Genomic DNA, 133,274 nt, shown 5'->3' with positions numbered 1-133,274 from the left:
ATCAACCCGATATGAGATGACTTGGCTTTACCCTTTGCCCTAGACAAACTCGGCCCGAGCCCACTTGCCTCAACCTTCAACTCGAGCCGCACCAATTTTTTGGCTTGAGTTGACTCACCATAACCTTCGGTTATAACCAACTCAACTTGACCTTTGACTTGACACATATCCACTCGACCTTCGGTCTGACTTGTCTCAACCTTCGATTCGAGTCAACTTTATTGTCTTTCGGTCTGGGCCGACTCGTCTCGATTCTTCAACTTGGACTGGTTAATGTTGATCTTCAACCTAAGTCAACTCGACGTAACACGAGGTATATTTGACTCAACTTAAACTTTATCAACCTTGGTTTGACCTAAACACAACTTGACCTAGACCCAACTAAAACGATTAACTTAGCTTAGTCCTGACCCAACCCTGCCTATCTTAAGTTAAGATCGACTTGCACAAACTTACTCATGAATTGACCTTAGTACTTAATACTTTTGTTAATATTTTCGTTTTGTGAAATTTTTTAAGTAAGTAAACTTTTTTTTACTTTGACTCAACTTTTGTAGGCTTTTGTATGATGAATTAAATTTACAATTCTTTAAAAAAATATATTAGATTACCTAATAATATGTATGTTTTTCTTAAAGTAATATAATTATAATATAACTCTCACCTTTTATTTATATAATTATAATTATGAAAAGAATATAAAAAAAAGTCAGATTCGTAGTTGACTTATAACACAGAATAAATTAGAGTTATGAATAAAGAAATATTGAATAATTAGGTAATAAAAAAATATTCATAACACAAACATAATAAAAAAATATTTGATCAACAATAAATATATATATATATATATATATATATATATATATATATATATATATATATATATATATAGGTTTAATACCCAATTTTATCCCCAGTTTGGTTCGGAAATCTCAATTTAGTCCCTCTTTATAAAAGTAATTGTAATGGATCCTTACTTGTAATTATGTGAGTCAAATTAGTCCCTTCCGTTAAATATAAACAAACGGAGTTAATGGGCTGATGATGTGGCAGTAGTCACTGGTTAGGTGGCAACACACAATTGTGTGCGTGCTTACGTGGTGTTAGGGCAGCTGATTTTAAAATTGGGTTTTAATTAGAAATTGGGCATTGAAATAATTGGGGATAAAGTTAGGGCAGCTGGAGTTGGAGTTCTTCACGTACATTACCAACACGGAGCAGTTGTGGGTGTTGTTGTTCATCATCTTGTCATTTGTGTTGTTCTTCTTTACGGGTTGTGCTTCGCGGTTGGAGTGCTTAAGTCAGTGGTTGGTAGTGGTTCGCGGTTGGCGAGTTCTTCTTCCTTCTCAGTGGTTGTCTCGCTTTGGGGTTCGCAATGTCTTCGAATCACGGTTGTTCATCTTGCTCATGGGGGAGCTCTCGTGGTGGTTCATCCAGAGGATTGGTTGGAAGCCAAATATGTCATTGTGGGGAGGATGCTGTGTTGAGAGTGGCAAAAATAGTTAAGAACGAGGGAAACAATTCTGGGGCTGCCCTAACTACAAGGTTTGTAGTTTAATGTCTGTGATAAATTATTTTTAGTTATTAATGAAAATTTTGTGGTTGGATACTTTGAACAGCGCACAAGAAATGAAGAACTTCAAGGATGCAATTTCTTTAAATGGCTTAATGAAGATTATGTAGATGATGCTGCTAGTACTATTGGAAGGCAAAGGAGGAAGATTAATAGCCTGGAGAAATGTGTTAGGGAATGTCAAAAAAGGGAGAAGATGTTAATAACAATGATATGTTTTCTGGGATTCATTAACATTATTGTTGTATGTATTTTGTTTAAAAGTCCATGATGTGTTCTATTAGATAGTTTATGTGAAGAGCACTTTGGGCAAATTGTAATATGATGTTATCAAATGAAGGTGAAATTTGAATTCAAGCATCTAAAATTATGGTTTCAATTTACATTTTGTTTGATATATACAACATAAAATGAGGAAGTGGTGTGTAATTGGCAATAAAATGTGGAAGTGGTGTGTAATTGGCAATAAAATGAGGAAGTGGCTTCTGTAATCCAAAAAGAGAGTTCTGTATATGTGCATTGTTTTAATCGAAAAAAAGAAGAAGTATATGTGCATTGTTTTAATCCAAAAAAAGAGTTGTGTAACAGAGGTATTACACACTTTCAGTGATTGTAATATAATTGAAGAACAAATCCATTCATAATGACATCATAATCAAAACAGAAGCTGTGATCACAATATTATGAGAAATTGGAATTGTGAAATGCACATCCAAAAGAAAATCTGTCATTGAAATTGATATGCCAAAGGTCCAAACACCATTCATAATTACATCATAAAGAAAACAAAATCTGTCATTGAAATTACAAAGTGGACTTCAAATGCACGTTTGACAGTTTACAAAATACATGTCTGTGATTACAAAATAGCCATCACTTAAGCTAAACATACTTAACCTAAACATACTGTCAGTCCTAAATCACTTTTAAACTTGTGTTGTAGATGGCTGAGTTTGTTCCAAAACGCATTGAGTAAGCTGACTTGGTCCAGTAATTGGCTGACTTTGTTCAGCTTGGGTTTCAGGTTGCTCAGTTGATTCATATTGAGTTTGGTTTGTTGGAGGAGCTTGTGGACAACTATTTCTTTTATGACCAAGTTGTCTACATATGGAACATCTCTTACGAGTTCCATTTTGCTTAAGTTGTGTGTCATCCTTCTTTAGCTCCCAAGCCTCTAGCCTTCTCTTCTTTTTTGGTCTACCAGGCAACACTTTTTTAGTTGGAGGCAAAACATCAGGCTGAGAAGTCTTTTCCCATAGCTGAGGACCATTGACAGGGTAGATGATTGGAATGTATGTTTCTTGGTAGGTTGACTTTGTAAACCAATGTGGGACGTAGTCTTCTCCATTGATGTTAATAAATGTCATGGCAGCTAGTGCATGACAGCATGGGATAGCTGTTAAAGTCCACTTTCTGCAACTGCATTCCAATTTATCTATGCCAACCACATACTTGTCACTCATCATTGAAATGTGTCTGACCTCAAAAATTTTTTATCCTGACCAACTACAAATTTTTAAAAGACAAATCAGGGTTTATAGTACAAAATTGAATACATAAAGAAGTCAAATGGTAATGTAGTGATGTCAACATACCTAGGTATCCAGTATTTAGTCAAGTGCAATTCCTTCTCAAATCTTTTCTTAATCTTTGGACAAAGACTACCTTCATATGTACTTATTTTGTTTCTATTTGTTGCCCATCTCTTCATGAGGTACAAACGAATGTCTTCCATCATTGTGATGATGGGCTTACCTCTTGCATGTAATATTACACTATTAAATGCTTCGGACATATTATTCACTAAGGTGTCACAAACAGCATTACTTGTAAACCTTGACCGTGACCAAAATCTACTTACACAAATAACAAGTGCAAAATATCAGCTATGAAAACAAAGAACAATCAATAGGAACAATGAATTTTAAAGGCATGTGGATTGACATACCTTGGTGGAATGGCTAATAAGTATTTAAAGGCGTCTGGATTCACCTCTTTAACTTCTCTCATCACTGCTTCCCATGTTTGAGGGTGTGTTGATGTTGCTGCCTTCCATAGTAGACGTTTTAGAATCTGGCCAGGAAACCTCTTCCTGAAATTAGCATAGATGTGCTGCACACAAAACCTTTGCTCCACACCAGGGAGAAGTTCTTGTAATGTTGGTAAAAGTCCCTATTGACATGAAGGTATACAAGTTAAAATAAAAGACATGAAGGTTTAAAAGATAAAAAAAAATGCCAATGGTAGTAAGTTACTCACTTTTTGTTGATCTGACATAAATGTGATGGTTGAAGAAATCTCCACACCACCAAGATCATTAATGAGCAAATGTAGAAACCAACTCCAACTGTCCTTATTCTCCACCTCCACAACAGCATATGCCAAAGGACACATTTGGTCATTCTCATCTCTTGCTACTGCAGTTAACAACTCACCTCCAAATTTCCCTTTTAAGAAACAACCATCCAAACCTATAATCTTCCTACATGACACGAAGATGTCCTTACAGGCCTTCAAACACACATATAGTCTCTTGAAAATTGGAGTGTCCTCATTAGGTTCAACATGAACTTTGACAGTTGAACCAGGATTTGACCGAAGCAACTCATTGGCATAGTCATACACTCTTCTATATTGTTCTTTAAAATCACCTTCTATTTGTTTAAAAGCCATTGCTTTTGCCTTACAGGTTGTGGACCGAGAAACACCAATGTTCCACTTCTTAGAAACTTTGTTATGGAGGTTATACAAATTAATATTTGGATTCTCTTTCATAGTCTTCTCTAACCTCCCACTCAACCATTTTGAAGTCATTAAACGGATGTTAAATTCTCTACTACAAGTGTGGTTGTCTACTATTTTCCTTAGCTGCCATGTATTTTCAGCTGCCTTATATGCACAATATGCATTCCAAGGACATTTCCCTTTTGCCCCACAACATCTGACACGCACTCTTCTTTTGTCATTTTTATAAACTTTTAATTTTCTACCATTCTCTACTCCATACGATCTTATAGCTTCTGTAAAATCTTTTTTGTCACTGAAGTACGTGCCCACTTCCCATTTATATTGTTCCATAGTTTTGGGCATTGAAAAAACACCAAAATCCCCATACTCATCCCTGTCATCATCTGTGTTATCACTTTCCACAACACTGTTCAAACTGTCGGATTCCCAATCACTATCAGATAAACCCCTAGGTCCACCAACTTCAACTTCATTACTAGCTTCAAATATATCAAATCCCACTTCATCTCCATGGTCAATCAATACATCCTCTTCGGACCCATTCCAACTTGTAACATCATACTCATCAGCTTCTTCTCCATTACCCTCTACCTCCCCCTCTACCTCACCCTCTACCTCACCCTCTACTTCTGCCTGCCCCTCCACATCAGACGGGACGTCTACATTCACACCATTTCCCTCAACATTTGAATCACTCTCTGCCTCAAGATGTGCCTCCACACCAACATCCTGTACCTCAACCTGTGCCTCCACACCAACATCCTCCACTGCCTCTGATTGTAATTCTACGACATCCTCTACATCACCCACTACATCAACCTCAACTTCAATCATTTCTGGGGCTACTTCTGATTCAGGTTCTACCTCAGGTTGTACATCAATCACTGCCTCTGTCTGAACTTCTGCCATAGCCTCTACATCAGCCACTACATCAACCTCAACTTCTATCATTAGTGGATCAACTTCTGATTCAGGTTCTCCTTCACCACTAGGTCTATCAACATGCAACTCAGTACTCTCTCTCTCAACTTCTCCTTCACCACTAGGTCTATCAACTTCCAAATCAACACTCTCTCTCTCAACTTGTCCTTCACCACTAGGTCTATCAATTTGGGGTTCAGAAAAGTATTCCAACTGCAGCAGATACTCAGGTTCACACACCCTATGTATAACATAAAGGTGAGTTTCACCATTCAACATAGCAATATTGATCAGATGACAAACACCCTTGTCATCTAATAAAGGTTCCAAACAATCTTCTAATACAAGACCACGACCCAATGAATACCATAAGTCCTTTACATTCCTATAACCCATCTCCTTTAGAATGCTTAATATTTCAAAATAACTCCATCGATCAGGGTCTATTTTTAAAGTTGTGGTTTGACCATAGTGATATCCAAATGTCCCATTATTCTCAAATTTCCCTCCATGGTGAAACACGACTTCAATGTTTGAGTTGGCCATATTATCTAATATAAAAATTGCTCACAGTTAATCTATGCTTAACCCTTAACCCAAATGATATCTAACCAAAAAACAAAGCATAAGCATACCACTATACAGACCATAAACAACTCAAACAAAGCAAAACCACATTTATCACAGTAAATAAAGCAAATGCCATAACACAGTACCACACACTATCAAGGGGGACCACAACGACAATGTCGCAACAGAAACAAAGCAAATGCACTGACAATGGGGCACACAACACAGACAAACCATAAAAAAATCAAAAGTTATGGGGGGACCACACCGAAAGCAACCAAACACAGAACAAAACCTACCATAAACGCACCTTCGAAAGTCGCTTTTCGTTATTTACCCCACCAACACGATCTCCACAAATGGTCGTCCACTGACAAATGCTTTGTCTTAAACTTAATGCTTCCCGCGATCACTGCCTCTGTCTTCTTTCGCACACACCAAAATGCCCTAATCTGCAACAAATCACCCCCAAATCATTTTATCCCCAATTTCTAATTAAAACCCAATTTTAAAATCAGCTACCCTAACACCACGTAAGCACGCACACAATTGTGTGTTGCCACCTAACCAGTGACTACTGCCACATCATCAGCCCATTAACTCCGTTTGTTTATATTTAACGGAAGGGACTAATTTGACTCACATAATTACAAGTAAGGATCCATTACAATTACTTTTATAAAGATGGACTAAATTGAGATTTCCGAACCAAACTGGGGAAAAAATTATATATATATATATATATATATATATATATATATATATATATATATATATATATATATGCACACGTGTGATTAAATTTGCTTAATAAATGTAATAATCTTGAAAATAATTTTATACTATTCTTAAGATGTTACAATTATAAAATAATTTATAATATTATGATCATATAATTTGGTTGAGATACTTAATATATAAAATCAAATCATTGAATCCTTTTCTTATAAATAATCTTTTACACTTATCTCTTAAGACTTTACTTTTTATTTTTTCTATTTTATATTATTTCATCTTTACCTAACAAATATTTTAAAATAAAAATATAAATGATTTTTCCTGTATTGTCAAACAAAACATTTTTTGTTACTATTTTCATACTTATTTAGTTCTTCTTTTCTATTTTTTGTTACTATTTCCATACGGTACACCGAGTAATTTTAGTATTAGGTTTTGTGATGCTTTCATATGTAACTATGTTCTGATGCTATATTATGTTGATCTAAACTTTCTTTTTCTTGAAGACCCTGCTTGATGCTATATTCATGATCACCACCACCATTCCAGTCATGGTCATGGAACAAAAACATTTTTTTTATAAACGGCAGGAAAGGTGAAACATGTATTGATCTTCCAATAAAAGAAAATTTTAATGTTGTAAATTTATAATACTTTCAACTAATCACTAGTGCAAAAACAGCGTATAACATCACGCGTTCAACGTCCAATCACGTAATTACTAACGTTAAAAATGACCGGTGATATTTTTGTAAATAAATATAATTATTAGACGTCGTTTAGAATTGTAGTTCGACGTTAATTTGTTATATTGGGTAAATTTTGCGAAAATGTTTGACACGAAGGTGAAAATGTATTTACATATGACGTCGAATTCGCTAGAATTAGACGTCAAAAGGATATAAAACGTCGAATGCCCTAGAGTTAGACATTAAAAGATTAGTGAATTCAATAAAAATTTGAGCGGGAGATTGAAAATTCATTCATTTTATCTTAGTGCACGATACCATCTTCTTTGCTCAAACTTTTTTGGAATAAAGTTTAACGACAATCTTTTTTTCTTTTGTTACAAATGCATGTTAATTAACTACTTTAGGTATGATTTTTGTTTGTTTTGACCGATTATTTTCGTGTTTTTGTCCTTCATAGGTGCATTCTGCTTTCTCTCTTGGTGGCAATACTTTATTTCGACGAACCCACTTTTGAAGGTTAGTTTTCGTTTTCGTTTTGAAGAACTTATTTGCGGAACTTGTTTGTTTTTTTTAACTTGTTTCTTGTTTTTGTTTGGTTGAACCTGTTTGCTGTTGTTGTTCGATTGAACTTGTTTGTTATTATTGTTTGTTGTTGGTACTACACTACACGTTCATAGTTCAAACTTTATAAAATATCAAAAACTAAAATTTGTTGTTTTTCTGTTTTTCAGGTCTTGTAGAGTTGTAAGAAAGGATCGCAATTAATTAAAAAAACAAAAAAAGTTGATTAACGTCGAATATTGACAAAATTCAACGTTAATTTGATTAACGTCGAATTGTTCTATGTTCAATATCAATTTAACGTCTTCCAATATGACGTTGATCTCGAATTCAATGTGAAAGACCAAAAAACAACGACGTTATACGGTGTTTTTGTATTAGTGAATACAACATATATGTAAAAATATATTTAACTTTCTTAACAAATATAAATTTATTTGGTTTAATGTTTATTTTGGTCCCTCAATTTGTTAGGTGTGTTCAAAGTTGTTCTACATTTTTTCAAAAGGTCACACAAGTCTCATGTTTTGTAAAAACGATTCACGTTAGTCCTTTTTGCTTACGGCGTTAAAAGCGTTAACGACAAAGTTGTCCTGCTGACCAAAACTCAATGAGTTATCCAGTTTATCATTACGTGACACTATGAGGTGAATTGAGGTGTCAATTTTAAAAATAAAACTTAATGACGTGGATTACTTATAACACAGGGTTAAATGAAATTAGCTTTAGGTTAAAATCAATTTGCGACTTGGGGAGATTTGGGGTTGAAGATTCGGTTGAAATTGATGTTGGAATTGGATTCGTGGTTCGTTGAAGGTGCAATTTCAAGAGCGTAGGTCATGTTAGTGTTGTGAACCTCATGTTGTTGTTGTTGGTTTTGGGGGTTAGGATTTATTTTGGTGTTCTCTTTACCCAGCCCTCGTCAGCCAATTAATAGAGAAAGGAAAAGCAGCAAAAGCCGCAGAACAAATAAAGCTTCCCTTATCATATACTTTGCTTAATTTTAAGCTAACAAATCCCAATTATTGTTACAAAACCAACTTTATCGTCGTCTCCAATTCCAAAGCTACTGAATTTTCGAATTGGTAAAGTCTTCTTTACTTGAATATTGACTAATCATCAATAGACAATAACACCTTCCTTGTATACCACCACCATCAACAACTTACTATAAAGCACTCTCTCCTTCTGCAACTATTCAAAACTTGTCTCCTCTGTTTCATGCTCTGCATTTCCCACACATACCAAATCATTATATTACCCTTAACAAATTCAATTTCGAAAACCCAATTCAACAATACCCATCACTTTCTCAAAGCTACCTCCACTTGCTCAGTCTCGCGCTTCAACCGCCACCGCCAAACCCATAACTCAATCTCTATCCCGCTTTCTTTAGGAAGTGACTAACCCTTTGCTCACTTTAGGAAAGAACTTGCACGAACCCTAACCCTTTGTTTTTAACCAATTACTTCAACTTTTAACATTTTCACACACGTTGCCAACTCATTTGACCTCACAGTGCCACATAATAATAAACTGGACAACTCATTCAATTTTGGCCAAGAGGCAACTTTGTCGTTAGCGTTTTTAACGTCATAGGAAAAAAGGACTAACGTGAACCGTTTTTACAAAATATGGAACGTGTGTGAACTTTTGAAAACAGATAAGACAACTTTGAACACACCTAACAAACCGAGAAATCAAAATAGGTATTAAACCAATTTATTTCATACATTAACTTAATCAATTTATAAATATTAATAAATTATATTATAATACAAATGTTTAAAAAATAAAGATAGACTTATTTTTCTTTATCAATAATTATTTCTAAACACCATGCTTGTAACAACCAATGATCAATTAATTAAACAGTGAATTGCAACCTCAACCATAACATTCCTTATCCACAAAAATCCAAACAAAGTTCTAGGATGGGTTAGTTTTCTGACTACACTCAATAGGATCCTTACTAGAAAATGAACCATTAAACCATTAGTATATACGCTGCTTCCAACCTCGCCAAGTTCCTCGGCGAACTCAAAAATCTACCATGCTTCCAAACTCCCACATTTAGAATACAAATCCATCAAAGCACTTTCAATGCATATATCCGACTACATTCCTAATCTCCATAGCATACCATGTTGTATTTTATTTATTTGAAGTATTGAAATTTCTGCGTGAAAACCATCACTATTAGGTCTTGGAAACTTATTATACTGGTTATGAAAAAAAAAAGGCATTATCTACTCTTTTGACTGGTAATAACCTAAATACTCCTCTCTTTCTTAATGGATCTACAATTTTAGAACAGCTAATCAAGTTACTAATTTAATTCTTAAGTTCGATATTTCCATAAATTAATTAATAATCATTAAATGTAAAAACTGATAATCATTATCAAAACAAATATATATATATATATATATATATAGAGAGAGAGAGAGAGAGAGAGAGAGAGAGAGAGACATAGATATTAAACTTTGAGTTGAGACAAATTGATGCTCCCACGTGTTTTTCTTTTATCCTTTCGCCGCCACGATGGAAGCGATAACGCTACCTACATATGACGATAATAACTAAATCCTACACTCTCTCAATTTAAAATTTGAATGAACCGTAATTTTTCAAAATGAATCCCCAATTTCTTTGATTGATTCCTAATTTTTTTGTGAATGAATCCTAAACTTTCACATTACAAAGAAACTTGTGGTTACCTAGGGCCTGTCGATGGGGAAACTCATGCAACCTTCTGCCGTCAATGGTGGAAGTGGTAACATTGTCTTTTGAGAAAGATTTTTGGTTTTGTTTTTGAGAATGAATGGCAAATAAGAACTAAATCCCTACTTCTTTTAAACAAATCTATTTAATTAATTTTTCTCAATTTTTTTAATTTTAAAAACACAAAAATTCACACACACATATATAACAATTTGCCATGTCATTAAAATACTAACATCAACATATCACCTCAACATTGGTCTAATTTAACAATAAGGATATAATTATTACAACTTTTACAAAATAAAAACCTAATTAAAACGTGAAAAAAAGAAAATATCAATTTGAAATTCTCATCCACATAAAAAACATGACGAATGATTAAAACAAAAAGAAACTACAAAACTAGAAATTTCATAAAATATTCTAAAAAACATGACGAATGATTAAAACAAAAAAACTACAAAACTAGAAATTTCATAAAATATTCTTTTTGTTATATTTAGTAAAGTACACTTTATTATTTAAAATCTTTTCTTTATGAAAACCAATCACTTACTTCATATACCTTATGATTTCTAATTGAAGCTTTTATTTACAATAATCTTTTTTCTTTAATATAAACTCATACGAATACTAGAATAAGTTTTCTGTCTTTTTCAACAGACAACATGACTAAGTTGCAACTTTTGTTTATTTTTTTTCAATACAAAAAGAGAGGCTAACAACCTTTCTATTTTAATGCAAATTTATGATTGAATTAGTTTTATTGCTCAATTTAAAATTTATTTTCATTCTATAATTTTAAAGATAATCTATATTTTCATTTTAAAATGTCATGATGTGAAGCTAAGATGAAAAAGTAAAAATTATAAAGTAAAAATCGTATTATTAAAAGTCCCAATTAATCAATTAGTTAATTAATGCAACTCATCCTAATATGACTTTAACTAATTAACGCCGGAACCCTAGTAACACTTAAACAATAATATAGTTAAAATCTTAGGAACGAAATGCCTAGTTAATTAATGAAACACTTAACTCTAACACTAGACCTCCTAACTGAAATTAGTTAATCAAATAAATAATAAAGCATAATGAAAAATAGTCATTACGTCTGTTTTTTCTAATTAAAAATTAAAAAAGTTTGTTATTACATTATTTAAAAAATATAAGGTTTAATGTCACTTTACGTCTTTATTTTTATCCTAGAATCTCAAGTTCTCTTCTTTTTCGGCGTTTCAATTAGGTCCTTATTTTTGTAAAATTGGATCAAATAAAGGTTTTCTGTCAAATTAATCAAACACTCTTAAGTAAGATGTTACGTGGCATACTAACGTGACTAAATTGTGTTTTTTTAATTTTTGAATTAAAAATGAAGGATAAATAATGGAAAGACGTTTTAAATTAAGGGAAAAGTTGGAAATAAAATAAAATTAAGTACCGAAAGGGGGTGTTCTCTTTTCCCCTCTATTAACTATTCTTAGTGCATCACTTCTCCTTCAAGGTCCAGTAGACACCACCATACCCAAAATCCTCAAAAAAAAATGTTTCCCTTTTTGTCCATACAATGATTCCTCCAAAACCAGCTTTCCCGAAATTCTCCATGATTCCAATTTCATCTTCCAATCTTCATCCCATTACCATTCTTCTTTTCAAGTAAAACTCTCAAACCTCTACACAATAATCATCCATCATCATAACTTTATCTTCTTTCACCAAATTTACAAAAGAAACCCCAAATTCCAAAACGCAATACCTTCATGTTCAACTCCCATAAGCAGAATTCATTTTCTTTCTTTAATTTTTTTTCTCACGCACCCAGCATGAAACACCACGTCCCGCCAATAATTTTCTACAATTGACCACTATAACAACCACAATTAATCACTTCCAAACAACAATAATACAAATCAGAAACTAAACTTTAAAGAAGAAAATGAAAGGGGATCCTCTCTCGGATTTACAGCAAATTAAAGAAAGAGTTCCAGCAAAACTTTGAGAGGCGAAGCAACGTTCCTCTGTTGCACGCTGATATGGAAGTTTGAAGGAGAAGCGGCAGTGGTGGCACGTTCTTGCTCTAATGGTGGCTCGCGTGGGGAAAGAAAGAAGTTGGAACGACAGTGTGTGGTGGCACTTCCACCGCGAAGGGCGTCACCGGTGATGATTATGGCTGGCCGGAGAGAGCAAGGGGGGACCATGTTATCATGTCGTTTACGCACTTTCGCCGCACTTGAGCGATTTCATTTATGTGTTTCACCACTAGCATGTCCCCGGTGGTCCTGGCGGAAGACGGCGGTTTCTAGGAACCAATTTGTCTAATGGAAGTTCCCTATATCTCGTCTCCCATGAACCCTAAACCTCAATTTCCCCCGATTTCATTTTGATTTCACAATTGCAGAAGAGAATAGGCTTTCAACACTTAATTTTATTTCATTTCCAACCTTTCCCTTATTTCCACATTTTACACTTCACTTTTTAATTCAAAAATTAAAAAAAATACAGTTCAGTTAGATTTTTAATGCCACGTAATAGAAAATTACACTATCAGTATGTCACACAATACTTTCTTTAACGACGTTTGGTCAATTTAACGAAAAGCCTTTATTTGATCAAATTTTATAAAAATAAGGATTCAATTGAGACATCGAAAAAAAAAAGACCTATTTGAGATTTATGATAAAAAATAAGGACATAAATGACATTAAACCAAAATATAAATATACAATAATATTATAAATTAAATCATTAAAATTTATATATTAATCAATAAATATACAATAGGGTTTAATAAATAATTTAATTTATTTAATTATATATATATATTAAAAAATTATGATATATATATATATATATATATATATATATATATATATATATGTATATATATATATATATATATAATTTAAAAAATAAAATCAGTAAGTTAGTATAAGATAAGTTAAGATTTTCATTTTCTCACTTTATTTTTTGCAAACCACCAACAGGTCGTTGTCGGAGATTGATTCGTAAACAACTACTTCCTGTCTGGTTATTAACAATTATTACCATATTTAATACATTTTATACAGGAATGTATAAATTAAGAAAATAATCAATTCATCTATTTTTCATCATTAATCTTTCACTTTTATTCTTACTACTTAATCATAATGCACTGCGATAATTTTTTGTTGTTGTTTTGATAAATGCATATAACAAAAATAAACTCTTAAATTTATTAAAATTGTAAAATATCTTTCATAAAAGTGTTTTTTTTTAAGTATGTGTTTGGGGACTAGATAAAGTATATGATTCTACAACATATTCCTTGATATGCAAAAGATATTCTGGCATGTTGTAAGGGAAAAAAATCTAGAAAATTAAAACCTGCGTGAACTATATCTTTTCATATTAATTAGCTTTATACACTTTTTAATTTCTAATTAAAGCTTTTATTAACAATAATCTCCTTGCTTTAATACAAACTTGATGCGGTTATTCATAAAAAAAACGTTAGCAATGTTTTCTGTGCTTGTCTTACAAGTCACTATTATAGTAAAATTACAAAAAAGTAATATAAATGATTAAGTTGATTAGAAAATAATGGGACATCTTATATGATAAAAAGAGAAAACTTTGAATAGAAAAACCTATTTTATAACCATTGATGATTTTACCAAACATCAATTCAAGGATATAGCAGAAAGAAAAAACATCCATAGAAAGAAAAGAAATCTACTTATAAGAGCTTTTCCCATATCCGTGTAGATTTGACAAAGACAATATACTTAAGAAAAAGTACTTGTATTTTGACATCTTAACTTTACACTTAATCTTACAGTTCTAGTTTATGATAAGAAATGAAAAACAATATTCCGAAATTGAGTTTGTTTCTCTATTTTATTTAGTATCTTTTGCTTTCCCAGCTCAATACTCCACAATATCAACTAATCACTACATTCTAAAACTAGTTGTAAATATCAGATTATGAAGTTGGAAGAGTAAAAACACACTCCAGCACTTGTTCATCCATCCTACTTCTCTCTATCTCTTCAGCTTGGTCTACTTCTGATGCTGAACTGGACTTGTCAAACTCATTTCTATATCTAAGAGTAAAAACATCCTTTGCTTTTCGTTCTGTTTCTGCAACATCAAAGATCAGTGTTTTAGTTTAGCTACTGAGTAAAATGGTATAGATAAAACATGAAGAACCAACAAAAATCTGTTCAAGTTGTGCAAACCTCTTGTTACACCTGACTGGGGAGATGGAATCCTTGTCAGAAACTTCTGGCACAAGACAGTTTCCTGAAAATCTAGGAAAGCACAGTCCAAGAACTGTGACCTGTCAAAATTTGACATCTGTGCAAAGCCAAAAGATTTGGTCCAAGTTTCTAGCACAGAAGGAACAGCAGGCAAGACTAATCTCTCCACTCCCAGATGCATCAGGTTCTGATGAAAGAAAAATTCAACTGAGATAATTATCTTAAACTTCAGAAAATAACTGGAACAATGCAGTAGTGATAATAACTTTTGTAAGAGAAATAGGCAGAGTAGCATACATTTGCATGCATTTTATGTTACCTTCTCAAGCTCATTCATTAAAATGCGACACATTCCAAGTCGACGATATTGTATTCTGGTACCTACAAGTGGTACCTCAGCTACTTTCTGTCCAAACACCCTTAAAAATGAAATGGCATGTCAGATGACCATGAAATGAACAAGTATATAACGCTGCTTGATACTACTGCACAATCCTTCACTCACCTAATAGTTGCTACACTAATCAATTCTTCATTTTGCTCCAGAAGTACACTGTAGAAACCCTGGAAATTCAATCGATTGAGCTCAGACCTACAAATTTCCAAAATGCAGATATCAGGCACTGCCTCTGAGGAGATAACAAAAATCAGCAACATAGACTATGTACACTCAAGAAAAAATCCATACTAAATCCTTGCTTTAGTCTTAAAACACTAACTATTCACAATGGCATCCATGGCACAGTGACCAAGAACAGAAGCATTGTTTAATTCACATTGATAAGCAAATCTTGAAATTTTAGTTGAAAATTATGTATACTTAAATTAGCCACAGCTATTTACTCTTGAAAAAAGCTTCCAGCTAACATAGAAATGTGATGAATGGAATCTATGCCAAAGATTTACATATTCAACTCAGGATGCTAGAAGAAAGAACTGAGTATCACACAAACACAATATGCAAACAATTCTTTTAAACATAACGAACATGAATAAAACGATAAGAATGTCAGACCTAGAGTTGAATATAACATCATCAATGATATCTCTACCAGTGAAAGGGTTCTTTAGGGGATCAAAACACTCATGCATCACCGAAAGTGCAACACTGAGTTTGCTGTATTTCTCTGCCAATAAGTCATTCAGAGAACTGCCAGCAGCAGAACTCTCAGAGTTGTTAAACTTCTCCAATGTCCAAGTTAGATTGTTAGGACCCACAATAAGTGGCTTTCCTAATAGACTTTGTAGGCCTGCATATATCTGCAACAAATATACAAAAGTAAATGTTACTAGCAGTATATAATGAAGACACGGAGCCTTAACTTAAATGTGTTCTTCTTGCCATGTCTTAAGATACCCTGTCTTAACAACATATACCCATTGTTGACAGGTAATTAGCACACATGACCTGAATAAAGAACTCAACTCTTGGACAAGAAACCATTAGTTCCATAAAATCTCATGTTGAATAGTTAACTAGAATTACATGTGGGGAAGAACTGACAACAATTCAATTTTGTTTTTATATAAATAGGTTAATGCTTTCAGTGAATGTAAAACCACAATAAATAGAAAAGCAGAAAAGGAAAGAAAAGAAAGCCGAAAAGGAGATAAAGCAGATTAATTAATTCCATGCAGATTACGATTAAATTTATCCTAATTATAGAAGAAAAATAGGTGGATTTGATGTACGTGTACCTGTTCACACTCTTTTCCACAGAACCAATTTTCCATATATCTTCTTGACTCATCCTTTTCTCTATTTTTCAAGCATCCAACGTGATCTACAGAGTTGACAAAAGATGGCATAAACATTACACTATTGATCAACATTTGCTGTCATCCACAAGAACAAAACTTAAGAAAGGAATTTTGGAAATTTTGAACCAAATATCCAAATCAGCTTACATTTATGTTCACATTGAATGCAAGTAAGAAAAAGAACATTCTCAGACTCTTCTGTTTTGATTTGGCTGCAAATCGCACAACAACATGATGGGCAAAACCAGTCACCATGAGGGATATCCTACACATGTAGAGGAAAATCAGCCAAATGCAAGACCAGTTATTCATATATGAAAGTAATGAATTGCAGTAACCACAAATTGGAAAAAGGAAATAGTACACAGAGATAACAGTTAATTGGCATAATTGACAAGAAAAACAGTTAACATACATTCAAACCAAGACATGTCCTATGAAATGCGGATGGACATTGGTCGCATAATATAAGTTCACCACCATATTGACAGACAGAACAAATGTCGTCATTCTCTCCTCTCAACAGATCATTGCATGGTCTGTTCATATCTTCCCTTGTTCTATCATCGTGCATTTCTTTTATCATGCAATCTAAGAGTGACCTACCATCCTTCAAAAATATGCTGGCAGAAGGCCTGCAGTCACCACTTCCACCAGCGTGATTTACAAAGCCCCGAATACCATATATTTCCTGGCAACAGCTACACTTAATCCCATAATAAGTAATCCTCCCTTGAGCTGAATCAGTGTTACTGCCTCCTTCTACCCAGTAATAGACCTTACATCTTGACATCAGCACCCCCCTACCCATTAACCAAGACACAACATTTTGAGGTCGTTGGTGTGACAGACTTGGGGCAGACAGCACCCTTTTGCTTGATCTTAGACATTTTGTACGTGACCCTTTCATGTCGCACTTTGGCATGATGGCCTTTGAATTCCTGGTGTGTTTATGTTTTCTATTCTCAGTCGATACACTTGCTGGTGAAGCAGTATGCACTTCAGGCTCTTTTTGAAGAAAATGGGACAAGGTTTGCGATAGATCATCACTATCAACATGCCCAACACTTTCCTTTGGAGGACAAACATCTAGATCCTGGTCATTTGGGGGTTGGTCTGAAAGCAAAAGTGAAATATCAGAGTCATTTGCAGAACCCATCCTACTGTGGTCAATTTGGGGATGCACAGTGTTCACGTTGGACTCCAATTGAATGTGTGTCAAGACTTCAACAATTGAAGCGTAAAACTTCTCGTCCTGTGCATCAGGTGACTTGTACCTGTAGCATCCACGTCCAGGTTGTCTATCTCTCCACTCAATTTTCCATCCAAGATATGCTAGATGCTTCCGTACTTTAATCTTCAAAAGTTCCCTAATGGTCTTGCTACCACATCCAAGTAAATACTGGTTAACAACATCAGGACAGAATTCAACCTCGCTCAGTACCACAGGTTTCCAACTAATGGACACTGACCTTCTGCGTTTTCTCTTCTTTGAACAACAGGTAGCAGCCTGCTTTATTTCACCAGCACCAATCATGATCTCCTGAACAGGAGATATAGGTTCCTCCTGCAAAATAATTTTCTTCTCAGATGCCCCATCCATCAAAGGATCTCTATCGCATTCCTCTTGAAAGCAAATGATGTTACCACTTTTTTCCATAGGGCTATCTGAAACTCCAATGTCAGAACCAAATATATTAGTGTGTGCAGAATCACAATGAAAGTTGTCAGTAGGTTCAACTGAGTTCACTTCTGGTGTTTCTTTCAAGAACTCCTCCGGAAGGTTTAAAGCTGGGAAAACTTCTTCTAGTGTGAGAAGATAGTAGTCACCAACCACTTCCACTACAAGGGCTCTCCACAAGTCCTTATCATTACAAGTCCAATGTTTTACATTGTCAAAATCCTTTCTGGTCCTTATATCATACCATATTTGCTTCACTGAAACTGCAACCAAGGATTCCTTTTCACACTCCTGAACTACTTCAAGGAACACCCACTTCCCTCGTGGTTCCCAATTCTCAGTAGCTTCATCCCAATCCTGAGTTATCCGCAACTGATGAGTTCCTACCTTCATTTCATCACCCAAATCTGGGAAGAGCACGCTCCTCTCCCCCATTCCATTGCAGTGATCAAATATAACACCTTCCCACCAGCCTTCTTGATAATTTACATCAACACACAGACCAAAAGGAAGGTCCCTCTCCCCAAACTCAAACGGAGGAGGCAAAGGTCTGATGAATCCATGTTCATTGCTAAAATCAGAAGAACTATGACCATCCAAAACAGATGAAACACACACCACATCCACAAGGTATTTTGATTCATCATCATCTAGAATATTGTCATATTGGACATAACGCTTCTGCTTCTCGCAACGGACCACCGTCCCCGGGTGCCATGAACCCAGAAAACCCTCTTCCACGCTTTTTACCTGAAAATACAATCAAATCAGATTAAAAAGATAGATAGTTTAATTTCTTGAACTGCAAATTTCAGATGAAGGTAATCACCGCATTCACGTTTATAAAAGAGCAGTGATTAAAACACACAAGAGACAATGAGAAAAAAATACCAGGACGGTCACACGATGGTAATGAGAAAAAATACCGAGGACTTCCCTATAACATTGAGTCCACGTGATGTTACCATGAAATGTGACTCGTTTCAATTTTCATCATTTGCATGAACGGCACATGAGAATTCAAAGCAAACCGTAAACGAGGGTTCAACCAAGAAACCAACAATTTGGAGAGTGTAAAATTATGTAAACGTATGAAAACCGAAAATCGACAACAGAACATCAAAGGATCATAAAGATAAACAAAAACATAAAAGCAAAACAAAACCCATGAAAACGCAAACACCTTATAACTGATATACCAAGAACAAAAGAACCGAGCAACTCATCATCAAAGGAAGACCCAGAAAATTCATAAACTATACAGATTGTCTTTACAAAAAAACAGAAGAGAAGATTCAGACGTAGCATTACCTCGACTCTGTCATTGACAAGAAGCTTTTTTTTCCTGAACCCTCTTTTACGTTTGGTGCCCTCATAACACTTCTCACCATCGACATCCATTGGAGAATGACTCTGAGACATTGTGACAGAAAACTGAGAATGCCTCACACACCCTTTTTCAAGAAGCCTCGGAGAACAAGTCAAACGAAAAGACAACAACACTCTAAGTTAAACCAACAACCCCAATTCTCGTTCCCTCACCGTCCTCCATGCTTTTTTATGGAAAAAGTGAAACAATCACTTCAGTTCTTGTTTTGTTACCACTGTTGTGTTATGGTGTGTGTTATTCTGTGTGAAGTGTGATCGGTTTTCCACCATATAGAACTGCAACAGAAAACGAGAATCTGCTGTTTCGTGCTCACACTGTATCTTCCATTCTCATTGGTCTACTGGCATTAATGGATGACGTGGTTCACGGACACATTTAGAGAACCGTGATTCCGTCCTCACGGTATTCCTCACCCTCTTAACTGGTATTCTATTGAAGTGGAAGGAGTTAGAAAGTTCACAGTCTAGTGTGGGAGGGTGCACGGTGTGGGCGCTAGCTATCTAAGAATGGACCCTACTACAATTTATATGTACTTGAGGCTAAAGAAAAGTATTTTTGATACATTAATCTAATTCACTGTATTTTATTGTTATTATAATAAAATAAAATAAAATATTGTCAATTAATACCATATACTGATTTATATAATAAAATTAAATGAGTTGAACAGCATTCAATTGAATGAAAATAAAAAGTTAAAGGAGGTTTGAGTTGATTAAAATATTGCCTATTGCTGGATTATTTATGCATATTTGTCTTGATATTATTAAGAGAGAAAAAATAATAAATAAAAGATTAAGTATTTTCTTTGTCTATATATTTTGTTTAGTGTACATACAGTTATAAATGTCATTTATTTACTAGTGGGTGCTTAATTTTTTATACTTTACATAATTAAGAATTTCTTCAAGGTTTTTACTATTATATGACTAATTAGCTAAATAAAGATAATTGAAATTATGAACTAGTGCATTAAGTATAGAAAAAACCAATTTAAGTATATAAGAACAAATTCATCTTTTATCTTTTTCAGAATCTTAATTAGGATATGTCTCACTTTAAAGATAACTTATAAAATACTAATTTTGTAAAAGCCAATTACAAAGGTCAACAATTTTTAACTAGAATATTTTATATCAATCTTCATGAGGTATTTTAAATGATTAACTTAAAAATTATATTGACTTTGAATATTTTATACTAACAGATAATTTATAGTTAAAGAACTTTACTCTCAAGATTAATCTCAATCCTAATTAGAGAATAAAATAGGATTATGGTAGTTTTTCTATACTCGTTTCACAAAATGTACATGAATTGATATTCCATAACATATTTGGTTTTTACTAAATAGATCAATTAAAAAATAAAATATATCACATTTATAAACACATCTATATTATTATGAAAATAAATTAAAACTGTATAGAAGACACTTACTTAAAACATAAGAATAAATGATAAAATTTCAGTTTTTCTAAATTTGTCGAGTGAAACTGTATTTCAGTTAGTGATTTAAAAAAATATATTAACTTCTTTGTGGAGAAATCTATCGTGAGCAAAATCCATTAGATCATTTTTACTTTTTCATTTGTCTTTCATTAATTAAGTGAATTTAGATATGGTCGTATGTAAAAATTTATAAAATTATATTTTGAGAAAATAGTTTAAAAATAATGAAATTAAATTATTTTAATATTAAAAGATTTTAATATAAATAGTTTTGTTACGAATGAGTTTAATAATTTTAAAACAACCTATTTTTTTATAAATTACTTTTTTAGAATTCTCTTATTTTTCTCTAAAAAATTTTTCTCTCCATTTGAATAAGTTGAGTTTCGGCCTTTTCCTTGGTCTTTCTGTTATCGGTTGAATGTAAACATTCTTCCAATTGTATGTGTCTTTGTCATCAAAGAGTTTATACTGATTAATGATCATAATGGTATGTCCTAATTATTCTTGTGATTATGTGTAGATAAAGCATTTTATGTCAAATCCAGAAAAAATAGGTGTCTTAGAAATAAGGTAGTCTTGTGACTTTGGTATTTTTGTTGGAAAATTAATGTTATTGAATGTACACCTTGTTAGAACATAATTGTTATGTTATTTTATTTATATTTTAGCTTATGAGCAAAAAGAGTCTTTTATCTTTTATTAATTAGGTGTAAGATATTAAAATAAGGGGTGTAAGACATTATATAAATCTTTTAGAAGATTTAGTAGTTGTTATTTTAAAAAGTAGTAGAAAGAAAATATGAGATATAATTTTGGTAAGTTTAGAGATTAAAAGAGATATTATTATTAGAAAATAATATTATTAAATATATTCTAAATGATATTCTTGAATATTGTTATATAGTTAATTAAAGGATATATTGAGATATTATTATATATAAATTAGATATTATGGTTAGATAATAATAATATATATTATTTATAGACTTATCATAATTAATTAGAATAAAAATATTAAGATAGAATATATTATATAGGACTTATCAGAATTAATTAAATTAAAGATAAATTTATTTTATCTTATCTATATCTTTTATCTTAGTAAATTTTTATTACTCTTTATGGACCTTTATTATAAATAGAGTATCCTATGTGTATATTTCATACAAGAAAAATTAATCCCACACAAAATTGTCACTATATTAGACACCTCCTATTTATATAGAAACTCTGGCCATTAGGAAAATAAAAAGAGAGAGAAACGTTCTTGGAAAGAAGAAAAGGAATAGTTGTAAAAAAACGTTAGTGCAAAGGGAGATTTGTTGTGATCCTTGAGGTGTAGATAAACCCTTAGTATTGACCAAGGTAAGGGGAGCTTACATTCATGATTGGTTACATCATTGATTTCTTGATTCTTGATTCTTGATTTTTTTTTTCTTGCCTTGTTTGTATGTGTACATGATTAATTGAGTAAAATTGGTATTTGTTTTGGTATTATTTTGAATGCATTAATTAATTTATGATGATGTTTTAAGGGGAGTTGACCTTGCTTATTTTGGTTGGTTGTGATTCGATGAATAATGGGAACGGGTATAAGTTTGTAAGGGGAAGTAACCATGTTTGTTGTTACGAGAAAAGAAAGGATGAAAATTGTGTATATATTATTCTGTTTTGTAGCCAAGAGGAAGAGACATGTATACTTCTTCATCTAGATCCCCATGTAAAAAAGCATTATTTATATCTAGTTGATGTAAATACCAATGTTTGGAGGCTGCTAAAGCCAGGACCAATCTCACTGTTGTGATTTTGACAACAGGTGAAAAAGTCTCAAAGTAATCTAAGCCTTCTTGTTGTGTGTAGCCTTTGGCTACTAACCTTGCCTTGTATCGTTCAATACTCCCATCAACATGCTTCTTTATTTTGTATACTCACTTACATTCGATAGGTTGCTTTCCATAAGGTAGATCAGTCAAAGCCCAAGTTTTGGAATTTTCTAAAGTTGCAATTTCTTGATCCATGGCATTTCTCCAACAATCATGTTTGATGGCTTGGTTATAGGTTTTAGGTTTACTAACTTGGGAAAGATTAAGGACATATGACTTATGAAGAGATGATAATGCATCATAAGAGAGATATGATATAAGGTACCTGTGGATGACTGAGTGGCAGAAGAAGTAGATAACATGTTGCAATGATAGTCCTGCAGATAAGATGGTTTATGTTTTGGCCTGGTTGATTTCCTTTGTGGAGTAGCAGTGACAGGTTCAACATAAACAGGTTGAGAAGAAAAAATAACAGGGTCTAGAACAATAGAAGGAGGAGATGTAGGTGGTAAAGAGGGTTGATCAGTAACTTCTGAGAAAATAGGTGATGGAGAGGAAATGATTTTGGTGACAAAATCCAAGGAATTTTGTGTATCAATAGGGGAGTGCTTGTCACTAGTAACAAAAGGAAATATGTTTTCATAAAATACCATATTTCTTGATAGAAAAATTTTCCTAGAGTTTAAATCTAACAAAAGGCAGCATTTCACTCCTTTTTTAAAACCAAGTAAAATACATTTTCTTGCACGAGGTTGAAATTTTGTTCTATGACCTTGAAGAGTTGAAACATAGCAAAGTGAGCCAAAAACTCGCAAGTAAGTAATGTCAGGTTTAACATTGTGTAACCGCTGAGATGGAGAAAAATATGCCAAAACTTTGGAAGGTAAAATATTAATGTGTTGCACAGCATAACGAACAGCAAAAGACCAGAAAGTTATGGGCAAATGGGATTGAAACATTAAAGATCTAGCAACATTGAGAATGTGTTGATGTTTTCGCTCAACAACTCCATTTTGTTGAGGTGTTTCAACACAAGACAATTGATGTTGTATCCCTTTTTGTCTATAAAAATTTGTCATTGCAAACTCATTACCATTATTTGATCTAACAACTTTTACATCAATGCCAAATTGTGTTTTGATATAAGAAACAAAGCCAATAAGTTGTGATCTTGTATCTGACTTACTTGCCATCAATTTAATCCATGTGTGTCTAGACATATCATCCACTATAGTTAAGAAATATTTGAAACCATCAACAGAAGAAGTAGAATAGGGCCCCCAAATATCAACATGAATTAAATCAAAAGGAGCTTTTGAAACAATAATACTTAATTGAAAAGGCAATTTCCTTTGCTTAGAATAGTGACAAGTATCACAATGAGTGTGTTTTGTATCAGGTAAAGTGGCATACATGGTGCATAATTTGATATAACAAGAAGAAGAAGGATGCCCTAGTCTAGAGTGCCAAATATCTATAGAGTTAGGTCTTATTGTAGAACAAGCAATGAAATTCTCAAGAGTAATAGAAGTTGTTGAACCAAAGGGTGTGGATGCAAGAACTATCATGATATACAATTCATCTCTTTCTTCAGCTTTCCCAATCATCTGCAGGGTTGGCTTGTCCTGTATTTCACATGAAAATTCAGAAATGGTAATTTTACAAGATAGAGACTTAGTTAACTTTGTGACCGAAATAATATTGACTGAAAAATTAGGAACAAACAAGACATTATTATGTAAAGTAAGGTGTGGGCTAAGAGAAATTGTGCCAGAATAATGAGCAAATGATGAGTTCTTGTTGGGTAGTGATACTGTAATTGGTGAGATTCTATGATAAGAAATAAAATGAGACAAAGAACTGGATATATGACCAGTAGCACCTGTGTCTAGAATTCATTGGGAATATATATTACCTTGATCCTGAGAAGAAGTGGAACATTATGAGAACTCACTAGATCGGTAGAATATGTGACTATGGGATTAGATTGAGGAAGACGTGTCAATAGACCATGAATTTGCTCTTGAGAAAGTCCCAGAGTTGAGGAATGTGGTTGCGCCTAAGAATTAGTAGAAGAAGGAACAACTGTAGAAGCCATTGAATTTCACAACCTCAAATTGGACAAAAAATTTCACAACCTGAATCTCCAGAAATTTCTCTAGATTCCTCAAAAATCAATCCAGGGCTACGAGTGATTAAAGCACCCAATTGTTTCTCATTGAAAACCCTAGAAAGCAAAGTCAAAACATAAAACATAATGATGCGAGAGTAACAGAGGGAGTAGCCATAGAAGGAGAAGAAATTTTAAGAAGGCCAAGAACAAAAGGTAGAAGATGAAGATCTTGGCAGTAATAGAGTTAGTTGCGGAAGAACGTGAGCAAGAATTAATTTTCCTTTGATACCATGTTACGAGAAAACAAAGGATGAAAATTGTGTATATATTATTCTGTTTTGTAGCCAAGAGGAAGAGACATGTATACTTCTTCATCTAGATCCCCATGTAAAAAAGCATTATTTACGTCTAGTTGATGTAAATACCAATGTTTGGAGGCTGCTAAAGCCAGAACCAATCTTACTTTGTGAGTTTGACAACAGGTGAAAAAGTCTCAAAGTAATTTAAGCCTTCTTGTTGTGTGTAGCCTTTGGCTACTAACCTTACCTTGTATCGTTCAATACTTCCATCAGCATGCCTCTTTATTTTGTATACCCACTTACATCCGATAGGTTGCTTTCCATAAGGTAGATCAGTCAAAGCCCAAGTTTTGGAATTTTCTAAAGCTCCAATTTATTGATCCATGGCATTTCTCCAAGAATCATGTTTGATGGCTTGATTATAGGTTTTAGGTTCACTAACTTGGGAAAGATTAAGGACATATGACTTATGAAGAGATGATAATGCATCGTAAGAGAGATATGAAGAGATAGGATATAAGGTACCTGTGGATGACTAAGTGGCAGAAGAAGTAGATAACATGTTGCGTGATTGTGTGAGTAAGAAACTATGTTATTTCCTTGTATTGTGGTAGGTCATGTGTGAGCTTTACGTACTGCGCTACGTTAAGAATGTTGGGTCTCGTGTAGAGACAGAGATTCGAGTATCACTCTTCCTCTTGTGCGAGGACTCAAGAAGGTTGAATGTCTCGCCCAAAAAGCTTTGGCTCGTGCTGAGTATAGTACACTAATGTGAGTAGTATCGATGTTTTACTCCTTAGTCCTTGAGAAGTTGGAGAGATAGGTCTGAAGTTGCAATGGAAGACGACTTGAATCGTCTTGTTAGTGATAACAGGTTATGACCGCCCTATTAGTAAGAATAGGTTATGACGACATAGTAGAAGGAAACAACATTGGTTCATGAATGATTTGGTTGTGATGGAATATGTTTTTTATGGTGATCTTACTCTGTGTTTAATATGAATATGTTATGTTGTATGTTATGATATTTTTATTAGCTCACCCTTGCATGTTGTGGTTGTGGTTTCCACCTGCGATGATCGTTTTTATACGGGAGCATATGATCATGCAATTAGTTCAGATGTTGTATAGCGCGACGAGTGGATTGAGAGAATTGGAGAATTTATGGTTGTTTGAATAAACTATTTTATATGTAATTTTATTTTATAATTAAATTGGAACTTTTGTTATTTTTTTTTGAAATTGTCAAGACTTATTGAATTTGGATTTCCGTAATAGTGTTATGATTTTAAAATTTTAAATTTTCACTCGTAATCGTGACATTCAAAAATTAAGGTGTTACATCTTGCAAGTTGGGAGGAGTTTCATTGGTTAAGGTCTTATGAGCTGTATGGTCAGGTAAGGGAAGTTAGTCTTCATGAATGCATGTTGATGGTTGATTTTATGTTGAAAATGAACTTTAGTTGTTTTTTTATGAATTTGATTTGTGTGAGTATGGTTAATTTAGTTTGCATGGTTTGAATGATTTGTTCATTATTTTTATGCTTGTTTATACTTGGGTTTTTCTGACTAAAATTTTTAGAATCTGAGCAATTGAGAAAATTGGTATGAGTTTTCATGTTTAAAACCATTTTGAATTAATTCATTGAGAAAAGAGTACCAATTTGAGCAATTGATCAAGTTAAAGCTCACTTAAAATCACAAAATGCATCTACTGTTAAATTGATATGACATTGAGTGATATCATAGTGGCACTAAGCCTTGTGCTACAGGTTTAGGAATATTTTAGTTATAGGGTGTTGAGCGACAAAGTGTACCACTGAATGCCATCTTTGTACTACAATTCTTGATCATTTTAGCTCCAAGATGCTGAGTGACAAAAAATGCGTTGAGCGCAAACTTTTTTAGAAGAATGGCACTGAGCGTCAATATTGTCACTAAGCGCCACTCTTTGTGAATGGTTTAGCGTTAAACATCACATCTTAGTGCCAATTTTTTTGAATGAATTTATTTCCTTCTTTGGATATTTGAGATAGGTATTGATGGAATTGAGGTATGTTTATAATGTTATTTATTATTAATTGAGGCGATGATATGACTGTGGGTATGTATGATGATATTGTTGAAGGAATTTCAAGGAGAAATTCTTTGTGGTGATGATCTTTAATGCATGCATTGATATATGGGATTCAATATGGGATATCCCGATGCTTTAATAACCATTTAGGCTCAAATAGAGTAGAATATTTTATGTCGTGAAGAACAATAGGAGGTCCTAGTTTATAGACTGTGTTTGGTCTTAGCCATGAAAAAGATTAACCTTGTGTGTGGTCAAGTAATAACCCTTTGAGGCTATGGTTTTATAGAACCTAGAAACCACCACAAGCGTACATAGTGCTGTCAAAATGGGTTGTAACCTGCGAGCCAACCTGGTTCACCACGGGTTTGAGCCGGGTTAGGTTTGAAAAAAATGTAATTTTTTTATGCGGGCTAGTTTTCAACTTGGCTCACTTAGAACCCGGCTCACCGGGTTGAACCCGTGGTGAGCCGGGTTGGCTCACCAACCCACCTAATTTAATTTAATTATTTATTATTTTGTGTTTCAATATTCTTAGTTAATATTTTTTTATTATATTGTAGATAGTGATAAAAAAAGAAGATGTTTCAAAAGAGAAAAATATTATAAATTTATCTATTTAAGACTCTAATATTATAAATGGACAAGTGAGACAAAAATTAACAATATTAAAAACTTATTTGTTCGCCTTTTGTACATGTTTTTGGATTACGCTTGATTTGTAGGATATTTTTTTTGTTTTTAAATTGTCTTTGGAGTTTAACATCGTTTTAGGGTGACATTTATTTAAATTTGAATTAAAAATATTAATTTTTTATTTAAAAAAAACATAAAATTAAATGAGCCAATGAGTCAATCCGTTTAACCAACTAACCCGTGGTGGGTCGAGCCGGGCCGGGTCGAGCCGGATTACCTATTTTGACAACTCTAGGCGTACACCTCTAGTGAGTTCCAATGTCAATGGCATGTATCCGGATAATTGAGTCTAGTGTCAACTGTTTATGTGTATCTATATGATTTATTATATTTAATTCATGATTAGCTTATATTTAATATGACTTAACTATCTTAAGATAATCTTTTTGCACACTAACTTATCTTTGTTTTGTGTTTTGTTTGTCTCTTTTAAGATATTTGCTTTATGGTGTGAGCATACGAGGAGTTAAGTGATATATGCCTCTTGTAGAAGGCAGCAATGATGAAAAATATTCTTTCTTAGGTTTTAATAGTTTTCTTGTTTAAGAGTTTTTAAAAACTTTAAATAATCCTTAATTTTTTTTTGCATATATTTATTATTATGATTATTTATATTTTGAGATAATTATATTAATATTATATATATATATATATATATATATATATATATATATATATATAGATAATAGAGAGAGAGGTTTGCTAATTTAGGTAATTTCTTAAAGTGTATCAAATTTTAGTTGACAAAAAAATTCCTATTCATAAAAAAACATATTTTAAACACAGGCTATTTTAATAATTTTTGTTTTTAATTTAAAATAAAATCAGAAATTATTCAAATACCCTTAACCTTAAAACTTAGAAATGTATAATATGAGATATTTTTGTCAACTAAAATTTGATACACTTTAAGATATTACAATAAAATATATATATATATATATATTGGAAACAATCTGTTTCTTTTATAAATGTGATGATGTTTTATTTTATCAATGATAAGCTTTTAAAATGGATCTTACATATTACGCAAAAATAAAAATAAAAACAATAAAATTAAAAAATTCAACCAAATCAAAAATCTCTCGTAATATTATGTATAATATATACTATTCATTTTCCCCTAAAATCAAATTCTTGATTCAATAACATCGCAGGTTCAATTGTTATATATCATTTTACATTTTTTTTTCTAAACTTGTTTTAACATAAATGCTTTCCAAATTCTTACATTTGATCCTCTTAACCATAGTAATCAAATTACAAAGTATCTAACAAATAGATTAAATTAAATTTACCGATCCGAAGAAAAAAAAATTTAAATTCCTAGATCAATCGTATTATCAATCAAATTTTGAAGTTAAAAATTATAATTTCTCATAACATAAAATTCACATACAAAATTATCTGCACAAATTTAGATAATTTCCTAAATTTAAACGGTAATTTAAATTAAGATCCACATTAGCTTCCCCCATCAAACCCTAGATACAAGCAAGGAAATACATATTTCTCAATCCATTGCCAACAAGAAAGAGGAGAGAACTTGGGATCCAAGAAAGAAAACAAAAAAGAACTTACCCCAAATGAAGTTCTCACAAGTTGATCATGATTTTTTTTTCTAGATTTTGTTTGAAAACCGAAAGAAAGAAAAGGAAGAAAAATTCTTCAAATGCTTAGAGACGACAAATTAGAGAAAATAAAAATTAAAAGATATAATAAATTAAGAGATATGAATAAGAAAATTATTTATTGTTCTACTTATATTATTAAAATAAAATTTTAAAATAAATATAATTCTTAATTTAACATTTACGTTTTCTCGCTTAATACCCATATAAACAATTCCTTATCATATATTAAAATTGGGTTATTTTAAGGAATTTCGACTTTATATAGTGATATAAAGTTTTTGAATGTTTTACAACTAAAGTATTATTTAATATTTACCAAAAAGGAAATAGTTAAAAGAATTTAACAAATTGCAATATTCAGTAATTTTCAATAAAATGTTCACTAATATGTATTAAGGATTGTAATCATGGTTTTATTGCGTATAGTAAGATTATTAATTTCGTAATTATTATTTTAAAATTCATATTTAAAATGATTTATACCGTATAAAAATCTTATTATTGATGATGAATTAAAATTAAATTGTTTTTAAAGCAACAAATAAGGAAAATATTTGAAGACGGTTTATAATGGGATAGTAATATAAATTCTTTCAATATAGTCCAATTAAAATATTTAATATTTACTAAAAAGGAAATAAAAAATTTGACAAGTTCAAAACATACTTCTGGTAGTGATTCTTGAAACACTCCAAATGGATTATGAAACTACTAATTAGTGTATTATATAGTTAGTATTATAAGTAAATAACTATGTAAATATATTATGTATTTACATTCTTTTACAAAACTTTTAGTAAAATTTTAAGAATATATAAAATTTTAATAAATAGAAAGATCTATATAAGACAGAAATATATACGTAAGACTCATGAAAAATATTTACCTTAATAATAACAATTTTATTACTAGATTTCTTTGTGAATGGAAAATATAATAAGTTTATGTAAAAAATAAAATGTGGAAAGCTAAATAAGAAATTTTGGTATCTTAATTGGTTGAAAATTATGCTGATTTCAAGAACATGGGTTCAAACTCTCTTCTACCTTTTTGTTAAAAAAAAATTAAAAATATTGATAGTGGATAAAGCATATTATTGAAGGATCCAATATGTCAAGTGGTGATTAAAATATTAATATAATAAAATAATATTAAAATAATAAAAAATATTAAAAAATTGGTGAATAGTAAAAGTTTTGGACTATAAATAGCCATGAGAGGGGAGACTATTCTGCACAAAAAGAGGAAGAATCAAGTGAGAAAGCTTGAGAAATATAGAAGAAAGAGTTAGGAAGAAATTTTTAATTGCAAGAAGAGTAGAAGTTCTGGAGGGTTTTCAGGGAAACAAATTCTGAGCAAGAGATTAAGTTTGGAATAGAGGTAGGGGAGCTAACCTTTCTAAGCTTTTATATTATGATTTAGTATTGTTTTATTACTATTCATGTCTTGAAATTATGTGTGAATACTGTTAATGAAAAACATAGGTGCTTGATATATATCTATTTATAGTGAATTTCTGTGCTAATATTATATGCTGTTATTTTGAATCTGTAAATAAGAAATTTGTTAAAACTAGTTGAGGAACACTTTGGCTAAGGAAAGACTTGGTACTCAAGTTGTCCATTGTGACGCACCTCTCTTTCCTGGAAGTCTACTCGACGAGTTTTTAACTTAAATCTTGTTGAACAGAATATGTACTGTTAAATTATTGTGCAATATATCTTGTTGGAATGAAAATTTCTGATGAATTCATGTTATTGTGGTAGATATGGAATTATGAATTATAATTGTGATGGTAGGATAGAGGAATCTTAAAAACCAGAGTTGGTACATCCCTGATCATAGAGCAACCCTGGTCAAATCCAGTAAGTTGGTGAGTTTGATTCGTCAAACATTTGATTCTTCTCCGGTGACCATTTATGGTGATATTTTAGTATTGTTAATTTATTGTGATATATTCATTTTGTATGATTTTTGCAATGATTGGATTTTATTATATTGAAATTGAATTTATGCATATGAACATGATATGAGTATTATGGGGAGATTTTGTAAGCGTATAATGTGAGATGAGGAATATGAGTATGGTATGAGTCTCGCGGAGAGATTCAGTAATGATGTGGTATTATGTTGATGTTCAGGGTCCTGTAGTTGGAGGTTATCCTGATACTCTAATAATCATCCAGTCTCAAGTAGAGAAGGATGAATTATGTGGTGAGAGGGGCAGGAGGTCCTGGTCTATGTGCCGGTTTTGGACATAGTGTTGAGGACTAACCTTGTGTATTTTGGAAGTGTATTTATGGAAGTAGAAGGCATCACAAGTGCATAACCTCTCGTGACCGCTCATCAACATATCATCTGAATGAGTGTCTATTGGGTATTGTGGAATGAGTGTCTATTGGGTATTGTGGAATGGGTGTCTATTGAGTATTGTGGAACGAGTGTCTATTAAGTATTGTGGGATGAGTGTCTATTAGTAATTGTGGTATTGTGGGATGAGTATCTATGATGCGATTGTTGTATGATGGTATGAGTATTTATGATGCGATTGTTGTATGATGGTATGAGGGTGTCTGACATAATTATTATATGAGGTTTGTTGAGTATATCAAAGTAATGGATGAGTATCTATCATGCGATTGTTGTATGATGGAATGAGGGTGTCTGACATAATTATTATATGAGGTTTGTTGAGTGTATCAAAGTAATGGATGCGTATCTATGATGCGATTGTTGTATGATGGTATGAGGGTGTCTAACATAATTATTATATGAGGTTTGTTGAGTGTATCAAAGTAATTATGCGTGTTTTATAAATGATTGGTTGCATGTTAGCTCACTCTACTTGTTTGTGTTTGTGTATGTGCGATGATCGTATAATTCGTTATACGGGAGCAGATGGAGGAATGTCGTATGATCCAGTGCCAATAAAGAAAGAGATAGAAGAATAAATTAGAAGAATTCGAGTTATATTTATGAGTTTATAGTTGAAATCTTAGTTTAAAACATATATATATATATATATATATATATATATATATATATATATATATATATATATATTAACTATAAATTATCTAAGTGTGAGATTACGGGATGTTACAATATATACAATAATTATTCATTAACATATCATCAACAATCTCATTATTTTATATTATTTATTCCTGTATCATTATTATCTGTTCACCGTATAATATATTTGTTTAAGTAAAATATTGTAGAAATGTCATAAAGAATAAGTTTATTCTACTATGAGAGACTTTGTGAATGTGATAAATACTAGAAACTATATAAAAAACATTCATTTTATTATTTTCGTGAGTTTAGAAAACAAACACTCTCAGCTTCAAGACTCCAAACCAAGAACATGGCAAAAATTATCTAAACTTGCAAAAGAAGACACAAATAACCTTTATATATCTAGAAATCTAATGGTATGTTCACTTAGAGGAATGGAGAGGAATTTACTGTTTGGATGAATCAGTGCAGATGGAAAGAAGGGATTATTTGTGTTTACATGCACAGATTAGCGAGGAAGGAAAAGAGGGAAATTGGAAGATACTCTTTATTTTTAATCATCGTATATATGCGATGATTTGTAAGGAATTAAAGCAAATTTTCATTTTTGTCCTTACTGTATTTTATATTTTTCATATTTTTTCTCTTATTATTATAATAATAATAATAATTAATAATAATAACAATTATTATTTTACTAATTTATAATCTTTTAACATTTTAAAATTTACTTTAATAATTAATTTTAATTTTATTCTTTATAAACATTTCTACAATTAAATATAACTTTAATAATTATAATTTTATATTACTTTAATAACTAGGAGCATTTTGGTAATCTTTAATTTATATCAATTAAACAAATTTTTTAAAACTATCACATCAATCAAATCCTACACTAATTATCACAAATTTTACTTCTAAATCCACTCTCAATTATCTCCAAATCCACTCAAATAAACACAAAAAAAATTACTCTCAAATCCCCTCAAATCCACTCAATCACTCTCTTCCAAATCATCTCCCCCAATCATCCTAAGTGAACACACCCTAAGGTTTAACCTCAATTGCTTGAAAGACCCTCAAACAAAGAAACATTCAACTTATAATGTATTAACCAAAAGTATTATCTTTAAATATTTTTTTAATATATTCAATAGTTTTATAGTACTTATAAATTAAAGTAAAAGAATAATTTAAATATATATTTTTCTTTATTATTTTAAACTAAGTTTTATTCATTCTAGTATATTTATGAGATTTACATTATTTAAAATTGAGGGTAAAAATAATTTAAATACATTTGTTAAATTTTTAGAATATTTAAACAAAAAAATAAAACAATATCTTATATCTAATTATTAGCCTTAATAATATTATAATAATAATATTTCATAAGATTTAAAATGAGTTATCAACATAATAGTTTATTATTGTTTTTTCGTATTATGTTAATAAGTAATTTATAGATAGTATTGCTAATGAATAAAAATATTTTATATTTTTTAGTTCATTTAAATAGAATTATTTTTAATGTAGTTTTTTCATTCCACCATTTTCATAATATATGGCATTTTGTCCTTGGCGGCATGAAGACACTCTTGAAAGCTTCGTTCCAATCTTTTGGGGTTCGCTTAGCTCTCCGATGAAAACGGAGCGATTGAAAAGACAAGAGTGTATTGTCTATGGGAGGGTGCACCGTGTGGGTGCTGCCGCACTAGGAGCGGAATACACGTGTCCTCAGTAGTCATCTCCCCGATGCAGTATATTACTACATAATATTTTTCTTATGATAATTTATTTTTTAATTTTTTTTACTAATTCGAAGGTTATTATTGTTTTAACAAATGAATTAATAGTAATGATATTACTACTAATATAGTTTTTCAGTCAAATTCAGAGTAATGATATTACTATAATAATATATGATATTTTTGGTTTGTAATATTCCAACGAATTAAATTTAACAAATAATATATTATTCACTTTTTTATATTAAATATTTTTATTATAATGTTATCATATTTGATTTAGAGATAGTTTATTTAGGAGTTAAATATATTTTTAGTTTCTTAAATTTTAGGATATGTTCACTTGAAAAAGATGATTTGGAGGAAAGAGAGTAAATAAATTTGAATATATTTGAGAGTAAATTGTTAATTGTTTTTTTGAAAAGATTTAGAAGTAAATGAGAGTGAATTTTGAAATAAAATTGATGAAAGCTTATGCAAAATTTAACTATTGTGATAGATTAAAAAAATAATTTATTGGATAAAAATGAAAATTATTAAATTGTCATTGATGATAATAGTAATATAATATTATATTTATGAATAACAAATTATTATTATTTCTATTATTATTATTATTTAATCATATCATTATTTTTATTATATATATATATATATATATATATATATATGTGTGTGTGTGTGTGTGTGTGTGTGTATTATAAAATTTAAATTTATTGTTTCACATGACAAATCTCTAATTCACCTTGTATACTGAAATAACAAAAACTAGAATATTTTCATAAAAATACGAGGAAATTTACGTAAAAGTACTGAATATAAACATTAAGATAACTATTGTTAACATCAACAATTTTATTTTTATTATTATTATTATTATTATTATTATTATTATTATATATATATATATATATATATATATATATATATATATATATATATAAGGGAAATTTGTAAGTGGATATTCTTCATGTAGATATTGTATCCTCTCTAATTTCCAGGTACAAAATTATGGTTAATGAAAGTTTTAACGACCATCTATAAATCATATTTAATTTACAGAAAATTTCGTCTCTTTCAACTTATTAATATATTCGGTTTAGCATAAAAGACCTACATATACCATAAAATTTTTAATGTATTATCCAGTAAACCATCTAATAGCCTACTTAATTATTTCCTAGTAGAAACTCTTTCAACTATGTATTATTTATCTAAATTAAAATGTTTAAATATAATATATATATATATATATATATATATATATATAATTTAAATATTTTAATTTAGATAAATCATATATATAGAGAAGTAGATAGAAAGAAAGAAATATAGATAGAAAAAGAGAAATAGATAAATAAATAGACAGATATATGGATATATATAAATAGCCAGTATAGAATATATTTTTAAAAATATATATATTATAGAATATATTTTTAAAAAATATATATTATAGAATATATTTTTAAAAAATATATATTATAGAATATATTTTTAAAAAATATATGTTATAAAATACACTTTAAAAGTTATATAAACAAACCTATAAAATAATATATTTGACAAAAAAAATTAATGCTATTTATGGTTCTATATATACTATTTTTTAAATGCTATTTACAATATATTAATATATACTTTGTAACGAATTTTGACGGTTTCATATTATTATCATCCGTCATATATTATACGTTAGATGAGTTTTAATAAATCGTATTACAAGAATATTTTAATGATTTATGATCATTACAAGAATAACGCAACAATAATAATAATAATAATTTTCTATTAAGCCTACTTATTTTATTTGGGGTATCTTTTTCTTTTTAGCTTAAGCAGGGTCCAATATTATCATTGGTTTATTTCATTAATTTTGTCTTAATTAAGTAATAACTAATTACTAGTATCATATTTGAGGTGAGCCAAGATTTTGAATCACAAAAGAGAAGGCATGATTGAAACTTACTAATAAGGGATAACCAACCTATTCGCTTGTCGAGAGCATCAAAAACGCTTGCAGTGAATCCTAGGTGTTTAGGTAAAGCCATCAACAGTAATTGAATGTGCACGTCCATCAATAAGCACGCGTAGGAGAAAAACAAGTCCTCAAATGGACCTTCCTGGCAAATCTTATCTTTACTTCTACAATACCAAAAGTAAATAACACCATTGCCAACACCCTTTTCAAGAACACTCACACTATCAATGAATGAGCGTAGCATCAATGACCACCACTACTTCCAAAAATATTCTTGAACGTGGTAATGGACTTACTCGTAACCATCACTTCTATCTCATCTTTTGATCAAACAAATATTTCATACACCAAAACTACTTCCATTTAGATAATGCCTCTAGAGTTTTAAAGTAAAGATCACAACTTTCAATTCCAAATCATGAGCTAGATAATTTCTTTCATGTACTTTTGAGTAAGAAAGCCATAAGTTAATGTCTTTTCATTCTACATTAAAATACAACTCAATCTCTCACATGAATAAATAATTTAAAAGGTCGACTAGGTATAGTGAATTGTGAACACAAGAACATGAGTTCACTTACTCTTCAAAACTCTGTTCACATTGCTGTACTAAAAAAAAATATTTCTCCCTCCACCTCACCCATTTCATCCTGCATCTCCCATTAGACTTTCATTTATTTTCATCTTTGTCCACTGTTTCTATAAACCTTGTATGCACTCCTTTCGCTAATTATTTAACTGTTGAATTGTTGTTTTTGTGAGAGTTGTTCTTCGTGAGAACTTGTCTTCTGAAGTGTTGTGGTGACACACTGATGATCGTTGTGATTTGGATGTTAGTGGCGGCCATGTGTTGTGTGGTGTGGTTCGTGGAGGAAGAAAGATGGTAAGAAAAGACATTTGAGGTTAGTTGTTATAATAGTAAACACCCTTAACTGAGGTTGGAACTGCGGTTAAGGGAACACCGACATCCGAACACTGATTAGGTCTTGCTACACTTTGAAGTTCGGCAGGCCTCAACCGAACTTCAAAGTTCGGTTAGTGTTTGGCGCACTTCAAACTTCGCCATTATTTTTAGCGCACTTCCAATTGTGTATGTTATAAGTTTTTGTGTTATTATATTTTTTTAATACTATTTAGTTTTAGATAATTTATTTTTGACATATATTATGTTGTTTTATTTATTTGTTTAATATTTTTATGTTTTTTATTTGTTTATTTAAATTGTAATATTTATTTGTTAATGAATATGTTTTTATTTTTTTATTATTTTGTTTTTAATATTTTTTGTTATTTATGATTTATTAGTTAAGTTTGTAAATGTTATTTTTTTAGTAGTTGACTTTTTGTATTAAAAATATAATAACCAACAAATAAAAAAACAATAATAATTGCACAATAATAAATATTGAAATAATTAATAAATAATCAAAACAATTACAGATTAATAATAAATTAAGAAAGAATTAGAAAAAAATTGCAACAAAAATAAATAAAAAATTTAAAGCAGTGAAGTGCGGTGAAGTGCTCCGCCACAAGAGAAGCAAGAGAAGCAAATAGTGAAGTGCTGAGAAAGAAAATGAAGTGCCCTAAGAGAGAAAAATGAAATGCGTAAGGGGTGTAGGGATTTTGTATTTGATAATTAAAGACTTTTTTGATAGGGGCTGCAGGGACAAATATGGAAATTAAATAAAAGTTGGATGTGTAGGACGAAATAGGTAACATGTAAGAAGAATCATTTAAAACAAGATTATCTTTCCTTGTCAATTGAGTTAAAGGAGACACTATCTTTGAAAAACCTTCAATAAATGTCCTCTAATACCCTTCCAACACCATAAAACTCCTAACTTCAACAACAATTTTAAGACATCCCCACTAAACCACAATTCCATGTTAAATGGATCCACTATAATTTTTTAAGCTAAGATGATATGTCCCACAAATTGTATTTCTGATATCTAGAACACACACTTTGACAGTTTGACATATAATTGTTTTTCCCTTAGGATGTTCAAGGGAGCCCTAAGATGTTCTACATGTTCCTTCCTAGTGCATGAGTAGATCAAAATATCATCTATGAACACCACCACAAACTTATCAAGAGATGGTCTGAAGATTTGATTTATATAATCCATGAAGATTGTCAAAGTATTGGTCACACCAAGAAGCATAATTAAGTACTCATATCGATACCAAACCTTGATCTAAAAGAAATATTTTACACATCCTATGCTTTAAACCGTATCTAATGGTAGCCTGAACACAAATTTATCTTAGAAAAGACAATTTCTCCTTGTTACTAATCCAAGAGGTTGTCAATTTTAGGAAGATCACACTTATTATTGATTGTTAGTTTGTTTAATTGTCTGTAGTCCACATATAGCCTGAAGCTACCATTATTTTTCTTCACTAATAGGACTAGTGCTTCCCATGGTGACACATTAGGTCAAATGTGTAACATCCCAATATCTCACATTGGATAATTCATATTATTACATTTACGGTAACATCCCGTAATCTCACACTTAAAAATTCACAGTTGATATACATATTTTAAACTCAGATTTCAACTATAAACTCCTAAGTATAACTTGAATCCTTCTAACTTATCTTCGATCTCTTTCTTCATTGGTATTGCTTCAGACGACATTCCTTCATCTGCTCCCGTATAATATCACGCATTATACGATCATCGCATTCACATGCACACACATGTAAGGGTGAGCTAACAATTCAATACAATAAACATACCTCGATATCAAACCATACTATGCTCACTATACCAGATCAAATTACATAAACAAATATGAGTTACACACTAAACCACATTGCATGCATCAATATATATCAAACACCAAATCAGAATGCATACACCAATATGCATCAATGCATACACCAATATGCATCAAACACCAAATCAGAATGCATACACCAATATGCATCATGCATACACCAATATGCATCGAACACCAAATCAGAATGCATACACCAATATGCATCACGTCCATCAATCCCAAAAGTCATACAAATCACATACATTCACATACTTTCCACATAAATCACATTATTATAATTCACAATCATGTTCAGATGCATAAATTCAAATCTAATAAAATCCAATTATTTCAGAAATCATACAAACTGAATATATTCCAACAAGATATATTACACAATAATTTAACAGTCCAAAATCTGTTCAATAGGATTTAAGTTAAAAACTTGTCGAGTAGACTTCCAGGAAAGAGAGGTGCGTCACAATGGACAACTTAAGTACCAAGTCTTTCCTTAGCCAAAGTGTTCCTCAAATAGTTTTTAACAAATTTCTTATTTACAGATTTAAAACAACAGCATATAATATTAACACCGAAATTTAATATAGATATCCAAAAATTGAATAGTGAATAGTAAAAAGTGAATAGTAAATAGTAAATAGTAAAAAAAAAAAATAATAAAAATAAATTTTCAGCATTAAGATTCCTTAGCATGGAAGAAATTAGTAGGTAGAAACTAAGATCAGATTTGGTGAGTAAATGATTAAAATATTATTTTTTAAATAATATTAAAATAATAAATAATATTAAAATATTAATGAATAGTAAATTTTTTTTTACCTATAAATAGCCATAGGAGGGAAGGGTATTTTGCACCAAAAAAAAAGAGGAATCAAGTGAGAGCTTGAGAAATTATTTTTTTTAAGAAAATCGAATAGTAAAAATTGAATAGTGAATAGTAAAAAGTGAATAGTAAATAGTAAATAGTAAAAAAAAAAAATAATAAAAATAAATTTTCAGCATTAAGATTCCTTAGCATGGAAGAAATTAGTAGGTAGAAACTAAGATCAGATTTGGTGAGTAAATGATTAAAATATTATTTTTTAAATAATATTAAAATAATAAATAATATTAAAATATTAATGAATAGTAAATTTTTTTTTACCTATAAATAGCCATAGGAGGGAAGGGTATTTTGCACCAAAAAAAAAGAGGAATCAAGTGAGAGCTTGAGAAATAGAGAAGAAAGAGTTAGGGAGAAATTTTTAGTTGCAAGAAGAGTAGAGGTTCTGAAGAATTTCAGGGAAACAAATTCGGAGTAGGAGATTAAGTCTGGAATAGAGGTAAGGGGAGCTAATCTTTCTTGTATATGATTTTATCCATGTTATGATAATGAATATGAGTTATGAGTATGTTAAAATTTTGGTAATGGTAGTTATCTATTCACTTATATAAATTTAGTTTTCATGATTATAATTTTCTTATTTTCAAGTTAGTATGGTAAAAATTTTCTTTTAATTATTTTGACCGTTGGATTTAGCTAAAATTTTAATATATGAATCTTAAGACCTATTTCTTCACTTTGACCGTTGGGATTTGTAATTAGAAGTCTGTACTTAGAGAAATAAATCCTGCATGTTTGAGTAAATTAATTACCCCTGTAGATCTATTACTGAGTCATCTCGGTAAAATATATATTACGACTTATTTGACCGTTAGATCAACTTGAAAATTTTATATATGATTCCTAAGATATATTAATACACTTTGACCGATCGGATTATAAATTGAAAGTCTATGTTTGGAGAAAATAATTTTTAAGTTTTGAAAAATCTGATGAACACTATATTTCTGTTCTTAAGTTATTATGGTAAACATTTCATATATATTTTATTTATCGTTAGATTGAGCCCAAAATTTAGTATGTAATTCATAAGACATATTAAGTCATTTTGACCGTTCAGATTTGTAATTAAATGTTTGTGCTTAGGGAAATTAGTTCCGCATTTTGAGTATAAGTGAAAACCACTTAAAATTCTGCACCTAATAATAACGAGGGCGGGGAGTGACGCCGGTGCAAGAAGCATGGTGCAGGGGGCACAGACAAGGAGCGGCTCCTGGCAGCTTCGGGTGGAAGGGGTACATGGATGAATCGAACATACACCGGAATGAGAGTGATTTGGAGACTGTATAGGTATGGGACTATACAGTTGAAGGATAGCTTAAAGGAATTGATTTGACTACTCATATCACCAAAATGCATTTGCTTTTCGGTAGCCTGACTCATAAGAACTCCATGGTTAAGCGTGCTTAGCCTGGAGCAATTCTGGGATGGGTGACCTTCTGGGAAGTTTTCCCGGAAAGTGTGCGAGTGAGGACAAAGCACACTGGAAAGCCTGGTGGTGGTCTGTGGGGGCAGTCAACGGTCCCTGTGAGTTGCCGGGACGTTACAGATGGTATCAGAGCCTAGCCTCTCCCAGTACGGTGTGGTTCGAGGACGAACCAAGCGGAAGCTGGTGGGCATGTGACACCCGGGCACGGAGACGAGGGCGGGGAGTGACGCCGGTGCAAGAAGCATGGTGCAGGGGGCACAGACAAGGAGCGGCTCCTGGCAGCTTCGGGTGGAAGGGGTACATGGATGAATCGAACATACACCGGAATGAGAGGGATTTGGAGATAGGTATGGGACTATACAGTTGAAGGATAGCTTAAAGGAATTGATTTGACTACTCATATCACCAAAATGCATTTGCTTTTCGGTAGCCTGACTCATAAGAACTCCATGCTCTTTCTCCAATAATTCTTCTTCTATTTGCTTCTTCAATTCACTCAACTCAACCAGGGCCATTCTCTGACAATGGTCTTGTTATAGGCACCAAGTCAATGAAAATCTCTACTTTTGTTTTTGGAGGTAATCCAATAACTTCCTGTAGACATACATCTATAAACTCACTCACTATAGGTATATCAATCCTCTAAACGTCACTTTGTACTTCTATCCAAGTCAAAATTGCATGTCCATGTGCCCTTTTTTAACTCATTCCTAATATGTTGCACAAATAACTATAACATCTCCTTTGATTCGGGAAATATCACTTTCTTTTAGTTGCAATCAATGAAGATGTTATTGCCAGATAGTCAATCCATCCCTATGATTACATTCAATCCTTGTAGAGGTATACAAATCAAATGTATTTTGAATTGATATCCCTCTACAATGACTAGAAACTCATAATAAACCAAAGATGTAGACATTTGATCAAAGGTTGGAGTGGCATAGTCAAACGATAACTCTCTCAGTGGTAATTTCAACTCATTCACACAATTTATTGATACAAATGAATGTGTTACCTCAAAATCTTATATAAAACTTGTCTAAGATCAAATTACTTGATCTAGACGCCTCTGCCTTAGTGATAATATACATTTTCCCTACTGCTTGTGACCTGTCACCCTTATTTCCACCCGGTTGTTGATGCAACAATGATCTAGCTAAAATGATTGACCTCTTATGGGATAATCTCTAGCATAATGTCCCTTCCTCTGACAAGTAAAACATACCACTACTCGTGCAAGTTGGGGAATATCCTACTTCAAATTAGGTTAACCACACTAAAAATAATAAACTCCCCTTGGTTGTTGTTATTGTGAAAAAAAAAAAGGATTGTTCCACCCCTCTAAATTAAAGACCTAAAATATGATTTATTCTTCTCTCCATACCTGAATTTAGTTTTTGAAGGTATTCCTACTTGAGATTTTGAGATTCTACAACTATTCTTTAAATTTTCCATTACACGCGTCTTTTCTACTAGAATTGAAAAGTCCTTAATAGTCATTGGTACAATTATCTCTCTAATATCCTATTTCAATCCATGCTAAAAACATTTGTACTTTCATGTCTCTGCCATGGGATATGTGTAAAAAAGGGTCAAATGTTTATACATAGTTTCATACTCTGTCACAAACATGTTTCCTTGTTCGAGTTTCATGAATTCAACCTCCTTTGTGTATCTTACATAGTCAGGGAAATACTTCTAGGAAATGTGTTTTAAAACTCTCTCATATGGTTACTTCACCCTTTGTTCTAAAATATGTTTCATACTTGCCCACCAAATTTCAAAATCTCTAGTGATCATGTATATAACATAGATAATCTCGTATCATCAGGATACTGAAAGGCGTAACAAATCCTCTCTATGTCTCTTACCTACTAGTTAACACAATTTAGGTTTGCCTTCCCATTGAACTTGGGAAGATTATGCCTAAAAAAATCTTCCAAACTTCATGAAGTTGATTATGGACGTTGTTGAAAAGAATTAGCTATTTCCCTTGTAACCTTTAGTTATTGCAAGGCAGCTAAGTGTTGATGTTGTGAGGTTTCAACTACTAACCTTACATTTTCTAACTAATGCAAGGTAACTTGTTGTTGTTGTGCCATGGAGGAACTTTGTTGTTGTAAGGTTGCAACCATGGTTTCTATTGCCCTTGCAAGATTAGGCATATCAAATATTGGAGGAGGAGTATGTAGTCTACATGCCATTTCTAAACACATAAAGAAATTGATTATGAATAAGCTAAAATCTCCCACTATATCTCTAGACCAATTTCAAACAAACACTCACAACATGCATAATGTTACACTAAGTAAACTAACTCAAGTGGTATAACATAAATTATATGATTATCTTTAAACCACTCACAAGTAAAAACATTTAAAATTAAGACAAGAATTCATCTTAGATGTCATCATGAGTGTGAAAACATTTATAATTAAGATAAGAATTCATCTCAGATGTAGTCATGAGTGTGCACTCTCATCACTTCATCAAGATTCTATCTTTTTTAATACTAGTGTTTTACTAACCAAATTAATAAAACTATACTTAATCAATCATACACATCACAAAAGCACAACAAACCCACAACCATGAAGTCATACTAAGAATTATGTGTTTTAATACTAAGAACGTAACAACCCTAATTAGAAAGAATTCTACCATTAGTTCCATCATCACATAATTTGTATAGGCTACGTGTATATCATACTTTTACACATACACTTTGTATAAACAAAACTCCCTATACCTTACAATTATTATCATATCATGAGTACATAACTACGTATATTTACATTATCACATATAAACAAATATAAACTTTGCAACCTCACTACTGATCCTCAATATCACTTGTAGAGTCCTCTACTCACGTATAATATATGATTATTGTAGGTGGATATCACAACACCATAAAGAAAAATAAAGGGTAAACTAGTGTAAATTAAGCAATACTATATATATAAATTTCATCATCAATCCAAAAGCCAACATTTTTTTTTCCTCAAACATACATAACCATTCTATAAGCAAGATCCATATTCTGAACATTTATCAAAATTTTCTCATCTTTGTCATAAAATTGATTCAACAATCAAAATTACAATATAGACATAATTCATCATCAACTTTGCAATCAATAGTTAAAACAAGAATCAAATATCTATTATGATACAACAATCACGACTTAAATATCTCAACACAACTCTCATGGCTTAGTCCTTATGGCTTAACCTTTATGGCTCAATCATAACATAAACATTTGACTATACTTTCGAAAGACCAGTGTTTTGAACAAACTCAAAGACTTTGTGCCTGTCATAACTCATTCCTACCTCTCAAAACTTCAAATTGGCACACCAATCCCTTTGGAGTATCTCACAACTAGATATCTTCCTTTACACAAGTTTGATACCAGCATAGTCAAGATAGTTTACTCCAAATCATGTTAATACATCACCTAACACCACATCAATTTAGTACTCCTTCCCAATGAGTAAATACATTCATCACATCCACATAACCATATAATCCATTCCAAACCAATTAAATTAACTAAACATGAACATTTCAAATTTGTTTATTTATAGTTAGAAAACCTTTAAATTTGCTCAATACCTTCGATATTTTTTTGCTCAACAAGTTATCTTGAGTGGCAGTCTCGCTTATTGAAAATCTAGATCATCGAACGAAAGCTAAACTATGACCTCTTTGCTTTTTATCTTGGCTCAAAAACACTTCAAGCGAGACACTCGCTCACCCAAACCAAATTTTACAAGGCTCACCCTAGCAAAAATTATTGGAACAATTTTTTTTCATTTACGTCCAATGACTTTGAGGTCTCATCCGATGATTATGCATAATTCAAAAAATATGTTCAGGTGTGATAGATTGTTCATTTGGTTTATTTGAACCATTTTGTTCATTTCCTATAACCAAATAGTTTTAGTTTAATGCAAAACTAGTTCGAACAATCCAAGTAACAATACTTACAAGATAGATAAATTTATTTAAATTATGTAGTTCAACTCAGTTAAAGCCAACACAAGCAAATCACTCTCACAAACTCATTTCAATATCACAATATATTCTTCATAAAAAATTTAAACAAATAGTATTAAATTTTACTACCCTTACTTCAAAATAAAGTATCTAAATCTAAAACTCTATTTCTGAACAGTCCAAGACACTCTCAACAACTAGAGATCTATTGCAAAAGTTCCAAACAAGACAAAATCAGTATAAAATAGAATGAGTTGAAAGGATCACTTTTTTTTTCTCTTGTCTTTACTTTACTACTTAAAACATAATTAAAATTTGAGAAGAAGAAATTAATGGAACAAATAAAAACTTACTCTGCAAAAACAGATAAACGGGAAATGATCCTTAACTCTCGAAATAGAGGAGTATTTGAAAAGAAAATTGAGTGAAGAGGCTGGAATAAAATATGGCTGGTTGAAGAAGGAATGGAATGGAAAAAGATACAAGCATACGCTGCATAGAACATTTCCCTTCTCTCCTTTTATTCTATTATAATATTATTATATTTTTATTCATTTTGACCATGTTAAACTTAGGCCCAAAAGAAGGTGAAGACTCACAATGTATGAGCGAGGGTACATTAGATCGAAAAAGATATAAAAAACCAAGAATACAAATTGCAATGGAGGAATACTGCAATCAAATGAAGATTGCATGATCATCTTTCAATGGAGATTTATTATATCTTCAAATGTATAATATTATAACTTTTATTTTAGATATGTTGCAATTCTTTCACATTCATTAAAATCACGCCAGTTAAACACATTGGATCAATATAATTAAATTTCTAAAACTATATTAAAGGAATTGTAACATCCCAAAATATAGTAATACCATAATTCAGAATTAATTACAATTAACAGTGAACAGTAAACAGTCTTAATATTAACAGTAAACCAAGGTTTAAAGCCTAACGGCTGGTGTACAATTAACGAGCGTATACCAGTGCAGAGAAAATAAAGCAGAACCACTTAAGGTTTCAGAGTTACAAATTTACAGCTTCAAAAATAACGGGAACTAATAACGAACGGTTTTACAAAATGATAACCGAACGTTCCAAAATGAGCTAAAATATATACAGTACTAAACTAAAGAGCGCTCTAAGGCTCGGCTTTAACTTCAACTTCCACCAGATTTTCATCCTCCAAATTTTCTTCTTCCAGCATGACTTCAAGGGATGCATCACCATCTGCTCACATCCACAACGGATGATCATTGCATTTTGACAAGACGGAAGCACATGGACAGTAGACAACACAAATGGAAAACGCAAGGGTAAGCTTATACTGTTTAATTAATACAACACACATACAGTTCGTAATTCGATTCACACACACATCAAGTAACTTGTTCATGTAATTTAACATAGAAAGATATATAAGACAGACCGTCCGGACTGTATGAACCGTGTAGCTACAGGCGTCCTTGCACCCGAGTGATGTAGTAACTGGGATACCCTCAACAGCTGCCACTCGAGGTTAATCCTTCGCCCCTGCTAAGTGAGGGATACGAAAGACCTCCTGCCATTCCCACACATGACTACTCCCTTCTATGTGAAGATGAGCATCACGGAATATCAGGATGGACCAAGCCAGCATTAGCTAACCATAGTCATACTTTACCAATTCAATCTTTCAATATATATATATATATGAGACGTTCCTCCCTGGAACGCTCGTCCAAAATCCAACATCATAAATTCAGTTCTCATAGTGTTCACACTTTAACTTATCATATTCCATCATCTTTTACATCATTAAGTTCAGGAGTCAAAAATAACGAACGCTCAATCCATTGAAGAAGTAGGACGAACGTCCAAATAAAGTTACTGGATACTCAGGGAAATATACAACAAACGAAATTTTCTATTTGGCCAGTTAGATGAACTGACTCGACTTGAAGTGTACTGGTGCTTAGAAAATATTTGTGATAAAAATATGAACCAGATTTAATACACAATGGATTGTCAAGAATACTTAGAATCATATCTGAAGATGGTTGCATAATGAAAACTAAGGCCAGAGATTTAACGGACGTACGGAGAATGAATGTCTAATACTTTAGAACGAACGCTATTTTATCAAATAATTATTCAATTAGTACGAACGCGAGGTATGAGACCAAGCGAGATTTAGAATGGACGCTCGTGATAAGACCGAACGCAATATTAAGAACGGACGTTCGACATAAGGCCGAACGCTATGAATGACGAATCGCTCGACATAAGGCCGAACAATATAAAGGACGAACGCTCGACATAAGGACGAACGCTATCAAAGACGAACGTTCAACAGAAGGCCGAACGCTATTTAGGACGAACGCTTCGGTATAAGACCGAGCGTTACTTATTCATAAAGTTTTAAATATTTAAATACTGCTGAGCTAGACGAACGCTCAGACATTCAATTTGGGACGCTCGTTCATGAACAGAATTCCTTCCAAATGAAAGAATCCCAATCTAAGTTACTTTACTGAAATGCCGAACGGTTTAAGACCGTACAGGGACGAACGTCATTTATCAGTGGGAAAGAATGAAATTTCAGATTTCTCAAACTTAGCAAAATTTTCCAGATTTCCAATTTATAACGTTATAACTTTCATTCCAGATTTAATTCATCTTAACATCATCATCATACAGATTTCAACATTTGACTCATTCCAACTATACAATCACCATACTCCATTTATACATGATCAGATCAACATGCATTTAATCAAAATCAAAAACAACATATAATACATACAATCAGTATTTGTTCATGACAGATTAAACCAACATCAGAAATCATATCAGATATCAGTAACCGTTCATAACAGCTCAAACATCAGACTTTACATACATGCAACTCATATCACAAAGAAATCAAGCAGTATGAATTAAACTTATAAGCTTCCCTTACCTGATCTAGCAGTGCACTTCCAAAGGCTTAGAGTTTCTCTCGTGCTCTCACGGCTTTCTATCAGAAATTCTCTCAACCACTTCAACTTAATCTAACACACCAAAACCGTAAACAGATCAGACTTCTAACTCACGCATGCAACCAGAATTTTGGTTTGCAGGAACTAAATAGATGAAGGTGCAGAGACGAGAACTTACCAGTTCAGTTCTCAGTTCTGTTCGGTTCAGAAGAATGCTCACGGTGCAGAGAGGTTTCCTACGGTGTCTGAAATGAGATTGGAGGAGATGAAGGTGAGTTATCTTAGAGAGAATATGAAAGAGTTCAGGGAGAATGGAGAGAAGATGGAAGGCCAGAATTTCTTGAGGAAGAAGAAGATTGCATGGAAGGAAGAGAAGTGTTTTCAGAGAAATTGTTTTTCTCTTCCTCGTCAAACGATGGTGCACTCACATACTGCCACCTGATTTCCACTACAGCTTTTGGAAGCTTCCAACGTGACAGATGGCATTAGTGCATGCAGAGAGGAAAAGAGTGGAATTTGACGTGGCACAGTGCATTTAAAAGTGTGATCAGAGAATGGATTTGTATATATTAATTTATCAGGTTTTCACATTCCCCCTAACTAAAAAAATTTTCGTCCTCGAAAATTCTAAAGCTTACCAGGGAATAGGTGAGGATACAATTTCTTCACAGCCTCTTCCACTTCCCATGTTGAGTCACCAGTCTTGGCATTCCACACCACTTTCACGAGATGAACATCTTTGCCTGTGTAGAGTCTGGTGCGGCTGTCTTCCACACAAACAGGTTGCATCTCCAGTGTCCGGTCTGGGCGAATTTGGATGTCTTCTAACTCCAGTACATGTGATGGATCAGCTATATACTTCCGGAGTTGTGAAACGTGAAAGACTGGATGAAGGTTGGACAGTTGAGGAGGTAAAGCCAGTTCATACGCCACTGATCCAATCTTCTTCAGAATCTGATAAGGTCCTACGTACTTTGGTGAAAGCTTCTTTGGACGAAGAATTCTTCCCACTCCAGTGATTGGATTCAGCCTTAGAAAAACATGATCACCAGCAGAGAACTCTAAGGGTCTTCTTCTCTTATCAGCATAAGATTTCTGCCTGCTTTGAGACGTTTTCAAACGTTCCTGGATTAGTTTCACCTTCTCGGTTGTTTGCTGGATCAAGTCAGGTCCGGTTAACACATTCTCGCCTTCTTGGAACCAACACAAAGGAGTTCTACACTTCCTTCCATAAAGAGCTTCAAACGGTGCCATTCCTATGCTTGCTTGAAAGCTGTTATTGTATGTGAATTCAACAAGCGGCAGAACTTCATCCCATACTCCCATATGATCTATAACGCAAGTCCTCAACAAGTCTTCAAGAGTCTGGATGGTTCGCTCAGATTGGCCATTCGTCTGAGGGTGATAAGCAGAACTCATTTGCAGTTTGCTTCCCAATTCTCCTTGCAGTGACTGCCAAAAACGAGATGTGAATCTCGTGTCCCGATCTGATATAATACTCGAAGGAACTCCATGCAGTCTAACAATCTCTCTAATGTACAATTTGGCCAAGTTTGTCATGGACATCTATAAATTAACAGCCAGGAAATGGGCGCTCTTAGTCAATCTATCCACAATTACCCAAATTGAATCATGGTTTCGGACTGTACGTGGCAGATGAGTCACGAAATCCATGGAGATGCTATCCCACTTCCATTCTGGAATCTCCAACGGCTGCAGCAATCCTCCTGGTCTTTGATGTTCAGCCTTGGCTCTTTGACAGGTTAAACAAGATGACACAAAACGTGCAATGTCACTCTTCATACCAGGCCACCAGAATGACAAACGAAGGTCCTGATACATCTTAGTCATGCCAGGATGCATGCTAAGACGGCTGTGATGTGCTTCCTCCAGGATGATCCGTTTCAGTTCGCCATCATTGGGAACGCACGTCCTACCAAGGTAACGTAGCATACCATCCGTCCCAGCATTAAACTCCTTGGCCTGATCTGTACCAAGCACGTTAAAAATTTTCACCAATTCTTCATCCTCACGTTGCTTCATCCAAATTCTGTCAAACACATCACTGGAAATTCTAAGATTACAGCACTTTATAACGTTCGCTCCTAAATCAAATTGTAATCTTAGATCTCTAAAACTCTCCACCAATTTCAGTTCCTTCACCATCATTGCAGAAACTCTTACGGCCTTCCTACTCAAGGCATCAGCCACCACATTAGCTTTTCCAGGATGATACAACAGTTCGAATTCATAATCCTTCAAGAATTCAAGCCACCTCCTTTGCCTCATATTTAATTCCTTTTGATCAAAGAGGTACTTGAGACTCTTGTGATCACTAAACACTTGAAACGTTGCACCATACAGATAATGTCTCCTTTGAACAGAACCTCCCCTGGACACAATTGGTCCCCTACTAACTTGTTGTTGCTTCTTGTGTCGTTCAGCTTCTGCCATATTTTTCTCCAAAACTTTGGCCCTCTCAACCATAGCAGGGAACGTTCTGATACACAAACTGGAAATCACAACCTTTAGATCACTGCGTAGACCGTTCTCAAATTTTCTGCACTGCCACTCCTCACTAGCGGCCATTGTATTGAAGCGAATCAAGTGTTTGAACTTGTTCGTATATTCAGAAACTGACATGCCCCCCTGAACCAGCTGTAAAAATTCAACCTCCTTTGCAAAACGGACACTATCAGGGAAGTACTCTTCATAAAATTTATTCCTGAAAACTTCCCACGTGACTGGTTGTTGAGTGTCCGTTAAGATGGCTCTAGCACTCGCCCACCAATGGCTTGCTTCTCCCGTCAACAAGTACTCAGTGTACGCTAAACGGTTCTCATCCGGACACCTCTTAGCATTGAAGATCCTCTCCATATCCCTTAGCCACTGGTCTGCCTCATCAGGAAGGCATTTCCCACTGAATTTAGCCGGATGATGTTGGAGGAAACTCTCCAAACTCCATTCAGCTGCAGGCTGGGCAGCGTTAGAAGAAGACGCTCCCGGGGTGTGTCTGGTAGCAGCTAAGATCTCCATCAATTGCCTTTGCGTGTTTTCAGAATTGACACGTGAGGCCTCCAAACCTTGCATAGCAGCTTGGTTTTGCTGCATCAGGGTGGCGTTCTGCTCCAGCAACGTTGTGTTTTGTTGATGTAGCCTTTCAACCACAGTTTCCAACAACCTAGTGTTGCTGGACGTATCGGACTCACTCGGTTGGGGAGGAGGAGGAAGTCTAGGCGCCATTAGTTCTCTGGATCAGAGAAAAACGAGCGTTAGTAAAGTTCAAGAGTTAAAACAATAACTCCTTAACACATAATAAGCACACAGCAAAAACGTAGTGCACTCATAACCTACAGTGTTCCTTAAAAGAACAAAACTGCTCTGATACCACTAATGTAACATCCCAAAATATAGTAATACCATAATTCAGAATTAATTACAATTAACAGTGAACAGTAAACAGTCTTAATATTAACAGTAAACCAAGGTTCAAAGCCTAACGGCTGGTGTACAATTAACGAGCGTATACCAGTGCAGAGAAAATAAAGCAGAACCACTTAAGGTTTCAGAGTTACAAATTTACAGCTTCAAAAATAACGGGAACTAATAACGAACGGTTTTACAAAATGATAACCGAACGTTCCAAAATGAGCTAAAATATATACAGTACTAAACTAAAGAGCGCTCTAAGGCTCGGCTTTAACTTCAACTTCCACCAGATTTTCATCCTCCAAATTTTCTTCTTCCAGCATGACTTCAAGGGATGCATCACCATCTGCTCACATCCACAACGGATGATCATTGCATTTTGACAAGACGGAAGCACATGGACAGTAGACAACACAAATGGAAAACGCAAGGGTAAGCTTATACTGTTTAATTAATACAACACACATACAGTTCGTAATTCGATTCACACACACATCAAGTAACTTGTTCATGTAATTTAACATAGAAAGATATATAAGACAGACCGTCTGGACTGTATGAACCGTGTAGCTACAGGCGTCCTTGCACCCGAGTGATGTAGTAACTGGGATACCCTCAACAGCTGCCACTCGAGGTTAATCCTTCGCCCCTGCTAAGTGAGGGATACGAAAGACCTCCTGCCATTCCCACACATGACTACTCCCTTCTATGTGAAGATGAGCATCACGGAATATCAGGATGGACCAAGCCAGCATTAGCTAACCATAGTCATACTTTACCAATTCAATCTTTCAATATATATATATGAGACGTTCCTCCCTGGAACGCTCGTCCAAAATCCAACATCATAAATTCAGTTCTCATAGTGTTCACACTTTAACTTATCATATTCCATCATCTTTTACATCATTAAGTTCAGGAGTCAAAAATAACGAACGCTCAATCCATTGAAGAAGTAGGACGAACGTCCAAATAAAGTTACTGGATACTCAGGGAAATATACAACAAACGAAATTTTCTATTTGGCCAGTTAGATGAACTGACTCGACTTGAAGTGTACTGGTGCTTAGAAAATATTTGTGATAAAAATATGAACCAGATTTAATACACAATGGATTGTCAAGAATACTTAGAATCATATCTGAAGATGGTTGCATAATGAAAACTAAGGCCAGAGATTTAACGGACGTACGGAGAATGAATGTCTAATACTTTAGAACGAACGCTATTTTATCAAATAATTATTCAATTAGTACGAACGCGAGGTATGAGACCAAGCGAGATTTAGAATGGACGCTCGTGATAAGGCCGAACGCAATATTAAGAACGGACGTTCGACATAAGGCCGAACGCTATGAATGACGAATCGCTCGACATAAGGCCGAACAATATAAAGGACGAACGCTCGACATAAGGACGAACGCTATCAAAGAAGAACGTTCAACAGAAGGCCGAACGCTATTTAGGACGAACGCTTCGGTATAAGACCGAGCGTTACTTATTCATAAAGTTTTAAATATTTAAATACTGCTGAGCTAGACGAACGCTCAGACATTCAATTTGGGACGCTCGTTCATGAACAAAATTCCTTCCAAATGAAAGAATCCCAATCTAAGTTACTTTACTGAAATGCCGAACGGTTTAAGACCGTACAGGGACGAACGTCATTTATCAGTGGGAAAGAATGAAATTTCAGATTTCTCAAACTTAGCAAAATTTTCCAGATTTCCAATTTATAACGTTATAACTTTCATTCCAGATTTAATTCATCTTAACATCATCATCATACAGATTTCAACATTTGACTCATTCCAACTATACAATCACCATACTCCATTTATACATGATCAGATCAACATGCATTTAATCAAAATCAAAAACAACATATAATACATACAATCAGTATTTGTTCATGACAGATTAAACCAACATCAGAAATCATATCAGATATCAGTAACCGTTCATAACAGCTCAAACATCAGACTTTACATACATGCAACTCATATCACAAAGAAATCAAGCAGTATGAATTAAACTTATAAGCTTCCCTTACCTGATCTAGCAGTGCACTTCCAAAGGCTTAGAGTTTCTCTCGTGCTCTCACGGCTTTCTATCAGAAATTCTCTCAACCACTTCAACTTAATCTAACACACCAAAACCGTAAACAGATCAGACTTCTAACTCACGCATGCAACCAGAATTTTGGTTTGCAGGAACTAAATAGATGAAGGTGCAGAGACGAGAACTTACCAGTTCAGTTCTCAGTTCTGTTCGGTTCAGAAGAATGCTCACGGTGCAGAGAGGTTTCCTACGGTGTCTGAAATGAGATTGGAGGAGATGAAGGTGAGTTATCTTAGAGAGAATATGAAAGAGTTCAGGGAGAATGCAGAGAAGATGGAAGGCCAGAATTTCTTGAGGAAGAAGAAGATTGCATGGAAGGAAGAGAAGTGTTTTCAGAGAAATTGTTTTTCTCTTCCTCGTCAAACGATGGTGCACTCACATACTGCCACCTGATTTCCACTACAGCTTTTGGAAGCTTCCAACGTGACAGATGGCATTAGTGCATGCAGAGAGGAAAAGAGTGGAATTTGACGTGGCACAGTGCATTTAAAAGTGTGATCAGAGAATGGATTTGTATATATTAATTTATCAGGTTTTCACAGGAATCATTTGATTTTTTTTAATGACTGAAATAAATGAGTTCTATGAGTTTATAGACATTAGTTTTATAAAATATTTCGACACTGTTAAAATAACCTTTCAAACTACTTTTTACAAAAAATAATAAAAAATATGCAAAAAAACTGATAAATGGCATAAAACTTTGGAAAAAACAAAGAAATGCTTTTTAAGATATCAATAAGAAATTACCAGAAAAAAATTAAAGATTTAAAATAAAACCATAAATTCTGATAAAAATATTTTTTTTATTTGTTATTTTCTCGCTATAGCCATTATAGTTTTTTTCAAGTAGAAAGTATATTTTGGTATATCTTGATAGTCTCTACTATAAGTACTTTATCGAAGAACACTTTGCGTAACTTCTCTTTATATATTCACGATTGATCATTATCAATTGAGACCTTTAGCCTATTTTTAAACTTTCTATAGAAAAAGAAAAGAAAAGAAATTCAGATGTTAATAAATAAACTTTAAATTTAATTAAATCTCACATAACCAACTTATAAAATAAGATACCGGTGACATAATATATTCAAAAAAATAACAAATTTTATTTAAATATGATTTAATATATGATAAAAAATAGATTTTAAATTTAATTCAATTTCATGAATCAACTCATAAAATGAAATTTATATAAACTTATATATTATAAATTAATGTGAAAATTCTAATAACAGCAATCCTATTGTATTTTTTTTCACATATATTTGGTATTTTATAATGATTTCGTTAATTTTCTTTTAGATTCTTCGATGTAACTTTTCTATAAATAATACATAGTTAATAAAAATAAATAAATTAAACTACTCCAATCAATCAACTTATATTTTTCAATATATTTGTTTTATGTAATAACATGAGAAAATAAAGTAAAATATATTTGAAAGAAATTGTTTATAAGTAATATTTTAATAACAATAAATGAATTCAACAAAATGTGTTGATTGTTTTAATTCAAAGGATGAGGAGTGTGTTGAAACCTTGGAAGGCCAACTTTGTGACCGACAGTTTTGATGTCTTGTTGAACTTTTGCCCTAAATTCTTTGTAAGTGAAGGGTCTGTACTTGGAACTCTCAATCTGGAGGTCTTCATTAGGGAACACAAAATAGCATAGTGAGATCCTTTCTCTCTCATTGTTTAGCTTCACTCTGTGCGTCACACTTTTGTATATGTCATCACTTATTGCCTAAACAAAAACATTATCCCTTATAATACCAATAAATTATACACATTGCATCATAAAATATCATTTATGATATATCTATTGTTTCATTTTATCCTTTTGAATATTATTTTAAAATATTTCTGTAATAAAAAATGACATTAATTTGTCTTTGCTTTGTCAATAATTTCTTTATTATTATTAGGAATTTAAAAACTATTATATGACTATAAGAAAATTATTAAACAATAATCAATTTTAAAGACATAAAGTAATTAATTATTATATTGACTAATTTAGATATTATCAAGATTTTCATTACTATTAATATTTAAATTAATGTTTGAGTTAAAAATTAATTTATAATTTTATTTGTTTAATTATAAATTTAGATTTTATATTTAGATTTTTTCTGTTTTTGGTTTAATTGAGTTTCTATTTTATGTAATGTATATATCACATGTTAAAATATAAGAAAATCTATATCATTTTTTATCTTGAAATCTTTTTGATTTTGGCATTAAAATAAAATTTAATCATTAAAATAAAATTATCTAAATTTTGACATGCGATAAATTTTGACACATAATATTTTCAAAAAGTGTCAAAATAAATTTAATGAAAAAAATTCACCATAAATATATTTTAAAAAATAAAAACTTAATTCGATGTTTTCTAAAAAAACTATAGAGTCAATTTAGAAAAAATTAAACATTAAGACATAAATGAATCAAATATCTAAATATAAAGAATAAGGTATTAATTAAACCTAATTTTATTTTAACTGCATCCTTTTTATTCTTAAAATAGTTTAATAACATAAAAGGAAGGAAAAAAATATTAACCCATTTTAAGATTAAAAGGATATAAATGCATAAAGAATTAAAAAACTAAATTATATAATAATAAAATTTGACCTGCATCATGTCTCCAAGGTTGACGATGAGTGTGTTGGAAACGGGTTTAACAGTGAGCCATTGATGATCTTTGAGGAGCTCAAGTCCACTGACTTCATTTTCTTGGCTCAATATAGACAATACAGAGCTATCTGTGTGCACCTCCATGCCCAAACCAAGGTTAGAGTTTGAGCACTTTGGATAACGATAAATACGCATAATTCCTGTGCTTTCTGCTACGTAAGAACTTGATGCTTCAATGTTCAGGTCAAGGTTCTTCACCATAGCTTCGAATAATTTTCTACCAATTCTGCTCAAATGTTCTCCATATTCCACCACCGAATCTCTTCCCAACCACAACATGCCAAAATACATATCAGACAAAACATCATCATATTCCAAAATTTATATAAAACAATAATTTTTAATATTTGAAATACATATAAAAGTTTAAATAAAATATATACTCAAACTGAAATTTTAAAGTTTACTAATAACCATTAGAAATAAAAGTTCATATATGTAAAACAAATTTGATAATTTATTACTTTTTTTTTATTGAACCAGTTTTTTCACCGATTTAATCTTGCAGCATAACCAAAAATTGGGCTACAAAACATGATTCTTTTTTATCAGCTTGGTTACAAAAGAACAACATGAAACAGAAAGTAAAAATTGTTTCATGATTGAATGAACACTGATACGAGGAAAATGGGTGCTTTTTACGACAAGAGGCTAACTATCATGTGTAGAGAACGAGGATAAATTCTGATGGGACCTAGATTTGATAGTTAAAAACTGTAGCATGCATGGCTCTTAATACAGAGTAAAATATCCCCGAATACTTAACTTTTTTGCTGTAAATTAAAAACTTTGAATATGTGAAAGAAGGAACATGAACCGATCTAAATCATCACCTACTAACATCGTTTATCCACATTGCAAACGAGGGAGAAAGAAGAGAATGAAGTCGTTTACCTGAAAGAGTGAAGCTGAGGAAGTTGAGGTTGAAATTGGGAGAGTTGAGGCAGAGGCATGTTGAAACCTTCGACCCAATTGATGTTTTGAGGGGCAGTTGTTAGGGGTGCCCCAGACGAAGTAAGGGCAGGGGTGCCCCAAAAGTAAGTCACAGGGTTGTCACCATTACATGAGGCTTGTTTGGACTCAAAGGAAAGAGAGAAGAGTTGTTTGGCTTGGTCTTGAAGTTGGGTCAACAGGGTTGATGGAACTCCATGGTTAACCAAACGGAACAACCCCCAATGCTTGCAAGCCTCTTCAAGGACCTTCTGCATATTCATGTCATGGCTTAAGCGTTCAAGATCTATGACTGGTAGTGGATCCGGGTCCGACTCCTGGATCGGGTCGCCGCCGTCTGCAGGGTGCTGGCGGGGGTGGCTAAGGTGGCGGAGAATGGGAGGGTAGGACTCCAAGTTGTTCATTTTCTTAGTTTATAGGTAAAGGGAGATGGGAATAGAGATCATGAAAAGCACGTTTGTTCAGAGAGAATCACTTTTGGAGAATTCTAGATCTGTTTTGCTACATAATTATATAATGTATGGGGATAAAATATTATAAGAGAGTGTCTGAGAAAAACTTTTCAAGTGATATCGATTAGTGCGAGAAGTGTAAATATGAGCACGTTAAAATTATTGAGTTTGATTGTGTATTTAATTTAGAACTTTATGTGAATTTTTTCCTATTTAATCAAAGATAATGCGATGTTTGTAATTAAGTATCGAGTATATAATATAAATGATTATATTTTACGATAAAAAAACCTTTAGTTTTTATTCAATTTTTTGTTTCTTATATTAATTGACAACTTCACATAAGATTAGTTGTATTATATCCATATATACCTGATTTCTTTAAGGAAAATCTCTGGGTTTAATTAATTACTTAAAAAAATCATTTAAGTTATTTTAAAGGGATAAGAAGAAATTAAAATTCATTAACCTCTCTAAATAGTATTTGAATAAGCAATTTTAAGGCATGGATTTTTATATTTTTATGAAAACTAATATATAGGTTTATGTTAGTTTGTGTGTTTATTAGAAGAGAATTAGAGATGGAGGAAAAAATAATAAATACTTTTAAGTTTATAATTAAATTTTAAATAAAATCAATCTTAAAAATAATTTATATGTTTAGAAAGTCAATATGATTATAAAAATAATAAAAATAGTAGACTTTGTAAAAGTATAGAGGATAAAACATGTGTAAAAATATAGTAGATTTATTAAAAGTAAATAGGAATATAGAAATATGTAAAGTTGACTTAGTAAAAATATAAATTAGTATATGAATAGATTTATGTATGTGAATTGTGGATGGGAATTCAAGTGAGACTAAATTTCACATTGGATAGAAATGAGAAAGTGGAGCACCATATAAAGGTAAAGACCCATTAACCCACTGTCTTAAGGTTTTTGGTAGAGAGAGATGTTAATTCTTTATGTGGTTGGTTTCAAAGCATTAGTCCTCATACATGGTCTTACAAATTTGCAAACAGTCGCCCAGGCCTGATCACTGTGACCCCCTTTGTGAGGAGGCACCCCTTCTCCCGAAGTTATGGGACTATATTTTGTCAGTTCCTTAAAGAGAGTTTAAGGTTTTGGGTAAAGAGAGATAAATATGAATTCTTAGACTCATTACGATATCTCATTTAATATTTTTTGTTATACTCATTTAATCAATATATGGATAGACTCGTTTAATGTGCTAGACTTGTGTAATGTTTTTTGTTATACTCATCTAATCAATGTATGAATAGACTCGTCCAATGTGCATTACAAGATTCATTTAAGTAGTAAATGAACATACTTGTTTAATATTTATTAATATATATGTCTGATTTATTTGTTGAAAGATTTGTCTAATGTATATTGCTAGTGTCATCTAATATGTATTGTTAGACTCGTTTAATCAATACATTGACAATCTTGTCTAATGTTTCTTTGTTTTGCTCATCTAATCAATGTATTTCTAAACTTGTTTGATAATTTTTGTTACACTCTTCTAATCAACGTATGAAATAACTTGTCTAATATTTTTTTGTTATACTCATCTAATTATTGTATGAAAAATCTCTATGTAATTTTTTTGCTATATTCTTCTAACCAATGTATGAAAAGATTTGTCTGATGTGTATAGTTAGACTCGTTTAATCAATACATTGATAAACTCACATAGTATGTATTGCTAGACTTGTTTAATCAGTATAAGAATACATTCGTATAATGGGTATTGCTAGACTCATCTAATAAGTGTATATTCAGACTCATGTAATGTGTATTGCAAGACTCGTCTAATTAGTGAGTTGACAAACTTGTCTAATGTTAATAAACTCGTCTAGTTTGTTTATAGACAAACTTGTCTAATGTATATTGTTAGACTTGTATAATCAATGTATAAACATATTCGTCTAGTGTTTATTACTAGAATCGTTTGATTAATGTATGGATATGATCGTCCAATTAGTGTATATGCAGACTCATTTAATTATATTGCAAGACTTGTTTAACCAATGAATAAATTCATCTATTGTGTATTAATAGACTCTGTATGATTTTCGTATGGACAAACAAACTTGTGCAAAGTATATTTTCGGACTTGTCTTATTAGTGCAAGTTAAACTCATTTAATATTTGTTGCTAGACTTATTTAATTACTGTAAGGATAGACTCCTTTAATGGGTATTCATTGACCTGTCTAATCAATGTGTGAAATAGTTCATCTAATACTTTTTACTATACTTGTTTAGTAATTGTATGGACAAATGCATCTAATATATATTGTTAAACCTTTCTAATCACTACATCGACAAACTCATTTAATATTTTTTTATACCCATCTAATCAATGTGTGAAATGTCTCATATAATGATTTTTTATTATACTCATCTAATTAATGTATGAAAAAACTCTTTTATTGTGTATTATTAGACTCCTCTAATCAATGTATGTGATGTTTTGTTATATTTCTCTAGTATGTGTTGCTAGACTTGTCTAATCAATACATGTCTAATATATATTTGTAGACTCAAGTAATGATTGTATAAATACATTAGTGGTATATTTTAAAACGATTAATTTGTTATTTTCAGTTTTTTGTTTTGATTTTAATAAAGTCTATAAGCTCTACATTTTCAAGTTAAAAATAGTAAAAAATTATTCAAATAATAAAAACAAAATTTATAATCTTAAGAAGTATGATTTTATTATTACAAAATATCTAATTTAAACCTTTGGAATAAATTATTAAGTACAATGGTTTAATTTATTCTGTTACAAATATAAGTAGTTAAAACTTTATATCAATTTTTATGTACATACTAAACATATGAAAAATATTCAACAATAAAAATATTTATATTATAAATTAAGATAATAAAAGATAAATGTGATTTGTTTAAGACAAAATGTTACATTAAAATTTATTTTATATTATAATGTAAACTATTTGTATTATTAATAAATATATATTACTTTTTAAATAATATTATTTTAAAAAATAAAAGTAAAATATTTTTTTTTAATTTTATTTCATTAAATGATCAAATAAATAAAAGTCACAATGATAAAATTAAAAATGAAAAAAATAGTATAAAAAAGTTTAATACTTTAAATATGTCATCTTTATTTAATGATTTTTGTTATATTGTTGTTAATTAACTATTTAAAAAAAATCTTATATTTAAGTTATTTTAAAGGGATAACTAGAAATTAAAGTCTTTAAATAAGAAGTTTTGATACATAGATTTGCTTTTTATTGAAAATTTGATAGTATAATGTTTGAGATAGTGGGGTCAAGAACTATTTCTTTACACTTAATCATTAGTTTTTCTTCCTCAGTCTTTAAGTCCAGTGGTGGTGTACTTGTCAAAAACACTTTAACCCTGAAGTTAGATACAGTGCAACATTAATTCCACAATAAATACAATCAACTACCTTCTTACTTTACCTATTTATAGGTTTGATGTGAACTTTTAATTAGAGTTGGCCTAATTACGGTCCAAAGGTTTATAAGCATGCTTTGTCTTGTTAATCATGTAGGGTTTATGAAGAATAATTTATATTTGTACTTACTGATAGGTCACCGAAGCGTAGACAAGTCAGGTATAATGTATATGACACCTTTCAATTTTGTTTAGAAAGATGCAGTTTCGAACAGGTTGTCTAGTCGGTCAGTGTAGAAAAGTATATTAACCGACCGATTATACGATATATATATATATATATATATATATATATATATATAATATTATTTAGATATATATTTTAAAAAAATTAAAATTTAAAAATTTGTTAAGAATAATTATATTAGAGAATTTTAATTTTTGTTATTTTCGAATTAGTGTCCTTTTATTCCACACACCTACACACAAAATTTGGTATGTACCGTATTTTTATTTTGGTTTAAAATAAAATACAAAATAAATTTAGAGTGTTTAAAATAAATTTGGTTTCTTATTTTTATTTTGGTTTGAAATGAATTACAAAATAAATTTAGAATGTTTAATATAAATATGAGATAAAAGAAAATGTTCATTTTATCTTTATATTTGTTTAAAAAAGGTTGATATTGGTCTAACATCAAGATAAATTCAAATAATACTTATGCAAGTTTATTTATCATTTTGCTTGCAAATTTTGAAAACGACCTAGTCTAAGGACTTCCTAAGTGAAAAATGTAGCAAAATGTCAAAATTTTAATGGGTACATGAATGAAATCACAAATAAATACAATGATAAGAGTTGAGAAATTTAAATGATGTAGTCCAAACCTATCACATTGAGTCATGAATTGCGTCTTGATAAGTTAATTGGGACTCGAGATAGTGGCATACAATGTATCGGGAAAAGCAAAGCAAAGCAGATCGAAGATAAATTATAGAAAAATATGGTTGATATTTTGTGAAGTGTAAAAACACAGGTGACAAAACAGCCTTCACAAATCCCTGTATTAATTATTATATATGCCCAAATCATAGGTGCACTTATATAAGTTATTCTTCTTCTTCAACCCGTGAAACTAGGGTGGCAAAAAATCCACTTTTCTTTATCCCATTCATTTTTCTCCAATCCAATTTATTTAAAATTCATTTTATTACAAATCAATCCACTTAAAATCCATTTTATTAAATTTAGATTTCAATTTTATCCACATTTTATAATTTTTAACTGGATATCCATTCTTTCAATTAAGATGTTCAATAAAAAATCTAAATATTCAATCTAAATTTTATCTAAATTTTAGTTGAATTAGATTGAAAGTCGAGATGAACTTACTTAGATAAAATATTAAGATTGACCAGTCCAGTTCAAACACAATGTTGAACTTAATCGATTCGGGTTGAAGGTTAAGTTAGGATTGACCTAGAGTGGAGGTCGAGACGATTTATATTTTGACTAAAGGATGAAATTAGTTGACTCTATTCATAGATCAAGAAGGGTCGATGTGAATTGAAGATCAAGATGGACAAACATGGGGTAAAGGTCAAGAAGGACTACTCTAGGTCAAAGGTTGATCAAAGGTCGGTTAAAATGGTTTAACCAAATTTCGACCTCATCGACCTTAACCAATACTTTTCCAAATTTGTTTGAGTCAGGAATTGCTAAAATATGGTCGAATTCAACCAAATAGACTCTAATCAAAATTCATCTGAATTTTACGGAATTATTCTTTTAAAAAAAAATTCACCAAAGTTGACCTCATCCAAACTTTGGTAGAATTTTGAATTTACAGAATTAGCTCTTTAAGTAAAATTCGTCCAAGCTAACCTCATTCAAAATTTGGTTGAATTTTGTCAGGTCGGCCCCAATCAAAATTTGGTCAAATTTAATTGAGTTGACCTGACAAAAAGTTGGTTGAGTTAGCCTTGACAAAAATTTGGCTGATTCAACTTTGTTGGAAATTTGATCGAATTCAACAAAGTCGACTCTGACAACAACTAAACGGAGGCGACTCCAACTAAAATTCGGCTAAATTTGATCGAGTCGACCCCAACCAAAAGGTCTAACTAGCTTACATGGACATGAGATTGAGATGGATTGGATTTGATCGAAGGTTGAGACATATTGACCTAGGTCGAAAGGTGAAATAGTTTGACCTAGATCAAGAGTCGAGATGGATTGACTCGAGTTAAGAGTTCAGACTGGTTGGACCATTCAAAATTAACAATGACACAAGTTTTAGAAAGTTGACGGATGTGCCACATCCGTTGACGGATGTGCCACATCCGTTGACGGATGTGCCCACATCCGTTTAAGTATTTTTTTTTAGTTTTTTAAATATTATATTTTAATTAATTTATAAATTACTTTAATTTTTTATTTTTTTATAATATATTACGATAACTAATTTTATTTTATTTAATTAAATAATTATTATTAATTTAATTAAATAATATTTATATATTAATTTAAAATATATAAATTAATAAACTAAAAAAAGCAAAGGATGTGGCACATCCGTTTAACTAATAATTGTAATAGCCTGAAAATGTAAGGCTACTGGGTCTTGCAGCCTGGCCCAAGAAGCTAAGGGCACTAGGACCTCAGAAGAGGCCTCATTTTTCCAGCTCTGAGTTCATTTTTCCAGTTTCCCTTTCTCTCTCTAAACTCATCTCCATTTTCTCCTTCTTGCTCTGCCTTCTCTCTACCCTTGCACTCATTTGAACCGTTGAAATTTCAAATAGGTGGTGTTCTTTCGCTCACGGAGTTGAGAGCTTCCCTTCTATCCGATTAGATTTCTATTTGGACGGGTAAGTCAGTTCCTCCACTTTTTCTTGAACTTAGGGCATGCAACTTTACTGGTTGCATGGTGCTCCTTTTGATTCTCTGTCTATTCTAACTCTAAGAGCTGTTTCCATCACCATTTAGGTGGTTGTAGGGCACTGTTTGGGTTTTCTCTGTGAAGGCACGGTTAGGGCACTCTAGTTGACTATATTGCTCAACTTCAAGGTAAGGGGAGCTAATTATTTTTGTATGAATTTATTTTATAAAAATATATACATATGAATGTTGAACTGGTGTGCTCTTGTGAAACTGTTTTATGACTTTTATTGTATTGGGTGTTATAACTGAAACTGTGAAATTGTGCATGTTGTGATGTGATGAATTTAATCTGTTTTGAATGAGTTTGTTGGCTGAAATTGATCTTGTTGGAAGGTCTGGAGTAAGGGTTGTGTAATAGCATGTATATGGGTATTAAATAAATGTACAGGTACTGTTTGAGGTTGCTGTGAGAGGAAGTGAAAATATTAAAATTAGGCATTTCAGATTTAGAGCATAAGAGAACAGGGTAGATAATTTAAATAAATTAATTGTTAATTGCTGAGAGCCTTTCTTTGTTGGTAGGATAGAGGAACCTTAAAAACCTGAGTTGGCACATCCTGATCATAGAGCAGCCTTGGCCTGGTCCAGTCAGTTGTGACTAGTCATATGTGCTGGCGTTGAAGGTGAGTTTGATGCGTTCAAACATCTAGGTCCTCTCCGGTGACCAATTGGAGTAAAGAAAGATTTTTACTAGGATGAAAATAAAATAAAACAAGTTGATTGTAGATGCATAAAGTTATCATGTGTTAATTTCTAGTAAATTATAATTTTAGGAAATCAGTCATTATGTGTTTGGAATTTAAAGTAAGGATCCATATATATATATATATATATATATATATATATATATATATATATATATATATATATATATATATATATAATAAAGTAAGGATAGTTGTTTCTTATATTGAAACGTGAGTGTTAGTCAATAATTATATTACTTGTAGGTATGTATAAATTGATGCATTTTATGAGCTGTTATGGGTTAGTTGGAGTTGCTTGGTTCTTGGTATTGATTAACTTAGATTCAATTGTGGAGATGTTATTTTTATAATTTGTGAGTGGTGAGTAATGTATATTGTTGAGATTGTGTATATATTGATTGTGGCAGAAAGTATATGATTACAAAGTGATGAAAGTATGATCCAAGTTGTAAATCAAGTTCCATCTGTGTAGGATCTCTTGGTGAGATCCTTAGTGTAGAATGATTGCATGGTAGCTCAGTCTTGGGGGTTTTCCTAACGCTCCAATGGTCTTTCATTCTCAAGTAGAGAGGATTGATCCATGTGGTGAGGAGTAGTAGGAGGTCCTAGTCTTGGAGGCTTCCAGTATGCTCCAGGGCCCGGAACGGATTAACCTCGTGAGTGTGGTAGGGTGGAACCCATTGGCAACAACTTTGCAAAGTAGTAGAGGCCACCACGAGTGCATAACCCACCATAGCTCGACAATCATTTTGGTCCGGACGAGTAGGTTTATAAAACAATGAGTCTTGTGATGTCAATGTATCATGTTTGAGTGGCTTTTACATGTCGTGTGTGATTGAATAACATGATTTTTATATCTAGCTCACCCTTGCTTGTTTGTATTGCTTGTGTATGTTTCTTCTTGTGATGATCATCCATTTGGATGAGAGCAGATGGCGAGGAGGTTCCATTGGAGACGGCTTTGGATGTTGAGGACAATGCTGTCGCCTAGTCTCCGGTGGTGTTATTAGTTATTCCTGAAATTTGGGATACCGTTTTTCCTTCCAGCTTATATTTAGATCTCTTTGGAGTTTAAGTTGAAATTCTGAAGCTATTTTGAGATGACTGTAATCCTATTTACTCTCAACTGCTTTCCTATATTACGCATGATGACATCCTTATTATATATATGTTTTCTATATAATTGGGATGCCACAATAATAATATAAAAAATATTACAATAATTAATTAAATAATAATATATAAATTAAATTAATGATAATTATTTTATTTAATAAAATAAAATTAATTTATATATAATAATATAATAAATTTAAAATAAAATTCAATAATATTTATAGATTAATTTAAAATATATAAATTAATAAACTAAGAAAAAAGAACTACGGATGTGGCCACATAAGGATGTGACCACATAAGGCGTTTAACTAATAATAATATAAAAAATATTATATTAATTAATTAAATAATAATATATAAATTAAATTAATAATTATTATTTTATTAAATAAAATAAAATTAATTTATATATAATTATATAACAAAATTTAAAATGAAATTAAATAATATTTATAGATTAATTTAAAATATAAAAATTAGTAAACTAAGAAAAAAAACTACAAATGTGATCCATCCATTTACTTAATAATATAAAAAATATTAAATTAATAAACAAAATACTAAGAAAAAAACTTGAACGGATGTAGCATATCCGTTAATGGATGTGACATATCCGTCGAAGTATTTTTTCTTCAACGAATGTCGACATCCAAAGAATAGTTTTAGAATTTTCAAAAAATGTGGTGGTGCAAGGAGCAATGTGGGATGATGTAGAGAGTAACCTTCACAGAAAAATCGTACAATGACAAATGCCTCATGGAAACTCAAAGGATATAACACATTAATGGAGTTTTTTCTCTTATGCACCCTTAAGTAGGGTTTTGCATCTTACGCCCAATCAAATTTCTCTCTCCACCATATCGAAAAACAACTTTCATTTTTTTTACATAATAAAAAAGGGGTGATTGCTTTTAGAAAAAAGAAATCCCAAAATTGTTTACTGTGCTCATGAAAATAGATTCCTTAGGTGATAGGGTGCTGGTAGAAATGTGATAGGATGGAGGAAGCAATACCCCCACAAGTAGAGTTGTCAAAATGGATCACAATTCACGGGCCAATCCGATCCATCACGGGTTTGAGCTGGGTTGAGTTTGAAAAAATTATACTTTTTTTATATGGGTCAGATTTCAATCTGGCTCATTTAAACCCGGCTCATGCAGATTAAACCCGTGGTGGACCGGGTTAGTCCACCAACCCACCTACCTAATTTTATTTTATCAAAATTTAATTTTAATTTTATAAAAAAATATTTATTATTTTGTTTTTGCTTGAAAAAATTATTTAAGTTCCTTATTTTCAAAATTAATTAAACACTCAGTTGGGAGTGAAATTTATTTAGATTTGAATAATAGAAAGTTTGTAATTTTTTTTACTAAAAAAAATGTAATTAAGTGAGCCAGTGAGTCAACCCGTTTATCCACCAACCGTGATGGGTTGAATCGGGTTCGAATTTTTCTGGCTTACTAATAAATGAGTCGGATTGGGTTGGCTTACTAAGTGACCAACCCGTAGTGAACCGGGTCGGATCGGATCAAATGACCTATTTTGACAGCTCTACCCATAAGTATATTACATGAACAGTGTAACAGAAATGTAAAATCTAGAAAATACTAAGAGTAAAAGTATATTTTATAAGTGGAACTTGAATATTTTATTTATTAGTAAGAGAGAAGAGAAATTTGTAATAAAATATATTTAATTTTTGTGAGAGAAAAATGTATCATATATTTGAAGTCGAGTAAGGTCATAACGTGTGTGTGATGTTACCATAGTTATTTTTTTAAAAGGAAATTTTAATTGTATGATTATAGAACGTGTGCTAACTGATGATTCTGAAAGAAATTATCTTAAATTTGAAAAAATTATTTAGAAGAAGTTTATAAACGAATTATACACTTATATAATCATATGTTAAATGTGAGATGATTAGTAAAGCAATTAATGTAACTTCAAAATAGAACCATTAAAAAAATAGCATCCTAAATAACTAATATAGGGTGAGAGATTTCAAAAAGTGTGGTTTGAATAATGTATTATACATTAAAATGAAACATCTTTTAGAATGATAATTTTAATTTTGAGATAATAGTCAATGACAATCTACAATAATAATATTGAGAATAATGTAAAATTAGTCCAACATAATTAGTGTTTTGAATAGAATAAATTAAATACATTAAATTTGATTTGCTTTACTTTTATATCGTTTTATATCTTAAATACATTATTTGGATAAGCTAATTTTTCTTTTTTGTTAGGATTTCAATTTCTACTAAATACAAAAACTAATTTTAATATTAAATAATATTTACTAATAATAAAAAATCAATTGATGATAATTTTCTTAGTTGAAATCTACAAGGGTTAATTTTGCAAAATCATTGAAATTTTAGTTGAAAATTTCAAAATCATCAATAAAAAATATTATAAATATAAACTAAAAAAGAATTATGTGTAGCCTAGTTAACATTTTGCCAAAAATAATTTTAACCATAATGACTAAAATAATCTAGAATAATATTAGTTAGAAAATATATTTGGCCAAATTATTGTAAATGTGACACCTAGAAAATGTTTTATAAAAATGATAGTAGTTTTAAAATGGTAATACTCAATTGTTTTAATAATAAAAAACTTTAGTATAAATAAAATTGTTTTGGATCAAGCAAGTGGTGACTACATATTGAGTACTTCTTCTAAATAATTTTATAAAGATTATATTTGTTTCTCATAGATAATTTTTTATATTGTTTAATTTTTTATGTCAAATATGAAAATTTATAAAGCACATTAGCTCTTGTTTTTGTATGTGTTTGTGTTTTTCTTTTTCTTTTTATAACGATGGTCGCTTGTGAATACGTGAGGAGAGAAAATTACACTTAAAAAAATAACTTGAATAAGAGATAGATTAATAGAAACCTTTAATAGGAATTAATTTTTCGTTATTTTTTTAAATAGTATGCAATTGAAGATTGTAATGTAATTAGAATGTTGAACTTAAACTTTTGAATTATTTTTCAATACATACTTTGGATTGTATATTTCTATCATGATTTTAGACTTAATAATTGTATTATATATAGTTTAAATTAAGGGATTATTGAGTGTTTAGGATGTTACATATTCCTCAAATTAAACTTAAACACAAATGTGAATGTTCAAAACATTATTTTTAAAATATAGAAATGTATAATTTCGTAACGTTCGAAAAAAGTTTTTTAATAAATCAATTTATCTCAAAACCAACCAAGAAACTTAAGCAATGTGGAAACAATGACCAAAGATATAATGTTTATCAAATACATATATTGTTGTTTTCATATTTACTATTAGAATATTGAATAAAGAAATACAATCTTCAATATATAGGCATTTTAGATGTTAAAAATGACAGACACTTCCTTTAAATGAGAAATGTCAATGATACCAAATATTGTGTAATGACTCATAACTTTTTTTATTGTTATTTATAATTTTTCATGTATTATTGAATATGACTATATTTTTTTACTAATTATTTCATTAATACCATATATATATTATTCACTTTTAATTCTTGTATAATATGTCTTTTTAAGGCAAGATGAATCGTTAATATTTAAGTTTTTTCTTTTAACTACAATCACTCATTTTTCTTTTATATTAAGGACTCACATATAAGACCATGAAAAAAATGGTCAATATAACTTTGTTGAGTTTTTTTTTTAAAATTTCTGCCAGTTTTTTTTTTAAAGGTTACAAGAACCAGAGGAGGTTTGGTCTAATGGAGAAAATTTTGTAAAAATAATACGTGAAAGGAAACAAAATAGATAAAAAAGAGTTAAGAAAAAGCACATGACGAAAATGATTGGATTGGAGGGATAAAAAGCTGTGCAGAAGCACGTTTGAGTGGCCATGTTCACATTTTACGGTAGCAGCCACCAGTGCGCCATGCTGATACATGTCTGCATCGTCATCATAACACGTGACATCAACGTCAACGCTCCTATTAAGCAGCCTCTTACATCAGTCAAGTCAAATTGATCCATCCAAACAAACCCCAAATAATTAGAAACCTCTTCTGATCATCTTCTTCTTCTCTGTTTTCTCTTTCTTTCCCAACATAGCAATCTCAGTTAGTTAGTTTCACACCTTCGCCATGTCTTGGTTTCGACACCTCTCCTCCAAAACGCGCCACTTCACTTCTCTCTCCCGGTTCAGCACCTCCACCAGCCCGGTTCACCATGCGGGTCTAGGCCCCACGAAAGCCCACGAGAAGCCCCGTGTGGTCGTGCTGGGCTCTGGATGGGCTGGGTGCCGGCTCATGAAGGGCCTGGACCCTAAAATCTACGACATCGTTTGCGTGTCACCGCGCAACCACATGGTGTTCACGCCTCTCTTGGCTTCCACGTGCGTCGGAACGCTCGAGTTCAGAACCGTTGCCGAACCCATCGCCAGGATCCAACCCGCCATTTCCCGGGAACCTGGCTCTTTCTTCTTCCTCGCCAATTGTACTGCCATTGATGCTCTCAACCATGTCGTATGTTATCCACTTCTCTTCTTTCAATTCTGCGGCCACTGTTCCGGTTAAATGTCGTTAAATTGGGCGTGATTTGGTTTGTTACTTGATAATGGACATCTGTGGAGTGTGGACAACGTGCATCATATCATTTTCTTGATTTGCATACGTTTCTGTGATTTATAGTATGTATAGATTCTTTATATGCTACTATGTTTCAGGGATTTAGCAATATCTTAAGGTGACATAATATTGCGTGACCTTGACACCAACTTTGTCATAACACTAACACCAAAATTCACAACCGACATAGTGTGGCATAGGAGAGCTAGTGGCACACTTTTTATTGGCAAAATTTTATTGAGAACTAAGAAATTGAAAAACCATTGTTAAGTCAGATGGTTGATTCACTATTTTTTGTGATTTTCTATTAATTTCAACCAACAGTAGAAAAATGTTAACGAGTATGTTTCTAGGAGAAATATATAGTAGTAGTTTTTCTATCGTCTATTATTTTTCTTGTCCTCTACACTACTGATACATTCTGTTGCATAACAAACTCATCATTGTTAATGTCACTGCCTTGACTCCCTCTTTCTCCTTGCCATCACCTGTCACGTGTGTGAACTCACATCAATCCCATTTGCTATCCTTTTCCATTTCATTTGAGGTGCCTGGAATGTGTAAATTATCTTTTTTTAGGGGATGAAGCAGTGTCTTCTGTTTCTTTTTCCCAGTTGTACTGAAACACGAGGAATTTATTCAAAATTTGAAATTATTAGAAGGTACCTTGTTTGTTGATGGATTTATTGAAATTGTGTTTTTTATACCTTTTGTTCTACTCCATATAGTAAGATAAAGGTTGTTGCATTGTTGTTGGAATCGAAACCCTGTTTAGTAATACAAAGCTTGTTATTGTTTTGTTGAATTAAAACTATCAAAGCAACGCCTGGAACCTGAAGCCCCAAGGAAAATTCAATTTCGTACCTATTTCTCTTACTCTCCACATAACAAAACGGCATCATACTCCTATTAGTTGAAATATCGGTAGTACTGACAATGTGTCTTAAGGTTGGAGAATTACTAGTATTACTTTAAATATTGGTACTCATGATGTGGTTTAATTGGGGAGAATCTGGCAAAATGGTTTTGAAGGTGCAATGTGAGTCTGTAACTGAAGGAACACAGACAATAGATCCCTGGAAATTTACGATCGCATATGATAAGCTGGTAATTGCATTAGGAGCACAACCTACCACTTTTGGAATTCACGGAGTCTATGAGCATGCAATTTTTCTTCGTGAAGTTTATCATGCACAGGAAATTCGGCGGAAGTTGCTTCTGAACTTAATGATGTCTGATGTTCCAGGTTTACAACAATTTTGATATTTAGGATTAATATAAAGTCACTTGAAAATAATGATTATTGTACATCACCTATGCAATTTGTATTTGATTTGGATGCAGGGATTGAAGAAGAGGAAAAAAGGAGGCTGTTACACTGTGTGGTTGTGGGAGGCGGTCCCACTGGAGTTGAATTCAGCGGTGAACTTAGTGATTTTATCGTAAGGGATGTCCGTGAGAGATATTCACATGTGAAGGACTACATCCACGTTACTTTAATTGAGGTTTGTTTAGTAGCATCAGATATGTGATACAACCAAATAGACTAGATTTTTGGTATTGCCTATGGCAGCAAAACTCTTGCTTATGGCAAGAAACCTCTTGCTCTTTCCATTGTATATCTCTGTCTTCCAAATTACAATTATTGCCAACATAATGGTTAGAAACACCATTGTCATTTTTCTTCGTGCCAAAATTTTCTTTTAAGGTAATTTGTTTTTTAACCAATTTATTCATGCCATTTCAGGCCAATGAGATCCTGTCTTCCTTTGATGTCCGACTCAGGCAATATGCCACCAATCAATTGACAAAGGTGAGCTACATATCAGAAGGAACTTCTATTATGTTTGTTCAACCTTTCCCTGCTGATTTCGAACTTCTGAATATCATGTAAAAAGAAACAAAGAACAACTAAACTCACCTTTCCATTTAAAGAAATGTAGTAGTCTATTAGTAATTACTATGGTGTTAATTATCAAAATATGAAATATAATCACGACACAATGTTTCTAACAGTGGTCTTTGGAATCATATAATTAATTAATGCGACTCTTCCTCGTAGTACAATAAGTATGATGAAAACTGATTGATAAGCTAACTGTTCAATCAATATTAGTTTTGTATCTCCTCATATTGAAGTTTCTATCAGTCAGGAGTCCGACTAGTCCGTGGCATAGTGAAAGATGTCGAGGAGAAGAAGATTATCCTAAATGATGGAACTGAGGTACCATATGGGTTGCTCGTATGGTCGACTGGAGTTGGTCCATCAGCTTTTATTCAGTCTTTGGATTTCCCCAAATCTCCTGGTGGAAGGTTGTTCTTTGTTACTCAACATAGTTGCACTTATTTTCTTTCCATTGACAGCTCTTTCAAATTTACAAATTTGGAGCAGTCATATGAATAGACATGATCTGTCTTATCATGAAAGCAGGGCTACTTTTTCCAAAGATATCACTCATTGTGCGCATGTATTTATTTAAGGAGACTGAATTAGGCATAGATCAAAATAAATCTTTATCATCTGATGAAGCTTTCAATTTCAAGGTTGCATTTGAAAGTTCATTTCAGGCATTTCATATAAATCCTTTTCAAATATAAGAAAATATCAATAATTTTATTATTACCCTCATATCTTTTAATCTTCCAAACTTTGGCATGAAAATCATTATGTAAAATACACATACATCAATGATTGGATTCAGCAGTTAGTTATATGGTGCAAAATATGTTTAGGCCGAGGTGTAAATCGATATGTATTTTTAGTTATATTTTTCTATTTATGTCATTTGTCCACCATAAGCCATCGTCAGATGTATCAGTTTCCTCGCGTTTGACACACATTTGATGTGCCATAACTTCTGTTCTTACGTTTCTTTTATTTCATGGCAACTATAACTATAGATTAGGGTATTTCCATAAAACAAATTTTTAAAGTTTCTTATTTTCAGGATTGGCACTGATGAGTGGCTTCGTGTTCCTACAGTAGAGGATATCTTTTCAATAGGTGACTGTAGTGGTTTTGTAGAAAGTACAGGAAAACAACCACTGCCGGCTTTAGCCCAAGTACGTGACATTGGATTCATTAGTTTCTCCTCATACAAATTAATTTCTTAAATTCCTGGAATTTGTAGTTCTCACTTTGCACTAAGGTCTTTGACCCTGAGATTTCATTCTGAATGTGTTACTGCTAATTTACTCTGTTACTGGTCATGAGTGAATTGATGTTGCATTTACCAACTTAATGCGTTGCCGTTTTGGATTGAACCACAGGTAGCAGAAAGGCAGGGTAAATATTTAGCAATCTTACTAAACAAAATAGGTAAAGAAAATGGAGGCCGTGCAAACAGTGCAAAGGACTTTGACTTTGGGGAACAATTTGTTTACAAGCACCTTGGAAGCATGGCATCTATAGGGAGTTATAAGGCTCTAGTCGACCTCAGACAAAGCAAGGTGATTTTCATTCCTAAGCTTTTACTGGTGCTTTAAAAACTTGTGGTTTGATTCATTCACGCAATCTCCTGCAGGAGGCCAAAGGGTTATCTTTGGCAGGTTTTGTCAGTTGGTTTATCTGGCGCTCAGCATACCTAACTCGTGTCATCAGCTGGAGGAACAGATTCTATGTAGCCATCAACTGGGCTACTACTTTTGTGTTTGGCCGTGACATAAGCCGAATATGAGAACTTTTTAAGGTAAATACTCTGCGTGAAATTTTTATTATGACTTAGACATGTTAATAGGCCCTCACAATACTTCAATTTATTTGGATCATTTTGGAGCAGCATGTTTCAAAAGCCAGTAATGTCTAAGGAGATGAATTTCAGTACACAGAAGATCATGGAACTTTACCAGTTCATGATATTGTTTACACGTTCCATTTGTTTAAACAGTAGCAACGAAAAAATAGATTACTCCGAAATTTCATTGAAGGGTGACGGCAATAGATTAAATTTTGCTGTCGTTGGTATTATTTTTCTAATAGAGTATACACGTTATGATTCAATTTTTAGCACCAGGAACATTGATTATTGGGCAGTAATAAACCAAATTCAATGTTTAGACGATTCCCAAATTATGCATGATCACATTTGACAACAATAATATATTGTGAAGGAATTCTCCGGTGGATAAACTCCCTTTATAAATGCAGTATATAAATGAAAATCAATGCAATTTGCACCCAACAAATTACTAACAGAAAAGGCTCTTACAAAAACACCACAATTTACATAAAAATGGCAAGTTATCACATGATTTGCGTATTTATTATATAAGCTTGATTTCTTCAATTTATCATTTATTTATTTTAACCTATTAATAAAAAATTAAATTAAATTTCTTAATTTTCAAAACCATAACAATGTGATTATTTTTTATTTATTTAATTAACAATGGAATCGTTAGTAAAATCTATTTATCTAATTCAACAATGAAATCGTTAACTACTTATTAATAACTTTAATTTACACATAATATTATATTATAATAAACACTTACAACCCTAATAACATTAATTTTAGTGTTTAAAAGATGTTTTTAAAAGTTAAGAGACATGATTAGAACTTAAAAAGGTCATAACTTATATTTTAAAATTGGACTTAACTGCTTGATTGAATCTTTTATTAATAAAGAAATTAAATTGAAGAAAAATAAATAAATAATAAAACCAACAGGTATTTAAAGCATATTATAAGTTAGGTTTAATCATTCCGGAGGTCCCTATTTTCGGGCAGAATCTCAATTTGGTCCTTTTCTTTCTCGACGTCTCAATTGGGTCCCATTTTTGTGAAAATTGCAACAATTCGGCCCTTGCCGTTAAATTGAACCCAACGACGTCAGTGTCTTGTTGACGTGACACACTGGAATGAGTTTTTAATTGACGTGTAGGGGATACTCCGTCTGACGTGTATATTTATATTTTTTAAAAAACAAACAAATGGAAAGTAGGATTTTGGTGTTTTTGATGATGGTGCTAAAGACGGGAATGGTAGTCGCGGAGGTGGCGGCTGGGGAGAAACCCACTGACCCCGGCGGTGGTCATCGACGGAGTCTAATGGAAGCAGAGCTCTTACCTTTTTCCATGGCAGCTTTAATGGCATCCAAGAGATTCGTTCAACATGTTAATTAGGAATTGGGATTGGGAGAAGTTTGTCTTGACATTGTGGAGTTCTTGTAGGGTTCGTGCAAGGTTCAATCAATTTCACAAATTGGAGTATGAATTTGGGGATTTAGGTTTTAATTGAAATTGACGTTGACAGAGAGCATGCAGGTGTCGTCTTCGTCGAAGTTGTGGGAAGAGTGGAGGCCCCTTCGAACCTCACCTCCAACCTCGCCCCTGTTAGCTCCCTCGGAAACACCGCCGGCAAACCAACCTGTGACAGAAAAGCTCGGAAGCGGGCCTTACTCAAAGCGGGCCCAGGAGATGTTTTGGGACTCTTCAGCTTCTTCACGCTATCCTCCAACATGGCCAAAGCCCCCAAATCCTCTTTCCCACCCGACAGCACCAAATGCGGCTGTTGCGGAACCAAAGCCGACCCAAACCGCGATGGCGCGTGGTAAAGGGAAGTCGTTGTTCGCTTGCGATGGTTGTGCTGAGCCGAAAAGGGAGAAGCTAAAGAGGGCGAAGAAGAAGGAACGACAACGGGGGAGACAAAAGAAATGGGTTTGGCGGCGGAGTTGAAATTGGGACATGTGTCGCGCTTGAGGTGTTCGGAGGCAGTGCGTGAAGGGTTGGAGGCGAAGAAAACAGCGTCACAGAAGGTGCAACGGAGTTTCACTTTGGGGAGTCTCGTTTCAGTGTTGTGAGCCAGTAAGGGTTCCAGGTGTGTCCAGTACCATGCGCCTTTACCATTCTCCTAATTTTACAAAGTTTTTAATTTAAAAACTATCTTAATACACATCATTTATCCACGTCAAGCAAAAAAAGCAGTATAAATCAGTACAGTGTGCCACGTTTATCAGATATTGACACCGTTAGGCTCAATTTAACGGCAAGGGCCGAATTGTTGCAATTTTCACAAAAATGGGACCCAATTGAGACGCTGAGAAAGAAAAGGACCAAATTGAGATTCTGTCCGAAAATAGGGACCTCCGGAATGATTAAACCTATAAGTTATACAAACGACAGTTACTTAAGCGTAATTTCTTTGATATATTTTATATTGCTTAGTGTCTTCGTGTTCTTCTGATATACACGTGTACTTTACTCATTCGTGTTTGACATTGCTACTGTATCCAAACTCAGTCTAATCCATACATTACTATAAAGTATAGTGTTGCAAAATTTGCCTTATCCTACCATTCAATTTTGCTTAATTAAGTTTTTGGTATTTTAATTGGAAACCAAAACTAAAACAACCTACTTCTTTGGGAACAAAAACTTAATTAAATCTTCAATTTTGAACGTAGTATATGGATGTTATTGGAGCTGATGATAAAGAGATATCACAGTGAAAACAAATTACACAAACTATTACCTGAGGTAGCTTTTCCTTCAGCATTTACTTAGTTCTTTCAATACACAAAGTTTATGCAGCAGGATAAACATCTGGCAGAACCTTACAACATGATATTCCTAAGATATATGTATACCAACCTCTTACTTGACATTGCAATGTCAGGTGCAGTAACATTTTATGACAGTTCAAATTATGCCTCCACCAAAGACACTAAGACATCAATTCTGACACACCATTAACACGTATAGAATTTGTCATCTTTTTGGTAATCAAATCCTTCAACTCGATCTCTCCAGGAAACCTTCCCTCCTTCAGTTTAGAGAAAACCTTCAAGGGCAGAAGAGTTTTAAGGTATGAGTAAAAAATTCAAAAGCATTGAAGATGCCATATACTACGGTACCTTCCATCTAAGTAACTCTAGAGTCAGAAGAGGCAAGAGTATGATCAAATGATGGTTCAGATAAGAACTCTTAAAACAGAAAAGAAAAAAGGATAAGTTTATTTCCTATTAACTTAAAGTTCCACCCGTTTGGATATGTCCTATAAATGCTTTTTGAGAGTTCTCTACTGAAAGTATGAAGTTTATTTCAGTAGATAAACCCTCAAAATACTTATAGTTTTTATATCCAAACAAGATCTTAGTCCATTTCTTAGAACTACACAAATAAACTCTATACTAATTCTCACAAATTATATACCATAAAACACTGAATGCAAGAAACAAAATAATGTTACAAAGCCAAAATGCCCAATACTAAAGGAGTTGAATGTTGAATGCAAGGTGGGGAACCGTTCTCCCCAATCACCCAAAAAGTCATAGAGATATAACTGTGATCTGAAAGCAGAGGTTTTCAAACTACAAAAATCCATATAAAAATATCAATTGACCATCATGGATTTATTTGGCTCAAGGTAACAAAGATGTGCTACATTTTAGCTGGAATGGAGGATAGGCCCCAATTCCCCATACTCTACCCACTTTTTCACAATATCTTTCTGCAGATCTTAAACTAGTTTTAGTCTGTTCAAGACCATATAATTCAATAAATTCAATGATGAAATATAACCTTCGCAGAAAGTATGATAACCGAAAAGAATCAAAATAATACAGCCAAAGATAATGATGCTGCTTAACATATTGTATGATAGTAGCTAAAAATTCTCTAAGTGAGCCCCAAATTAACCAGAGAAATCCAGTGAAGTGGCAAAATATTGATCTAACAACTCACGTGGGATATCTACCCAATGGATTACACATGCTCACACAGTCACAAAGCATAACAAAACTTGAATAAAGATCACGAGCTCAACTATCAAATAAATGTGTACTAATAAATAAAAGAAAATAGAACGTGGAAGGAAGGTACCAACCAGTTCACCATTGAAGTAAATTTCAAATGCTCCAGAGCTCTGTAAGAATGACTGCAAGGCATTCCCAAGAAGCCAAGTACTAGCAATGGTTCCAAATTTATTAGCACGCAAGTTGAAATACCAAGGAGGAGGTGCAGCAAAACCCAATACTGGAAATATATGCTCCCCAGCAACAACCACTCCTATAACACCAATCTGAACAACTGGAACCAATTTGCTTAGCAGACGCTTTGGAAGCGATGGAGGATAATTAGCAAGAATAACCTCAGTTCCAGGAAAAGCAATATCCAACATATTCTTCATTGTCACTGCTGTTCCCCTACACACAAACAACACAGCCATCCATTTATAACAAATTCCCCATCCTAACCAACACTACCATATGCATGCAAATTGTAATGAACCAACTTTTGCCTATACATTTTCCTCAGGTAATGAAACGAAAGAAAATAGAGTGGACATAAAACAAAGACAACAATGGATTTTAGAAAAAAAAATCAAAATTATCTTTCTCATTTCTTTCCCCTGTACCAAACAATTAAAAATTCAAACTTTTCTTTTCTTTTCATTTTCTTTCAACTGTACCAACACAAAGGTTTAAGGAACACCGAACAAAAAGTTAAAGCAATGATTTGGAACAATACTCCCTTAAATCCCCAGCTAACCACTGATGTATGATATGATATACAACCCAGATAAGATTTCACAAGCTGGATGATATAACCAAAAACCTAAAGTCAAATAATCTTTCTAGGTCGATTCCCCCATAATCTCAAAAAGCGTTCCTTTTTTTTTTGTTGTAATTCTTCTCTCTATAGAAAAACCATCAACACCATAATATTAATAGCAAGTACCTGTAAGAACACGAAGAGCAGAAATTGATGTTGACAGTGTTGCCGAGACCCGAATTTGCAATACTGCTCGTGGTTTTCTGAGGAAACAAGAACAGAAGAGAGCCGTTAATGGGACATTAAAAAAATGATAAAGATGGGATTTTCATGAAAAAAATTACCTCGGGGGGTAACTCTATTGTAATCGGCTGATAATGGTGTTGGGGTGGGTGGTGCGGTGGATGGTGATGATGGTGGTGGTGGTGAGGTGGCGGTGGTGGTGGTGTGAAGAGCGAAAATAGGTCAGAACAGAAAAGAAAGAGAGGCAGACCAAGCAAGAGAAGCTGAGCACGATCCATAGGCAGTGAAGTTGGAAGATGGAAGGTTGAATTGGAATGGAAGAATGAAAATGATGCGAGTCTGAGAAGAGAAGTGTGTGGTGTGGTTTTCCACTGTGGCTTCAGAAACAAATCGCACACTCACAGCTTTACTTTAGTTTTGGAAACTTTATTGTTTAATTCCCGTTTTCATTTTCTTTAATCATCAAATGTTATTTATTCAATATATTTTTTTACTTAATTATTTTTAGTTCCAATGAATTATTTCACACATTTTATCATAAGTTTGGTTAAATTTTATATATTTTATCAATCGTTAGATGGTAAAAAAAAGTTTAAATATTTAATTGGTCCCTAAGTTAAATGGTTATTTTTAGTTTAGTATCCGATTTTAAAAGTGAAGACATTGGGTTCCTATGTTATGAAAATTGTATGATTTCAATTCTATCCGTTAAGTTGGTAGAAACAACGTTAAATATTAATTGATGTGGCAAATTACTTATCCAACGTGGCAAAAACACATTCTTTTAGCAAAGACATATGAAAATATCCTTTGATTAGAAAATCAAATACATACGTGTTTGTCCTAACATATTCATCTTGAAGAAGCTTAGCTAAAGGACTTGAGATGAAGGAGATGAGCTGAAGTGGGATGCCCTAAGTTCTTCATTCTAACACAGTGTGTGTGTTCTTCGTTGTTTGTTGTAATGAGGTGGGTGCCCTAAGTTAAGGTTGTTGTTGGTTTTCTGAAGTAGGTGCCCCAAGTTGAGGAACTATTCTTGTTCTCTTCTCTGTTTGGGGTTCGTTGTTGGGGATTGGGGTTGTTTTGTTGGTGTGGACGAAGCATTATTGTGTCGTTCCGCAAGGCAATGTCAATGAATCAGTGTTCGTCTTGCTCATGGGGAGCTCTCGTGGTGGTTCATATTGTTGTTGTATAGTATAGCAAAATGTTCTCTTGGTATTACCAAATGGATGTTTATGTGAAAGAGAAGTTGAAGATTGGTGGACACTAATAATAATGGGATTTCCTTCCCATTCTTTCTATAAAAAAGGAACCTTGATTTCTTTCTAAATCACTCCAAAAATTTATATTTTTTCTTCCCTTATATTTCTTAACTTTTGGTAGACTTGGTACCTAAATACGTCAATTAGTAATTTACTTTTTTTTCTTCTGAAAACTCACCTAGTGTATTGGTTTACTGTTTATTACTATTGTTTTGGTAGATAATAATATTCATAATGAGAAGTGCACAAGTATTTTTTTTTAAGTCATAACAATAAAGTACAAGATAAAGAAGTTCAATAGGTATAATTTGTAACATTCCAGATTATATAGAAGCATATAATATAGTAAGTCCACATTTATATAAAAGAGAACAGTTAGAGTAGATTCTAAAAAAAGTTTGTTAAGCTTACAATCATCCCAAAATGAGTTAGAATTTAAAACTTAAACATACTAGAGTATTTCAAAATAATAAGGACAACTAAGGGTCCTAACTAAGCTAAGCAGTAGCACCGTCGTCCTCCAAAGACTGCTCCAGAGGCACCTCATCTGCCTCTACTCACATCCAAGTGGATGATCATTGAAAAAGAAAAGCATACCCAAGCAAACACAAACACACAAGCAAGGGTGTGCTAGATATAAAAATCATATTACATGCAAGTAAAGACAGATACATTACACAAATATGACTTGTTGCACTTAAACTTGACTCGTCCGGACTTAGAATGATTGCCGAGCTATGGCGGGTTATGCACTCGTGGTGGCCTCTACTGCTTTGCAAAGTCATTGCCAATGGGTTTCACCCTACCACACTCACGAGGTTAGTCCGTTATCACTCACCTTGGGCCATACTGGAAGCACCCAAGACTAGGACCTCCTGCTACTCCTCACCACATGGATCAATCATCTCTACTTGAGAATGAAAGACCATTGGAGCGTCAGGAAAACCCCCAAGACTGAGCTACCATGCAAATCATTCTAAACACACTGAAAGGGCACCACCATGTATCCCCCCTTGAGGATCATGGAATTACGTCCAATACTAATATTTTCCACTTTAACACCAATCATTCTAAACACGCTACTTAAGAGACTGAACGCTACCTGAGACCGAAAGCTACTTAAGATAACAAACACTACTTAAGAGACCGAAAGCTACTTAAGAGAACAAACACTACTTAAGAGACTGAACGCTATCTGAGAGACCGAACGCTACTTAAGAGAACGATCGCTACTTAAGAGACTGAACGCTACATGAGACCGAACACTACTTAAGAGAACGAACGGTCATGAACTGGTAAGACTCAAAAGAGACCAACCCAGTTATGACCGAGAGCAGCACAAGACCGAACGGTCAACTGTAACGTTCTACATAATTCTGCAAAATTCTACATAATTGCGATCATAACCCAATATGACCATTTCTAACCATTTTTACTAACTTCTAACACCCTTAATTCTTGTTTTATACTTAATTAAACTTATCTAAATGATTCTAAACATTCCAACTACCATTCTAAAGTGATTAAAAGTCAATTTTAACTCTAAAACACCAATTTTCCCTAACTTAGGGACCCAAAACCCAATCTCACGGCTTTGCACCTAGTTTGATCAATTTAGTGACTCAAACAAGTCACATTACAGTGGCTAAGACTGCCCCAACAGCCCAGTTGCGCTTTAGACCTCAAATGCCCAAAATAACTACCTCACTTCCTCTCAAAGTGACCTAAAAACCACAAAACTCCAAATTTCTATCCCACCAAAAATATACCAGATTTCACACTTAAATCACTTCCAATTGGTCAATTATAGCAATTCAAACTCATCCAAATCAATTCCAAACAGTTCAACACAGTTTCCTGGATTTCACATATCAACACATACATTACAACATACTCAAAACGCAAAATACAACTTCAAACAGTGCACCAATTCAGAATCCAATATACATACACTTCATGCAAGCAATTTAAAGAAGTATTCTAGCTCCCCTTACCTTGGAGTAAAACCGCACAGCTCACTGAAATGCCCTAACGATACCTCTCATAGCGAGAACCCGAACAATGCCCTACAACCACCGAAATGGTGATGGAAACAGCTCGTAGAGCTAGAACTGAGTAGAAATGGAGGAAGGGAAAGCAAGAAAGCACATGCAACCGACAAGAACATACGTCTCCATTCAAGAACAATAAAGAGGAGGTTGCATGGAGGGACTTACCAACTTAGAATCCAAAACTGATCGGATGGTTTTGAAGCCCTCTACGTCGCGGACGTTTGAGCACCACCTAAAACGAAATCTACTGACTTAGTGAAAGGAGATTGAAGAGAGAAGGATGTGAGGTTGTAGAGAGAAGGCAGAGAAAAGAGGAACTGAGTTCTTAGAGAGAGAGTGGTGTGCTGGAGTTAATGGACCAGGAGGTTTGAAAAGCCCTTTTGTTTTAAGTCTGGTCCTATTAACTTAAGGCACCCTTTGGGCTCTATTTTCAGGTCCTCGCATAATTTCTTATTGTAAAAAATCAGGATGAAGGCAAATATGAGGAAGGACAACTGTCAGCAATTAGGGAAAAAAATCATTGATCAAAAGTAGAAAGAAATTAATTAAAATGCTTAGTAATGACAGATGCAGTTTTATCCAATGTCGTAGAGTGCAAAGGAGATTTAAGACATTTTCATTAAATTGCATAAGGTTAAGTAACTTATTCAAGGATATTCTTGAAGATAAAACTTTATACTCTTCAAATGAGTGAGTCCACATCAGGGACAGACCACATCAATAATCTAAATACATTATTTGCCTAACTTGTAATGAAAAATTTCAACATAGTTGAAAATTAACATTTAAAAGTTTCTACTGTAGAGTTTACTTGATTTGTATGATCAATTCATCATCAACATAACAAATAACAATATTGATGTGTACCTATACTTTAAGGATATTGTCGAAGCTATTCTTAAAGAAGAATCCAGGCGAAAGAACAAAGTAGATAGGACGGAAAATTCAAAGCAAGCAAAGGCTTCGACGATGACAAGAGGTAGATCAATAAAACGTGGATAAAGTGGGAGTTAAACCATAGTAGATAAAAATCTCAAAATAAGAAGCATCTTAAATGCTACCATTGTGACAAGAGATGGCATGTCAAGAAAGATTGTTGGTAGAGAAAGAATGGAGGAAAGAACTCTGAAAGCCTCAACCTTACAAGGTTGTGTTGCAAGTACCTTAGATGATGGAGAAATTACAGTGAGCGAAGCAGTGATCAATTTTGATGGTAAAGAGAAATTTTATGACAAGCGGATAATGAATTCAGGTGAAACTTGGCACATGACTCCATACAAAAACTAATTTCACACATATGAGCCTATCTTAGGGGGATGTGTGTTCATGGGGAATGGTCATGCATTGGAGATTGCTAGAGTTGGTATACTCAAAATAAAAATGTATGACGATATTGTTTGCACAATTCAAGGGGTATGACATGTGAAGAACTTAAAGAAGAATCTATTATTTATAGGGAAATTCGATGACCTCGGGTGCAAGATCCATGTTGAACGTGGAATCTTAAAGGTGGTGAAAGAGAATTTGGTAGTAAATAAAAGCAGAAAAGATCAAGGCAAACTTATTCATGCTTAAAGGAAATACATTGCAAGAAGCTAATGCAACGGTTGCATCGACAAGTCAAGAAGAAGCGGTACTGACATGACATCGTAGACTATGGCATATGTTAGAGCGAGGTCTGCAAGTCCTTGCGGAACGTAATATCTTACGTAGGCTTAAAGAGGTTAATTTTACCTTTTTGTGAGCATTGTGTGATCAACAAGTAACATAGATTGAAGTTTGCTAAAGTAACTATGAAAAATAAACACATTGTAATTGATTCATTCTAATGTATGGAAATCATCAGAACTATCACTCGGAGGAGCTAAATGTTTTGTATCATCCATTGATGATTACTTAGAAGATTGTGGGTGTACCCGATCAAGAAAGTCAGATGTATTTGTCTAGTTCAAAGAATTCAAAACACAAGTAGAACTTGAAACTAGAAAAAGAATATGTGGATGGAGACTTTCTAGCTTTTGACAAACAAGAGGGTATTATAAGACAATTTTTTGTTCCACATAACCCTCAATAGAATGGTGTAGTAGAAGGGATGAACATAACTATTCTAGAAAGAACAAGAGTTATGTTGCAAACTTCGAGAGTAGCCAAGTCTTTCTGGGCAGAAGCGGTTAAAATTGTCTGTTACTTGATAAATCGATCACTATCAACAATTATAAGTTTAAAGACACCGATGAAGATGTAGAATGGTAAGCCAATTGATTATTCTTCCTTACATGTAGTTGGTTGCCCTATGTACGTAATGTACAACTCCTAAGAAAGAATCAAACTGCCATAATCTAGCAAAAGTATATTCTTGGGTTGTGCTGACAATATGAAGGGATATAGCTTGTTGGATCCCACTTCCTACAAAGTTATTGTTAACCAGGATGTAGCCTTTGTAGAAAATGAACTGCAAAGCAAACAAATGACAACTTTAATATGGATAAAGTCGTAGTACAAATAGAGAAGAACCCTTCAAAATATTCTTTCGAGTCCGAGGAAGAGCACGAAGAACATGAGCCAAATGAGGTTGAGGATGAAGAACTTCGACGATCAATAAGAGAAAGAGTCAAACCATCTTGGCATTCACAATATGTGGTGACCAGTTATCACGTGTATTGTTTCCTAAGTGAAGAAGGAGAACCTTCAACTTTTCAAGAGGCTGTGAGTGATCCAAAAGCTTATTTGTGAATGGTTGCAATGCAAGAAGAAATGGAGGCTCTTCACAGAAACAAGACATGGAGGCTTGTTGAACTTCCAAAAGATAGGAAAGCCATTGGTTGCAAATGGGTCTATAAGATCAAGAGAGATAACAATGATCAAGTGGAATAATATCATGTTAGATTGGTGATAAAAGGATATGCTTAGAAAAAAGGCATTGGCTTTAATGAGATATTCTCATTAGTTGTTAGATTGACAACAATCAAAATTGTGCTAGCAATGTGTGTTGCATTTGATTTACATATGGAACAAGTGGATGTAAAAACTATTTTTCTTCATCGAGAACTTGAAGAAGAAATATATATGGTCCAACCAGAAGGCTTTAAAGAGCAAGAAAACTTGGTTTGCAAGTTAAACAAATCTCTGTACGATCTAAAGAAAGAGTTAAGGTGTTGGTATAAGAGATTTAATTCCTTCATCATTAGTCTTAGATACAACAGATTGAGTTCATATCATTATACTCATTACAATAGGTTTGATGAGAAGGATTTCATTATTTTGTTGTTGTATGTGGACGACATGTTGGGGGTAGGCCCCAACAAAGCTCGAATCCAAAAATTGAAGGCATAATTGTCTTAGGAGTTTGATATAAAGGACTTGGGATCAACACACAAGATTTTAGGGATGGAGATTCACCAAGACAAAAAAGATAGGAAGATTTGACTTTCTTAGAAGAATTACTTACTCAAGATCTTGAGACATTTCAACATGCAAGATTGCAAGCCAATTTCTACCTCACTTCCTTAGTCATCCTCAAGTATGAGTCCTAGTAGTGAAGCGAAAAAGATGAAGATATCTCGAGTAGCATATGCATTAACAATAGGAAATCTTATGTATGTCATGATTTGTACAAGACCGAACATTGCACAAGTAGTAGGAGTAATTAGTAGGTTCATGGAAAATCTGAGCAAAAATCATTGAAGCATCAGAGTATTAGTAGGTGTTGCATTATGTTTCATAGGATCGAAATCAGTTGCAAGGCTATGTCGACTCAGATTTTGCAAGTGATATCGAAAAAAAAAAGATCTACTACAAGATATGTGTTTACACTTGTAAGAGGTGTAGTAAGTGTTATCCATATTTCTCTTGCTCCTTTATATTGCTTTAAACATAGGAAAAGTTCTCCTTAAATTTGTAGAGAATGAAGTTGTAAGTTTTCACTAGTAAAATTTCCATTTTTTCCATTTTTGTCTATCGGTATTATTTTCTCATTTTTATTTTAGTTGAGTGCTTTGCGTTTTGTCTCATACCTAACCGTTTCAAGCATACAAGCATTGATGTTATCAATAATCCGCTTATACAACTTTCCTTAACGTGTTATTATTGCGTCAAATTTTCAAACTCTAATCACATCAAGATTTCAAACTCTCCTCAATACTAGTCCAAATGCTAAGTTGTTGTTTTGGTGAGAGGTAGTGATCAAAATAGCTTGAAGAGTAAGGACCTAGAAGTTTTATTGCTTCCTAGCCAGTGCTGCATGTGGACTCCAATGGCATCTAAGTACAAGCTGCTCCTACCATGAAAACCCAGCACCTTGCCCTCTGTAGTGGTCGAGGTGAAGAATTTCCCAACTTCTTCACCAAATGGACCATACTGCCCACGACTAGTGTAAAAAGTCAGTGACTTTATGATTTTATGTTGCTGATCATCCTTAGTGATTGACCCGTAATAGCCAGAAATGCAAGTCAGTACTTCATGTGGATGCTCCAATTGTATCTGAAATCACAACAAGTTAAGCTTCATTATGTTTAAGAATGTTCATGTCGTGAACACTTTGCATTTGTGCTTTGCAGCATTTACCATGGGGAGTTCTTTAGCTTAATATTGGTTTAAGGAAGTAAGAAAGACAGTGAAACGTGCTTAGATTAAGAAAGTGGAAGCTCATAATCATACCCTATGCATGGTGTCTCCTCCATTACCACCATGTTTTACAGACCACACAGATTGTCTGTTTCTGTCGTACTCCATTTGGATAGAACATATTCCTTCTGATACTTTTGTCAAATAAATTTGCTTAATCCCAGAAAAGACTCCATCATCCCAGGGTCTACCTCCATCCCCACCCCATGGCCCTGGTCCACATGGAGCTGGTTCTTTCATCACACCACAAGAAACCTAAGAAAGGTATGACCAAAGTGAAAGGTACAATCCATAAAAGGAGATTGAAAATGTTCTTAAATATGCCTTCAGTATCTTCTGAATTCTAAAAGTTGTTGCCAATAAAAGGCCATACCTCTTCAGCTGCTGATGACTTAGCAAGAACTAGTTTGCTAGGCCATTGAGCATTGCCTTCATCTCCAATACTTGTTTCTCTAGGGTTTATTTCCTTGGGAAGGGTTGCCACAGGCACTGTTACTTTCCCTTCTACAACATGTACCCCAAAAGCATCTAGGAACAAACCTTTTCTCCCATGAATGCCAACAATTTTACCTTCTTTCACTTTTGTGGTGAAAGAATTTCCTTGTTCATCCCCATAAGGTCCATACTTTCTCTTATTGGTGTGGAAAGTCAGTGACCTTACAATAACAGGCCCCATGTACATCAAAGGATCACAGTAGCCAGATACATGTGTCAGGACTTCATAAGGAAAATCAAAGACTACCTGCAAAATGATGTCGCAAAGATTATAAATTAGTCTGGTTTTCCTTGTTTGTGAAATAGAGTAGTAAGCTAAGTTTGCCTGTTTGTTCTTGGTTCACCTTTTCAGTTTTGAATCCTCCTGTTCCACCTTGTTTGGATCCCCATATGGCTTCCCCATGATAATCATACAAAACTCTAATCCATACAATTCCAACGTTGCGTGACAAGTTGATTTGCCTGATTCCTGTGTAGCTTCCATCATCAAAAACATGTCCACCAATGCCACCCCAAGGTCCATATGTGACCACACCTCCAACCTTTGGGATTGACTCTTTCACACGAGCCATCTGAAAGAAGATAGGATAAAAGATTCATCTGGGGCAATTTGAGAACTAGAAAAGAAAGTTAAGGAACACTTTAAATGACAGAGAACTCATCAATACAGGCTCTCTCACCTTTTCTTTGTGTTCGGTATTTTTGGATTCTTGGACAAAAGAATATTTTCCGGGGACATTCTTTGCTAAATTCTCATTGAAATGATCTTTTTGTTTCAGAGCAAGAACAATATCGTAGTGTTCGTTCACAGTTCCTTGTATCACAGAATAACCAAAATTCTCAGAGAACTGAGTAATGGGGCTCTGGGAATGAGCCAAAGGCTTTGATGGATTTGGTTGTTTCAGGGACTTCAGATAGACTCCAATGGCATCTATGTACCAACCACACCTGCCATGGAATCCAACAATTTTCGCACCAGTCAATGGGACTGAAAAATATGTTCCTTGTTCAACACCAAATGGTCCGTAAGTTTTCTTGTTACTCTCAAAACTCAGTGACCGAACTAAGTTTGGCCCCAGGTGATTGAAACTGCCACAGTATCCATGGATTTTGGTTAGGATCTCATTTGGATAATCAAACTTCACCTGCAACACAGTCACCAGTAGTTAGCTATTTTATGCTCAAATTTAACTAATACCAGCTTCTAACTAGGGCCTTAACATGATATTACTCTTTTTATCACTCAAGTATTGACCTATAGCTAGTTTTTATTTCTCACAAGAAGAAAAACGTTTTCACCCAATAATCTCTCTTTCTAATGTATCATATTCTGAAGTGCCAATATGGAACCTTTACCTTGTCAGTTTTACGGCCTCCACTTCCACCATGTTTCTCTGACCAAATGGAGCTTCCTTTCTTATCATATTCAATCTGGATGGAGTCAATGCCTGCTCCATGAACTATCACCAATTGCCTTACTCCTGAGTATACCCCGTCGTCCCAAAGAGATCCTCCCTTGCCTCCCCATGGTCCAACTGACTGAGGTTTCTTTGTGGAATCCTCAGAACTCTGCACACAAAAACATCATGCAAAGGTGGTAAGAAAAGAGGGTAAAAACATACATTTGTTGAAAATAAACTGAGGTATCTAAGCATTTAGTCCTGTTTAACATAAACATCTATGAGTTTTGTCATATGTAATGTAACATAAGTAGTTGTATGCATGTACTACCATGTTCTACTTGGGGGATAATGATGTTTGACTTTGGACTAGGAAAACTGATATTGTTAATGTGAGTGCAGTTAAGGGGAGGCATAGGAAGAATTTATGGAGGAAGAGATTGAGTTTTTGGTAGGGGACTTTGTCTATAAAAATAATATAGATGAAGAACTATGTAGACAAAGCTAATTTTAGTTGCACTATGGAGGGAAAGCAATAAAAGGCAGGGAATCAACTTCCCTACATCTATCAGTACCTTGTTTTTGTTAAACAATTCTTGCACTTTTTTAAGACACATGATAGGTATTTTAGGAGAGACTGAACAATCATTTTATTTCTCATTTATTGAGAAAATAGAAAGGAACATATCCTCTTATGCTAAATTCGAGTTTTGGAATTTAGTCAGCAGCACTTAGACTTTATTAGTGGTTTGGTGCCATGAGTGGTAGAGATTTCTTGGAATCTGATTTCTGATGATCATATCATATTCTACACCCTCTTATATTTCTTTATTTAATCATTTTTAGCTATGTTCTTTGTATTAAAATTTTACACCGTACTTACTCATAATGTGCTTCTTATAAACAATTCGAGGAAGAATCTAATACTCTTTTGTGGATGCTTGCTCATGCCACACTTTGTGTTCTCTACCAATCTTTTCCCAGATTGAATTTTCTGGCCCCAATCATTAGTTTATAAAGCATGTTTGAATGAGAATCTATTACTTATAGCTATTGAGGAACATGAAAAGACTACAATTATTGGCTTTATAATATATTTATTATATCTTCTTGGACATACTTACAAATCTTTGTTCTGGAACATCACCAATTCATGTATCGTATCCAAATGGGGTTCTACATAACAGATTATACGGCAAAGGGCCTCTTTTGTGATTTTCTCATTTTCCTCCTAAACCAACCTCTGTAATACACCAGAACAATATTTTAATGCCTTGAAACATGAGAATAGAACCTCTAAAACATGGATGGTCGAATAAGACGCATTGCTTCATTTTTGTTGGGTGTTTTGCTACTAATTTCATTTAAAAATTACTTTATTTATGTAAGTTATTTCGTTATCTTTTTACATGAACTTTTTTGGGTTTTTAAGTGATTGGCTGAGAAATCTTTTTTTTTTTCTAATTCTGCCTTATACTTATTTCTTGTTTATTAGTTGTGTCTCGTAAATATGATCTTACCAACAAGATTCCTTTGACTATGAAGTAAAGAAACTCCAAAGAAAACAAATTTTCTCTTAATGATATTTTCTTGAGTGTTAAGTGGCCAATCTTTCATCAACTTGCTTAATTATGATTTATCTCAAATGTAACTAAATTGATGATTATCATAAGTGTAGTATACTGCTTCTGATCTAAGAAAGAAATTGAAAATTTTGAAACCATTTATTGAGTAGCTCTATCGAAGGAATGTAGTTGCTCATTCCAATCCTTGGTGGAGTCATGACAAATGTCTTGAAATTTAAGGCAGTCATACTCATATAATAAACATTGACAAAAAAAATATAAGTATGCAGATGGATGATTTATTTTTAAATTTTAGGAAATGTAATTGTTTTAATTGAATATTTTAATTTATAGAATGTTTTTCAATTATCTGTATATTATATTCATTATTAAATTCACATTTCAAGTAAATCAAATAAGATCAACAATATACATAGAGAGAGAGTTCAATCTCTTCCAAAAACAACAATGTAGAAATAGAAATGGGTCACAGTGCACACTTTGTCATCTCGTATTTTGTACATAGAAATAGTTAAATAATAGTTGTAAGATCTCTTCTCTGAAACGTCAGGCTTAGCTTCTAATATGTCTAACCTAGGATCAATGGAAATTTGTTAACACTCTATTTGTTTTTGTGGATCCACTATTTGTGCATGTGTTCAACGATGGATGTGCGACTAAGAAGTGCATTTGTTTCAAGTTATTTGCAGCTAATTTAGCAGAGTTAACTTGAAGAGAATGCTTATATCCATCCATGCATATTGGAAGAAATAGGTAGAGATGTATGGTATAGGATGCATTGAATATAACCTTGGCTTTTATTTGAAACTAGTACTGTCCAGATATACATGAAGATGACTCTCATTGCATGAATAGTGAGATTTCTTGCTGAACAGTGGAGATTTTCCTGCACATCACAGCCTTTGACCACAAATGGGGTAGATGGTTGTATAAAAAGGCCATCAATGTGATCATTGGGAGAATAGGTGTTGCCTTCAATACACAACTTTAAAAAGAGTTGTTTGAAAGTCTCGTGGTGTTTTTTTGTGGAGTAGAAGGAATTCTGCTATTGAAGAGGTCTCGTGGTGTTGTTTGTGGAGGAGAAGGCAACGAGTGTTCACAGTCCACACACAAGCTTTTTTAGTTGAGAAACATGCTTCTTGAGGTGACAAACGTTGCATTTACCAAATATTTATTCATTCGTACGCTGCCGGTTTGATGCTGGGAAAGTTTAAAATCGATTTTGGTCGAAAGCAAATCAATTCTTCCCTATTTACATGAAAATGAAAAGGATGAAGTACTTGAAAAACATTAGAAGAGGAGGAAGTTGAATAATGTTAATGGAAAAAAATATTTCGCAACTTTTTTATATAGCACGTAGTAGCGTTTTATGATTTCCTTTTAAATGTTTAGACGTTCTACCTAATAAAAGATAGTTTCAAGAAATATGTTTTTGTAGTGCTATTAAGGATGTACACAACAGAGTTTATAAAAACTTCCTTTATTTAATAGTAATCGTTGTTTAGCTCGAAAAGTTCAGCGTTTAGAAATAAAAACTCAACTGCAAGTTTTGTAAGAGAAGCGTTTAGGCAAGAGAGGAAATAATTGCTCAAAATATTTTATACTGGTTCACTCCAACTGAGTTACGTGTAATTTTCTCCGGAGAAAATTTCACTATCATCTCCACAAGATTACACGGAGTATTCGCATCATTCTTAGTTTTCAGAGTCAGCGAGTAACTTCTTGTTATCCTAGACTTGGATGAGTATTTTCACCACTCCTGGTCTCCATTATTAATGAATAACCACATGTTACCCTAGACTTGGAGGAGTATTCGCACCACTTCTAGTACTAAGCAACCTTGCCAGATTTTCTTTAACTCAAATGAGTTCAATAAGTGTTTTAACTCTCTTGAGAATTGCAATCAAAGATTGCTTACAAGAGAAATATTAGTTGCATTTATAGGATCAACATGGACCGATAGTCTATGTTCGCATTGGAGTAATACTTACCTTAAAATATAATAACCATAATAACAAACTTTCGATATTAGTTATAATATGTGCATATTACCCAAATAGATATAGGTTTGGATTACTTTATAACAAAGATAATTAATGAATTATATTGGGTTGTGTCTCTAATATGTTTATTGGGCCTTAAATTCTCAACTATACCTCCACCTATAATAAATCAAATTATATATTGTATTTTGTAATGGTTAGTTAGGATAAATGAACTTATACTACTCATTTAAATCTTCAAGGTTTATACCTCCAACTACAATAAATCAAATTATATATTGTATTTTATATCGACTAGTGAGAATAAATGAACTAATACTACTTATTTAAATCTCCAAATTTGTAACTCCGATTACGATAGATCAAATTATACATTATATTTTGTAGTAGCTAAAAACGGAATAAATGGCTAATATTATTTATCTAAATCTCCAATATATACATCTATAGCTACAATAATTAAAGTATGTATTATTATATTTGTACATTGAATTTTTAATCGAAATTGATTCCGTAAAACATGTAGAACTTTCACATTGGAAAGTTAGTGCACAAATAATAACCACACAAGTAGTATTTTTATATTGGAAATTTACTGTCACAATATTCATTCAAATACAAATATATGTAAAGTATCCGGATTTACTTCCAAAACAAATCACATTTATACGGATATACGTATTATTTCTGGAATTACTTTTAAGTATGTAGAACTAATTAATTTTTATGTACCAAGAAAAAACTATTTGATTTTTTATTCTCATAATATATATCATTATTATTTTTTACACAATTGTATAATAAAATAAAATTTAAAGAAATATGTAAATAACTTATATATATTTTCATAATAAAATTATTATATAAATTTACAAAAAATAAAATATTTATTTTAAACTTTAATTATATTTTCAAAAGTATAAGTTTATATAATAAATATATTATATTTTTAAAAAATGCATAGTTACAAAATACTAGTGATGTACATTTCTCTTGCAAATTTACAAGGCAGGGGAATTTTATTCCAGTATACATATAATTCTTTTAGATCATTCCCTGCATTGAAAAGTGGTATGACAGAAATATCAACTACATTATTTTCCATTTCTCCTCAAATTCCAAGTCTATTTTTTTTTTATCTTACATGTTTTCTTGAAGAAACTGAAGTATCATCTTCACTTATGTCTATGTACTCATGATCCACCACCCTCTAAAATAAAACTGCTCTAGTATCAGCTACCTAATCTGTGGGAGCCCCTTATAATCGGGTTGCAATTTGCATTTGAATTGAAAGAATACAAGTACAAATAATAATCTCGGCCTAAATTGACACGTGGTGTCAATTGATGTTGTCCCTTTATTTTGTTCATGTAGATATCATTAAAAGATCCATGTACATCAAGAATAATTAAAACAGCATGACAGATTTACATATTTCTGAATCCATTAATTCTCTTTCAGGTCTATTTGTTCTACCAATAATCGTTACAAGAACAATGACCATCTTTAAAATGGTGTAAACAATTTGAATCGCTTAAATATATTTCACATCCATATGCCAAAGATATGTATTTAGCTGTGTCATGGCAGTCCTTACACATTCTCAAATTCTTTACTATCCGTAAAATTTGAGGTGTGTGATGAGAACCTATTAATGCAAACGCAATCGCAAGCTTTTCACTATGTACACTACCAATATCTTCCTTCTCCTCTTCCTCAATGCAAAGCCCATGGTCAGAAATATGTGCCTTGACATTTACACCTACCCGTTTTAGCCAAGCATGGAGCTTGTCCAAATATGGTTTTGACTGATCACCAACAACAAAAGTATGGACCATGTTATTCATTTCAATCCAGCTTTGCCCAACCAGAAACTTTTCTTTCTCCAGCTTTGTCATTTTTGGAGCTTCCCTAGACTTCCCACATAAAGTATATGCCTGTGAAAGTAAATGCTGAGTTATAATATTTTCAGGATCCAACTCAAGCAGACGTTCTCCTGCAATGATTGCCATTCCGAAATTCTTATGAATTCTGCAGGCAGTCAGAAAGGCGGTCCATACAGAAAAATTTGGTTCAACGGGCAAGTTCAGAATAAACTTCAATGCTTCGGCAAGCTTACCCGAACGACCAAGCAAATAGACCATAGCGGAATAATGTTCCAGATCAAGTCTGATCTTAAAGTCTTCACTCATGTTGGAGAAAGCATGTTTTCCCTCATCCACCATTCCAGCATGACTATAAGCTGAGATAATACTTGCAAGAGTAACTCTATTTGGATGGAGTCTATCATCCTTCTTCATCTGATCAAAAAGATCAAGTGCAGACTCTGAACAGCCGTGTAAAACATAACCTGAAAGCAGAGAGTTCCAACTGATGATATCTTTTGGGGATAATCCATCAAATACTTTTCTGGAGTACATTATATTTCCTGACTTAGCATAATTATCAATGAATGTATTTGATACATAAAGTTCAGACACTAAATTTCTACGTATTGCACAACAATGAATTTCTTTCACTTTCTTAGCAGCCACTAGGTTTGCACAGGCAGGAAGGATGGTAAGCACTGTAACTAAGTTGGGAGCCATATTGGAGAACTGCATCCGCCGAAACATCTGCAATGCCTTTTCCTTTTGTCCACTCTGCAAGAAACCAGAAATTAAAGAATTCCATGATGCTACATTTGGTTTAATATTCCCATCTTTCTCAATTCTTTGAAAAAGATCCAATGCCTCGTCCTCGGCACCATTCTGCATAAATCCTGTGATCATTACATTCCATGTCACGACGTTAGGTGGTGAATCAGACTCCTGCATTTTCAGAAATAACTCGTGAGCTTTGCCACAGAAACCAGCTTGGCAATACCCTCCAATAATGGAGTTCCAAGAATATACATCTCTCTTTAACATCACATAAAAAATGCGTTGAGCAGCTTCCAGATTGCCACCTTTGGCATACATATCAATCAGTGAATTACCAATTAGCATATCATCAACCAAACCTGTCTTAACAGCTATAGAATGGAGTTCTGATCCCATACTTAGTGATTTTACTGACGCACACGCCGACACTGCACTAGCAATTGTAATACTGTTGGGCTCAACCCCCACTATAAACATCTCCCTCAACAAATCTAAAGCATCATTTATCCTTCCCTTTTGAGTAAACCCAGAAATCAAAGAAGTCCAAGTATATACATCTGGAGTAATCCTAAAACTCTCCATCTTCCTCATTAAATCAATTGCAATCTCACAATGCCCCAACTGACTATAACTGGCGATCAAAATGTTCCAAGTTACCAATCCTGGTTCAATCCCTTCCTCCTGCATTGCATCAAAATACTTCCGAGCTTGTTCGATCTCACCCTTCTGACAATATCCAGTTATTATCACATTCCAGGAAACATAGCTCCTCTCATCCATTCTCCTAAAAAGCTTCTCTGCATAACTCATCTCCCCACACTTAGCATACACAGCCAGAATTGAATTGATCACGCGCAAAGAAGAGCACCTTCCTCTACGGATCACCATAGAATGGATCAACCTCCCAGCTTCAAAATCCCTGCACTTTCCGCAAGCTTTCAAAATCTTTGGTAGCAAAAAATCATCAGGCAAAACCCCATTTCGCATCATATCATAAAAAAGCTCCACAACTTCCCCCCACTTAAGGTCTCTGGAGCAAGCACCAATCATAGCAGACCAAGTGAACAAATTCCTTTCACGCATTTCATCAAATACTTTCCGTGCTTCCTCCAAGAGCCCACATTTAGCATACATGCTGACCAACTTGGTCTCCACAAAAGGGTCCAGCTTTCTCACCAACCCAACCCTGGCATGCAACTCCCTACCCACCCAAATGCAGTCTCTGTCAATACAAGCCTGAAGCAAGTTAATGAAGGTCATGGGTCTCACCTTGGACCCTTGTTGGGCCAAGGAGTCAAGAATTGCCACAGCCTCACTCAGCTGACCATTGACACATAGTTGATTCAACTGGGTATCTATGAATTTTGGGTGTGACAAATTGATTGTGGAGACACTGTTGGAGCTTGCAAGGACCCTTGTCGAGCCCTGCCACTCTAAGTGGGTGGCACTGTGAGAAGGTATTAACAGAGAAGGCCATGGTTTACTATGTAGAATAATAAGGTTCTTCTCCATCGTGTTCTTTGTTTGCCACGGTTCCCAAATGCCCTTATCTCCTTTGGGCTTCACACAAATATGTGGAGATGACTTTACCACATAACATTAGATAAGATATATCTTTGTTTTTGCTTTAAATAAATAAATAGTTTTTAAATATATAAATACATTTTATATGCATATAAATTATAATCAACAAACAACCGATACATATTATATATTTTGTTAATTCTTCAAAAATATTGGAATTTATTTTAAAAGTATTCAACTTTCTTGTGAATACTTCTAAATATTTTGATCCTTATTTATATGAACAAATACCGATTCTTTTTGTGTTTGGATCCAAAAATGATGCTCCAAATTTAGTAAACTTTCATACCATTTGTCCAATTCAGAAATTAGAACCAAACACTTTTTAAGTAGTGGTTTGTTTCTTTACTCATTGTGAATTAGGTTTGTGTCTTTACTCATCGCGAATCACATTGTTCTTTCTCACAATAGGTTTCTTTTCTATTTCACCAGTGAATTTCTGTATGTTCTAACGAGGCTGGTGTTGGGTGGAACTGAAACCTATCTTCTGTTAAAGGCTCTCTTTTGATATGTTCCAAGATTGGTGAACCCCTTTTGTAAGTTATTTTCTTATCATCCTATTTTTCACTTTGTTCCGATCTGTTGTGGACTTTTTCTATTATTAATCGGCTGGTTCATACATCAAATTTCCTATCAGTGATTATGAACATGATTCATCAAATCAGGATTTTTCTTGTTTTGTTGAAGAGATTCAATAATTTGGTTTATAAACAGATCAGAATATGGAAATGTTGTCACACTACTTATACGAAAATGATTAGAAAGTTGAATATATTGTTTGATGCAAACACTGAATTGTTTTTTTGTTTTTGTTTTTAATTTACTTCATACATAAGTCGATGACTATTGCAAATATGAACATCTAAGATATATGTTTCTTTTAATGTGGGTACAAAGATATGTTCTGTGATCTCTTATTCAAACACTACAGATTGTCATTTTTAGGTATGAAAAATGAGTTCTGTTTTGTAAATAAATTTCACAATAAACTAAGGGTATAAAATAATTAACAATTAATGTATTTTAATTCATAAAAAATATTTTTTAATTGTACAAAACGTCAATTATAGTGTATATATATATATATATATATATATATATATATATATATATATATATAATTGTTTGTAATTAATTGTCATCTAACAAAAATCTTTGAAAAAGAAGACCAACTATTATTTTTAATTTAATTTATATACCATAACAATAACTTAGAAATAATGAAGCCCAAAACAACCAGTGAAGGGTGATAACATTGAAGATTTCAATTGATGTTTGCTAATAGGAGTTAAACTATATAAATGAATTTACAATCATTTATTTAACTTTTACGAACAAACATTAATTGAAATATGTTGGTGACAATTAAATACAGATAACTATATCTATATATATTATTTTTCAACAAATTAAACTAGATTTCCTTGTATTGTTAGTTGAATATAAAAAAATGTCATTTTTAAAATTTCTATATTTCTCATAGAACTAGTTTTTCATAAACTAAATTATAAAGAAATATCATACATATTTTTAAAGTTTTAATTTTTACTTTTATATGAGTTAATTTTACTTGAAAATAATTTAATTTAATTTTTCTCTCATTCGGCAAAATAAACTCCTTAGTATTACTATAATACCCAAAAAAAAAAACAATTACAAATGAAAAAAGTACCACGATGATTTCAAAACTATTTATGATTTTTTTTAAAATTTTACATGTTGCTGAACACATTATATTTGTAAAGTTGCATAAAGTATTAAAATAGTCCTTAAATGCTAAACTGATAGTTAGAAATTAATTTAAGACAAATCTCAAATCTTATGTGAAATAATAAGATCCAAATAGGTTGAATGAGTGAAATTGAAAATAATAATAAAAAAAAGTGATATCATATATATAATGTTTGACTGGTAGTGAACATTCACACTTAATGAATTTTTTATTATGTGCATGTGACATTCAAATGGAGCATTAATTACGTGAAACACACATTAATAATGTTCATTGAATCTTCCATTCCTGGTAATAAATTCAAAGAGTGGGATTAATTGCGTAGAATAAATAAGTTTGATCCAAAATAAAAAGAAGAAAAGAAATATTTGCATATGAGAAACACAAACAATGACAGAATGTATGATCTGTGTTTTTCTAGAACTATCCGCCTTGGTTTGTGAGTTGTTATAGGCAAAGCAACGTAAAACGTAAATAGTGGAGAAGCAAATGAAGTAAAAGTAGAATGTTTGAGTGTTATTATATTATTATTATTATTATTATTACTACTGTTACAACCTGCGGTTATAGAAATGAACTACCCCCATAAGTAAATTTTTCAAAGATTTATGCTTGTTGGTTTTTTTTGACTACAGAGCATAAAGCCACTACCCCACTCACCCACCACACATCCCTGAATCCGAGAACCACTGAACCTAGCAGCAATGGTTAAAGACACAGAGCCTTTAGCCTATGCTGCAAATGGGCACCCCAAAGATTTTGACCCTAGTGCTCCTCCACCGTTCAAGATTGCTGAGATAAGAGCAGCCATACCAGAACATTGCTGGGTCAAGAACCCTTGGAGATCTCTCAGTTATGTTCTCAGGGATGTGTTGGTTATTGCTGCATTGGCGGCGGCAGCAATTCGCTTCGACAACTGGTTTATCTGGCTTCTCTATTGGCCTATTCAGGGAACAATGTTCTGGGCGATATTTGTGCTTGGACATGATTGGTAATGTCTTGCTTTTGTTTTCAGTCTCGCGCATTGTTTAGGATGTTTCTGTTTTCTGTATGGTAAAGTTTTTCTTTCTGCATTCAACAGTGGCCATGGAAGCTTTTCAAACAGCTCTTTTCTGAACAACCTCGTCGGACACATCTTGCATTCCTCAATTCTTGTTCCATATCATGGATGGTTGGTTCCTGGCATCTCTTTTTCTTTTTCATTTGTCCTTCGATTGGAAGTTCTTTTGGATTTTATAGCATGTTTTGAAAATCCATTTGAGTAAAACTTACATCTGGGATTTGAAGGTTTTACTTCTATCAACTTCTGAGTGAACCTGAAAAATCACATCTGAGCTGTGTAACCGAACACTTTTGACAACCAAATTGATTTTGTTCCCATGGATTTTGCAGGAGAGTTAGTCACAGAACTCACCATCAAAACCATGGACACATTGAGAAGGACGAGTCATGGGTGCCAGTATGTTATTAATTGCCTCTATAGTGATTCAATTGTTACATATATTTTGTAGTCCCAATAAAAAGGGTACCTTTATTATACTTCACGAGGCTGTTCTTGAACATGGTTTTCTTTATCTGTCACTGTCTTAGTTAACAGAGAAGATTTACAAGAATCTAGACTACATGACAAGACTTGCTAGATTCACTGTGCCATTTCCATTGTTTGCCTATCCAATTTATTTGGTGAGTCCTTTTTTTACCAGGAACCGAGACAACAATACATTGTTATTATTCTAAATACACAGTTCAAAGTAAGTAATGAGTTTTGTTTGTGATGGAAACACATTTCAGTTTGGAAGAAGCCCCGGAAAGGAAGGGTCTCACTTCAATCCCTACAGCAATCTGTTCCCACCCAATGAGAGAAAAGGAATAGCAATTTCAACACTGTGTTGGCTTATCATGTTTTCTCTGCTTATCTATCTATCCTTCATCATTAGTCCACTTCTGTTGCTCAAGGTCTATGGCATTCCATATTGGGTAAATCACCACTCCTACACTGTTACTTCTTTTTTCCTCTTCTTTTTTTTAACTCTGCAATTGAAAATTTGAAATAGTTTACTACTTCTTCTCCATTAACTATACAATTATTTGAGCATAGCAGATATTTGTCATGTGGCTGGACTTTGTAACATACTTGCATCACCATGGTCACCCCAAGAAACTACCTTGGTACCGCGGCCAGGTAACAAATTCAGTTCATCCCGTTGCATCCTTTAACTTCTTATATTATTGAAACTAGTTATAGATGTTTAGTTTAGCCGTACCAGAAATTAGGTGAGGTAAGTGGTAACTTGTTGGTTTTTGAGGCAGCAATAACACAGTCTGTGGTGTTCTGAATTGGACAGGAATGGAGTTATTTAAGAGGAGGTCTTACAACTGTGGATCGTGACTATGGCTGGATCAACAACCTTCACCATGACATTGGAACTCACGTTATCCATCATCTCTTCCCTCAAATCCCTCACTATAACCTTGTTCAAGCGGTACACTTTTTATTCACCCCAAAAACCATAAACACTATTCAATTGCTACTTTTGTTTTATCTCCTGTTACACACTCTTTTCCATGTAACCTTTCCCTTGTTTTTAAAGCATTTTTTTGCACCCACTTGCATTTTTATAATGAGAAAGTGAGTATTATTATTTGAACTTGGTTTTGACGTTGAGGGCAGAAGTAGTAAATGAGTTATGAGTATTTGAATGTTTATTATCAGAGTTGTGAGATGTGTGTTTTGAAATGAGTGCAGACAAAGGCAGCAAAAGGAGTTCTTGGAGAGTATTACCGTGAGCCAGAGAGATCTGCACCAATTCCATTTCATCTAATAAAGTATTTGGTGCAGAGCATGAGAGAAGACCACTTTGTGAGTGACACTGGAGACGTTGTTTATTATCAGACTGATCCTCACTTGCACCAAGACTGACTTCAAATTTTGGTCCATCTATTGTTTTCTAGCTACTCAACTTACTTCTTTCTTCGATGTTACATTTTGGAGTTTAACGTTTTCTGAACAACTTGCATAGAGAGAGACAGGATTATAGAGTGGGGCTCAATGGAATAATACTATTTCAAATTAGTGTGGTAATAAATATTGAACTGTCAGTTTTCATTTCTCACCTTTCCCACCATTTTCACAGACCCTTCACATGGGAGCATTATATATTTTCAGTGCATTGTGTAAACTTTCTAAACCAAAATATATAAACTCACTGTCCACGTTACTCTTTTATTATTCATCTTTTATTTATAGATTATGATATATTAATAAATTTTTTTTAACAACTTTTTTAAAATAAATCGTTATTATTTTATTGATTTATATATTTAAAACTGATTTGTACATTTGAAACTGATCAATTATGAGTTAGCAATTATTGTAAAAAAATTATTAAAAAAATTGTTAAAAAATTTCTTTTTTTTTATTTTACTACATTCTAGTAGATAAACTTCTAAACAAAATTCAACTAATTCATAGTTTTATACTTTTTTAAATTTTAAATTAGCCATGAATTAAATAAAATATTATTTTTCATTTTTAAGTGGTTCTTAGAAACAATTTAAAAGTTTTTTAAACAACTATAATGCAACTAGATCCAAAATAGTTATTTCAACAACCCCTTATTCTATTGACTAACTAGGAAAAGTTTCTCCAATGGATTCAGTTACTTTGAAAGTAAGCAGGATCTAGTTTTGGAACACTATAAACCCTTTGATTAAATTAATGTTTTAAACTGTGCCGTGTGATTATTTTTTTTTTGTAATAAAAATAATAATAAATGGATGAAATAGTTATTTAGACTTGTTAATTGTTTTGCTTAGCTTGTACATTTTATTTGAGAATGAAAATATTTTTTAGTTCCGAAAAAAAAAAAGAAATAGAGATATTAAATTGAGTTTTAACATGTAAACTAAGTCGGTTCACAACAAATTTTAGCTAAATTGGATTAGAAAAAATATTTTTTTAAATGTAGGACAAATTAGGTTCAATTTACTTAATTCGCATGTTAGACATGAGATTGAAAATGAATTGATTCGCGATCCAACACCAACAACTCTTTTTATTATTTTTTACAATTTTTTTATTATAATTACATATTACGTTTAATTAGATTCAGAATTTAATATTTTTAAATACTATAATAATATTTAATATATTTGAAGTTATATAAATTGACACTATAACTTTTTATATTATCTTTATAATAATATTTGGTAAAATAAATGAATATTTTGATTGTCTTGTTGTAAAATAATGTTATAAATAAGAGTTTAAATTAATTTAGTTTGATTGGAATATAATAAATATATGAAATAAATTAAAAGAACACAATATTTTTAAGGCGTGTTAATCTATTAATTCATTAATTCTTTATGCTTAATGAATCTGTTTGAATCTGATTGATTCACTTTGACACTTTTACTAAAATAATTATTTCTTAAAAAAACGAATTTTGTTAGTAAAATGATAAAAAACAATGTTGAATACCTATTTTGGTCTTATTTGCTAGTTTTGTTTAAAATAGTCTTTTTATTTTTTAGTTGTTTAAAGTAGTTCTATTTTTTTTTTATAAAATTGTTCGATTTAGTCACTTTTGCTGACGACATTTAAAACGTTAATGACATAATCTTAACCAATATTGAATTATTTATTCAGTTTTCAAATATGTGGTTAGCCATGTTAAAAGTTTTTATTTCACTTTTTATATTTTCTTTTTTATTCTTAATAGATTCTCATATTCTTCTTACCAAACCCTCCATCAGTTACCGCAACAACCATTATCTTATAAAGTAACCTAAAAAAGTAACCCCATCTTTTACTCATTTAAGGACGTTACATATCTTTTAACTACCAAATATATGATATGTTAATCACATTCCTTATAATCTAGTGTTTTAGGAATGATTATTGTTCCAAAAGATACTCTCAATCTTACACATATTGTTCCAAAAAATATTTGAAAGTTGTTTAGCTAAGAGTGATTAAGATCCAAACAATGCTTGATTGTTATTTTTGAAGTGATAGTTTGCGTAGTAAAACATGATTGAGTTGATCAAGAATTGAATGTAATCTTAATTAGTATATGAACCAGTATAACAATACTAAGCATAAATCTCTCTTTACGTATAACATTTTGAAGGGATATATTGTTTTTAAAGATGGATGAACGAGTGAATTTATTTATTGTTAATTTGGGATGCTAAATTTGAGGAAGAATTTCATTCGCGCATGAATGAAGAAATGAGGAGGGAAAGACATGACCTTTTACATATATGTCCATCACTCTTTTTTTTTTTTATTTCAACTTACCTCACATGCAGTTGATGGAGTTGTTCTTTGTATTCATGGAGTTTGCATGACTTCTTAAGGAAGGGAAACCAATTCTCAATCGAGAGAATCGATTTCGCATGGAGGGAATTGATTTTGCTATGTTTTCAAAATATAAAATAAAATTACAAAATCAATTCAAAGAAACAAAAGTAAGATTAATTTGGTTTAGATTTGCTATGTTCAAATTGAAATCCATATTAGTGTTAGATTTGATTTAAATTTATTTTTAAACAACTAAATTAAATCGCACTACAAATATCTTACTTAAAACCTTCTCAAATTTAATTTAATTTAATTATGCATTGTAACATCTCATTTTAATGGTATAAAACTACTAAAATAAAACGTACATATATGATAACTTACAAGGAACTTGAGGCTACTAGAGTAGGAGATTACACTCTTGAAGAACAAAATCTATCTATCTTGTTGCTTCCATCTCTCAACCAAACACTGAATCAACTGAAAAGATGTTTTCTTCCTAAGCTCACACTGGTTAAGGTAATCGTTGCAAAAGAAAAAACAACATACAGATAGACAACCACAAAAGTAAGGGTAAGCTAACAATACAAATAATTCCTAATACATCCAAACATGTTAAACATATTAGACACACACCAAACCAACCAAACACTTTATGACAATTGTTAAAATAGAATGACTCAATTTCTCACACCAAGAGAGGGGTGAATTGGTGCAATGTAAAAACAAAAGCTTTTAAAATTTTTTCCACAAAAAATGATGTCTTTATACTTTTCTTGAACTGCAAGGTAAAATATTTTCAATGCAGCGTAAACTTAATCGAATAAGTACATGAAGTAATCGATTGAATAAAAGAGAGTAGGGATCAAAAAATTCAAACACTGCGTTTTTATAATGATTTGACCAACCTGCCTACATCTAGTGTCCTTTCAACCACGGGAAACAAATGCACTATAATGATCAAGGTTTTTACAACAAGGTTTCTACAGAAGACCTCACGTAAAAAATGTAAAACACCTCTCTAACCCTCTAATGAAAATATAGGCAATACACAATAAGACCAATAGCAAGAATCCCCTCTCCTTCCAACTAACCCCTTTGAGGCACCCTCAAAGTCAAGAACACACACGTTCTTCTTCCTGTAGTCACAACAGGGAACTCAAACCAATTTTCAAGAGATTGTAGAATCTGATCACGCAGTAACACCCTAATGTGCAGATTGATCAGTCTTTGAAACACAACATTCTTGCTCTTCAAGAAATCACAAGTTGTTGATCACCATAGTCAATCTTGTTTCTTGGAGTTTTTCCTCTCTTTCTATAAGATCATAACTTTCTATAAAGGATATGAAATTATTAGAATCACAAAAGTTCTTACATAATTCCAATCTGCGTCAATTTATAGTATAACACATATCAGACACATTTTAATCAATTGAGCTACTAACGTAATCAAATATAACAATCATTTATAACAGATTTAGTAACAATCAAATAAATAATTGAATGTATAATTAATGCAATCGGCTATCATTTAATGTTTGGTCAACATATTTAAAATATGATTGTTATGTTAGTTGTTACAAGCATTTAGCATATTTTCAAAACATCAACTAACTTATTCGAATACAGAGAGCATGCATTCGATTAAGTGAAATCTTTTTGCAAGGTTTTGAAACTTTTCTCTTTGGAAAATCTCACAGCACACTTCAAAAAAGATTGTGCAAACACACAAGTTGTAATCGATTCACCCCATAATGTAATCGACTTAAAACTGTTGTTTTGCCACACATTTAAAGTTCAACCATAGTGCTTGTGATTTTCCTTTTCCAAAAACATATGTCATGCATACACATATAAAATCACATATTTAACACAGTGATATGCAATGAACAACACAAACATGTTCACATATATGCTTTAACAAATATTAAAGAAAAGTATATAATATGTAAACATAGAACATGTAACACAAAATATACATGTGTTATTAATTATGTGTTGTCATCATCAAAAACTGAGATATCACTGAGATTGTGGGTTAAGCTAAACATGTGCTCCCTCTATCAAGAATCTCAACGACAATATTTTGACTTAACTATCTAGAGTAGTATGAATATCATCGAGTTATGGCAGTTTGTCACTTGTTGTGGTGAAACAACTGGCCCACCCTAAGCTACCACACAAGGTTATTCCGTTATCACTCGCCTTAGGCCAAGGTAAAACCCCTAGACTAAGACCTCCTGCTATTCTCATGACATGTCTCGCCCCTCTCTACTTGAGAATGGATGACCATTAGAATGTCAATATGAACTCCATGATTGAGCTTCCTATATTCATACTTACAACAACACAGGACATCACCATGTAATCTCTCCACAAGGTTCATGGAATTACGTCCATCAATACCATTCACATAATCATCCACAAATCCATCATCATCATATCCCTCTTATATATACATATACTCCACACCAACATTGCATAATATCACATGAAACCTCAAAACATTCATCACATAATATTAAACAATCCCATTAAGTATCATAAAGTAGTTAATAATAAAATTGATTCTCTATTGCATAATGAAAATTGATAAAAAGATTTCTTAGGATAATAAGAGAACAATGAAATACATAGATCATATGTGTACAACTGAATTTGGTTTAGATTGATCAAAATCACTTTACTGGAAGAAATAATCAATTAGATTGGTAATCTAATCAGTTAGGGCAAACCATAATTCACATAAAGCAAAATAGGACAAAACTGTCATTTTAATCTATTATGTTACTCACATAATCTATTAGACTAAAGTGTATGTCTTAATCTATTATGTTACTAACATAATCGATTAGACTATAGTTTATGTTTTAATCTATTATGTTAGTGTCATAATTGATTAAAACCAGAAACTATGGCCAAAACATTTATTATGACTTTGAACATTTTCCCCACAATTTTAATGGATCCCTAAGACCTTCTAGATAATGGAAAATACCTGAAAACACTATTATAACTCCAAATTGCTACTCCAAACCCAAAATCACTCCTCTAAGCTACCCCAAACCCAATTCTACACTTTCCAACAACTGTATCACTCCATCAACTGCATAACCAAGTCTAAATGCACTTGTTAGTACACCTTAACACTTCAGATTACTTATAGCCTTTCTGTTTCAAGTTCTCACTAGGTAAAATCTCAAAATTTGACTAAAAACACATGAGAACTCACCCTAAGATGACCCTAACAGTTCTACACTAGATTTTTCTCATTTAAAAGCCTAAACAAGTCATAATAGATCTAATAGCAGACCTTTAACTTCCCAAAATAGTTTGAACTCAATGTTTCAAAATCCTACTACTCAAAACCTCTCTTTCACACTAAAAACACTCATAAACCATCATAATAAACTACCTCTTCGTTATGTATCAGTTTTCACTCAAAGAACACTTCTAACAAGTCTCACATAACCATATAACAGTACTAAACCATATATTATCTCACTCTAACACCTATTTCTCAAACTTACCCATCAAAACCCCTATTTTTAACCTTAAAACCCAAGAAATTAACTCTTATTTACTCCAAACACTTTAAATTTAGTTTCAAACTAAAAATACAACTTCACCATACAATAATGACATCATAAGCGTTATGACCACACCATACCAAACATTAAAACATCACACAATCATTATTCATCATCTATACACCAAGAATATTGGTACAAACATAACAATTTCACTTAAATCACATTATCATTCATAGGGATACTAAATTTAAACCACAAACATAAATCTAAGAGTAGGTCTAGCTTCTCTTACCTTACAGGGAAGTTGCCAAACTCTAAGAACACCTAAACCTTTGCTTCTGACTCAAGAAACTCTAGAAACGCCTACAAATCACTAAATTGAAAATGAAAAGAGTCCTTAGGACCTTATATTAACCAAAAACAAGTAGAAGAAACAATCTCTTCTCCGAATTTTAGATTAAGAACAAAAGAGAAATAAGGAGTCGTAAGTTACTTATTCTAAAACAGAAATTGATCGTATAGATGTGGAGATAACTCAGTTGTGATCTCCTAGAAACTTTCTGATCATCAAATAAATAATTGAGGAATAAAATAATCTAGAATGAAGATAGCGAAAAAAAATAATTTTAAAAGATTATTTATGTTTTAAATAATAAGACGAGTTTAAGAAATTCTATTTATATTAATAAATTATTTTAAAATTTTAAAATATTCGATTTCATTTTAAAATATATAAGTTCTAATATTATTTTTTTCTAAATTATAACATGCATTATTATAATTTAAGTATTATTAATTTAAATAATTTTAATCCACTTAAAATCTTGCTTACTTAAAAAAGTCATTTTAATCCAGTTAAGTATTTTTTATTTTTTATTTTCTTTATAATCAAACCCCATGTGTAAAAGAAATTAATTTACACAATCCAATGATTACACAATCAACCCTATACTCCCTGTAGCGTAAATCAGCATGCTCTCAAGAATCATGCAAGCCATGTGACCTTAAACCACATCACATGACTTTAATGTTTCTCTTTCCTCCCAAAATCCATCATACAAAGACAATACACATTAAATACTAAAAACTTCCATATATTAACATGGAAAATTAATGTTGTTTTGTATATACAATGATACGATATATAGGATACAAACTAATACAAATGTTTTAAAACAAGGTACATATTATTAATATTAAGAGTAGTTTAAAATATATAAGTTTAAAATCAATTATTGCTAGCTGAAAAAAAAATGTAACTTATTGCTACTAACTAAATTAGTTAACTTTTAATTATGATGAATTATTGATTAGGTTTTCAAGATAAAATCTCAGTAAAGATTTAAATATTGTATACTTATATAACATATATAATTAAAAAAAATATAGAAAATAATGTACGGATTTATCTGGTCATTGTTTAAATAATGACTTAGTAAATGACAGTTGGATTATTTAAGGAGTAGTTACATTATCGATTGCTTGCAGAGCTACAGAAATTTAATAGTATATATTGATCTTCCAGCCAAGCAATTGATTTCCCCCCTAGAGTTTAGGAAACAAAAACCGGGAAGTTTAATTTTTTTTCAGCTGCATTTTTTTTTACAACACCATCTAGAATAGATATCCTACAGAGTAAGTTGTATATAAAATAAATTTGAAAGGGTACATTTAAAATACTTATAAGAATTATGTATGTTCAGGGATTATGTATGTATTTGTACAATGAATCTCCAAAATATATAAAAATATGATATATATATATATATATATATATATATATATTACATTTTCTCTAAATTTTTTTAAAATAAAGTTTCCCTCTTCATATAAAATTAAAAAAAATAAATAAATAAAACATAAACATATAATATCTTTTTATCTTTCTATCTTAAAAATAGTCCTATTAAAATAATGTATGTTTCTATAACACATAATTATCATAATTGATAAATGACATATAAATACTCAAAAATAAGTTTGAACTTGAAAAACAAACTTATATATACACAAAAAATAAGTTTAAATTTGAAAAACAAACTTATATACATATATCAATCAAAACCATTGAAAGGATAATTTTATATATTTCATGCATCTCGTTCATATATTCTCATTAATATAATCTTAATTCATTTATTAACTATTTACTAGAAATCAAGCATTTATCTCTCAATCAAAAGTTATATCTCATACCATGAACTATAAATATTATACATTACAAATGTTTGACTCTATTTCCACAAGACATGTGTTTTAAATTAGACTAGAAGATTTGCAATTGTCATATTACCTTCACCGAGTTGTTACTATAATAAAATTACATAATAAAAATTCAATGCACTCATATCATAATAGGTTTAATATCTATTTTGATCCCTTGATTTGTTAGGTTTGTTTAAAGTGCTCCTATCTCTTTTGAGATGTTCACAATTATTTCATATTTTGTAAAAACAACTCAAGTTGGTTTTTTCTGCTTACGGCGTTAAAAACGCTAACGACGTAATATTCAACTTAACCAACAGTGAATACTTGTCCAATTTTTCATTATATGGCAATATCAACCAATTGACGTGGCAACATTAAAAGGTTGCTCGACATTGGAGTAACGCACACTCACTATTGAGGAAGTGAAGTTGTTAGGGTTTGACCCTTTGAAAGCTGAGTTTCACTTTGGTGCTTCAAGCTAAAAGGGCTATTTCGAAACCCCTTTGGGATGTCAAAGTCGACGGCTTGAAGAAATGGGGTTGGTTTGAGGATGATAAAGGGTAAAATTCAGTTTCTTCCATGTGAGATTTTTCCATCAGTGATTTGAAGTCCATCACTCCTCTTTCACTTTTCTTCCATGTAGTTGGTGTTTCTTCTTGTTTACAACGTATATTTCTAATAGAATTCATGTGAAATTGCAAACATCTTTATCCCCATCGATATGCAGAAATATCATAGTTCGCTACAGGGAAAACCTTTAAGCTCAAAATATCATGTTCTTGTTTCTGAGTTAAGGGTATTATTTCAATGACTACCCGTATTCTTAATGAAGCAGGTCCCAGGAACATGGCGGTGGATGTTGGGAGTTTTAAGTGTGCCAGCAATAGTTCAGTTTTTCCTCATGCTTTTACTGCTTGAGTCCCTCAGAAGAATATTTATAAAGGTTGTATAATTGTTCCTATCAAACAACTTTGAACTTGTTTCATTTTGAATTAGAGCATCTTTTGTAAAGTCCATTAAAAATAATAATAATAATAATAATAATAATAATAATAATAATAAATTAAATATATATATATATATATATATATATATTTATATATAAAATAAATAAATAAAAAATAATATGATTGCAAAATGACAAAGAACCTTTCAGAAGTGGAATGGTGAGCAAAACACTTTTGGTGGTGAAGTCAAAATATTATTTTTTATAAAATAGTATTTTTAATAAAATATTAAAAAAATAATAAATAAATAAATAAAAAGACAAAACTACTTTCAGAAGTGGAGTTAAGGGGGAACAACTTTCTGTAATGGGATTTAAATATTATTTATAATAAAATATTATTTAAAAAAAAAACCTAAATAGTGTCAAATCTTAGCCTATAAATAGCAAGCATGAGGAAGGCTGAAACTTGCACCCAAAATTGAGAAAAATTTTGAGAGAAGAGAGTTGGAGGAAATTCTAGTTGCAAAGGGGAAATTCTGGAAGTTTTCGGGGAACAACTTCTAAGCAGGAGATTAAGTCTGGAATAGAGGTAAGGGGAGCTAACCTTGAGTATTTCGTTTTGTATTATCTTGAGTCTTGAATATGCAATATTTTTCTTTTGTCTGATCTTAAATCTTGAATATGGAGTATTTTGTTTCTGTATGATCTTGAATTTCGAATAAGAACATGCTTATGTGCCGAGATTCAAGTTTGATAATTGTAAGACGTGATACTGATTCTGCTATACTAATTGTACGTTATTATTACTCAGAACATTTAGTTGTTTCTTTTGCATTTTTAGAAGGATGAGAAGTTGTCTAACCGGCTCTGCCAGATTCAACTTCTTGTATTCCCCATACCTTTTATTGTTTTTCTTATTTGTTTATATTGTATTTTTGGAAGGATGAAAAGTTGTCTAACCGGCTCTTCAAGATTCAACTTCTTGTTTCCCCAGAACTTTTATTGTTTTATCTATTTTTATTGCATCTTTTTGGAAGGACGAGAAGTTGTCTAACCGGCTCTGCCAGATTCAACTTCTTGTTTCCCCAGAACTTTTACTGTTCTATTTAATTTTATTGCATCTTCATGGAAGGATGAGAAGTTGTCTAACCGGCTTTGCCAGATTCAGCTTCTTGTTTCCCCAAGAATTTTTATATATTAAGATTATTTTAATGATTGTCAAACATTTTATTCTTCTCCGGTGACCATTTATAGTAATAGTTTATTATTGTTAATTTGTTTGTAATATATTTATCTTGTATGATTTCTGTGATGAATGTATTTTATGATGTTGATATGAAATTATGCATCTGAACATGATATGAGTATTATGGGGAGATTTTGTAATGGTATAATATGAGTTGAGGAATATGAGCATGATATGAGTCTCATGGAGAGATTTTGTAATGATATGGTATTAGTGTATATGTTGATGTTGAGGGTCCTGTTGTTGGAGGTTATCCTGATACTCTAATAATCATCCAATCTCAAGTAGAGAAGGATGAATTATGTGGTGAGAGGGACAGGAGGTCCTGGTCTATGTGCCGGTTTTGGACATAGTGTTGAGGACTAACCTTGTGGATGGTATAAAATATTTTGGAAGTGTATTTGTAAGAATAAGTAGAAGTCATCACAAGTGCATAACCTCCCGTGACTGCTCATCAACGTATCATCCGGATGAATGTCTATTGGGTGTTGTGGGATGAGTGTCTATTGAATATTGTGGGATAAGTGTCTATTAGGGATTGTGGTATGATGGGATGAGTGTCTATGGTGCGATTGTTGTATGATAGTATGTGGGTGTATGACATAATTATTATATGATGTTTGTTAAGTATATCAATGTAATCATGCATGTTTTACAAATGATTTGTGTAATGTTAGCTCACCCCTACTTGTTTGTGTTTGTGTTTGTGCGATAATCGTATAATTCGTTATACGGGAGCAGATGAAGGAATATCGTTCGATTCAGTGCCAATGAAGGAAGAGATAGAAGAATAAATTAGAAGAGTTCGAGTTGTATTTATGAGTTTTTAGTTGAAATCTGAGTTTAAAACACACATATATATATACACACACACACACACATAGGTATCTTGTATGAAGTCCTTTATATTCATTATGAGTGGTGGTGTAATGCTACAATATATCAACTATGAATTATCAAGTGTGAAGTATATATATTACCGTGTGACCAAACGTAGAAATGTTACAATATTTATAAAATCTATTAAATGTCGAGTGTGAGATTATGGGATGTTACATCTTTAGCTTCTGGTTTCATTGTTGTTGGTGTTCTTTCTAGTGGTTTCTTTTGGTATTTATGTATAGTAATTACTTTGAAGCCTTTATTCTTAAATAGTGAAATCCTTTTCGTTTAGATGTTCAAGTACATGAATTCAGTTGAATGTTTATGCTCATATTGCATGAAATAAACTGAATTTGAGACAGTTAATATATAGAACGGGCCATGGTTATCCACCAAAAGAACTAAAAGATCATTAGTTACAAAACCTATGCATGTTCATTTGAGGTATCAAAGAAGATTATCGTTATATTGATTGTCTGTTATGTGGTCTTTTGTAGTATTTGATGGAAAATGGGTATAACATGATCATTTTGTATCTTTTTGCTTGATTTATCTAACTAGTTTAATATTTTAGGATGCTTGCAACAACATTAAAAAGGGGAGGAACTAGGAAGACTTTGTGAATGTGGAGAAAACTCTAAAAAAGAGGTTGAGGACGTGTCACCGCACAGCGTTGACGACGTCTTCGGTTGCACTGCAGCGGAGCGGTGGTTGGTGTTCGCGTTGCTCCTTGGTTCCTGGGTGAAGAAGAAAACCCTAGTTATTTTGAAATATTAGGTGTACTTTTTTTCCTTTTACATTAACATTGTCATGTCAATTAGGTCACAATTGCCAGGTAATGAAAAATTGTACAGCCCATTCATTGTTGTCTAAGTTGGACATTCTGCCATAAGCAAAAATGACCAACTTGAACCGTTTTTATAAAATATGGGATAACTATGAACATTTGAAAAAAGGTAGGACCACTTTGAACAAACCTAACAAACCGAGGGACCAAAATAGGTATTAAACCTATCATAATATAAATTCATATAATCTACTGGCACAATTCTTTTTCTCGCAACAGACTAAGTCATAGGAACTTCCTTCAACTCTTATTGTGTAATAGTCTTTTTCTATATAAGTCAAATATAAGTAGAGTCAAGATTATGTCCATCAGAATTTCAAATTCAATATATAACTTAAACATTTTAACAGAGTATTCCCCCTCAAAATAAATATGTTCACAAGACATTACATCTCATATCACAACCATAATATCATAGATTTCCATTCATACATATACATTCAACTCATTTAAATGTTAATTGCAATTCATCATCCATTACATTATAATAATATTTAAACACAATATATTAAAACAAATTTTAGCACTTACAAACATTTAAAACACTTTTTCAAATTCTAGAAAATACTTTTTTGGTCAACCAATACTTTGCTCCCATAATGAATGACATGTAATTCGCCCAGCCATCATTTTGCTCTCCAAACCTGATGTGATCATGTAAAGCATGAAGAAAATAAAAGAGTTACAATAAGCATGACAAAAGGGAACCATGTCATCATATGACTTCTTTACTCTTTTTATAAAAAAATATTAATGTAGGATTTTGGGCTTGTATTTCCAACCTTAGTTGTTTAGGACGTTCTCTTCTTCTTTAGCTTATCATTTGTTCTAGTTTGTGATGTAAGGAACTTATATACTCTTTTTAACTTATGAGTTCAAGTAATGTGGGACATAACATGACTTGTAATTAAAAGAAGACAAAAGACATGTGCTCTCTAAATCTAATGTGTCATAAACAAGGCAAAACATGAAGAAAATAAAAGAGTTAGAAGAAGAATGACAAAAGGGAATCATCTTATGGCTTCTTTCCTTTTTTGATAAAAAAAGATTAGTGTAGGATTTTGGGCTTGTATTTTCACCCATGGTTGTTTAGGATATTCTTTTCTTCTTGGGACATAACATGGCTTGTACTTAAAAGAAAGAGAAATCTAATATAAGTCTCCTCCTCTTTGGCTTGTAGTTCACGACCACCATCTTTCCTTTCTTTGTGTTTTTCTCTTTAGGAGAGTGGGAAGCTTATAAACCTTTAGGAAAATTTAGAAAAGAGAGATGTGGGACTTGGACATGGCTTGGCCAAAACTTACTTGCCTTGGCTGCCTTGTTGCTCTTCTAGTCTCACATCTCTTAGATCATCATATCTTCTTCTATCCTAAGGCTATATATAGAACCGTTCTCCACTTCTCTTATAAAAACTTGATCATTGAATGATATTTTAAGATTAATATTCATTTGCAATCTTCTCTTGCAATCTTCTTTGAGATAGAAATTATTTCTTTACTTTTAATTTGGATCATATCTTGTTGGTGAAGCAAGTGACAGTCACAAGCACTTAATTAAATTTTGCATATATGCATAATTAACAAAATCAGCAAAATATATCAAGTGATCTAAATTGAGATTTTTCTTAGTTTATTATCTCTACCATGAAATATTTTGTTTCAAAAAATAACAACTTGAATGAATTCTATTCCAACTTTAACTACTAAAATATACAACATAACTCATTTAAAATCTATTCTCAAACTATGCAAATTATTTTCTATAAGTAACATTTAATCATATTACACTATGAACGTATTCACCATATCATTAAACATTCATCTAAAGATTTAAACAATTTAAATATGTCCAACCAATATATAGTCTCTCTGTAAAATCAAATGTTATGATTAGATTACCTTCATATCCGTGCTATTTATACTAAGGTACCATTGAAAACATAACTAGTCTTTTAGTGATAAATCTTGACTAATAATTTGGAAGGATGAGTAAAATAATATATTCAAACTAGGTGAAATTTTTATATTTAATCTTCACACAAAGCTATTAGAGTTCATTCTCTATCAGTCGCAAGGTATTGTAAGCAAATTTCTCTCACTACACCAACTTTACCTTACACGTGCAATGATATGAAACAATTGCACTCTCCTTAATCACCAACAATATTGACTCATGACTCTACTCTTAGAGAACAAGCTTCAAAAATAGTGAATCTAACAACGAAGTGGAGGGATGAAGGCCACCCCATCCCTTATAAGCTTCGCATTATAATGTCTCTTACCTTTTTAACTTACCTAAATTAAGTTTAAGCTCCCAATTGTGGTACTGTTACAATAAAGCATAAAACACTTTAATCAATAATCTAAACATATCTCATATTCTTCAACTAATAGATATTTATATTTTCCTAAAAAAGAACACATTTAAACTCTATCCCTAAGCATGCAATCATCTTCATAAAACCAACTAAAAGAAAAGATAACTATAAACATATTCAAAAATAACTTTTGATCGAATAAAAACATTAATATTGTACTCTTTATTAAGATATCTAATATAAAGTCTAATACAAAAAGATTAACATATCTTTTAGAATTAAAAAAAAACAAAGGAAAAATGTTTTAAATAATTATTTTTTTCTATTTATAGGATTTTTAACTTAAATAATAAAATAATAATACTTTATCTCCTTTAAATATTTTTTCTCTTCAAGTACATTAACTATATACGCATTCACTAGTACAAAAACAACGTACAACAACGTCGAATATTTTGGACCTTTCACGTCGAATTTGAGAACAATGTCATATCGGAAGACGTTAAATTGACGTCCAATTTAAAAAATTCGACGTTTAACGTCGAATTTTATCAGTAAACAACGTTAATCAAATTTTTTTATATTTTTAATTAATTGTGATCCTTTTTTACAACTCTATGAGACCTGTAAAGCAAAAAAATAACAAATTTCAATTTTTGGTATTTTGTAAAGCATGAACTATGAATGTGTAATATAGTATCAATATACAACAATGACAAACAACAAACAAGTTCAATCAAACAACAACAACAAACAAGTTCAACCAAACAACAACAACAAAATGTTCAACAAAAAATAACAACAAACAAATTTAACAAATAAGTTCTTCAAAACTAAAATTAACCTTAGTTCATCGGAATAAAGTGTTGTCACAAGTGAGAGAGAAAGCAAAATGCACCTATGAAGGACAAGAACACGAAAATAATCGGTCAAAACAAACGAAAATCATACATAAAGGAGTAAATTAACATGCATTTGTATCAAATGAAAGAAAGATTACATCTGATGGTCGTCAAACTTTGTTCGAGAAAAATTTGAGCAGAGAAGAGGGTCTCACGCGCTAAGATAAAGTGAATGAATTTTCAATCTCCCACTCAAATTTTTATTGAATTCACTAACCTTTTGACGTCTAACGCTAAGGCATTTGACGTTTTATATCCTTTTACGTCGAATTACAATTCCAAACGACATTTAATAATTGCATTTATTTACAAAAATGTCACCGGTCATTTTTAACGTTGGCTATTGAGTGATGCAATGTTAAATGCGTGACGTTATACGCTGTTTTTGCACTGGTGATTAGTATAAAGTGCTTAGTCTTAAGTGGATTAAAAACTCAAATACCTTCTTATTCTTCTTATATTTAGGACAAATAAACCCTAAAAAAAGAAACATGCTTGAGGTACTGTACAAAAAATATATATAAATATTAACATAAGAATATTATAAAAGACTGTTTTTTTAACTTAATTTTCACTTGTTTATTTTATTTTGTTTCAATTCACAATTTGATGACTTAATAAAATAAGATAAAAAAAATTTAATCTTAAAAAATAATTGGGTCAAGTTAAATGACCATTTTTACTTCAAAGAGTAATCAATACATAATTGGATTGATTGTTCATTGATATTTAACTGTCACTGAAAACAAAATAAACACATATTAAATTTGTTCAATTTAAAATGATTTTATATAAGTTAAAATTAGGGATTTAAAGATTGTATGGTATAGAGGATTTGATCGAACAGATAGGTTGAATGACTTTTCTTCATGATCATTCGGTCTATTCCTTATGCTAATAGTTAAACCGATTTATTTCTTATGTCAATAGTTAAGTAGATGAAATGGGTTTGTGAGTGTTAGACTGTAAGTAGGTCAGGGCAGATATTACTGTTATTGGGCTAACGCCAGCAATGGTACTATGGGTGTTGCTCCCTCCACCACCACCCTATACTTCCTCCACCTCCCCACATTATTTTAAATACAATTATATCCTTAAGTTAAAAAGATTTTTACTTTTACCCTATTTTAAATAATTTGAAACCCTAATTTTACTTTCCCAGCACCCACCCACAGAACTCTCTTCCCCTTTCCCCATTTTCGTTTCACCTCCCCACCTCCCGCACTTCCATTTCTTTTTCTTCCCAGTTTTTTTTTTGGTTTGAAAGCTTCCATTGTCGTCGTGGTGTGAAGGAGCATCGCCACCAGGTGTGGAGGAACATCGAGGAGCGTCCAGAGCATTAACCAGCGTGAGGAAGTATCTAATAAAACAAACTCTAAAATAAAAAACGTAACCTTTAAACGGAGGTGACATCTTCAACGGATGTCAACATCCGTTTCAGGTAAAACGGATGTCGACATCCGTTTTTCCTTAAACGGATGTTGACATCCGTTGAAGGATGTTGACATCCATTAAAGGATGTCACCTCCGTTTAAAGGTTACGTTTTTTTATTTTAGGGTTTTATTTTAAGGTTTATTCGAATACAAGGAAGCACGACACGCACTGCACCAGTCCACGCACTGCACCAGTCCACGCACTGCACCACGAGAGCGACACTGCACCGACTGCTTGATAATTCTTTCCACCACCACCAACCTTTGCAACTTGTAGTATCTCACAACGACGAAAGAAAGAGAGGAAGAAATATAATGTTAAAATGAAATAAAAGTATTTTACTCATGTACGGGACTAGAATAGGTTATTAGTGAAATATGTTGTGAATGGGTAAAATTAAAAAATAATAACCCTAAAAATAAAATTTTACTAAGGGACAAAATAGTAAAGGGGAGGTGGAGGGAGAAAGGTGTGGTGGTGGAGGGAGCAAATGGTGAGAAACAGAAAAAAAAAAATACTGTGTCAGTCTACCGTTAGCCACGTCAGCTAAATTTTAACGGTGTTAGTTTTAGAGAACTAAAACCAAAGTTTCGAAAAGAATGAGGACTAAATTGTACCTTATTTTAAAAGAGGGACTAAAACCAAAAACGGCCAATAGTTTAGGGACTAAAAACATATTTAACCCTTTATTTTTCCATAAAAATAATTATTATAATTATTTAAAAAGTTAATAATTTTTTATTTTATTATAACAGTTAATTATTTTCTAAAAAAATTTAATTATAAAATTTAAAATTAAAATAAAATAAAATAAAACAAAACAGTTGCCTTTTTCAATACATAAGTATGTGCTTTCCTTTTCTTATTAACTAAAACTATTAAAATAAAATAAAATAAAACGTTACAAAAATAGTTACAAAAATAGTTACAAAAATAATATAAGAACAATTAAGTAAAACAAATGTAGTACAAGAAAGAGATCTACATATATAAAATTTTCTAACTACCCATATATTTCACTCTCACATCTCATTGCACCAACTAAAAACACGTTTTCTTAAAATACTATTTTTAACCCACTACCACTTTTCAAATATTATTTTTAGATCTTCACAAAACGTTTTATTTATTATTTTTTCTGTTTGATAATTATCACAACAATTTCTGGTTTGCATTTCATACTCATCACCTCCCATATTCTTGCTATCATGCTTATTATTCTGTCTAATGAATTCCCAATCCAGCCATCACAAAACTCCGTATTTTCAGGGTTTCTTTAACCAAAACAAACTTTTTTGTGAGAAAAATAAAAAATAATAGTTTTTTTATAAGTTAAAATTGACTTACATAATAGAAATTATTTTATATTCGACTTTCTCTAAAAATTTATCCTTAACTCATGTATAAATTGATATTAATTTATTACAAAGTTGATCCAAGAGGTTGTTTTAAAATAATTTTCTACATTTACAGCTAATTATTTATTGTAATTACCATTTATTTACACTATTTCATCCTCATTTTATTACTGTTAAAAAAACATAAAGATACACTCAACATATTTTAAGCGTTGATTAAAATTTCTATGAAATTAGAAGGTAAAACCTATTAAATTTTATAATTTTTAATAAATTTCAATTAATAATAGAAAACATAACCAGTATTATATCGTTATACAGTATTATCGACAGAACGGTATAACTCTGTTCTAGTTTTTTTAATTTTTTACAATGACAAAAATATTATTATTAATTTTTATCACATGTCGACAAACTCTGACTATGAATGATGTGATTTATCATAGGCAAAATTTAAAATAATCATTGAATATATTAATTATGTATATATTCAATGGTTAAGATGCCTTACAACTGTTGATATTAATTTTCACCATTTAAAGCTATTTTTGCACATTGGCCCTTTCTTAAAGAGTATTTATTTATTGTATTTTGCACATTCTACTTAAACAACAACAACTAGGGAATAACATTTTCTTTCACAAATTATAGTTTGAGCTTCTAATAAATTTTGTTAAAATAAATTTTAATTATTATGATATTATTTTAAGAAAGTGAATTTTAAATTTAATTTAATTTTTAAAATCAAATTATAAAAAGATATTTGTAAAATCTTATATAAATTCATCTTATGTGTGTGAAATAGAGATACAAACGTATTTGAAAATAAGTTAATTGAGCGCATAAAACGTGTGAAGAGACAGAAAAAGAAACACGGAGGAGAGACACGTGCACCACGCGGCTATTGTTTTATTTCCAACAACTCAATTCAATACTAAATTTGTGTAACTAACATTTTCCGACCATTATAGGATTTCTGTTTTACTTCTTTCATTTAATCTTCATAAAAACTAATTCTCGTCATAAATTAATCTAACACTTAATCAAAATATAATAAAATAAATCAGGACATTATTTAGTATAAACTAACAAAAGAAATATAGTATTAAATAAAATTAAAAATATTTTGTTAAACCAAAAAGTAAAATATACTTAGAATCAACGATTTGGAGTCATTTTTGTCTTCTCACTTTTCCATTATATTTTTTTTAATGATTAGATAGACTTTTGAAGAGAATAATTTAGCTTCTAAATCATAAAAAAATTGAGTGGTTAAAATTAAAGCCGTAATTTAATTAAGCATCATAATTATGAATAAAAACTTGTAAATTTGAAAACTTTGGATTAAATTAATGCTAATTTGTAGTGAAGAAGTACTGTGATGATTCTTTAGATCTTGTTTTATATGTTTAAATGTTATTTGAAATAAGAAGGAAGGAATCACTTGCATAATAGAGAGAGAATCTGCTATGCATTTTTCAGTCAAGTTGTCATAAGAATCTTCACGTGGCATTATGTAAGTCTTTAATTTAATACTAGGATTTTGCATAACATTATATTGTAAAAATATATTTAATTAAATTAACCTTTTAAATAATAAAAAAGATAAAATCACAAAAGTGAGAATTTTATCAGACTATACAATTAAAATCAATTTATAAAAAAGGTCTTAAAAATAATATTACATGACGAGATTCAGTTCGAATAAAATAAGATCTCACAAAAATTGCTTATAACATATTATATTGAATATGCTGTTATAGATAAGTTTAAATGATTTTTTCCAAATTCTTTGCACTAAACTTACCTTCTTACAATTCAAATATTAGATCACTTAGATAAGAAATGCAACTACTACCTCTTGTATTTTATAAATATCTAATTAGTTCTTTATTTTAATAATTTTAGCTTTTAATTTTCATTATTTATTTCATAAATCCAACGATAATTTTATTTGCTTATATTTTGATTGGTCAATCTGCAAATTCAATGCTAAATAAACAGGACAAGTTATATTTATTAATCTGCTTTATCGATAAAAGGTAACGAGATAATGACTGACTAAATGTATGCGCGTATTGTATAACTCCTGTATCCAATAATATACATTATTTAAGTAATTTAGGACATCTTTATTATACAATTGTTTATATAAATATTAAATTTTTTTTTCAAGTAATACAATTATATATATATATATATATATATATATATATATATATATATATATATATATATATATATATATATATATATATATTCTCGTTGGTTTCATTTGGGACAAACTGAATCAATGCATATTTGTGGCCCATATTTAGTATTTCTCCAAAGCTAATAAAAGTATAATTTCTTTTAGCACTTATACACTATTTTTTTCTACAGTTTAATGGGTGTGCAACTAGTCTAAATTATTTGGGTCAAGAGTATTTTGAATTATATAATTTGAATTTTTTTTCAAATTATATAATTTGAAATTTAAACATATATTTTAGATTGTACAATTTGAAAATAATGTATTCATAATTATTAAATTCAAAATACAGATTTAGATTACAAAATATATTTTAAGTTACATAATTTATAAATGTATTTTAAATTATATAATCTGAAATATATGTGTATAAATTATACAATTTAAAGATTTAAAGGTTGTATAGTTTAAAATTGTATATTGAATTGTACATTCTGACAGGTTATATTGAAATCTATTTTTGCATTGTATAATTTGAAACATGTTTTTGAATTTCATAATAAAAGGTCTAAACCATGGACAATCTAGATGCTTCCAAAGCCCATTGGAGGTGAATAAAGAAACCATGTAGGTGAGAGAGAAATAGCCTTTCGTTAACTCATTGACGCAATTTAGGACCCAATCCACTAAATAAATCCACTAAATAAAACCCCGAGAGTTGCTCTCTCACCACTACCAAATACTCCCTGTACTTTCCCATGACAAATTTGTCATTCTTTAACCGCAATAAATTTTCACCAACATTAACCTACTTCATTAATTAAATCTGATGGTCTCCTCTATAAGAAATAAACCCCCACACGGAACTTGCACACGGAAATCATCTATCCCTTTCTTTCTTCTTCCTCTGTGTTTCATTGTCCTTTGTGAGATTATGGTGGTGTGAGTCTGTGTGGTGGTGGACTCTGGTTAGTGGAAGGTTGCAAGTGGTGGAAGGAACCGGTGGTGGCAGAGCTCGTGTTTGTGGTGGTGCTTATCGGAGCAGTAGAGGGAGCTTCGTCTCAGGTGCGCGAAAAGAGTTATGGTAATCATTCAACGAATATGATAATTCGTCAACGAATATCAACATCCGTTGAAGGGAGAACGAATGTTGATATCCGTTTCCCCTTCAACGGATGTTGATATCCGTTAACGGATTATCACACCGTTGAATGATTACCATAACATTTTATTATTTTAGTTTATTGTTTATAATTTTAGATTATTTTATAATTTTATCACATCCGCAAAAGTCTTTTAACTGTTTTTGTTATTTTAGTATTTTTTATTTTATTTGTAGAAGTCCACATCTGTTTTGTATTTTTATTTTATTTTTATTTATATTTAATAATGTTATAAAGGTGAAACTGAAACTGATGTCAACACATCTGTTGACGGATATCTGTGAGGGTTTTTTATTTTACTTTCGTTATTTTTATTTTAGTATTTAGTTTATTAATTTATTATTGTATTTTAAAGTAATATATATACATATTATTTAAATATATATTTTTAAATTAAAAGAATTTGTTACGTAAATGGATATGCCACATCCGTTGATGTATATGGCCACATCCGTTGAAGGTGTATATTTTTTTATTAAATTATTGTATTTTAACTTAATTTATAGAGTCTTTAAAAATTAATGTTTTTTATAATATTTTATGTAATTAAATGTAAATTAATTTTATTTCATTTAATGAAATAATTATTATTAATTTAATGAAACAATTATTAATTTAATGAAATATAGTTAAGGTGGAGGGAATAAGTTGAATGTACACTATGTAGATAAATATTTTTTTATGTGTTTATATGAATAATTTTATACTTATTTGATTAATTATTAATTATCTTAATGACATAATTATAATTTTATAGGTGATTATGGTCTAAAGTGGATAAATATATTTGTATGGATTCTCAAATTGATCCTAGTTTTATATTCGATTTCTCTTCATTCATCAACGAAGTTGTAGAGAGAGATTTGACAAATAAATTTACCACAAATGAAATATTTTCTTCTCGGGTGCACCTAATTGAATAGGTAAGAGGGATTGCTTATGATTTAGGGTTTGTTGTAGTAATAGTGAGATCTGACATAGCTACTAGTGTACGAGAAAGTAAAACTTTCGTCATACTTGGATGTGAAAGAGAAGGGAAATATCGGAAATACAAACTCGATGCGGTGGCTAGTGTATAAAGCACTCGTAAATGTGAGTGTCCGTTTAGGTTAAAGGGTAAACCATCTTCAGATGGGGACAAATGTGTGCTGAAGGTGATGTGTGGACATCATAACCATGAGCTGGCTGAAACTTTGGTCACCCTTATGCTGGCAGGTTAAATATGTCTGAGCAGTCATTACTCGTTGATATGACAAAGAGTAAAGTTACACCAACAAATATTTTACTAACCCTAAAAGAAAATAATGATCGAAATGTGACAACGATTAAACAAATCTACAACGCAAGACAGGCGTATAAACGATCATTGAGAGGCTCCAAAACTGAACTACAACAACTTATGATGTTGTAGGACCGGGATGAGTACATTCATTGGAGTAGGTGTACCAACGATTCAGATGTTGTTAATGACGTCTTTTGGACACATCTAGATGCAGTGAAATTGTTGAACACATTCAATATTGTATTATTGATGGATTCAACATATAAAACAAACAAATACAGATTTCCTTTGCTTGAGATTGTTGGCATGACGTCTACCGGGTTAACCTTCTCAGCCGCATTTGCATTTTTGTCAAGTGAAAGGCAAAACAATTTCACTTGGGATTTGGAAAAGCTTAAAGGTCTATTTTTTACATTTGAGGGTGAACCTAAAGTCATTGTTAGTGACTGTGACTTGGCTTTGATGAATGTCATTGCAAATGTTTCCCTGAGTCTTATCAGATATTATGTCAGTTCCACATCCTTAAAAATGTTAAAGCCAAATGCAAAATGTTAGTTGATTCTACTGAGGCTTGGGATGTGTTGATGGAGGCATGGGAAAATGTTATGAATTGTGCATATTAGACCTTGTTTCCTGACTATGTCAATCGTCTTTAATACGCCTGTAGTGCTTGGCCTCTATTATTTGAATATGTGAATCAGACTTGGATTATTCCATGCAGTACATATTTTGTAAAGGCCTGGATAGATAGAGTAATACATTTAGGGAACACAACCACAAATAGGTATGTTGTGATGTTATTTTACTTAGTTGTTTTGTAGGTAATTTTTTTTATTCAATGTTGATGTTTTTCTTTTCTTTCAGGGTTGAATCTGCTTATTAGGACCTGAAGAAAGTTTTGGGCAATGGTATGGGTGATTTGTGTTCTTGTTGGGATGGTATTCATAACGTCGTTATTCAACAACACAACAAGATTAAGACGTCATTTGAAAGAAGTCTCTTACTTACAAGTGACCTTTATAAAGGATACAGATACAAACATCTTATTGAGACGTACATTCGGTCTCCCTTGTGCATGTGAATTAGCATGCTATGATCCTGGGTTGATCCCTTTGGGTGAATTTCATATAATGTGGAGAAGATTGAGTTTCTTAAATGTTAAATTAAAGGAAACTGAGCCCCAGTTATCCATTAAAGGTGAGCTAAAATTGTTATAAGAACGATTCAATGAGGTTGACATTAGAGGTAAAGTCACCGTCAAACAGAAGTTACTTGTCATTGCTTGTTCTGCAATGACATCAATGGTCCTTCCATTACATAAAGTCAAGACAAAGGGTGCACAAAAAAGTAAAGTTCAACGAAGAGAAAGGTCTACGACGCGTGAGCCATCATATTTTGAGCATGTGGACGTGTTTCATGCAACATATGAATCATCATCTGTAAGAAGTAAATTACAATCAAAGCCTAATACAGTGCAGAAAAATAGAGTTCCAATGATAGACCAATTTCATCCTATTAGTCACCCTTTCATTATCGACGTTGTTGATGTTGTGGCTAATGGTCACTATGGGTATAGATGCATTGCTGCGTCATTGGGATTCGGAGAAGATTCATGGCCCATTATCAGAAATGATATGTACAAAGAACTCAATGAATGATGTGATGAATACGCAAGGCTAGTGGGAGGCTATGATAGACTAGAAGAATTGAGGATGTCTTTGTTGGTGCAGCCGCAGTCGACGGTACATGTTTCCCTATATATGTATTTATTTCATATATTTTATTTAATCTAACTACTTCTTTTATTCATTACAGGCTAACCGGAACAAGTGGATGACTATACCAGACATTGGTTATGAAATTGCTAATCAATATAATGTCATATTAGTGTGTATGTCATATTATCAAAATTATACTATCTTTCCACTACGTTCTACACCACCTTTCGATATAAGTCAACATCACATAATTTGTATAGGACATGTTCATGGATGTCATTTCGTGTAGGTAATTGTATTATTTTGTGTTTTCATTTGAAAATTAGTTATTACTCACTTAACATTGAAATTTGTATAATGCAGGTTAAACTACAAGAAGGTTGTCCTTTGCCCATCGTCTCAAAATGTCATCTCTCTATGAAACCAAGCAACAAGTCCTTATCAACATAATCATAACAAATCTCTATGAGAGGCATCAAAGAGGAATTCAACACAATGTGTTGAATTCCCTCGGCGCATGGTCCTAAGTTATTAACTTTTTTACCGTGGGAGACCAACTTCAGCATGTCCCCTCGATCCTACAAAATGTTATTTAATATAAATTGTATTTGAAAACAAATTAATAATTAAAATTTAAGTTCTGCACTCACCCGGCCTTGCGAAATACCATAAGCGACATGCTGAACAAAATGCGTCAGTAATGAAGCATCACGTGTACCTCCAGGAAATCCACCGATATCCTCTTCTATGTCAGGAATATTCACATGCTCCTCCTCATCATCATCGTGGTCAGGGCCTGAGATGCCTTCTCCTGAACATGACCCTCATAGGCCTGATATGCCTCCTCCTCAAACGCTCGATCCTCAGCAATAAGGTCATCTTGAATAGGACCTGTCCACAAGTCGAAGTTGTAGGTCATGTCCTAGCTTCACCCTGCGTAGAACTCTCCCCTTGAGAACTCTCTCCACGACAACTATAAGATGCACAGCATGTTCTTGTCATTTCTGACAAAAATTATTTTAATTAAATTACTAATTATTTCATTAAATTAAAAATCATTATTTCATTAAATAAAATAAAATTAATTTACATAAAATTACGTACGATATTATAATAAAATTTTAAATACTCTATAAATTATTTTAAAATACAATAAATTGATAAACTAAAGACTAAAAACAAAATTAAATAAAACCATATTTAAATAATCAATTAAGTAATAATTAAATTTATAATAATAATTTCATTAAATAAAATAAAATAAATTTACGTAACATATTTAAAAAAATAAAAAATTTAAATACTGAATAAATTAATTTAAAACATAATAAACTAAAACTTAAAAGAAATTAAACTAGCGGATGTGCCTTATCCGTTTAAAACAAATAAAAGAGATTTAAATAATAATACGTAACAAATTAATTTAATTACCAAATTAAAGTAACAAATTATATATAATTACCTAACTAATTAAAAAAATATATTTAAATAATATGTATATATTATTTTAAAATATAATAAATTAATACACTAAAAACTAAAATAAAAATAATAAAAATAAAATCAACAATCCTCCATGTGAAATATTGGAATATTAGTCATCCGATATGTAAGATCCGTTTAATAAAATACAACATAATTAAATAATTAAATAAATATTATTTCCATAACTAAATTAAGAAAAGTAATTAAACTAAAAAATTAAAATAAATACTAAATATAAATACAATATATATATATATATATATATATATATATATATATATATATTTAAAATAAAATAAATTAATAAACTAAAAAAACCACCCAGGACATCACGAATGTCCCACATTTGTTTGGCCTTCAAATGGATGTGTGACGTCAACGGATATGCGACACCCGTTTCAGTGCCAAACGGATATGCGACATCCGTCTCAGTGCCAAACAGATATGCGACATCTGTTCTGGTCCACCGGTCATCTTCTTTGCATACACAGCATAGTAAACGCACACACACATCACCGATAAAATAACAACGATCAAACCACTCCAGCAAACCAAACATACAACACACATTCAAATTAAATTCAAAGATCTAAAGGAAACCAACCTCTTGTAGACCAACAAAAATCTCCACCCACAAATCACCACCAACGAACCACCGATGTACCACCATTGCTACACCATCGCAACACGAACACTCACACCACCTCACCACACCACCGCACCACATCATCGCACCACGAACGGATATGGAGAAAATGGGTTGGCACCAAACGGATCTGGATGGATGAGAAAGAGAGTTGGGGTGAGAAAAATGGATATCACCGCCAAAAGAGAGAAGAGAGTGAGAGAGAGCACATATCTCACGAGAGAAGAGAGAGAGAGTTGGGGAGTGCGGCTGAACGAGAGAAAAAATCAAGAATTATTTAGGATTTCAGATAAATAAGGTTAAAGTAAAAAGATAAAAATTTAGAGGATCATTTTGTCATTAAAAAATAAAAAAATTTGTGGGGAGGTGTAGGGAGTATTGGTGGTGGTGGAGGGATCAAGTCTCTAAAACTTACTGACCTCTTTCCACGCCCCGGCCCTTTGCCTGTGTGACTAATTCATGTTCCTCACACTCTCAGCTGCAACATTTATCAGAATTAAATTTTTACCAAATCTAAAATTCACATCGAAGTTTATTTCAGATTCATTAAAAAAATCACTTATCATGTTATTTACACATCAAATTAATATTGTTAGGGTGAATAATGTATTAAGAAAAACTCATATCTCGTTAATTAAAAATAAAGTTTGAAAATTAAGAGATAATCAAACATAATCTCCATTCACCTGAAATACTACTTGTAACTGTTTTTTACCGTAAAAATATATGGAATTTTCATAAAGAGATATGTTATACTTCAAAAACACATTATTGAATTTTGTGAATTCAAGTTTGGGCTCGTGGTCCTCAAAAAAGAGTTTTGTTTTTTACCACGTGAATCTAATAAAAAATATGTTATATATGATAGTTTTAAAAGATTTGGTAATGTTTTAGTTGATCTAATTTTCTAAAAAATAGTCTTTTTTTAGCTTGCTATATATATATTTTTTGATATATAGATAAATATAGATAGATTTACTGGATTAATATATATTAGTTTGGGTGGTGAAAAAAATAAATAGTTAGAATTCAAATTTTGTAATGATATTTATGTTTATGATACGAGATAAAAAAGATACTACAAAATAATAGTAGGTTTTCATTTGATTCACATTTAATTCAATGGTTAATAAAAAAAACTAAAAACATTTAGATCACTCAATTTTCAATATTTCTTTGAAACATTAATAAAATCTAATGAATTTATTTAGATTGATTGTATCCATATGGATAAGAGAATAAGGAAAGAAGAAAAGGGAGTGACACATTATTTAAAATTATTACATATGAGATATTTTTATTGGATTCACATAAAAGTATTGAAGCATTTCCCATAACCAATTACATGTTAACTCTCTCTAATAAATAAGTTTTACCTTTCTTCTTGAATTTTTTTTTATTCCAATATGTTGATGACAACCACGTTGACATAAGCTCAAAAGCAAAATCTTAATTTACCTTTTTGCAATAGTTTTATAGCATTTAATAAACGAAAAACATTGGAAAGAGAACGTCAAACCTTAATTAGCTAGATTAAGGATGTTTATACATGAATATAAATTGTACTTAAAACCTTACCAATTTTAGTTAGGACATGTTTAAGTTGAAGTACTCCTAATTTCAACTAAATTTAACTAACCAGGATATAAATTTTGATTTTAACCGAGATTGGAGTTGTTAAAACTAAAAGGAAACACGTCACTAACTCCTTTATTTAGTTTGAAATCCAAATTAATAACCTACCTTTTTCAGGTTCTAACTTTCATAATTTAAAAACTTGAGTTATGGCCATATTCCAAAACGAAAAAGAAACTTGAGTAATGGTTTTATCTTTTTGTCTTTTTGTAAACGTTTTCAAAACTTCAAAACTCTCACTATGTATAAACATTTTCCTGCAAAAACATTATCTGTTAAGACAAATGCAAAAATGTAAGAGCTTCTGAAAATCCATTACTTTGTATTGTAAACCAAATTAGATGGAAACAGAGTTTCCAGAACTTGTGGGGACTAGTTACTCTTACCACATCATTGTACTGTTGTTATCAACCTTCCTTCCTTTCTTACAATCCTTCTCTCCAAAGGCCAAAACAGTGTTTATGTTGGAACAAACACAACCAAAAGTCAGTGTCTTCGGCTGCAGAACCCAAGAGAATTTGGCCAGGCTACTGACATTACCAGCTACTCTGACATGAAAAAACAAACACATTCTGTCAATGTTTCATCCTCCACACAAAACTACAAACTATACTGTCACTGCTATGCTTAGAAGTTAGACCAAACACACAATCTGACCCTCAGCATCTATCATCAAAATCAATACTCTTGTTAGCTGAATTCGGTGTATCTCTCAACGGATAACATTTTCATTCATACAAACTTCACCCCTTAAAAGTTGAATTTCTAATGGTCTGTTTAAAGACTAAGATTATTTATCAATCTGGAAACTTGTTAGAAAAAGAAGAGTCGTGATTGAGATACCGAAGTTAAAACTATCAGTTTTTGAAAGTAAATTCTAAAATCAAGCATTGTGTCTGTGAAAAATCAAACACCTAATAGTTAGAAAATCAGTGTGCTAAAACCATATATGTAAAGGCCAGTCGTTTTTCATTCTTTGTTTCCTTTCCCAGTGTTTGAACTTGAATGAAGGTAGTAAAAGTGGCACCTCAACGTGCCCCGAGAGAAGGCTTTTGTTTGCACCAAGCAAGGAAATAAAAGGACAAATATAGGCATGAAGTAAGAACTGACTTGTCAATGGTCAAAAGCAAAGTGGTTACCCCACTCTAACTTGCTACCTCTCTCAAACATTCAAATGCAGATCCCGCCACCCTTCTCTCTGATATAGCGAAATTCAAATCTCACTTTTGATTGCTCCCATTTCATAACCATTGCACCTTTCTCTTTGGAGAGTTCGAAATCCAAAAAGAAAATCGTTCCACTTTTTTCATCATTCTATTCTCTTTAGCTCTTTTTCTTGTTTACTAGATCCTTCAACATGAAGCTCTTGATCTCACCATCTTATTCATCTACACCGTCATCTTCATCCACCCTCAGCTTTGATCCATCTTTGTGCAACTCCAAAAGTTCAACAGCAGGGTGTCTCACTGCCATCTTGCGCAGGATTCTCTGCTCTGGTGGCCTTCCAACACACCCATCAGACCAATTAAGAGAACTTGATTCAATGTCAAAGATGGGTGGAAAAGTTCAAGAATTGAAGACTAAACCAGACAATGAATCTACCACCACCACCACCACTATTACTCCTGGGTTAGTGGAAAGATTAATGGGTTTGGAACCAATGGGTGAGAGAGAGAGACCCATTGAATCAAGTTCTTCACTTTCACGTAGCAAATCCATGAACTCTGTGGACTACTTGGGGGAATGCAAGCGAACGGAGGAGGGTCTTCAGAATCATGCCAAATCTTCATCATTCCGCGAGTTCCCAACATTGCTTGAAAATGAGAACTTCTTGGTACTCAGCTTCGAACGTGGATGTGATGATGGAGAATTCAGGTCCAAAGAGAGAAAAAAAGAAAAGGGTTTAAAAGATAGAGGCGAGTTCAAGAGAAACAAGAGAGAAAAGGTGCATGATGAGAAGGGGAACTTATCAGACATGTCTTCTGCCGATGTTGGAAATGATGGCGAACACAAAATTCAATTTGCCAACACTTCTACACTGTTCATGGCTTGTTTTGAAAAGGAGTACCTTGATTCAGAAACGGCGACATTCTCACACAACATGAACCGCAAGGAAGTAACCAATGGTGAGAAAGTGAAGAGGAGAAAGAAGGGAACAACGTGTTATGCAGAAAAGAAGGTGGACACTGAATGTGGTTCAGAAGATTCAAGTCCGGTTTCTATCTTTGATTTTGAACGGGAAGCTCCTGGAACAGGTTTGTTTCCTTAAGTACAGTTCAATTTTGAATAATTCTAAATCCTCTAACCAATGTGTTCAATTTTCTAATACATTAAATATTTTAACTTTTTCATTTAGAGGTTCTTTGATTGCATGTTGCAGATTAGATTTTTCAGGTTTAATGAGAAGTTAATGGCAACAGATTGCATGTTTTTGGAATTAATAGACTAATTGTTTACTTTCTGACGAGTTTCTAAATATGCAGTTAATACTTTATTAAGTAGTACGAAGATATGATCTGATCAAATTTTCCTTGTATGGTCATAGTAGTTGTGTATTTAGCTTTAGATTTGATAACTTATTATACATAAACTGGTTGTAGGTGTGGATTCCTTTGGTGTTGATACGAGTTGGAGAAGAAAATTGTCACCGGAGCTTGAGAATGACAAGCATTGTGTTCTGAATTGTGATAGTAGTAACATGATGATTGAGGAGATGAAGGTTAATACAATTGAGAACAACAAACTTGAAGGATCTAAGAGAACAGAGAAGCAAAGCCAAGATTGTGTAGATATTTGGGGAGAAATTTGTAGGCTAGTTCAAGGTGAATTGGAATCAAACAAGTTAGAGACAGGATTGAAGAAACAAGGTGATTTTGAATGTTTATGTGCTGATTTTGAGTCAGAAATTTTTGACCAATTGTTACAGGAGTTCATCTTAGATCAACTTGCTGGGAATCCCTTGAAAGCATTGCAACTTCAAAATTTGTAAAAGAAGAAAATCAATGAAGTGTAAAAAGATTTTGATTCTCCCTCTCGTTTTGTTTAAATTCTGATTCTGTCTGTCACATCTTG

The 133,274-nt window shown here is 32.1% G+C and overlaps 9 protein-coding genes and 1 long non-coding RNA gene across 13 annotated transcripts; 4 read left to right on the top strand and 6 right to left on the bottom strand.

Moving 5' to 3' along the window:
• Positions 1–14,271: 14,271 nt before the first annotated feature.
• Positions 14,272–19,805, bottom strand: LOC124830780 (PHD finger transcription factor). Its single transcript, XM_047304591.2, has 9 exons — positions 19,528–19,805; positions 16,951–18,966; positions 16,683–16,800; positions 16,473–16,558; positions 15,790–16,034; positions 15,280–15,366; positions 15,094–15,193; positions 14,754–14,961; positions 14,272–14,655 (listed from the first exon to the last, which is right to left on the bottom strand). Exons 1-9 carry the CDS (start codon positions 19,636–19,638, stop codon positions 14,498–14,500), a joined length of 3,129 nt encoding a protein of 1,042 aa, XP_047160547.1. The 5' UTR covers positions 19,639–19,805; the 3' UTR covers positions 14,272–14,497.
• A 19,089-nt stretch (positions 19,806–38,894) lies between these two features.
• Positions 38,895–51,887, bottom strand: LOC148204410 (uncharacterized). 2 transcript variants are annotated; one of them, XM_088091683.1, is made up of 3 exons: positions 48,702–51,887; positions 48,505–48,595; positions 38,895–39,111 (listed from the first exon to the last, which is right to left on the bottom strand). In XM_088091683.1, exon 1 carries the CDS (start codon positions 51,764–51,766, stop codon positions 50,090–50,092), a length of 1,677 nt encoding a protein of 558 aa, XP_087947809.1. In that variant the 5' UTR covers positions 51,767–51,887; the 3' UTR covers positions 38,895–39,111; positions 48,505–48,595; positions 48,702–50,089. The 2 variants fall into 2 exon arrangements, with proteins under 2 accessions (XP_087947809.1, XP_087947806.1); XM_088091680.1 differs by lacking the exon at positions 38,895–39,111 and adding an exon at positions 46,357–46,793.
• Positions 51,888–52,045: 158 nt separating this feature from the next.
• LOC124823093 (gibberellin 2-beta-dioxygenase 6) lies at positions 52,046–58,222 on the bottom strand. 2 transcript variants are annotated; one of them, XM_088091688.1, is made up of 6 exons: positions 57,674–58,222; positions 56,717–57,041; positions 55,618–55,823; positions 54,203–54,269; positions 54,006–54,096; positions 52,046–52,298 (listed from the first exon to the last, which is right to left on the bottom strand). In XM_088091688.1, the coding sequence occupies exons 1-6, from the start codon at positions 58,132–58,134 to the stop codon at positions 52,210–52,212; spliced, it is 1,239 nt and encodes a 412-aa protein (XP_087947814.1). In that variant the 5' UTR covers positions 58,135–58,222; the 3' UTR covers positions 52,046–52,209. The 2 variants fall into 2 exon arrangements, with proteins under 2 accessions (XP_087947814.1, XP_047151189.1); XM_047295233.2 differs by lacking the exons at positions 52,046–52,298; positions 54,006–54,096; positions 54,203–54,269 and having other exon boundaries at positions 55,422–55,823.
• Positions 58,223–70,262: 12,040 nt separating this feature from the next.
• On the top strand, positions 70,263–75,041 carry LOC124823088 (internal alternative NAD(P)H-ubiquinone oxidoreductase A2, mitochondrial-like). The gene is made up of 9 exons (XM_047295228.2): positions 70,263–70,878; positions 72,013–72,226; positions 72,325–72,485; positions 72,728–72,793; positions 73,130–73,293; positions 73,929–74,043; positions 74,251–74,430; positions 74,505–74,669; positions 74,760–75,041. The coding sequence occupies exons 1-8, from the start codon at positions 70,498–70,500 to the stop codon at positions 74,655–74,657; spliced, it is 1,434 nt and encodes a 477-aa protein (XP_047151184.1). The 5' UTR covers positions 70,263–70,497; the 3' UTR covers positions 74,658–74,669; positions 74,760–75,041.
• Positions 75,042–77,427: 2,386 nt separating this feature from the next.
• Positions 77,428–80,129, bottom strand: LOC124823091 (Selenoprotein, Rdx type). Its single transcript, XM_047295231.2, has 4 exons — positions 79,819–80,129; positions 79,661–79,737; positions 78,807–79,125; positions 77,428–77,762 (listed from the first exon to the last, which is right to left on the bottom strand). The coding sequence occupies exons 1-4, from the start codon at positions 79,993–79,995 to the stop codon at positions 77,646–77,648; spliced, it is 690 nt and encodes a 229-aa protein (XP_047151187.1). The 5' UTR covers positions 79,996–80,129; the 3' UTR covers positions 77,428–77,645.
• A 6,944-nt stretch (positions 80,130–87,073) lies between these two features.
• LOC124823094 (Mannose-binding lectin superfamily protein) lies at positions 87,074–89,999 on the bottom strand. The gene is made up of 7 exons (XM_047295234.2): positions 89,880–89,999; positions 89,505–89,717; positions 88,829–89,293; positions 88,493–88,720; positions 88,027–88,395; positions 87,687–87,908; positions 87,074–87,509 (listed from the first exon to the last, which is right to left on the bottom strand). Exons 1-7 carry the CDS (start codon positions 89,880–89,882, stop codon positions 87,213–87,215), a joined length of 1,797 nt encoding a protein of 598 aa, XP_047151190.1. The 5' UTR covers positions 89,883–89,999; the 3' UTR covers positions 87,074–87,212.
• A 4,454-nt stretch (positions 90,000–94,453) lies between these two features.
• Positions 94,454–97,339, bottom strand: LOC124823092 (Pentatricopeptide repeat (PPR-like) superfamily protein). Its single transcript, XM_047295232.2, has one exon. It carries the CDS (start codon positions 97,289–97,291, stop codon positions 94,610–94,612), a length of 2,682 nt encoding a protein of 893 aa, XP_047151188.1. The 5' UTR covers positions 97,292–97,339; the 3' UTR covers positions 94,454–94,609.
• Positions 97,340–97,643: 304 nt separating this feature from the next.
• Positions 97,644–102,208, top strand: LOC124823089 (omega-3 fatty acid desaturase, endoplasmic reticulum). 2 transcript variants are annotated; one of them, XM_088091667.1, is made up of 10 exons: positions 97,644–97,698; positions 97,796–97,899; positions 99,731–100,086; positions 100,177–100,266; positions 100,488–100,554; positions 100,686–100,778; positions 100,887–101,072; positions 101,197–101,277; positions 101,441–101,578; positions 101,842–102,208. In XM_088091667.1, exons 3-10 carry the CDS (start codon positions 99,800–99,802, stop codon positions 102,013–102,015), a joined length of 1,116 nt encoding a protein of 371 aa, XP_087947793.1. In that variant the 5' UTR covers positions 97,644–97,698; positions 97,796–97,899; positions 99,731–99,799; the 3' UTR covers positions 102,016–102,208. The 2 variants fall into 2 exon arrangements, with proteins under 2 accessions (XP_087947793.1, XP_047151185.1); XM_047295229.2 differs by lacking the exon at positions 97,644–97,698 and having other exon boundaries at positions 97,734–97,899.
• Positions 102,209–123,173: 20,965 nt separating this feature from the next.
• Positions 123,174–127,399, top strand: LOC148204409 (uncharacterized). Its single transcript, XR_015783962.1, has 3 exons — positions 123,174–123,338; positions 125,583–126,460; positions 126,534–127,399. It is a non-coding gene; the product is annotated as an uncharacterized LOC148204409 (long non-coding RNA).
• Positions 127,400–131,398: 3,999 nt separating this feature from the next.
• On the top strand, positions 131,399–133,229 carry LOC124823090 (uncharacterized). The gene is made up of 2 exons (XM_047295230.2): positions 131,399–132,457; positions 132,803–133,229. The coding sequence occupies exons 1-2, from the start codon at positions 131,560–131,562 to the stop codon at positions 133,189–133,191; spliced, it is 1,287 nt and encodes a 428-aa protein (XP_047151186.1). The 5' UTR covers positions 131,399–131,559; the 3' UTR covers positions 133,192–133,229.
• Positions 133,230–133,274: the final 45 nt, after the last annotated feature.

Source organism: Vigna umbellata, chromosome 1, assembly GCF_029865625.1.
Source record: "Vigna umbellata cultivar VRB3 chromosome 1, Vumbellata_1.0, whole genome shotgun sequence".
Classification (NCBI taxonomy): Eukaryota; Viridiplantae; Streptophyta; class Magnoliopsida; order Fabales; family Fabaceae; genus Vigna; species Vigna umbellata.
The sequence above is the reverse complement of the archived record's forward strand: the minus strand, read 5'-3'. Positions and strand labels throughout refer to the sequence as shown.

Bases quoted from the DNA above. Each gene is read 5' to 3' on its own strand.
- LOC124830780 (XM_047304591.2), bottom strand. From the start codon at position 19,638: ATGTCTCAGAGTCATTCTCCAATGGATGTCGATGGTGAGAAGTGTTAT. The intron at 16,559-16,682 runs GTAAGCTGATTT...TCAACTCTGTAG, and splicing joins CATTCAATGTGAACATAAAT to ATCACGTTGGATGCTTGAAA. The intron at 14,962-15,093 runs GTAACATAAAAT...TTCTTTCATCAG, and splicing joins TAATGAATGAGCTTGAGAAG to AACCTGATGCATCTGGGAGT.
- LOC148204410 (XM_088091683.1), bottom strand. From the start codon at position 51,766: ATGGCGCCTAGACTTCCTCCTCCTCCCCAACCGAGTGAGTCCGATACG.
- LOC124823093 (XM_088091688.1), bottom strand. From the start codon at position 58,134: ATGAACAACTTGGAGTCCTACCCTCCCATTCTCCGCCACCTTAGCCAC. The intron at 55,824-56,716 runs GTCAAATTTTAT...GTTTTTGTTTAG, and splicing joins ACCTTGGAGACATGATGCAG to GCAATAAGTGATGACATATA. The intron at 54,270-55,617 runs GTTTCAACACAC...ATCTCATTTCAG, and splicing joins CACAAAGTTGGCCTTCCAAG to ACACCGTAGGAAACCTCTCT.
- LOC124823088 (XM_047295228.2), top strand. From the start codon at position 70,498: ATGTCTTGGTTTCGACACCTCTCCTCCAAAACGCGCCACTTCACTTCT. The intron at 70,879-72,012 runs GTATGTTATCCA...ATGGTTTTGAAG, and splicing joins TTGATGCTCTCAACCATGTC to GTGCAATGTGAGTCTGTAAC. The intron at 74,431-74,504 runs GTGATTTTCATT...AATCTCCTGCAG, and splicing joins TCGACCTCAGACAAAGCAAG to GAGGCCAAAGGGTTATCTTT.
- LOC124823091 (XM_047295231.2), bottom strand. From the start codon at position 79,995: ATGGATCGTGCTCAGCTTCTCTTGCTTGGTCTGCCTCTCTTTCTTTTC. The intron at 79,126-79,660 runs GTACTTGCTATT...GTTTGTGTGTAG, and splicing joins TGCTCTTCGTGTTCTTACAG to GGGAACAGCAGTGACAATGA. The intron at 77,763-78,806 runs GTTGGTACCTTC...CTGCCCTTGAAG, and splicing joins TTTACTTCAATGGTGAACTG to GTTTTCTCTAAACTGAAGGA.
- LOC124823094 (XM_047295234.2), bottom strand. The intron at 88,721-88,828 runs GTGAGAGAGCCT...ATCTTCTTTCAG, and splicing joins ATACCGAACACAAAGAAAAG to ATGGCTCGTGTGAAAGAGTC. The intron at 88,396-88,492 runs GTGAACCAAGAA...ATCATTTTGCAG, and splicing joins GAGGATTCAAAACTGAAAAG to GTAGTCTTTGATTTTCCTTA.
- LOC124823092 (XM_047295232.2), bottom strand. From the start codon at position 97,291: ATGGAGAAGAACCTTATTATTCTACATAGTAAACCATGGCCTTCTCTG.
- LOC124823089 (XM_088091667.1), top strand. From the start codon at position 99,800: ATGGTTAAAGACACAGAGCCTTTAGCCTATGCTGCAAATGGGCACCCC. The intron at 100,267-100,487 runs GTTGGTTCCTGG...TGGATTTTGCAG, and splicing joins CTTGTTCCATATCATGGATG to GAGAGTTAGTCACAGAACTC. The intron at 101,278-101,440 runs GTAACAAATTCA...TGAATTGGACAG, and splicing joins TACCTTGGTACCGCGGCCAG to GAATGGAGTTATTTAAGAGG.
- LOC124823090 (XM_047295230.2), top strand. From the start codon at position 131,560: ATGAAGCTCTTGATCTCACCATCTTATTCATCTACACCGTCATCTTCA. The intron at 132,458-132,802 runs GTTTGTTTCCTT...AACTGGTTGTAG, and splicing joins ACGGGAAGCTCCTGGAACAG to GTGTGGATTCCTTTGGTGTT.